The 107,340-nt window shown below is 40.1% G+C and overlaps 1 protein-coding gene across 1 annotated transcript; it reads right to left on the reverse strand.

Moving 5' to 3' along the window:
* Positions 1-947: 947 nt before the first annotated feature.
* On the reverse strand, positions 948-100,013 carry LOC121483935 (putative ankyrin repeat domain-containing protein 20A2). Its single transcript, XM_041742440.1, has 23 exons — positions 99,886-100,013; positions 86,426-86,540; positions 85,826-85,999; positions 82,228-82,334; positions 70,056-70,170; positions 69,725-69,898; positions 68,119-68,225; positions 64,244-64,314; positions 61,405-61,438; positions 54,400-54,469; positions 52,636-52,690; positions 52,339-52,520; positions 38,062-38,155; positions 34,723-34,754; positions 34,559-34,631; positions 29,645-29,733; positions 27,457-28,549; positions 16,332-16,502; positions 15,477-15,647; positions 13,521-13,719; positions 13,002-13,140; positions 2,941-3,154; positions 948-1,075 (listed from the first exon to the last, which is right to left on the reverse strand). The coding sequence occupies exons 1-17, from the start codon at positions 100,008-100,010 to the stop codon at positions 27,659-27,661; spliced, it is 2,508 nt and encodes an 835-aa protein (XP_041598374.1). The 5' UTR covers positions 100,011-100,013; the 3' UTR covers positions 948-1,075; positions 2,941-3,154; positions 13,002-13,140; positions 13,521-13,719; positions 15,477-15,647; positions 16,332-16,502; positions 27,457-27,658.
* Positions 100,014-107,340: the final 7,327 nt, after the last annotated feature.

Genomic DNA, 107,340 nt, shown 5'->3' on the forward strand with positions numbered 1-107,340 from the left:
AAATACAAATAGACATAGTATTGTGAAATAAGATTTCTGTATAAAACATTTAACTAGTTTTATCAGCATCTCAAGGAAATCTAGCTCATATTTCAACATTAAAAAATTCAAAACTGGGACAGCTGGGGGCTCAGTGGATTAAGTGTCCGACTCTTTTTATGGCTCAGGTCATGATCTCATGATCACGAGACTCAGAACCAGGTGAGGCTGGAGACTCAGATCATGAGACTCAAGAACCAGAGTCTGCTGGAGATTCATTTCCCTCCCTCTCCCTCTACTCCTTTCCCCCCAGCCCATGCTCTGTGTAAAAATAAACACAATTCCATATATCAATATAACATTTATCTCATTTTACCTTCCATCCCTTCATTCAAAATATATACATAGGGCATATGTGAGAGGCCAAGAATCCAATAAGGTTGTAATTGTAGCTACAAAGATCATGGTTGCTATTAGGTTAAAATGAAATGTTTAATCTATTTGAAGCCTAATAATATGTATTATATCAAAGGGATACTATAAATAATATTGATGGAAATATACAATTACTGCCAAAAATTTACCTGATTCAAATTATTTTTTACACCCTTCAATTCCAAGTTTCGTCTTCTAAGATTAAGTTGAAGTTGTTGTTTCGTTTCAACTTCTTTACTATATTGCTCTTCTTTACTTCTTGTTTTTTACAATAAATTTATTTTTTATTGGTGTTCAATTTACCAACATACAGAAGAACACCCAGTGCTCATCCCGTCAAGTGCCCCCGTCAGTGCCCGTCACCCATTCACCCCCACCCCCCGCCCTCCTCCCCTTCCACCACCCCTAGTTTTTTTCCCAGAGTTAGGAGTCTTTATGTTCTGTCTCCCTTTCTGATATTTCCCACACATTTCTTCTCCCTTCCCTTACATTCCCTTTTACTATTATTTATATTCCCCAAATGAATGAGAACATATAATGTTTGTCCTTCTCCGATTGACTTACTTCACTCAGCTCTTCTTTACTTCTTAATTGCTCTTTAATATTTATATATAACATTTCAGCACTTCTTCTTTTTTCTTTTTCTTGTTTTAAGGTCAATCTGCAAATGCATGTGTTCATTTTAAAATTTGTCTTGTTAGCAATAAAAATTTTATTTTATGATCTGGTTCCACATATGTTGGTTCATTATCCAAAGGAAATTTTTCTGTTCTCAATTTTTTTTCCCTTTCTAGGGCTCATGTTTTTTAATTTATCACTTCAATCTCTTCAAAAAGATATATAGTTTAAAAGAAGCAATGAGAAAGCATTTTGCAACTTAGTAAGTTTTAGTCAGTAATAACTCTGGGAGATGTTGTAAGCAAAGGAATTCTGAAATTATTCAATAAAGTTAGAGTTCAAAATTGCCATTTTTCCCCACAGAGTCATAATTACACTTCAATTAAGACAAATCATTTCATTACTAATTAAAAAGAGAAGTTGTTGTTTATCAACAACTTTATAAATTCACTAGAAATACATTTTTATTTCACAAAACATCACAGGTACCTCTAAAAATGATCTTCAGTGTAAGACAGCATCAGCAGATGTCGTTTACACAACACACACCTGCAGATGACTCTGATCCAGCACTAGACTAGGGAGTCTAATATCTATTGCCCATGTTTTTTATGTTTCTTATTCTGTAACATTGTCAACCTCGTTGATCATTATGTATTTTATAAATCATTTGAAAACTCCTTTGAAAACACCACAGGATCCATATTAATTAAGTAAGGAATAAAGAGTAAGATGTGCTTGCAGCATAGACTTTTGAATTAATTTTCTTTATATATGTGAGAAATGTTGGAAAAACTTAACTTAATCATTTTCCATTTTACTTTTTAACCCCTGCATATGTTAAGAATAAACCAATTTTTCTGTCTTGAGAAAAATTGGCCATTTCACACTCTGTTGGGGGGCATTTAATATAAAATTTCCTGAGAACAATTTAAAAATATGGATCAGAGACCTCTACTAAATATTTTTATACGTTAACACAATGCTACATTAGAGAATTTATTCCAATTAACCAAGAATGTAGAAACAGAATTAAATAAAAGACATTCCTTATAGCATTAATTAAAATATAGGAAAATGGAAAACAACCAAAATTCCATTTGTTAAATAATGAGGCTTACATATGATGGACTTCTACATGGTCATTAAAATTATGCTTTAGAATATACATTAAATTATTAGAAGTATTCACTGTTAAAACCTTGCTGTATTGTTTCAAAGAATCTCACACTTTACTTCTTTTTTTTTTAATTGGAGTTCAATTTGCCAACATACAGCATATCACCCAGTGCTCACCCCGTCAAGTGCCCCCACTCAGTGCCCATCAGCCAGTCACCCCAGCCTCCACTCACCTCCCTTTCCACTACACCTTGTTCGTTTCCCAGAGTTAGGTGTCTCTCATGTTCTGTCACCCTCACTGATATTTCCCTCTCATTTTCTCTCCTTTCCCCTTTATTCCCTTTCATTAAATTTTATATTCCCCAAATGAATGAGACCATATAATGTTTGTCCTTCTCTGATGGACTTATTTCACTCAGCATAATACCTTCCAGTTCCACCCACGTGGACGCAAATGGTGGGTATTTGTCGTTTCTAATGGCTGAGGAATATTCCATTGTATACATAGACCACTGTTTCTTTACCTATTCGCCTTTTGATACTTCACATTTCTAACGGCGTTTCCTTCCCTATAAAATCCCAGAAGGCAAATTAGCAATTATAAAACTTCTCCTACACATGTGCAGCATAAAAGTAAGTATTTCAAGGGGTTCCTGGCTGGCTCAGTTGACAGAGCATGTGACTCTTGATCTCATAGCTGTGAGTTCAAGCCCCACGCTGAGTGTGGATTCTATTAAAAAAAAAAAAAGTAAATAGTTGAAATATTTCCTTAAAACCAAGATGTCATACCTTAAACGGTAGAGTTCTCGTTCCCATTCCACTTTTTGATGCTCTAACTGAGATTTCATTTCTTTTGTTTCTGGTAGCAACTTTTCTAGTCCATTGACCTTACGTTCCACTTTTAAAATTTTTCTTTTAAGTCGTTCACACTCTTTTTTTTTTAATTCTATTGATCTTTCGTATTTAAGAATTGCATCCCGGAATGTCAATACGCTAACAGAATCTACACCAGAGGAAACACAAAGACAGAAATAAAATGCAGGAGGCATCAGACCGGGTCAGTTGGTAAAGCATCCAACTATTGGTTTTGGCTGAGGTCATGATCTCACAGTTGTGGGACTGAACCTGGCATTGGGTGCTGCATTCAGCACAGAGTCTGCTTAAGATTCTTTACCCCCTCGTTCCCTCCCTCTCTGTTCCTCTCCCCATCTCCTGCTCATGCTCTCTCAAAAATTTGTTCTTTAAAAAAGTAAAATAAAACAATATGAGTACTTTTTGCATATAAGGGACCGAGCATGCTCACATTAACTCATTCATACATGAAATAAATATTGAGTGACTTTAACGTAAAGATATTATACCAGGCGACTGGGTGGCTCAATCAGTGGGTGTCTGCCTTCGGCTCAGGTCATGATCTTGGTGTCCTGGGATCAAGCCACATGGTGGGCTCCCTGCTTAGTAGGGAGTCTGCTTCTCCCTCTCCCTCTGCCTCTCTCCCTGCTCATGCTCTCTCTCTCAAATAAATGAATAAAATCTTATTATCAATAGAACTTTAAAATCTTTTAAAAAGAAGAGAAAACATGACTGAAACCTTTCTAAACTGAATGAAAACTATAATCCCACAGACCCACAAAGGATCTGGCTAGGAGAGAAGAAATGGAAGTAAACTCTTGTAATTTGAAAAAAAAAAGATTTTATTTATTTATTCATGAGAGACATGGAGAGAGAGAGAGGCAGAGACACAGGCAGAGGGAGAAGCAGGTTCCCTGAGATAGCCTGATGCGGGACTTGATACAAGGACCCTGGGATCACACCCTGAGCCAAAGGTAGATGCTCAACCACTAAGCTACTCACGTGTTCCCTATTGTAATTTTCTTAAACTACATATGATGTGGTATATCACTACAAGAAGGTGGACTGTGATGCTTGAGTCATATGCTTTAAACGCTAAAGCAATCACTAAAATAGCAAATCTTAAGAGTTATAGTAATAAACAAAGCACATACATACACATATATGTGTATGTTTATATATATGTATAAATGGAACTTGTAAAAATTAGTTGATTAATCTAAAGGAAAGCAGAAAGCAAAGAAAATGGGAACAAAGCAGGTCAAATGGAAAGCAAACAGGATGAGAGATTTATATCAACTGTATCAATAATCAGAGTAAATGAAAATGGTCAAAAAATAAAAGAAAGAAAGAAAATGGTCTAAAAGCCTCAATTAAAAGGCAGACTGTCAGAATGGATAAAAATGTGAGTGACAACCATAGGCTGCCTATAAAAAATTCACTTTAAATGTAAAGACACACACACAAAAAATAAATAAAATAAAAAAATAAATGTAAAGACACACATTTGTGAAAAGGACAAAAATAAGGATATACCACACTCACACTTGACAAAAGAAGGCTGAGCTTGAGTAGCAATATTAATGCCAGGCAAAATAGATTTCAAAGCAATATATATTCTCGTGATGTATAAGGTCATTTGTTAATGATGAAAGGGTCGACAAATAAGCATAACAAACCTAAATGCTTATGAATCTATTAATAACATCAAAATACGTAAGGCAAAAATCAACAGAACTGCAAAGAGAAACAGGCAAATTTACAATTTTAGTCTGAGATTTTAATAGGCAGAAAATCATCAAGGATATCGAAGACTTGACCACCACCATCTTTCTCAAGTATCCATGGAGCATTTACCAAAAGAGATTATATTCTGGGTCATAAAATAAACCTTAATAAAGGGAGTTAAGTCAAAAGGATTGAAGTCATGAAAGTGTGTTCTGTGACCACAAAGTGATCAAATTAGAAATGAAGAACAAACCTACCTCTGGAAAATACTCAAATACTTGCAAACTGATTAATAATGCACATCTTAAATAACCCCTGGGTCGGGGTACCTAGGTGGCTCAATTGATTAAGTGTCTGCCTTTAGCCCAGGTCATGATCTCAGGGTCCTGGGACTGAGCCCCATGTTGGGCTTCCCACTCAGAGAGAAGGACGCTTACCCCTCTGGACCTCCCTTTGCCTATGCTCTCTCTCGCTCTCTCGCTCTCTCTCTCTCCTTCTCTCTCAAATACATAAAATCTTTAAAAAGCCCTTGGAATAAAGAAGTAATGAAAAAAGAAATTACAAAGTATCACATATTGAATGAAAATAAAAACATAATATGTTAAAAATTTCTGGAATCCTCCAAGAGTAGCACTCATCTCACCATGTATAGCACTGAGGTATATATTAAAAAGAGAAGGAGGCGGGGCAAGATGGCAGAAAAGTAGGGTCCCTAAGTCACCAGTCCCCACCAACTTACCTAGATAACTTACAAATCATCCTGAAAACCTATAGATTTGGCCTGAGATTTAAAAAGAGAAGAGCTGGAATGTTACAGTCAGAAGAGTTCACACTTCTATCAAGGTAGGAAGACGGAAAAACATAAAGAAATAAAAAAGCATCCAAGGGGGAGGAGCCCCCGCGAGGAGCCAGGCAAAGGCCATGCAGCTTCTGCCCCCAGGACAGGAAAGCCCAGTCCTGGAGAAGCAGAAACTTTACCAATCTTCCTGGGAGGAAAGGCGCTCGCAGGGAGCTCGGGCAGGATCCCAGAAGGGGTACGGATGCCCTCAGGCTCCCAGGGGCACGAAAAGAGCAACTGCACTCTGGGGGAGATCCCTCCACACACTACGGGCTGAGCTCCCTAAAGGGCTGGACGCCGCGCCCAGCAGGGCCCCGGGAGCAGCTCAGGTGGCAGCCACTGCGCGGCCCCGGGAATGTGATTCCAGCGGTACAGGCCCCAGAGCCCAGGGCACCGGGGACACAGCCCAGGATCCGGCACTCCCCCCGGGACAGGTAGAGGCCGGGAGGACACAGGGCAGCAAGGACGCTCCTGCTGCCAGGTGGCCCCGAGCTGTGCAGATCTACACCCCCTGCCCCCGGACCACCCAGGCCCCTGCGGACTGGGAGCTGCGGTAGTCACTGCGGGAGCTGATTCAAGAGATGGCAGAGCTGGCTGCAGCCACTGTTGTTGTTCCTCCTGCCTTCACCTTGTAGCTGGGACTGAACAGGAGCTTCACAGGATGAACAGCCTGCACTGAGCCTGCACCTGCCAAGGGGCTGGGCAGCTCTCCCAGGTGCACACACCTGAGAATCACCGCAGCGGGCCCCTCCCCCAGAAAACCAGCTGGAAGGACAGGGGAAAAAGCAAGTCATTGACCAAGAAGCGCTGGAAACTCCCGGGGAAGTCAAGGGATTTACAGTATATAGAATCAGAGGATACCTCCTCTTGCTTTTTGTTTTCTGTTTGTCCTCCCCCTTGCCCCCCTTTTCTCTTTTTCTCCTTTTTCCAGTACAACTTGTTTTTGGCCACTCTGCATTGAACAAAATGACTAGAAGGAAAAACTCACCTCAAAAGAAAGAATCAGAAACAGTCCTCTCTCCCACAGAGTTACAAAATCTGGATTACAATTCAATGTCAGAAAGCGAATTCAGAAACACAATTATAAAGCTACTGGTGGCTCTAGAAAAAAGCATAAAGGACTCAAGAAACTTTATGACTGCAGAATTTAGATCTCATCAGGCAGAAATTAAAAATCAATTAAATAAGATGCAATCCAAACTGGAGGTCCTAACAATGAGGGTTCAAGAGGTAGAAGAACCAGTGAGTGATATAGAAGACAAGTTGATGGCAAGGAAGGAAGCTGAGGAAAAATAGAGAAAAACAATTAAAAGGCCATGAGGAAAGGTTAAGGGAAACAAATGACAGCCTCAGAAGGAAAAATCTAATTTAATTTAGGGTTAATAGGGGTTCCAGAGGCCGCCGAAAGAGACAGAGGACCAGAAAGCGTATTTGAACAAATCAAAGCTGGGAACTTCTCTAACGTGGGAAGGGAAACAGGCAACCACATCCAGGAGATAGACAGATCGCCCCCTGAAATCAATAAAAACCACTCAACACCTCCACATTTAACAGTGAAACTTGCAAATTCCAAAGACAAAGAAAAGATCCTTAAAGCAGCAAGAGACAAGAGATTCCTAACCTTTATGGGGAGAAGTATTAGGATAACAGAAGACCTCTCCACAGAGACCTGGCAGGCCAGAAAGGGCTGGCAGGATATAGTCAGGGTCCTAAATGAGAAGAACCTGCAGCCAAGAATACTTTATCCAGCAAGGCTCTCATTCACGATAGAAGGAGAGAGAAAGAACTTCCAAGACAGGCAGGAACTGAAAGAATATGTGACCACTAAACCACTTCTGAAAGAAATATAAAGGGGACTCTGTAAAAGAAAGAGGAAGTCCAAGGAAACAATCCACAAAAACAGGGACTGAATAGGTATCATGATGGCACTAAATCCGTATCTTTCAAGAGTAACTCTCAACGTGAATGGGTTTAATGACCCCATCAAAAGGCGCAGGGTTTCAGACTGGATAAAAAGAGCAAGACCCATCTATTTGCTGTCTACAAGAGACTCATTTTAGACCTAAGAACACCTACAGCCTGAAAATAAAAGGTTGGAGAACCCTTTACCATTCAAATGGTCCTCAAAGAAACCAGGGATACCTATCCTTATATCATCTAAATTAAAGTTTATCCCAAAGACTGTAGTGAGAGATGAAGAGGGACACTATATCATACTTAAAGATTCTCTCCAACAAGAGGACCTAACAATCATGAATATTTATGACCCGAATGTGGGAGATGCCAAGTATAACAGTCAATTAATAACCAAAATTAAGACGTACTTACCTAATAGTACACTAAAAAGGGGAGATTTTAACACGTCGCTTTCTGTAAATAACACATCTTCTAAGCCCAATATCTCCAAAGAAACAAGAGATTTTTTTTTTATTTTTATTTATTTATGATAGTCACAGAGAGAGAGAGAGAGGCAGAGACACAGGCAGAGGGAGAAGCAGGCTCCATGCACCGGGAGCCCGACGTGGGACTCGATCCCCGGTCTCCAGGATCGCGCCCTGGGCCAAAGGCAGGCGCTAAACCGCTGAACCACCCAGGGATCCCGAAACAAGAGATTTAAATGATGCACTGCACCAGATGGATTTCACAGATATTTATAGAACTTTACAGACAAATGCAACTGAAAACACGTTCTTCTCAAGTGCACAAGGAACTTTCTCCAGAATAGACCACATACTGGGTCACAAATCAGGTCTCAACCGATAACAAAAATCTGAGCTTGTCCCCAGCATATTTTCAGACCATAATGCTTTGAAACAGGACTAAATCACAAGAAGAATATTGGAAGAAATGGAAACATGTGGAGGTTAACTACCATCATGGTAAAAGATGAAAGGGTCAACCAGGAAACTCAGGAAGAATTAAAAAGGATCATGGAAACTAATGAGAATGAAGATACGATGGGGATCCCTGGGTGGCGCAGCGGTTTAGGACCTGCCTTTGGCCCAGGGCGCGATCCTGGATACCCGGGATCGAATCCCACGTCGGGCGCCCGGTGCATGGAGCCTGCTTCTCCCTCTGCCTATGTCTCTGCCTCTCTCTCTCTCACTGTGTGCCTATCACAAATAAATAAAAATACAATTAAATTAAAATAAAAGAGAATGAAGATACGACTGTTCAAAATCTTGGGATACAGCAATAGCAGTCCTGAGGGGGAAATATATCGCAATATAAGCATCCCTCAAAAAACTGGAAAGAACTCATATGTAAAAGCTAATCTTGTATCTAAAGTTGCTTGAGAAAGAACAGCAAATAAAACCTACACCCGGCAGAAAAAGACAATTAATAAAGATTCGAGCAGAACTCAATGAAATAGAGAGTCGAAAAACTGTGAAACAGATCAACAAAACCAGGAGTTGGTTCTTTAAAAGAATAAGATACATGAACCATTAGCCAGCCTTATTAAAAACAAGAGAGAAAAGACTCAAATTAGTCACAAATGAAAATGGAGAGATCACCACCAATACCATGGAAATACAAACGATTTCAAACACTTAGTATGAGCAGCTATACGCCAATAAATTAGGCAATCTAGAAGAAATGGACTCATTTCTGGAAAACCACAAACTAGCAAAACTGGAACAAGAAGAAATAGAAAGTCCAAAAAGGCCAAACACCAGGGAGGAAATTGAAGATATCATCAAAAACCTCCCAAGACACAAAAGTCCAGGGCCAGAGGCTTCCCAGGGGAATTCTATCAAACATTTGTAGAAGAAACAATACCTAGTCTACTAAAGCTGCTTCAAAAGATAGAAAGAGATGGAGTATTTCCAAACTCATTCTATGAGGCCAGCATTCCCTTAATTTCAAAACCCAAGACCCCGCCAAAAAGGAGAGGTAGAGAGAATAACCCTGATGAACACAGATGCAAAAATGCTCAACAAGATAGTAGCCAATAGGATCCAACAATACGTTAGGAAGATTATTCACCATAACCCAGTAGGACTTATTCCCAGGATGCAAGGCTGGTTTAACACTCGTAAAGCAATCAATGTGACTGATTATATGAAGAAGAGAAAAAACAAGAACCATATGACCCTCTCAATAGAGGCAGAGAAAGCATTTGACAAACTACAGCATCCATTCCTGATCAAAACCCTTCAGGGTGTAGGGATAGAGGGAACATTCCTCAGCATTTTAAAAGCCATCTATGAAAATCCCACAGCAAATATTATTCTCAATGGGGAAGCACTGGGAGCCTTACCCCTAAGATCAGAAACAAGACACGGATGTCCACTCTCACCACTGCTATTCAACATAGTACTAGATGTCCTAGCCTCAGCAACCAGACAACAAAAAGAAATAAAATGCATTCACACTGGCAAAGAAGAAGTCAAACGCTCCCTCTTTGTGGATGACATGATACTGTACGTAGAAAACCCAAAAGACTCCACCCCAAGACTGCTAGAACTCATACAGCAATTCAGCAGTGTGGCAGGATACCAAATCAATGTCCAGAAATCAGGGGCATTTCTATACACTAACAATGAGACTGAAGAAAGAGAAATTAAGGGGTCAATCCAATTGACAATTGCACCCAAAACTATGAGATGCCTAGGAATAAACCTAACCAAAGAGGTAAAGGATCTATACCCTCAAAAGTACAGAACACTTCTGAAGGAAACTGAGGAAGACGCAAAGAGATGGAAAAATATGCCATGCTCATGGATTGGAAGAATGAATATTGGGAAAACGTCAAAGGTACCCAGGGAAATTTATACATTTAATGCAATCCCTATCAAAATACCATGGACTTTCTTCAGAGACTTGGAACAAATCATCGGAAGAGTTGTATGGAATCAGAAAAGATACCGAATAGCCAGGGGAATATTAAAAAAGAAAACCAGAGCTGGGGGCATCAAAGTGCCAGATTTCAGGGTGTACCACAAAGCTGTGATCATCAAGATAGTGTGGTACTGGCACAAAACCAGACACCTAGGTCAATGAAAAGGAATAGAGAATCCAGAAATGGGCCCTCGACTCCATGGTCAAGTTATATTCGACAAAGCAGGAAAGACTATCCACTGGAAAAAAGACATTCTCTTCAATAAATGATGCTGGGAAAACTGGACAGTCATGTGCATAACAATGAAACTAGACCATTCTCTTAAACTATACACAAAGTTAAACTCAAAATGGATGAAAGATCTAAATGTGAGACAGGAATCCATCAGATTCCTAGAGGAGAACACAGGCAACACCCTTTTTGAACTTGGCCACAGCAACTTCTTGCAAGATACATCCATGAAGGCAAGAGAAACCAAAGCAAAAATGAACTATTGGGACTTCAAGATAAAAATCTTCTGCACAGCAAAAGAAACAGTCAACAAAACTAAAAGACAGCCTGCAGAATGGAAAAGATATTTGCAAATGACGTATCAGATAAAGGGCTAGTATCCAAGATCTATAAAGAACTTAGTAAATTCAACAGAAAAGAAACAAACAATCCAATCATGAAATGGGCGAAAGACATGAACAGAATTTTCACAGAGGAAGACATAGACATGGCCAACAAGCACATGAGGAAATGCTCCGAATCACTGGCCATCAGGGAAAAAAAAAAAAACAACAACCACAATGAGATACCACCTCACACCAGTGGGAATGGGGAAAATTAACAAAACAGGAAACAACAAATGTTGGAGCGGATACGGAGAAAAGGGAAACCTTCTTGCACTGATGGTGGGAATGTGAACTGGCACAGCCACTCTGGAGAACTGTGTGAAGATTCCTCAAAGACTTAAAAATAGATCTACCCTACGACCCAGCAGTTGCACTGCTGGGGATTTACTGAAAGATACAGATGCAGTGAAACGCCAGGACACCTGCACCCCAATGTTTCTAGCAGCAATGTATAGTAGCCAAACTGTGGAAAGAGCCTCGGTGTCCTTCGAAAGATGAAAGGATAAAGAAGATGTGGCCTATGTATATGATGGAATATTACTCAGCCATTAGAAACAACAAATACCAACCATTTACTTCGACACGGATGGAACTGCAGGGTATTATGCTGCGTGAAGTAAGTCAGTCGGAGAAGGACAAACATTATATGGTCTTATTCATTTGGGGAATATAAAAAATAGTGAAAGGGAATAAAGTGGAAAGGAGAGAAAATGAGTGAAAATATCAGGGAGGGTGACAGAACATGAGAGACTCCTAACTCTTGGAAACAAACACGGCATGGTGGAAAGGGAGGTGGGCGAGGGGTTTGGGTGACTGGGTGATGGGCACTGAGGGGGGGGCACTTGATGGGATGAGCACTGGGTGTTATGCTATCTGCTGGCAAATTGAACTCCAATTTAAAAAATAATACGATATCAAAAACAAAAACAAAGATTTATCAACACTCAACAAATAAGAAATAAACCTAACTTTTTAAATGACAAAAATTTTGACAGCTCAATGAAGATACACAGATGTTAAATAAGCTCAACATTATCAGTCATTAGGGAAATGTATATTACAACCATAAATGTATATATTTATACACATATATAAGTATTTATGTGTGTGTGTGTGTGTGTGTGTGTGTGTGTATATACACCATACCCATCCACGGCTACGATTAAAAAACTGATAATACTAAGTACTCATAAATATATATGGAGGAGTTAGAAACCCTCACATACTGCTGGTGGGTTTAGAAAATAGTACAATTACTTTAGAAAACAATTTGGCAGTTTCATAATAAGGCAATATGAAGAGACAGGAGACTTAAGAGTGATGGATATGTTAACTGTCTAAATTACAGTTATGGTTTCATATGTGTATATATATGACAAAACTATCAAAATATATGCTTCATACACATGCAGTTTACCTAACTAAAGCTGTTGGAGAAAGAAAGCCTCTATTATATGAAAAACCATCTAAGACAGTGGCTGAGACACGGATGGAAAGATGGATATGAAACCATACAAGATGAAGCTAGTGGACGATGGTCTTTCACCTCATGGCATTAAGAAGTAACAGCTAAGCTTTAAGCAAGGGGGTAACGTGATGAAATGTAAACTTTCAGAAATGTATAGTAAGTATGGTTGCAGTGTAGACCAAGATCCCGAGAGGTGGAATGGCAGGGAAAACAGTCCTGAGGTTAGCTCAGTAATCTAGGAGAAAAATAATGGTAAGGCACAGAAGAGAAGCAGAGTTCACAAACACATCAAGTGTGCCATTCCCACGTGGACAACCACAATGGAAATTATAGTTCTTTGGATGAGAGTCTTCAATAGTTCTCTATTTTAATATAAAACATATTTCTGAGATGAGTAGCTCTATAACACCTCAGTGTTGTGTGGCGCAGCGCTAGACGAGATGTGCACATATTACTACAATCATATATACAGAAAAAGGCTTTAAATTTATACGACGGCCCTACCTTTACAATCCATGCCAAGTTCAATGAGCAACAGGGAACTCTTATAATCAGAGTATTGCAACTTGCAATCCTCTGAAGCTGCTTCAGATGACTGAGTTAAGTCATCAAGATGCTCCACAGACTTCACTTGCTTTTTGACCTACAAATAAATAATACTATTTCAAAATGTCATCCAAATATTTATAAAATATACTAAGTGTAGAAAGATGATAAATATCCATCTTTTTATAAAAGCAAAAACATAGGTACTTTTGAAAAGAACTGATTTTTATCAAAAAGACCTTTATCAATAATTGGTGTTTCTGAATAATTTTTTCACAGCAGATGTCTATACAACAAAGGAAAATTTTCATTTTTTCACTATGCGTTTCATAAAGTAATTTTTTTACCATGGAATATTTCTGATAAATATGAAATATCAAAATAATATAATAAAAATATACCATGAATGAAATAGAATAATATAATAAAAATGTATCATAAATGAAATAGAATTATATATTTTGTTTGTTTGTCTACCTTGTTCTTTTCCTTAGATGTTTTCTTTGCAGGTCTCAAAAGAGGGGATCCCTGGGTGGCGCAGCGGCTTGGCGCCTGCCTTTGGCCCAGGGCGCGATCCTGGAGACCCGGGATCGAATCCCACGTCAGGCTCCCGGTGCATGGAGCCTGCTTCTCCCTCTGCCTGTGTCTCTGCTTCTCTCTCTCTCTCTGTGTGAGACTATCATAAATAAATTTTAAAAAAATTTAAAAAGAGGAAGGATTCTTTTCAGGAAAATATTAAATACTTAAAATACAAAGAATATTTAAAGCATATCTATGCAATATTAATAGCAATATTAACAAAGTATTAAATTTAGATCAAAATTGCAAAAGTAAAGGAAAATCCTAATGTTACTTACATTATTTGATAGGGGTAAATATACCACATTTTTTGTTGTCACTTTCAATAAAAACAAGTTTTCACTAAATCAATTTGGAAAGTGCAAACTAAGTTTTTTTAATGACACAAGCCCTTTTGAAATAATCGTGATATTAGTGTTTTGAAGTTTTACTGTGCAACTACTATGCATTATTTGGGACAGTTTACATATCCTAAAGGGTTTTTAGGCCTTACACAAACCGTATGAAGTAGGCAATTATACTGGGTATCTTTTCACAGGAAGCAAATGAGGCACAGAAATTCTAAGGAACTTCCCCAAGCCCATACAGCTGGTAGGAGCAGACCACCCAGAACTCAAGTCCAGGAAATGTCCCGTCCAAACATGTGTTTTAAAATATGTGGTAAAAGTAAGTTAAGTATTTCTAAGTAATGTGATAGCAATTGAATCTATAGTATTATTCCATTTCTAGCTATAACTATTCTACAAATAATTTCTGAATGTTACATACATTTTTAATTTTTATTTTTTTAAAAGATTTTATTTATTTATCCATTCACTAGAGAGACACGCAGAGAGAGACAGGCAGAGACATAGGCAAAGACATAGGCAGAGGGAGAAACAGGCTCCCCCACAAGAAGCCTGGTGTGGGACCCCAGGATCATGCCCTGAGCCCAAGGCAAGACACTCAACTGCTGTGCGACCCCGGGATCCCACACACATTTTTTAATTAAAACACTTCAAACCTAAGCTGTATTGAAAATCTACTTTCAATAAACTAAATATTTAATTCTTCTAAAGAAGTTCATTAATGAGCATCCCTTTACTCATTCAAATGTTTATTCATGGATTCAACAATGACTCATGAAGCACACAATATGTGTCAATGACGCTGCTGGTACAGTAACCGTGGCTCTTGTAATTTAGAACTTTATAATCCAAAAGTAAAAATCTATGATAGATGAATAGTTTTTCGATTGTAAATAAACATATTGTAAATAAACAAAACCATTCCCCTTTCCCCCAGAACCTAAACAAATATTAACTTAATATAATCAGATACTCCAAAGCCCCTCACAAAATCATAGCTATTCATGATACTGTCAAAGGTACTGAATACCTTAAAACCTATCAAGAAATGATTAGTTCTATTCAGAATCGCCTATGTGTCTCTATATTTACTATTATATATATATATTTTTTTTCAATCGATGAAGGATAGTATCTGAATATTCAATTATATGAGAATACTGCACGGTGGAACCGATTCTAAATAAACAATCTCTTACCACAAAACTCATATCCTGATCTGGGGGTCCTGGGATCGAGTTCTGCTTTGGGCTCCCCAGAGGGAACCTGCTTCTCCCTCTGCCCATGTCTCTGCCTCTCTCTCTGTGTCTCTCACAAATAAATAAATGAAATCTTAAAAAAAAAAGTCACTCCTCCTCATCCTAACCTTTCAAGTGGTGTTTTTGATATACTTGAGTATTTCTTCCCTCAGCCTGTAATGACAGGCTGTATATTACAGTGTTTTACTTACATAATAATCATAGTTAACATTCCTTCAGAGGGAAATAAAGAATTTATGGGATTTTACCTTCTTTCATCCTGATCCATTTCACGTAGACTGTTGTCATTACTCACTCGTAGTAGACTACCAGTTAGGGAATCGGCCTCCTCAAAGCCTGGTGTAATCACAGATGCTTTTGATGCCCACTTTACATTTGTATCTTTCTTTATTTCCATGATAGACAAACCAGGATCATTACTTAAAACAAAAATCCAGTTAAAATATCCATTAGAAAGCCAATATTTTGTAATAATTTTACTGGTAAGGAATAAAAAAATTTTTTGGTAAACATCTGTTACCCATCTGAATTCATTTATTTTTATGTTTTTATTTATTTTTTAATTTTTATTTATTTATGATAGTCACACAGAGAGAAAGAGAGGCAGAGACACAGGCAGAGGGAGAAGCAGGCTCCATGCACCGGGAGCCCGACGTGGGATTCGATCCCGGGTCTCCAGGATCACACCCTGGGCCAAAGGCAGGCGCTAAACCGCTGCGCCACCCAGGGATCCCTGATATTCAATCACATGAGAATACTGCACGGTGGAACCGATTCTAAATAAACAATCTCTTACCACAAGACTCATATCCTGATCTGGGGGTCCTGGGATCGAGTTCTGCTTTGGGCTCCCCAGAGGGAACCTGCTTCTCCCTCTGCCCATGTCTCTGCCTCGCTCTCTGTGTCTCTCACAAATAAATAAATGAAATCTTAAAAAAAAAGTCGCTCCTCCTCATCCTAACCTTTCAAGTGGTGTTTTTGATATACTTGAGTATTTCTTCCCTCAGCCTGTAATGACAGGCTGTATATTACAGTGTTTTACTTACATAATAATCATAGTTAACATTCCTTCAGAGGGAAATAAAGAATTTATGGGATTTTACCTTCTTTCATCCTGATCCATTTCACGTAGACTGTTGTCATTACTCACTCGTAGTAGACTACCAGTTAGGGAATCGGCCTCCTCAAAGCCTGGTGTAATCACAGATGCTTTTGATGCCCACTTTACATTTGTATCTTTCTTTATTTCCATGATAGACAAACCAGGATCATTACTTAAAACAAAAATCCAGTTAAAATATCCATTAGAAAGCCAATATTTTCTAATAATTTTACTGGTAAGGAATAAAAAATTTTTTTGGTAAACATCTGTTACCCATCTGAATTCATTTATTAATTCATAGAACAGTTATGAAGTGCAACCATATGCAAGGAAATACACATATACAATTATGATACAATGTCATTTGTGGGGACAAAACTGCCTGTGTAGGACCTGTGGAATCAAGTGCCATTCACCAAGGCACGGCGGATAAGTCTCATCTGCCCATGCATCGGGTAACAGGCATACGCACTACACTCCCAGCTATGGATCCGGCAAAAGCCCATAAATTGGCACCACCCTCAACCTCACAGCCACCATCTGGGAGCCCCTGGAAAACACTTAGATAATCACCCATGGGGGTAGAGAGTCTTCGTGGAAAACCAGCTTTCCTGCAGAGAAGTTCTAGGACACCACCAGAGCAAAACAATCAGGTTTGGACACATGGGAGCGGTAGTCATTAAAGACTGGAGGAGGTGACTGCTACTTCAAAGGCAAAGACAGCAATGCAAAAGGATATGACAAAATCAAGGAAATATGACACCAACAAAGGATTACAATAATCTTCCTGTAATCAATCTCAGACATGTGAAGATCTGTAATTTATCCAAGAAAGATTTCAAAATCTCAGTCTTAAGGAAATTCAAGGAGCTACCAGAAAACACAAAAAGCCAATTCAGGAGTGCATGGGTGGGTCAGGCAATTAAATGTCTGACGCTTGATTTCATCTCAGGCTATGATCTCAGGGTCAGGAGATTGAGCCCTGCATCAGGCTTACACTCAGCACAGTGTCCCTCTCCCTCTGCTACTCCCCCCTAGCTCACATACTCTTTCTCTCGCTAAAATAAATGAATAAAATCTTTAAAAAACAGTTAATTCAATAAAATGAGGAATACACTACATAAACAAAAAAAGAAGTTTAATGAACAGCTGCAAGGGCTTAGTCAGTTTAAGTGTCTGACTTGGTTTTGGCTCAGGTCATGATCTGAAGGTCGTGGAATCACCCCCAGGTCTGCTTGAGATCCTCTCTCCATCTCTTTCTCTCTCTCCCCACTTGCTCTTCCTTCCTTCCTTCCTTCCTTCCTTCCTTCCTTCCTTCCTTCCTTCTTTCTTTCTTTCTTTCTTTCTTTCTTTCTTTCTTTCTTTCTTTCTTTCTTTCTTTCTTTCTTTCTTTCTTTCTCTCTCTCTCTCTCTCTCAAATGAATATATTTTTAAAAATAATTTTAAAGGGACAAAGAAAAAGAATTAGTTTCGGTAACTTGTGCATACTTTTAGCTTAGTATCTAATCCTAATACAAAAAGCTAGATTTACCAACAGAAAATTATATTTTTTTTTCATGGACTAAATGCATGCAAGAAAATATTATGAGCATATAGCTATGTAAATTTACAAAAAGACTGAATTTTCCCATAGGAGATTATCAATTGAGTAACTTTAGGGCACTGAAAACAAAAACAAAACCAGCAATTACTGTTTTAAAACTGCCATACACAGTTTTCCAGAGTGGCTGCACCAGTTCACATTCCCACCAACAGTGTAAGAGGGTTCCCTTTTCTCCGCATCCTCTCCAACATTTGTGGTTTCCTGCCTTGTTAATTTTCCCCATTCTCACTGGTGGGAGGTGGTATCTCATTGTGGTTTTGATTTGTATTTCCCTGATGGCAAGTGATGCAGAGCATTTTCTCATGTGCATGTTGGCCATGTCCATGTCTTCCTCTGTGAGATTTCTCTTCATGTCTTTTGCCCATTTCATGATTGGATTGTTTGTTTCTTCATTTGGGGAATATAAATAATAGTGAAAGGGAATATAAAGGAAGGGAAAAGAAATGTTGGGAAATATCAGGAAGGGAGACAGAACATAAAGACTCCTAACTCTGGGAAATGAACTAGGGGTGGTGGAAGGGGAGGAGGGCGGGTGTTGGAGGGGAATGGGTGACGGGCACTGAGGCGGACACTTGACGGGATGAGCAGTGGGTGTTTTTCTGTATGTTGGTAAATTGAACACCAATAAAAATTAATTAAAAAATAAAAAATAAATAAATAAATAAAACTGCCATACAGCTAACTCTTCTAGTTAAATTAAACATCCAAAAAAGATGGATCTTCCTGAAAGCAAGTATTAAACAATTCTTCTCGACCCAAATTTCAGAAGTAAATCTGTAATTATGGATATGAAATAGCTTTCATTTTGAAAACAGTTGATAGAAGCAACTTTTAAATAGAAAACAACTGGTTAAAGACACCTCAAAGTTATGTTGGTGGGGGAATGCTAACATGCAGCCATGGTAACGAGAACCCATCAGAACCAGTTTTAAATGTTTGTAATGATCAATGCCATCTGTCCTCACTCACCAGCCAACCAATGTCAGCTTCTCCCTCCTGAGGTATAGCCAATGTGGGACAAAATCAGTCCAATACGCATGCCTCGAGTGCCAACCAATCAACAACAGTCTTACCCAAATTACCATGGTGCTTCAGATGATGACAAACCACTTAATTCTCTGAAAGTCTCCCAAGTCTTAAACTCCACTTTTCCTGAAACTGTATATAGAAAGTGAAGACTACTCTGTCAGAAAAGACTGTAAGTGGCCAGCATAGCTCCCTCTTATTAGTCAGCAGTAAATTTCAACTTCACCTTTATATTTCAGATATTGAGGGCTCATATCCCCTGGCAAAAATGTTTAAAGTCCTATAATAATTTACCACCACATTTCATTTTCCTTAATGAAACATAAATGAAGTCTGCTCTTCCTTTGTTCCATTCTACTATAATTAAAACTAACATAAATACCAGTAAAAGAATAAGTAGCAAGTAACCACAATATTAGGCCCAAATAATCCACAAAATGCAGATAACGGACAGGTTAAATCGTCAGAATGGACCCATGCCAACCATTTTTTCTGTTTAAGTGAGAATTGGTATTATGTTAAAAACAATACACACGGTTTAGTTAAACTCCATTCACTCAACAAACATTTATTGCATAGCACTATATATGCTAGAATGTTCTCTAAGCACTGAGGACACGGCCATGAACAGAAAAAAACCCTACTCACGAGGAAAGTAAACATAGTAACAATAAACTACCTAGGCAAACTACACAGTATGAGAGGAGAAAAACTAAAGCAGAGAAATCAAATTTCGACATGTTGTAGCAAAAGGAGTGGTCGAAATACTAGTCAGGATAAACCAAGAAGGGCCTTGCTGAGAAAATGACCTTGAAGCAAAAACCAGGAAGAAAAAGAGGGAGCGAGGAGTAAGCCATGAGGATACCTGAGAGAAAAGCACTGCACAGAGAGTTTATAGCAAGTACAGAGGTATGCCTGAAGTGTTTATAATGAGGGTGGGGGGTAAGAATAGTGAGAAATTCAAGTGTGGCTGAACAGAAGGAAAGGGATAGAAAATAGTTCAAATCAGAGAGACAGAAGGAGGAAAGGATAGGGAGGGACCCGAGATGAACAAGTCACATAAGGCCTTGTAGGTATTAGAAAGAACTTGAGTGAATGGGAGGCCATTAGGTTTTGAGCAGAGGAGGACATAATCTGACTTATGTTTTAATAGATCCACTGTGTTTAGAATTAATGGAAAGTGAATTTTTGAAGATTATATAATATGAAGTCACTATTGAAAAATTTGATGTGGTGCATGTTGAAATATATGCTCTTTAAAAAGGAAGAATAAGGGGCACTTGGTTGGCTCAGTCGGTAAAGCGTCTGCTTTCGGCTCAGGTCATAACCCTGGAGTCCTGGGATCAGCCCCACTTCAGGCTCCCCGCTTCTCCCTCTGCCTCTGCCGCTCCCTGCATTCACACACACTCTCTCTCTCTCTCTCTCAAATAAATAATCTTAAAAACATTTTTGAAGGAAAAATATTAGCCTGTATGCAAAGTGCATGAAAAAGAAGATTCACTGCATTAACAACCTCTTGGTTTATAGCATAGGGATCAAATGTTTATACAGAATATGGGACAAGTTGCCATGTGAAATCTCTTCGTAATAATATTCAGATCAATTTGAGAGTCCAACATTTGAGCACTGTAAGGTAGAGTGCCAGTGTAGCAGGTAACTTCCTTTTGCAACTCAGCAGATATTAAAAGTATTCTAAAGTTTCTGTAAGACATCAAACCAAACACTTTAAATATACTTTGGGGGATCCCTGGGTGGCTCAGCGGTTTAGCACCTGCCTCCAGCCCAGGGTGTGATCCTGGAGTCCCGGGATCGAGTCCCACATCAGGCTCCCTGCATGGAGCCTGCTTCTCCCTCTCCCTCTGCCTGTGTCTCTGCCTCTCTCTCTCTCTATCTCTCTCTGTGTGTCTCTCATGAATAAATAAAAATAAAATTTAAATATATATATATATATATATATATATATATATATACTTTGTTAAACAATCAAAACCCTGCAGACCTAAATTCATTTTCTCAGATAGTTACACGCTGCATCATTTTATAGGTGTGAAAACTTACTTCCTTAGGGATGGAGAGTTAGACTCCCTCCAAGTTTTTGATAGATAATCTGAACATATATATGTAACATGTTTATGTAAGTATTCTTAATATATCTGTCATATTGTATATATATAATAATATATAATAAATGTTCTTATAATATGTGTGTCTAAGTGTTCACACAAGTCATGTTTTCCTATAGGATCTACTCCTGGCAATGAAGCCGTTGGAATATAGGGACAGCATATGTGAAATTTGAAATGCACTGCTACATCACTCTTCAGAAAGGATTTGTCAATTTTCTTTCTCTCTCTCTCTTTTAAAGATTTTTATTTATTCATTCAGGAGAGACACAGAGTGAGGCAGAGACATGGGCAGACGGAGAAGCAGGCTCCTCAGGGGAAGCCTGATGCAGGACTTGATCCCACGATCCTGAGATCACAACCTGAGCCAAAGGCAGACGTTCAACCACTGAGCCACTCAGGTGCAACGGATTTGACAATTTTCACCTAACAAGTGTATGAGAATGACTTTTGCCTCACATTTGCTAACCTAGGTTATTTTTTTTAATTAAATATTTATCACTATGCCTGCAAAAAAAAAATTGATACCTTACCAGTCTTTGCCTTTTTCTGTTTAGCACCCTGGGTGGAATATCTCTACTAAAAATATAAAATGTGTTAATCATGAACATTAGCTCCAAACAATTTGTTTTATAGAAAAATAATAATTATCTATTGTTTAAATATTGCTATAGGCTTACCTATCAGAATCTTCATTCTGCGTAGTAGGAAACAGGTGGTAATCAGTTTTTCCACTCTTTCTTTGTTGAATTAGTCCAGCAGCAGGAGCAGCAGCAGGAGGAGCAGGAGGAACAGCCGGAGGAGCAGCAGGAGCAGCAGGAGCAGCAAGAGCAGCAGGAGCAGCAGGAGGAGAAGCAGCAGCAGCAAGAGCAGCAGGAGCAGCAGGAGGAGAAGCAGGAGGAGAAGCAGCAGCAGCAGGAGCAATAGCAGCAGCAGCAGCAGCAGGAGCAGAAGCAGGAGCAGCAGGAGCAGGAGCACGAGGAGCAGCAGGAGCAGCATCAGCAGCAGGAGGAGCAGCAGGAGCAGCAGGAGGAGAAGCAGCAGCAGGAGCAGTAGCAGGAGCAGCAGCAGGAGGAGCAGGAGCAGTAGCAGGAGCAGCAGGAGCACGAGCAGCAGCAGGAGCAACAGCACGAGGAGCAGCAAGAGCAGCAGGAGGAGCAGGAGCACGAGCAGCAGCACGAGGAGCAGCAGCACGAGGAGCAGCAGCACGAGCAGCAGCAGCAGCAGCACGAGCAGCAGCAACAGCAGCAGCAGCACGAGAAACAGCAGGAGGAGCAGCAGGAGGAGCCGCAGGAGCAGCAGGAGCAGGAGCAGCAGCAGGAGGAGCAGCAGCACCAGCAGGAGGAGCACCAGGAGCAGCACGAGGAGCAGCACGAGGAGCAGGAGCAGGAGTAGCAGCAAGCGGAACAGCAGCAGCAGGAGGAGTAGCAGCAGGAGCAGCAGCAGGAGCAGCAGCAAGAGGAGCAGCAACAGCAGGAGGAGCAACAGGAGCAGCAGCAGGAGCAACAGCAGCAGGAGCAGCAGGAGCATGAGCAGCAGGAGCACGAGCAGCAGGAGCACGAGCAGCAGCACGAGGAGCAGCAGCAGCAGGAGAAGGAGCAGCAGCAGCACGAGGAACCGCAGGAGGAGCAGCAGGAGTAGGAGCAGCAGCAAGAGGAGCAGCAGCAACAGGAGGAGTAGCAGCAGGAGCAGCAGCAAGAGGAGCAGCAACAGCAGCAGGAACAGCAGGAGCAGGAGGAGCAGCAGCAGCAGCAATATCAGGAGGAGGAGCAGTAGGAGAAGCAGCAGCACGAGGAACAGCAGCAGGAGCAGCAGCAGCACGAGGAACAGCAGGAGGAGCAGCAGGAGCAGGAGCAGCAGCAAGAGGAACAGCAGCAGCAGCAGGAGGAGTAGCAGAAGCACGAGGAGAAGCACAAGGAGCAGCAGCAGCAGCAGGAGGAGTAGCAGAAGCACGAGGAGAAGCAAGAGGAGCAGCCCGAGGAGCAGCAGGAGCAGGAGCAGCAGCAGGAGAAGGAGCAGGAGCAGCAGGAGAAGGAGCAGGAGAAGCACGAGGAGAAGCACGAAGAGCAACATGAGGAGCAGCAGGAGCAGGAGCAGCAGCAGGAGAAGGAGCAGGAGCAGCAGGAGCAGGAGCAGCAGCAGAAGAAGGAGCAGGAGCAGCAGCAGGAGAAGGAGCAGGAGCAGCAGGAGCAGCAGGAGCAGCAGGAGCAGCAGGAGGAGCAGCAGGAGCAGCAGGAGGAGCAGCAGGAGCAGGAGCAGCAGCAGCAGGAGGAGCAGCAGCAGCAGCGTGAGCAGCAGCAGGAGCAGCAGGAGAAGCACGAGGAGCAACAGCAGCATGAGGAGCAGCAGGAGCAGCAGGAGCAGCAGCAGGAGCAGGAGCAGCAGGAGGAGCAACAGCAGCAGCACGAGAAGCAGTAGGAGCAGCAGCACGAGGAGCAGCAGGAGCAGCAGCAACAGGAGCAGCATGAGGAGCAGCGGCAGCACGAGGAGCATCACGAGGAGCAGCAGGAGCAGCACGAGGAGCAGCAGGAGCAGCACGAGGAGCAATAGCAGCAGGAGGAGCAGCAGCAGCACGAGGAGCAGCAGCAGCAGCAGCATGAGGAGCAGCAGGAGCAGCACCAGGAGCAGCAGCAGCACGAGGAGCAGCAGGAGGAGCAACAGCAGCAGCACGAGAAGCAGTAGGAGCAGCAGCACGAGGAGCAGCAGGAGCAGCAGGAGAAGCATGAGGAGCAGCAGCAGCATGAGGAGCAGCAGGAGCAGGAGCAGCAGGAGGAGCAACAGCAGCAGCACGAGAAGCAGTAGGAGCAGCAGCACGAGGAGCAGCAGGAGCAGCAGCAACAGGAGCAGCATGAGGAGCAGCAGCAGCACGAGGAGCATCACGAGGAGCAGCAGGAGCAGCACGAGGAGCAGCAGGAGCAGCAGCAACAGGAGCAGCAGGAGGAGAAGCGGCAGCACGAGGAGCATCACGAGGAACAGCAGGAGCAGCACGAGGAGCAGCAGGAGCAGCACGAGGAGCAGCAGGAGCAGCACGGGGAGCAATAGTAGCATGAGGAGCAGCAGCAGGAGGAGCAGCAGCAGCACGAGGAGCAGGAGCAGCAGCAGGAGGAGCAGCAGGAGCAGCAGGAGGAGCAGCAGGAGGAGCAGCAGGAGCAGGACGAGCAGCAGGAGCAGGAGCAGCAGCAGGAGGAGCAGTAGGAGCAGCAGCAGGAGCAGCAGCAGAGGAGCAGCAGCAGAAGGAGCAGCAGCTGGAGCAGCAGAGCAGCAGCAGCAGCTCGAGGAGCAGCAGGAGGAGCAACAGGAGCAGGAGCAGCAGCAGCAGGAGCCGCAGGAGCAGGAGCAGCACGACGAGCAGGAGCAGCACGAGGAGCAGAAGGAGGAGCAGCAGGAGCAGCAGGCGGAGCAGCAGCAGCACGAGGAGCAGCCGCAGGAGCAGCACGAGGAGCAGCAGCAGGAGCAGCACGAGGAGCAGCAGGAGCACGAGGAGCAGCAGCAGCAGGAGGAGCAGCAGCAGCAGGCATGAGGAGCAGGAGGAGGAGCAGCAGGAGCAGCAGCAGCAGGAGGAGCAGCAGGAGCAGCAGGAACAGCACGAGGAGCAGCAGCAGCACGAGGAGCAGCAGCAGCAGCAGGAGCAGCAGGAGCAGCAGCAGGACGAGCAGCAGGAGCAGCAGGAAGCAGCGAGCAGGAGAGCAGCAGGAGCAGCGCAGCAGCAGCAGCAGCAGCAGCAGCAGCATATATGTTTTCTGCTCCTTCCATTTTACTACTCTCGTGCTGCTTCCTTTCTTTTCCAGTCTTGAATGGAAATTTGATACTGTTACAACTTTATTCACTAAAAAGAACTTTTTTCATTAATTGTATCATTTGACTCTTAGTTTATAATTTTAATCAATAAAACTATCTTGCGCTTAACTTTATCATTACATGTAATTGCAATTTTTGGAAATTCTGCTTCATTTCTGTTGGAATAGAACAACATAATTTTCCAGAATTCCAAAAAGGACTTTCTTGATTTTGTGTTCATATCCACCTAACATTCCCAACTTCACCCCATCTGACCAGCAGATACAAAGGAATAAAAAGACACAAAAATCTGTCCTCTTCTGTCTTTACCATCTGGATTTTGCTTACACTGACAGATTTAAAGGATGTGACATTGTGATGCTCCAGGAACAAAGAGGAAGCTTTCCATTTCTGCACTGAGCTATTCTTTCCCCAACTGCCTTTTATAATTCTTTTTTCATTTGGATCCCAGGGCTATCAAAAAAGTCACAGTGTTCATTAAAATATGTGACCAAAGTTCACCACAAGCATAAAAGGAGCAGAGCAAAACTGAGATTAGTGTAGAATTTTGGGAAATGAGTAATGCTCCCCAAATTTCACATTCCATAACCACAAAATTTTATAGCTAGAGGGTATAAAAGTAATTATCAACTTTAATCCCATTTTCTATTGATAATGGGAATAAAACCAAAGAAGGTTACATGATTTGTCCAAAGTTCCTAAAGTGGCATTACCTAGCATCAAAGAGATGATACAATTCCTTAATGCTGAATCAAATAAATGACCCAACAAGTTTATTAATCAGCTATGCTAAAAGTGTGACTTTGGCACAGTAATTTAATACCTTAATTGGGGATGAGGCGCTTAGCTAATTTTTATTTTAAAGGAGGACATCTCTAGATTTTGTTTATTTTTCACCTCAAACATCAGTTTTCTCCCTTAGAGTCAAATACTGAAGGTTTGCTGAAAATCTATGCTACCTACATGATAAAAGTCGTATGTGCCAAAATATATCATACTTTATTAAACAAGATGTAAAGATTTGACTCAACAAAAACATCTGAGAATGGTGATTAAACAAACACATATATGTGTATACACACACACACACACACACACACACGCACACACACATGTGGGCACCTGGGTGGCTCGGTCAGTTAAACATCTGCCTTTGGCTCAGGTCATGATCCCCGGGATCTGGGATCAAGACCCGTGCATCAGGCTTCCTGCTCTGCCGGGAGCGTGCTTCTCCCTTTCCCTCCTACAGCTGCTCCCCTGTTTGTGTTCTCTCTCTCAGTGTGAAATAAAATCCAAAAAAAAAAAAAAATTTTTTTTTTTAACGTGGAGGAGATGCCTGAGTGGCACAGTTAGTTGGGCCTCCAGCTCTTGATTGAAGTTCAGGTCATGATCATGGGATTGAGCCCCGCTTCAGGCTCCACGCTCACTGGGGAGTTTGCTTCTCTCCCTTTCTCTCTCCCTCTACCCTTCACCCTGCTCACACACTCAAATAAATAAGTAAATAAGTAAGTAAGTAAGTAAGTAAATAAATAAATAAATAAATAATAAATAAATCCTAAAAGAAAAAAGGAGTCTGTTTTTAAAACATGGGAGAAAAAAACTGGTGATAAAGCAAATATTTGTTCTTAAAAATATCTCAAAAAGTGGTCGTGTTGGAATTTGAAGTTCCAAGAGTTTGAGGAAAGCAGAGAAGACTACACATACTGAAGCAATAAACAGAAGCAATAGATAGATTGGTTTAGATGAAATATTTGTTTATATCCCTTCCCTTAGTTATTGCTTCTTTTCCATTTTATGTATTCATTTATTTTAAAGACGTTATTTATTTATTCATCAGGGACACACACACAGAGAAGCAGAGACACAGGCAGAGGGGGAAGCAGGCTCCATGCAGGGAACCTGATGTGGGACTCAATCCCAGATCACGGGATCATACCCTGAGCCAAAGGCAGACACTCAACAGGTGAGCCACCCACCCAGGCATCCCAACTTCTTTTCCATTTTATTGTTTATGGAAGTGCAACTTATATTTAAGCCAATAGATAAAAATCTTAGATATTATGATACATTTTTTAAAGATCTATGTATTTTAGAGAACAAGACTGATAGCATGAGAGAGGCACAGCGAGAGAGAGAAACTCAAGCAGACTCCATGCTGAGCACAGAGCCTGACGTGGGGCTCCTCTTCACAACCCTGACATTACAAGCCAAGCCAAAAACAAGACTAGGACTCTCAACTGACCGTGCCCCCCCAGGCACCCCAAGATAATCGCATTTTAAAGCAGTTTTCTCTACGGTTATTCTGGTTCATGAGGTCACAGGGTGCATAGCGAAAAGAGCTTTCCAGTTCACACGCCACTTGCGAAACTGAAAGAAACTTAAGGAACACAAATCTTAGGTTTTCCTGCATTCCTATCATTTAGATAGCAGAAATAATCTATTTCCAAACACAATTGTATATTGAGATGACCCCATTTTATACATGAGCTTTTTTCTTAAGTGGAAAATCAAAATGGCTCAGATAATTGACAAAGACAAAAAAATCAAAAGAGCAGCAGCAAAGTGAATCTCCCTACCTCTTCTTGAAGTTCAACTTTCTCTTTTTCCAAAGCCAGTTTTTCTTGTAACATGCCTTTCTCATTCTTAAACCTTTGCAGATTTTGCATATCTTGCTGTAATTCTTCTTTTTGATATACTTTTGATGTTCTGAAAGGACGTGGTGAAGAACTCACATTTTCTAATGCAGGTTCCGTACTTTTATAGTTATCAGTACTGTCATTATCTGCATATAATGGCTTCTGGAAAGAGTCTCGGTATTGGTTTTGTTTTCTTGTAAGTGTTTGTAATAGCAGAAGTATCATGCCTTTTCTTCTGAATCATATGTTTCGCCACATTGGAGTGGGCAGGCCGCAAATCCAAAAGGCTTTCTGGGTCACTATACGGAGGGATATATCCAGTGTCTAATTTACTATTGGTGGTATTTTGGTTCAAACTTTTGGCCATCTGCATGTCAAACTCTTGGTCTTCTTTCACTTCAAATGTAACTAGTGGGTTCCTTACTTTATTTTCTGGATCGCTATCAAGACTCTCATTTTTGTTAAAAACATGCTCACCTGGTTTGTTATCATTTTCATGGGAAGAAAGCTTAGAAGATGACTGGCAAGCATAGTCCAGGGACCCAGAGTATGAATGAGAGAGAATAGCATTGTCGAGACTAGGCTCTTTTTGTTCAGGAAAGGCCTGAGGTACTACAGAGACAGACACTCCAAATTCATCTTTTTCCTCACCATCAAGTGTAACTTTTGTCACATTAGGAGGCACTTCCTTTAAGTCTGCTTCTTTAGAATTACCACGTAGTCGTTCTAACTTAGGATGAGTAATAATTCCGTACTTTTTACAAGTTTTACCAATCTTCTGCTTTAACTCTCTGCTCATGCGTTTCACATTTTTCCAATCTAATTTGCCTTGTTTCATCTGTATCTCCTCATACTCCTCGTGCACACGACGATGTTCTGAATGTACAGATCTATCACCCTGTCTACCACATTCCATATTCATTTCTGGTTCTCGAGCCACATTTTGCAGTTGCACAAGTGGAATGTTAACTTGCTTGGTTTGGCTTTCAGATGTCTTTTCAGCCAGGATACATGTTTGTAAAATAACTTTATCCTTAGGTAATCAAATACGGACAAAGAAAAATAGAAAATAATTAAAATTTAGTTATTAGCTGTTCCTAAGTCACTGGATTATTAACTAAGAAGTGAGGACAGAAGAAAAGCATAAATCCATTCACTTATATTTTGTCAGGTTTTTCTTAACTAAACAACTCAATACAGTTACATCTACCAAAAAATGAATCAGATGATTTTTAATGTTACAAACCTAAAAACACTTTATTCCCTTGTATCTTAAACAGTGAGCCCCAACAATGCATTTCATGAGTTTTTACAAGTTTGAAACCTAGATAATAGGCAAACTACACTTTTGGGAGGCAAATATCAATTAACATCAATCAAAGAAAAATAAATTCCTATATTTTAATTTAAATTATATACTATGATAGTGTTAGACATCGCTATAGATTATCTGCTTGTATCCAGCTCTAATATATTGTAATGTCCACTGAGAGTGCATAAGAAAAATATTAATAATATGGATTTCCTGTGCTGAAATAACTGAAAGAGTTATTGTTTATAATCCAACTACAAAGGTCCCATCCTGGAAGGTGTGATTCTACAATAGGCGATCGTGCTGATTTCATGACCCCATTCTCTCAAGTCAACTACACAGAGATCACAAAGCACAATAAATCTTTAATCTTGGCATTTGTAACTGGAAATAGAGAACTGGACACTTTGAACCACTGAGAATAATCCCTCCTTGTACATGAGTCTAAGTCAGTCGTCATCATTGTTATACTGCTCATAATTTCAACTGCTTAAACATGACTCAATATTTGATGCTACCTTCTTTATCATGTAAAGAAGTTACAAAAATGGAAGAAGCAAAGAATATTTAGAATTATTTTTGTCTCAAAAGAAATTTTTTTTTTTGCCTAAATTCCAAGGATGAAGTTTAGCTAAACTTAGTTACTAAAAATTACAACATTTTAAGTTTTGTAACTCGTAAAATTTTATAAAAACTAAATATTAAATTATACTCTATTGACTTCAATATATCCACTCAAAGAGTTTCACTTGAACCATGTAGTATTAGAAAAGCAGGGAAAACAATATGAAATCAGAAATTTAAAGTTTTACATACCTGGGGGTGGTTATTTTCACTTTTATCAGGCCTTTCTTGCTCTTGCTTTTGCTCTGATGCCACTTCTAAGTCTGGTTCTGACGAAAAATCTATATATTTAGTTAAAATGGACTACTTAGAGAGGTTAGATAAAAGCTATTACCTCTATAAAAATAGAAAATATCATTTATCACTGAAGAGTTTAAATTCATCTTTAGCTGAATATTTAAGAAATACTTCTAATTATCTAAAATTTCAACAAACCATTTGAGAAATACTAAACGTCACCAGGTTAAAGGCACACAAACATCTCCAAGATTCATTCACAAATTCATCCACTAACATCCATGAACAAAACAATCAGAAACAAAACAAAAGTTTAAAATTCAGTAGAAACATATAAAATCACAAGAGATTATTCTCTACTTTGTAACAGTACCTCTTAAACAACACCTTAAGCTTCAACACAACGTTATTCATCATTTCCAAAATTATTAGTACTTTTCATGTCTGGATCAGTGTATATCCTCTGGGATACACTGGACATACATCCTGTGGGTGTATGTCCCCGATGAGTAAACGTTTCTGAAAGTATTTTCCTCTACTACTTGACAAATTTCCTTGCATCCTTTAGGACTCAGACTGCTGTGTAAAGTCATCCTTGATTATAGCTATCCTTTCCCAGATAAAGATGTATCTCTTTCTTTGGGGTTACCTTAATACCTTACAGGTTTTCTAGTGTACCTTCACCACCTGAACTGTAAACTACTTCATTATGTATCTAGTTCTTTTGCTCCTACACTGTAGGGGACAATCTTGACAATGGGGGGAGGGAGGGGAGGAGGGAGGTACAGAGGGAGAGAGAAAATCTTGAGCGGGCTCCACCCCCAGTCCTGAGCCCGACCTGGGGCTCCATCTCACAAGTCTGAGATATGACCTGAACTGAAATCAAGAGCTGGGCACTCAAGCGAATGAACCTCCCAGGCATCCCTGTAGGGGACAATCTCTTACATTTTATGTTACTTAGTACTTATTGTACTAATAAGTACATATGTTTTTATGTCACTTAGTACTACTCACTGAGTTCCCACTAAGTGATAGATAGGGGACCGGGTTTAAAGAAGCATATAGATGTAAGGTGTCAGGAATAGCTTTCCTAGACATAATGCCTAAACTGAGCCTGCAACAGTGACGTCAGACAGATTCAAAGGGATTAAAGGGCAGAAAATGGGGAGAGCATGCAAGGCTGTAGTAAGACAAGGGAGAGAAGCACACAACAGGGTAAATATTTGTCTAAAATAGAGAGATCACAGAGGAAGACATCACTAGCAGTTCAGGATACCAGAGATAAGGGCGGACGGTATAAAGGGCTAAAGATGAAGACTTAGGCAGAAGTCAAGATTATGAAAGCTTTGTATGTAATTTTAAGATGCCTGGACATAAATATGTTTTCAACAGTGGTTCACGGTCGTATATGCATTTGAGACAGATCACTCTACATACTGTGGGGAGGGATGAGTGTGAGGGGCACTGTGATCAAAGACAGGAGATGAATTAGAAGGTAGTAATGCAAAACAAAGATGATACACACCTCAACTGACTGAATGGTTCCAGAAATATTCAGAATATAAAATCATCAGGGCTCAGTACAGAATAAATCTGTATTAAGTGAATCAACAACAATGCTGGCATCAAGGGAAAAGAGATATAATTTTACATGAACTGTTTTATGTTGCTTGCATGTACTTTGTAACTGGTTTTGTTTTACATTTTCCTGTGGTACAGGAGCCTACAGGTGTTTTCTTTTTAAAGTCCTGTTTCTTGGATCTACCAAGCTCACAAAGAAGTAACAGCAAACAAGTCACTTGTATAGATCAATAAATTTGGATTTACAGCCTATACTCACTACTCCTGGAGATAACTGAAAATCTTTAGAAAATGAGTTAATTCTAGAAGAAAGAAAATAACAAAACTACAGGAGTGAAAAAATATTATATGATATGTTAGTACAGACGTGATCATATGACTGATAAAGGACACTGGATTAACTGATACATTAAGTAGAACACATGTTAGATGTGGTTAATCAACTGAACATCTTAGTAGAATTAGAACTGACTTTCCATATATTCTTTTTAAATGATATTTGATACTTAAAACCAATATTCCTTAGGAACTCTTTACTCATTTAAAATAATGAAACAGCACCTGGGTTGTTCAGCCAGGTAAGTATCCAACTCTTGATTTCAGCTTGGGTCATGATCTCAGGGTTGTGAGAGACTGAGTCCTGCAGTGGGCTCCGTGCTGAGTGTGGATCCTGCTTGGGATTCTCTTTCTCCTTCTGCCCACCCCTCCCTCCTTACTTTCTGACACTCTCTAAAAAAGTAAAATAAAAATAATCAAACAAGGAGATGGACTATGCCTACATAGCTGAGAAGAGGACACTATGTAGTAAATTCTCAATGATTCCAATTACTGCTGGGAAAGTCAACTCCAAAATAAAGTCAAAGAGAATATAGGAAATATTTTAATATTCTGTTTGGGAAGGTGCTTTTGTTTGTTACAGTGAATATAGTGTGACCAATACTTATGAATTTAGAGCTATAAAAATAAAGCTAAGAAACTATGTTGTGAGTAAACAATCTTTACATCTCTACCTAGTTTTCCCAACTGGTCCCCAAATTCTAAATCTAATCCCGCTACCCACACTCAAGTGAAAGCTGAACACGAGCCTAAAAGAAATTATTTTCTCCTAATTCTCTTTCTTATTTATATGTGGCTTTGGTTAGAGGAAGAATGCAAAAATGTCTTGCTGAAAGATGCTCTGTTTGGTGGCAGGTTGCATGAAAGGAGTAAACACAAAGTAAATCTTACCACAAAATTATTTTTGAAAAATCAGAACTATGGTGAAATCATGAGGACGCTGAACTCTCTCTGATTCTTTACCTTTTTTGCTCTCTCTGTTTTCTAGTAGCAGTGATTCACACAGGCCATGGAGCACAGAATTCTCTAACTGAAACACAGCTCCAATATTAATATTTTATCTATTAAGGTCGTCTGTCCAAATTCTGTGGATGCTGACTCATTTTTGATCATTGGTTGTGATACAAATGGGCATTTATTATCAACTTTCAAATCCCCAGTTCTTTGACAAGTCTCATTACTGAGGGACAAACTAGAATCACAATCAGAAAAATCTGAAAACAAAGTTTCCTTTATTAGAATGTAAATAACAATACAAACTTAACAAAATTGTACAAATTCTTTTGTTAGAGAAACAGCCACAAGTCCTGCTCCTCTCCCAGACGCACTACTTACTACTCATTCGTAGCTAATTATATTTTACATGTCCTGTACTTGGCATTCACACAGATGAATTTAACTCTCTCATTTTCTCTTGTTGATTCTCTAGTATTACACAGTTTAATTCACTCACCAAGCTCTATTACATATTCTATATTCCATAAAAGCTCTGTCCATTAATAATAAAGAGTCTTCAAGGTCTGAATGTTTTTAGTAACAAAACTGATGTCTAATCATTTATTTTCTGTTTAAATATGCATTTTGTGTTCTAAAGACATGAGTTTTAAAAACTTGTGATGAATGGTACTACTTTAATAATAATGAGATGGTCTCTCCTCAATGCACCAACATCCTCAGAATTTAATTTTTGGACAAATATCATATTTATATGAGAAATCAAAGACTTGGGTAATATAATCCTTTCCATGTAAAAACAAAATAAGTCTCAGTCCACACTGAGATCCAAAAACTACAGCGCCATGAAACAGAAAATGAATATATAACAAAACTATTGTCCCTTTATAAACAAGATTGGTCTGATTTAAACCTCTTTAAGACAAGGGAAAGCAAAAAAGGAAGAAATGCAGAAATGAAACTTTAATGCCCATTTCATCACAAGGGCCCCTTTATCATTTTGCATCCATGAACCCTGTACATGGTTTAAATTAGTTCTCCCATGTCATCTGAGAATCCCCAGAGTCCAAAGATCCACCGATTCACAAAATCCAAGAGGTGAAAACTATCTTCACAATTGTACTAAATGCTAGTTGCCATTTTCACTCTCATTTTCTTATTAAGTGTACAATAAAGTTTTCTAAAGATAAAATGTGTGATAGCATCGCAACTCGCATGATCAGTGGATCACAGCTCTAATGGCTAACAACATGAGATTGTGTATCCTTGTGTTTTAAATGTTTTAATTTCTAAGATTGTAAATATCAACAGATATAACCCACTTAAGCAGACGTTCTTTGGAATTCTCAATAATTTTTGAACAGTAGAAAAGGACCCTAGGCTGAAAAGGTTCAGAATTACTTTTTTAAAAGATTGTGTCTACCAAATATTAAGATACAACTAATTCCGTCCCACATTTCTAATAATCAAAGTCACCATACACACACACAATAGGAACAAGTGTTTGGCTTAAAATGATCAATATAACAACACAAACATGAAATGAAGTTTTAACTTCATTTAACACAACTGACATGTTAGCAAGTGAAGCTTTACTCTGGGTAAAAGTCAGAATTCAAATAAGTATGGTGAACACCGGAAAAATCTTAGAGTCTAATAATTAACTTCTGGGAACCCCTTAGAAGTAAAGGAATTCCAAACCGGGGACATTAGGATTTCAAAACTTAAAAGTAGAAACTTGAACTAAAGCTTCCATTTTTAAAATCTCTTTTTCTTATGCTTGTAAATATCTTTTGTTCAAACGTGGATATCAGCAATGACATCTACCTTATTTATGTCACATCCTTCGATTAAATTTGTCTCACATACACACACACACACACACACAAAGAAGAATTTGGTATAAGACGATGGGCATTTCAATAGTTTAGTGCACATCTTTCCACTTTCCAAATTTTCCAATTTCCGAGCTTTCCAAATTTGAACTGTAAAATTTACCTGATCTGGGTGTTTGTTTATCACTCGTTGTGACTGCTTCAGTAGGAACAGAATCTTTCACTTTAGTGGGAGACTGGATGGGTATTGAAACAATATGATTAGAACAATGTACATTTCATACAGTCTGTAGTTAAAAATTCAAAATAAAAATACAAAAGCTTTACCTCCCAGTGACGAAGATCTTTTCTAGGAGAATCTAAAACACAAAAGGGACATGTAGTTAATTATACGTAAATATGAAAGCCAACTATACATTCGTGCAGTTAGGATTAAGCTGAATCCTCATGCTTGGCTTTCAAAGTGATTACATTAGGCTTTGGTCTTGATTCTAGAGACAGGAAGGTGGATTAAGACAGCAACAAGACAGAAATAGGAACCCGTTATAAATACTATAAAAAATAGAAATATATGTTCAACATAACATGCAGTTAGGATTCCAAAAGTAAGATGATGTTTCAAATGAAATGACTAAAACAGAAATCACTAAATGTTGCACATATACTAACGTGAACATGCTGATTGATGGGGGAGAAAAGCAATCTTTAATCAGAGGAACAAATGATGACTCTGAGAGGATAAACGTGAAAGCTGATGGCAGAATGCAACAGCACATCCTGACTGCAGTACAGCAGAATCATCGATACCATTCTACTACAAGTATTTGCCATGTTCTTCAATTTGTCCCGTAATTTAGGCAGTCCGCAGTTACGATGAATGCATAATTTATTGAATGCGTAATTTATTTGTCACCAAAAACAGTGTTATGAATTGATCAGCCTGGATATACTTGTAGGGTAATAGTCAATAAAAGTATTCATTTTTGTCTATACCCATGTGGGCAACTGGCATGCCTACATTTCTTGTATCCTCTAGTTTAGCCATGTTAAAGTTTCTTGACCCACGCACGCAAGAAGGTATATAAAACACGTCTAAGAAATAATGTATAATAAGCTTTCAATATGGAACCATGACTACTACCAAAATGAAAAAAATCAATTTAATTGCCACCGAATTTTTAGATACTAAAAATCTTTTGTATTTCAAAATCAGTGTCATATTTATTGATAGTAACAATTTTAGCATTTAAGGAATGGACCCTATGATTTCTTTATTTTCCAAAATTAGTTTGATTTGGTAGACTATGTCAGTCTTGAAAAGGTTTCTTTGAAACAGCTATCATCCCCCAAAATGAGCTATCTGAAAAAAAGAACACCCATGCTTCCATATTCAAATTAGTCTCATTTGAATAATGAATATCAAAGCAACATATATCTTTGAGGTCCAATAGATTTGAGGAAGATGAATGGTGGCTATGTTTTATCCCAAGTCTAGCACTCCATTTGCTCTCAGTATTCTTGGTGGAGCAGCTGTGATCTAATCTGTTTCAGTAGAAATAAACTCAAGGTTTCTATAAAGTGAGTTCTCGGGCAGCCCCGGTGGACCAAGGGTTGGTGCCACCATCGGCCCAGGGTGTGATGCTGGAGACCCAGGATCCGGTCCCACGTCGGGATCCCTGTATGGAGCCTGCTTCTGCCTCTGCCTGTGTCTCTGCCTCTCTCTCTCTATGTCTCTCATAAAAAAAAAAAAAAGTGAATTCTCTAGAGTTTCCTCACCAACTCCAAAATTTCCTAGCTAAGGCTTCTTTCATTTTTCCCTCTTTCCCTTCACTATCCCCTGTCTTCAAAAGTAATTTCTGGGGGCACCTGGGTGGCCCCAGTCAGTTGGGAGTCTAGCTCTTGATTTCAGCTCAGTTCATGATCTTGGGGTCCTGGGATTAAGTCCCATGGTGGGCTCCTCACTCAGCAGGGAGTCTGCTTAAGGACTCTCTCTCTCTCTCTCCCTTTGCCCCCTCCCTGCTCGCTCACTCTCTAACATAAATAAATCTTTTTAAAAAGTAATTTGTGATCTATGGTCTTGATTTCTTTTTTTTTTGCTTTTACAACCGTTTTTATGGATTTTCTCCACCACTTCTTTCCTCTTTGTTTAGCAATAGTATCTTACATCTATACCTTCTATTTCTGTATCTCCTTGCTCCCCTCTGGTTATAAACATGTTCAGAAATAAAAACAAAATAATTCTTTTTCTTGACCTTGTTATGTCTTGAACTATCCAACAGATATTCCAGATTTCTCTACAGGAAAGTCTATACCCATGCTACTGAGCACATGACCCAAGGACCACAGACACTGCCATGACCTGAGAGGTCAAAATGCAGATTCCAGACCTGATGTTCAGTGTGCATTTTTAACAAGGTCTCGGGCGATTCCCTACAATTTGAGAAATCCTGGGTCATACTGAACGCTGCCGCTGTATTCCTTTACCTTAACCTTCTAGGATCAAGCCTCAAGTTCATCACTATCAATTCTGAAAGTGAAGACGTATTAAAAGTCATAAATGTTCTAACGGACTTTTTACCAGGACTAAAGCTTCCCTGATCTCCACCTAATTGACCCTGCTCTCTTTTTCCTTTTTTCCTTCCAATTCTTTTTTTTTTTTTTGCACGAAATGATACTAACTTACGAAGTACCACCATTTCATATGACATAGAGGTACACATATCTATTTATTTAAAAGATGTTTTCATTTATTTGACACAGAGAGAGCGTGCACAAGCAGGCAGAGCAGCAGACAAAGGGAGAGGGAAAAGCAGGCTCCCAGCTCAGCACGGCTCCATCCCAGGTCCCGGGGATCATGGCCCAAGCCAAAAGCAGACCTTCAATTGACTGAGCCACCCAGGCACCCCTAACATACATACATTTATAGCTGACTAGGACATAGCTCTGCATAATCAGCTAGGTCAATCCATAATGTCTCCCCAACAGCGAGAAAAACTGGTAAGAGTGGGAAAATTTTGGTATACTACTCTGACAAGTTTGGGTACTGGAAGCTCACCTGATATCCCCACATTTCAAATAATTTGCTCCTCCTTTTATTTTTTTAAAGATTTTATTTATTTATTCATGAGAGACACAGAAAGACACACAGAGAGAGAGAGACAGAGAGAGGCAGAGACACAGGCGGAAGGAGAAGCAGGCTCCATGCAGGGAACCTGATGTGGGACTTGATCCCGGAACTCCAGGATCATGCCCTGGGCTGAAGGCAGGCACCAAAACTGAACTACCCAGGGATCCCCTGCTCTTCCTCCTAAAAAAATTCTTTCATTTGACCACCTTCCACTATAAAGCGTTGCTTATTTTCCTCCATTTACCCCCTGCACTCTCAGCCATTCTCATCATTCCCTCTTTGCTCTTTTCCAGCTATTTCCAGGCATTCCTTAGGTCTTGGAATACCTGGAAATGGAACCAGTAATTTAGCTCCTCTAGCCATACTCTCAATTTAATCTGCAGCTGACACCTGATAAAATATAGAACTCACCTCCTTTTCTCACCTTTCTCCTTTCTATGCATGTAATCGGTGATTTTCTTTGGAAATTAGGATACACGAGAATTTCTGTTTTAAATCAACATTCTGTCAAATGACTTTTTATAAAATACAATTCTTACCTTCTACTTGTTCATTGAATATACTTTTCCCTTGTTGATCTGCAGCTCCAGGTAAACAATCAACAGATTTCTTTGGAAGTCTTGCAGAAATACTCTGTTAAAATTAACATCAATAATGAGTTGCATAAAGATTTCCAAATCCTTTTCTAAGAAAATATTCAAATGTTCTACTTTAATCGCAATCAGACATACAAATAAGAAAAGCATGTATTGAAAATCAACACATTTAAAAACCTCATCTATGCTCTCTCAATTAAGTGCACCTTTTCATCTTCATTTGGCCATTAACTCTAACTGAACATGGAAGGCCAGAGTAAATATTTTCACAGACAAGAAGACTGACTTATACATACATTTCAACAAGGAAATAACAAAACACCTAACTCTACTTTGTATTCTCCACCAGGATACAAGGACAGTAAAACTATTGAAACAAATTCTTTAATAAGTACATTTGCTATAAATTTAAACTGTTCCTAATGGCAGAAAGATTTTTAGCCTTAAAATAAGATACTTGGCATGATAAGAAACCTCGGAGTACATCATGTTGACTATAAACAGAACACTGTGGTAGCTGCTGCTTCATTTAGATAAACAAAGGCTTGGAATTTTCATTGGTAGGAAAAAATGGTTGAATGAAATGGCAAAGTAGGAAGAAAAACTTTTCTTGAAATTATGTTTAAATAATAGCAAAAGATTTTAGATATAGGTATGAAATGCTTCAAAAAGTATAGTAAGCTTTCAGAAGGGAAGAATAAGAACATTCATTGAGGGCAACCCTGCTGGGACCCCTCTCACTCCTAAGAGCTTTCTCTGTATCTTTACTGAATAAACTTCTTTCATTTTACTCACACACACAAAAAGAACATTTACTGATTAATCACCTAAAAGGTACCAGGCATTTGTTTTAGTACACACAGTTTCTTTTCTACACACAAAAATAACAATGATTATAACAATGGAGTGGGTCTTCCTGCTTCCTGGTCATTTCTAAGATATTAGAGTAAAAGGAACAGATGTGCTCCATGGTCTCTCTGTCCAGAATGTCCTTCTCCATCCAAGACATTCTTGCGACTGGTCCTTCCCACCCTTCACTTGGCAGCTCTGGCCACACTCAGAGAGATCTTTTCTCACTACCAAAATTCCACTCCCATTCTCATCCCCATCCTAACTACAAACAGCCTCCAATATTCCCTAAACTAACATTTCCTTTTTTTTTTTTTTTACATGAAATGCTTACAGTGACTTATAATGGATCAGAGTTTCCTTATTTTTCTGCTCCTACCACTACAACCTGTACAGCCTGGTCATAGTTAGTATTCAGTAACATAAATGTATTTAAGGTCGAAACACTGAAAATCCTCTCACTGAGGGAGTGCCTGGGTGGCTCAGTCAGTTGAGCATCTAAATCTTGATTTCAACCTCAGGCCATGGGTCTCAGGGTCGTGAGATCGAACCCCACATTGGGCTCTGTGTTGAGCATGAAGCAAAGTTAGGATTCTCTCTCTCCCTCTCCCTCAGCCCCTGCTCCTCTCCACCCGCTCACATGTGTGTGCGCACTCTCTCTCTCTCTCTCTCTCTCTAAAACATAATCATCATCCTCATCTCACTGAGAAGGTCTAAGTACCAAATCACTATACTGTCAGCCCTTGAAGAATGCAAGGGCTGAGGGTGTTGATGGCTACACAGCCAAATATCTACAAATGACCTTTGATTCCCCCAAAACTTAGCTACTCATCTCTTATTTCCTACTTTAAGAGCAATTAGACTTAAAAATAGGAAACGTATATATGAAAAATCAAAACATTTCAATAAAAGACTCATATATATGCTCTCGAGATCTAAGCTACTTCTTAACCCTCATTTGGCCACTGACTGTAAACTGAGCATGGAAAGTCTAGTAAATTATCACCTGATGTTGACCTTACCAATAACGTAAAGGCAATGAACAAGCTTTGTATATTATATGTACTATACACTGTATCCTTAAAATATAAAGAAAAGGTTATTAAGAAAATTATAAGGAAGATAAAATATATTAAGAAAATACTTATCGAGAAGCATCTGTAAGTGGACACACAGTTCAAGCCCATCTTGCTCAAGGGCCAACTGTACACCTACACAATGTCTCTAATCACAGGCTACTGAAACTTAACATCCCCCAAATTAGAAATCCACCTGTCCACTCTAACTTTCCCATTCTTTTCTTAACACTTGCCATTTTACTGGCCTTCAGAAATCTTCACATTTAAAAACCATGCCCTCGGGATCCCTGGGTGGCGCAACGGTTTGGCGCCTGTCTTTGGCCCAGGGCGCCATCCCGGAGACCCGGGATCGAATCCCACATAGGGCTCCCGGTGCATGGAGCCTGCTTCTCCCTATGCCTGTGTCTCTGCCTCTCTCTCTCTCTCTCTCTCTCTCTCTCTCTGTGACTATCATAAATAAATAAAATAAATAAATAAATTTTAAAAAGAAAAAAAAATTTAAAAACCATGCCCTCTATATTTAGTAAGTCACTCAAATACTGCTGTGATCATTTTTTGTCTCAAGACAAAAATTTCTAGAGCATTCTTTACAGCTCGCAAAGTGGGTGATCACCTTTGTTACCACATTTGGTCATGACACACACCCTAGATGTAGGTATTAGTATCATTTTTATGAATAAGGTCACTGACATTCAAACAGGTTAACCAAGTTTTTCTGAGATCCCACAGCAAGTAAGTGACAGAACCAGGATGGTAGCACATCTTTTGACTTCAAATACAGTGCCCACACCATTGTAGAACAGCTGCCTCTACTAAGACATAGGACCTTTTTACCTTCTTCCATAGGTGTCACCGTAGAATAGGTCATCATTACTTTATACTATGTTACTATAAGTAGGGCAGCCACAAAGATACTCAATGCATGCTATTTTAACTATCCAAAATGTTTTTACCTTTTAAAGTACCACTAAATCATGGGGGCCTTGATGGCTGAGTCAGTTCTGGGATCAAGCCCCAAGTCATCAGCCTCCCTGCTCAGTGGGGAGCCTGCTTCTTCCTCTCCCTTTGCCCCTTCCCCCGCTCATGCACGTGCACTCTCTCTCAAATAAATAAATAAATGAATGAAAAAATAAATAAATAAATAATAAATAAATAAATAAATTCTTTACAATAATAAATGAACAACATACCACTAAACCACATTGTTATTATACTCCCACTGCTCCTTGTAGATCTACCTGACAATCCAAATATAATACTTCTAGGGTGCCTGGATGTCTCCGTTGGTTGAGCATCCAATACTTGGTATCACCTCATGTCATGATCTCATGGTCATGGAATCAAGCCCTGTGATGGGCTCTGCACTCAGACTGGAGTCTGCTTCAGATTCTGTCTCCGCTCCCTCCCACTTAACTCTCTCAATAAATAAATAAATACATAAAAACTTTAATAAATCTTTATATATAGTTAATATATAAATTATGATACTATACATTATGCATAATACACAAACTATATATGTTTTATATATAAAATAGAATATGGAAATTATAATCTATAAGATACACATGCTAATAAATTTAACATATAAACATAATGCATATGATTTATACTTCTAAAAAACTATAATCCAAACTCTGGATAGATCACATTAGAAGTTTTGCACATCCATACACACCACAGAATCATACATTTCACCATAGGTTGACCTAGAGTTTTTCTTTAGCTTTTTAGATAACTAACTTGGGATATCTGGGTGGCCCAGTGATTGAGCATCTGCCTTCAGCTCCAGGCGTGATCCCAGAGTCCTGGGATCGGGTTCTGTGTGGGGGTCCCTGTGGGGACCCTGCTTCTCCCTCTGCCTGTGTGTGTCTCTGCCTCTCTGTGTATATGTCTCTCATGAGTAAATGGATGAAATATAGGAAAAAAAAAAGATTCCTTAACACAAATTTTTAAAATATTTTATTTATTCATGAGAAACACACACACACAGAGAGAGAGAGAGAGAGAGAGGCAGAGACACAGGCAGAGGTAGAAGCAGGCTCCCCAGAGGAACCCCAATGTGGGACTCAATCCCTGGACCCCGGGACCGTGCCCGGAGCAGAAAGCAGATGCTCAACCACTGAGCCACCCAGGTGTCCTGATTCCTTAACACTTCTAAGCTCAGTTTTCTGCCACACTACCACACACCTTTCACTAAGTTAAGCTTGCAAATTAGCAGAACTCTATTAACATATTTAGTACATAATTATCAATTACAGGTAAAAAGTATAAGGAATTTGTTTTTATGGGCAAATACAGACATGAGAGCATAAAGTCTAAGCATCGCTTTTATGTTACAATATCACTCATTGCTTATATTTTAAAATAATAAGAAGACAGTACCTCAGAATCCCAAGGTGAACTATCTTCTTCTCCTAAAGCTGACATCCAATCTGTAAAATACAGTCACAAATACATTAATGAGAACATGTATTACTATGAATTCTAAACACATATACAAGCCTATCCACATTCACAAATATTTCAATAAAATAAAAGTAATAGGAGATAAGATTTTCAGAGGGATGAAGCATTTTCAGGAAGAAAAAGTTCACAGTAGTAGCGATACACAGAAAGAAAGCAAAAGAAAAATAACTTCGTGAAATGAAATGGATAACAAATTTGGATCTACATACTTTCATATTGTTTTATACTAGCCTGTAAGTATAGAAAAACAACTCACAGAGGTTCACTAACTTACCACTCGTATTATTTTTGTGTGCTCTATCAGCAGAAGTCAAATTGTCATTAACTGCTTGCTCTTGTGGAGCACTTTCAATAATATCATCAATACCATTGTCCTTTTGTCCAACTGCCGGCTTCATTGCTCCTTCCTATAAGAACACCACCACCAAAAAAAAAAAAAAAAAAAAAAAAGAGCTTCAGAAAACATCACATTAATTCACTTACTCTCTCACTCCTCAGAAAGACAAATACATACCATATCTGTCAAGTCATAGGCACTATCCTGGGAGAAGCTGGAAATATAAATAAAAGAGGGAGTCTGCCCTATATGCTACTAGGGGGACAGATGGACAAAAACAAATAAGAACAGAAGAGGATCATTCTCTAGTTCTACAAGTGAAGTGAATAAAGTTCAGTGAAGGCACAAGGAGAAAAAAGTTGTATATGGGAAGCTCAGGAAATGCTGCAACGGTAAGGCTGTATCTTGAAAGACAAAGTATACAAGGAGTGTGTGAAGGGCATTGTAGCAAAGGTAGAATGATCAAAAGGATGAAGTAGGAAATAGCATAGTACGTGACCATAGCTCAGAATGTGGCAAAACTAGGACACAATTATGGGGAATGGGAAAAAGAGATATAATTGGAAAATCAGGACTGAACTGAAAAAGACAGGGGTCATGCTAGGATATGAACTTCCCCCCTCACGTATTGGGGAATCCACTAAATAAGCGGAGGATTTACATCATCACAAATATATTTTAGAAACGTCACTCTAGTATCAATGTAAAGATGAACATGAAGGAACCAAAAGAGAAGAGTATTTCAAAATTATAGATGAGAAAGTGAATTACGGTAATAAGATGTGAAAAATTGTAAGCAGGTAAAGATACTGCATGTGGTGGAGTGACTGGATATGTTTTGTTTTTTTTTTAAGATTTATTTATTTACTTTTGGAGAGAATGAGAGAGTGTGTGTCCACGCAGAGGGAGGGACAGAGGAAGAGGAAGAGAATCCTCAAGCAGCCTCTCCACTCTGCACAGAGCCCAACACAGGGCTCAATACTGGGACCATGAGATCATGACCTGAGCCAACATTAAGAGTCAGATGCTTAACCAAGGGAGCCACCCCAGTCACCTGGATGTGATGGCACCTAATTTTAGGGAAGTTTAGAGTCCAGGATTGTTTTTCTGCTGCAGTGTTCCAATGGTGCTTTATATTAGGGTGGGGAAAACAAATGACAAAGCAGATTTAAAAGTCAGGAAGAGGAAAGAGTCAGAAATAATGTCTTCCGTCTGGGACTTCATCAAATCTGAAGCACCCAGGGGACTTATTAAGAAAGTTTTAGATAAATACATTTGGAGTAGGAAAAAAAATGACAATACTCAGGAAAACCACATGATGTTAAAAAGTCATCCATAAAACATACTAACCTGATATAATTAATGTCAGCCTGCACAAACCTCTGAAATTTTCAAAATAAAAATAAAAGAAGGGGGGGAAAACCATGGGATTCAGTACTTCACTTATATACTTCAACATTACTTTCTAGAACAGAAAATATACTTTTATTAATATAGGCAAGTAATGACCACCTGGATGGCTCAGTTGGCTAAGCATCCAACTCTTGATTTTGGCTCAGGTCATGATGTCAGGATTGTGACATTGAGCTTTACAACAGACTTCATGCTCAGCAGGGACTCTGCTTCTCTCCTTCTCTCTGCCCCTCTCTCCCCCCACTTCTGAAATAAATAAATCCTTAGAAAAATGCATATATATATGTGGGCATGTATTCATTTCTGTAGCGAATAGCATTTTTTAGATAAATAGAAAGATTTAATTGCAAAACAGCAATTGAAGATTTTGTGAGAATATTCCTTTTTATTTTATCATTTTTAAAGATTCTGTTTACTTATTCATGAGAGACACAGAGTGAGAGAGAGAGGCAGAGACACAGGCAGAGGGAGAAGCAAGCTCCATGCATGGAGCCTGACATGGGAGACTCCGTCCCAGGTCTCCAGGATCAGGTCCTGGGCTGAAGGCGGCACTAAACAACTGAGCCACCCAGGCTGCCACAATATTCCTTTTTAAAAATGAATCTTAAAAGCTAAGATTTAAGTTGTAGAAGAGAAATATTTTAGGGATTACAGAATTTTAAGGCACTTTATGAGAAAAATTTAAAACCCCATTTTAAAATTCGCATGGTTTTTTATTCCACTGTGAATAGCATACTAATAGCTTTAATTTCCTATCTACACATATAGGATGGTACTTAAAGGCTGGAGAAAGAATCTAGTATTAAAATATTAATAATCATGATCCTCCAAATTAAAGGTTTAGAGTCTCCAAAGTCATGTACGATTATCAAGCAGGACGCAATATTCCATATTCACAAGAGAGAAGAAAAGGCCTAAAACAATCACATCACCTGTATTTCTGAGATTCAGATATGAAAGAATTCACAGGCTAAATTTCACAACTTTCGGCGGCACCTGGCTGGCTCATTCACAAGAGTGTGTGACTCGAAATCTCAGCATCTGACTTTAAGCCCAGCATTGGGTATAGAGATTACTTTAAAAAGTTTTTTTTTTTATGATAGTCACAGAGAGAGAGAGAGAGAGAGAGAGAGAGAGAGAGAGAGAGGCAGAGACACAGGCAGAGGGAGAAGCAGGCTCCATGCACCGGGAGCCTGATGCGGGACTCGATCCCGGGTCTCCAGGATCGCGCCCTGGGCCAAAGGCAGGCGCCAAACCGCTGCGCCACCCAGGGATCCCTTAGAAAAGTTTTAAATCAAAAAACGCAAAACAGCGAGTGAAGCCGAGGGGAGCCGACAGCTCCCGAGAAGGCGAGGGGTGTGCGTGCGCCCGCCTCTCCCGCCGCCCTCCCTCGCGGCCCGCGACACCTGGGCCCCGTCCGCCGCGCCTGCCTGGGGGGCCTGGCGGGAGCGCGCCCCCTGCCCTCGCGGTCGGCGCGGCCGCCCCTCCCCCTCGTCCCGGCCGGGCCGCCGTGGCCAGTCCCGCCCCTCGGGCGCCGACGGCCGGGCCCACGGGCGGCGGAGGTGGCGGCGCGGCAGGGATCTCTTGACTCCCCTTCCCCGGGTGCCCCTCCCGCCCTGTCTGCGGTCGGCCGCCACCACGGCCCCAGGAAGCAGAATGTGATGAACACGGTGAAGGGAAAGGCAGTGGAAGTGGTTGAGTACCTGACCCAGGTCCTCAAGGAATGAGATTGAAGGAGACCCGTGTTATCACCCCAGAGGAGATAACTTTCAAACCATCCTGAAAACCTACCAAAATTCGGTCTCAGATGTAAAGAGAGAACTGCTGAAGTGGCACAGTGAGAAAACTCTACGCTCCTATCAAGTACAACTTGTTTTTGGCCACTGTGCACTGAACAGAAGGACTAGAAGGAAAAACGCACCACAAAAGAAAGAATCAGAGACAGTCCTCTCTCCCACAGAGTTACAAAATTTGGATTACAATTCAATGTCAGAAAGCCAATAAAGAAGCACAATTATACAGCTACTGGTGGCTCTAGAAGAAAAGCATAAAGGATTCAAGAGACTTCATCACTGCAGAATTTCCATCTCATCAGGCCAAAATTAAAAATCATTAAATGAGATGCAATCCAAACTGGAGGTCCTAATGACGGTTAACGAGGTAGAAGAATGAGTGAGTGACATAGAAGACAAGTTGATGCCAAGGAAGGAAACTAAGGAAAAAAGAGAAAAACAATTAAAAGATCATGAGGATAGGTTAAGGAAAATAAATGACAGCCTCAGAAGGAAAAATCTACGTTTAGTTGGGGTTCCAGAGGGTGCCGAAAGGGACAGAGGTCCAGAAACTGTATTTGAACAAAACACAGCTGACAAGTTTCCTAACTTGGGGAGGGAAACAGGCATCCAGATCCAGGAGATAGAGAGATCCCCACGTAAAATCAATAAAAACCGCTCAAGACCTCGACATCTAATAGTGAAACTTGCAAATTCCAAAGATAAATAGAAGATCCTTAAAAGCAGCAAGAGACAAGAGATCCCTAACCTTTATGGGGAGAAGTATTAGGATAACAGAGACCTCTCCACAGAGACCTAGCAGGCCAGAAAGGGCTGGCAGGATACAGTCATGTTCCTAAATGAGAAGAACATGCAGCCAAGAATACTCTATCCCTCAAGACTCCCATTCACAATAGAAGGAGAGATAAAGAGCTTCCAAGATAGGCAGAAACCGAAAGAATATGTGACCACGAAAGCAGCTCTGCAAGAAATATGAAGGGGGACTCTGTAAAAGAAAGAGAAGTCTAAGGAAACAATCCACAAAAGCAGAGACTGAACCGGTGTCATGATGACACTAAACTCCTATCTTTCAATAGTAACTCTGAACGTGAATGGGCTTAATGACCCCATCAAAAGGCACAGGGTTTCAGACTGGATAAAAGAGCAAGACCCATCTATTTGCTGTCTACAAGAGACTCATTTTAGACCTAAAGACACCTACAGACTGAGAATAAAAGGTTGAAGAACCATTTACCATTCAAATGGTCCTCAAAAGAAAGCAGGGGTAGCCATCCTTGTATCAGCTAAATTAAAGTTTATCCCAAAGACTGTAGTAAGAGATGAAGAGGGACACTATATCATACTAAAAGGATCTCTCCAACAAGAGGACCTAACAATCATGATATTTATGCCCCGAATGCGGGAGCTGCCAAGTATATCACTCAATTAATAACCAAAGTTCAGACATACTTAGATAATAATACACTTATATGTGGAGACTTGACTATAGCGCTTTCTGCAATCGACAGATCTTCTAAGCACAGCATCTCCAAAGAAACAAGCGCTTTAAATGATACACTGGACCAAATGGATTTCACAGATATTTACAGAACTTTACATCCAGACGCAACTGAATACACGTTCTTCTCAAGTGCACATGGAACTTTCTCCAGAACAGGCCACATACTGGGTCACAAAACAGGTCTTAATCGACAACAAAAGATTGGGATCGTCCCCTGCATATTCTCAGATCATAATGCCTTGAAATTAGAGCTAAATCACAAGAAGAAGTTTGGAAGGATTTCAAACACGTGGAGGTTAACGACCATCCTGCTAAACGATGAAAGGGTCAACCAGGAAATTAGAGAAGAATTAAAAAGATTCCTGGACACTAATGAGAATGAAGATACAACCGTTCAAAATCTTTGGGATACAGCAAAAGCAGTCCTGAGGGGGAAATACATCGCAAGACCAGCAGCATCCGCACCAAAACCGGAAAGAACTCAAATACAAAAGCTAACCTTGCACCTAAAGGAGCTGGAGCAGGAACAGCAACTGAAACCTTCACCCAGCAGAAGAAGACAATAAAGATTCGAGCAGAACTCAATGAGGCAGAGACCAGAAGAACTGTGGAACAGATCAACAAAACCAGGAGTTGGTTCTCTGAAAGAATTAATAAGACAGAGAAACCATTAGCCAAACTTATTAAAAAGAAGAGAGAGAAGACTCAAATTAATAAAATCATGAACGAGAGAGGAGGGATCACCACCAACACCAAGGAAATACAAACGATTTTGAAAACTTAGTATGAGCAGCTTTACGCCAATAAATTAGGCAATCGAGAAGAAATGGGTGCATTTCTGGAAAACCACAAACTACCAAAACTGCAACAGGAAGACATAGAAAACATGAACAGGCCAATAACCAGGGAGGAAACTGAAGGAGTCATCAAAAACCTCCCAAAACACAAAAGTCCGGGGCCAGACAGCTTCCCAGGGGAATTCTATCAAACGTTTAAAGAAATCATACCTATTCTACTAAAGCTGTTCTGAAGGAGAGAAAGGGATGGAGTACTTCCAAACTTGTTCTATGGGGCCAGCATCACCTTAATTGCAAAACCAGACAAAGACCCCATCAAAAAGGAGAATTATAGACCAATATCCCCGATGAACACGGACGCAAAAATTCTCAACAGACACTAGCCAATAGGATCCAACAATACATTAAGAAGATGATTCACCATGACCCAGTGGGATTTATCCCCGGGATGCAAGGCTGGTTCAACACTCTGTAAAGCAATCAATGTGATTGATCATATCAGCAAGAGAAAAAAACAAGAGTCACATGATCCTGTCAATAGATGCAGAGAAAGCATTTGACAAACTACAGCATCCATTCCTGATCAAAACTCTTCAGAGTGTAGGGATAGAGGGAACATGCCTCAGCATATTAAAAGCCACCTACAAAAAGCCCACAGCAAATATGACTCTCCATGGGGAAACACTGGGAGCCTGTCCCCGAAGATCAGGAACAAGACAGGGATGTCCACTCTCACCATTGCTATTCAACATGGTACCAGAAGTCCTAGCCTCGGCAATCAGGCAACAAAAAGAAATAAAAGACTGACTGAGAGTTGGAAGTCCAACTCTCCCTCTTTGCAGATGACATGATAATGTAGCTAGAAAACCCAAGAGACTCCACCCCAAGATTGCTAGAACTCACAGCCATTTGGCAGTGTGGCAGGATACAATATCAATGCCCAGAAAAACAGTGGCATTTCTATACACTAACAATGAGACTGAAGAAAGAGAAATGGAGGAGTCAATCCCAATTACAATTGCACCCAAAAGCATAAGATAACAAGGAATATACATAACCAAAGAGGTAAAGGGTTTCTACCCTCAAAACTACAGAACACTTCTGAAGGAAACTGAAGAAGACACAAAGAGATGGAAAAATATACCATGCTCATGGATTGGCAGAATGAATATTTGGAAAATGTCAATGTTACCCAGGGCAATTTACACACTTAATGCAATCCCTATCAACATACTATGGACTTTCTCCACAAAGTTGGAACAAATCATCTTAAGATTTCTGTGGAATCAGAAAAGACCCCTAATAGCTAGGGGAATATTAAAAAAGAAAACCAGGGCTGGGGGCATCACAATGTCAGATTTCATGTTGTACTACAAAGCTGTAGTCATCAAGACAGTGTGGTACTGGCACAAATACAGACACACAGATCAATGGAAACAGAATGGAGAATCCAGAAGCGGGCCCTCAACTCTATGCTCATATAATAGTCGACAAAGCAGGAAAGACTATCCACTGGAAGAAAGACAGTCTCTTCAAGAAATGGTGCTGGGAAAATTGGACAGCCACATGCAGAAGAATGAAACTGGACCACTTTTTAACACCATACGCAAAGAAAAACTCAAAATGGATGAAAGATCTAAATGTGAGACAAGAATCCATGAGCATCCTAGCGGAGAACACAGGCAATACCCTTTTTGAACTTGGCCACAGCAACTTCTTGCAAGATACATCCATAAGGCAAGAGAAACCAAAGCAAAAATGAATTATTGGGACTTCATCAAGATAAGAAGCTTCTGCACAGCAAAAGAAACAGTCAACAAAACTAAAAGGCAACCTACACAATGGGAGAAGATATTTGCAAAAGACCTATCAGATTAAGGGCTAGTATCCAAGATCTATAAAGAACTTAGTAAACTCAACAGCAAAGAAACAAACAATCCAATCATGAATTGGGCAAAAGAGAGGAACAGAAATTTCACAGAGGAAGACACAGACATGGCCAACAAGCACATGAGAAAATGCTCTGCTTCACTGGCCATCAGGGAAATACAGATCAAAACCACAATGAGATACCACCTCCCACCAGTGAGAATGGGGAAAATTAACAAGACAGGAAACAACAAATGTTGGAGAGGATGTGGAGAAAGGGGAACCCTCTTGCCCTGTTGGTGGGAATGTGAACTGGTGCAGCCACTCTGGAGAACTGTGTGGAAGTTCCTCAAAGAGTTAAAAATAGACCTGCCCTACCACCCAGCATTTGCACTGCTGGGGATTTACCCCAAAGATACAGATGCAGCGAAACGCCGGGACACCTGCCCCCCAATGTTTATTGCAGCAATGTCCACAATAGCCAAACTGGAAGGAGTCTTGGTGTCCATCGATAGATGAATGGATAAAGAAGACATGGTCCCTGTTTACAATGGAATATTACTCAGCCATTAGAAACGACAAATACCCACCATTTGCTTCGACATGGAGGGACCTAGAGGGTATTATGCTGAGTGAAACGTGTCAATCGGAGAAGGACAAACATTATATGGTCTCATTCATTTGGGGAATATAAAAATTAGTGAAAGGGAATAAAGGGAAGGAGAGAAAATGAGTGAAAATATCAGTGAGGGTGACAAAACATGACAGACACCTAACCCTGAGAAATGACCAAGGGGTAGTGGAAGGGGAAGTGGGCAGGGGGTTGGGGTGACTGGATGATGGGCACTGAGGGGGGCACTTGGCGGGATGAGCACTGGGTGTTATGCTAAATGTTGGCAAATTGAACTCCAATAAAAAAATTACAAATAATAAAATTAAATTAAATTAAATTAAAATAAATAAAATAAAATAAAATAAATAAAATAAAATAAAAATGAAATAAAAAAATACAAAATAGAAAATATAACAACTATGAACACTAAAGTTTCCTGAGATAACATAAAATGTATCCACTGTTGGAGGTATTTGAAAACGTAAAGATCATCCTTCTGGAAATAACTTTGTATACTCTACGGGCAACTTTTCCTTCCTTATGATTCTCTAATGACAAATCATCTTACAAAAAGAATGATAAATTATGAGTTTATTCATTTGGCATGTGTCTCTATTCTATGCTTACACTTTTTTAAAAAGATGCATCAGAATCCAGAAAAAAGTTTTTATATTTTTTAAGAGTCCTGTAGCTTAAAATTTTTTTTTTCATTTAATGGATAGAGATTAAGAACCTCACTTACCTAAGAAAAAATATCAGGTTTAATTAATGAAAAAACTAAAATGTTTATTTATGTCCTCTCTTTATCCTCAAAAGATCGAAAATCAACCAAGATTATACCACACAGTAAGTTTAATTAGAAACCACAAGAAAGACAACGGCCAAAATTCAAAATTCATAATAAATCTGATTATGGCTTAAAACAGACTTTACTTTGTACCATGTATAAACACAATTTTTGCTAAATTAAATATAGGCTATCATACTTTATTAAACTTAAAAGGATAAAATTTCCTTCCAGTTCTTCATAAAAACGAGCTGTCATTCTGAAGAATCTGAGCATTTTTTGTATTGCCTTTTATTAACTTGCATTTAAAATAATTTCTACCGTATTTTATAATATACAGCATCTGTTCTACCTTAGCCTCACTATTGCTGTGTTTTTAATAATAATCTCTCTAAACTCTCCTATCTTTACATTCATCTCATCCTTATTAAATGAATTCTTACCCCACAACCCCTCCCTCATCTTCACATCCATCGAGCTATTCTTTCCAGTTGCTTTCTAATTCTTTCCTTCCATAATGACATACCTAAGATTTGTTTATTCCCACCAACCATAATAAATCTCAACCCAGTACTTACTTCTCTGTTGTTATTCCACTGTTTTCTCTTATATTCTTGAGGGCTTCCATTTCTCCCTTAGATTCTTTTCATTATAAGGATATCAAGAGGATGGTATGTGAAAAAACATGGGGGACAAAGTTCAAAACAACTTACCTTTGTAACACCAAGCATTGCTAAAGACTTTTGAGGAGTTTCAGGTGATACAAAAGCAAGAGGAGAATAGTCAGAGACACTGACTGATGGTTTACAAAGAGTTTCAGTCTTATCTTCCCTTGCAAAATTGTTGTCAGCAAATAAAGGTCTATCTTCTTGGCTCACAAGACCACATTTTGCTCCTATTTAGTGAAAAACAAAGTAAAGAGTACATGAAGATATCTGTAACTATGAATTACTAAATAACACAAAAATGGACAAAACTCAGTGAATAACACAAATCTTCAAATAGCTTACTCTTGGGTCGCCGAAAAGCAGCCATTAGCTTTCTTAAGTTTAGTTTCGGGACAGTCTAGAAAAAAATTGATAGTTTTCAGAATTACAAGTATCACATTTCGTAAAAATAATTGTAATATTCAGCATTACCAAAAGAACACCATTACAAAAAGAACACAGGTTTTGGAGATCATTGAAATATAGATTCAAATCTCAGTTCTGCCATTTACTAACCTACATTTTCTCATGGAGTGAAGATTATAAGAGATTTAATAGTCCCAAAATGTTACTTTTCCCACCCCTAACTGATTATTATACAAAGTCTTCCTCAAAAAGTTAAAAATAGAGCTATCCTATCACCCAGCAATTGCAGAACTCAGTATTTATCCAAAGGATACAAACATAGTGATCTGAAAGCCCACCAGCACCCCAACGTTTAAAGCAGCAATGACCACAATAGCCAAACTACGGAAAAAGCCCAGATGCCCATTGACAGATGAATGGATAAAGAAGATACGGTGTGCATAAATACAATGGTATCAAAAAGAATGAAATCTTGCCATTTGCAACAACATGGATGGGACTAAAAAGTATTATACTAAGTGAAATAAGTAAGTTAGAGAAAGACAAATACCATATGATTTCAATCCTATGTGGAATTTAAGAAACAAAACAGAGGTGCATAGGGGAAGGAAGGGAAAAATAAGATAAAAATCAGAGAGAGAGAGACAAACCATACGCGATTCTTAATCATAGGAAATAAACTGAGGGTTCGTGGAGGGGAGAGGGTTGGGGCAATGGGGTAATTGGGTGATTGGCATTAAGGACGGCCCTTGAAGTAATAAGCACTCGGTATTGTATGCAACTGATGGATCATTAAATTCGACCTCTGAAACTAATAATACACTATATGTTAATTAATTTGAATTAAAAAAAATTTTAAATACTTTATTTACCAAAATAACTTAAAATAAAAATTTATGCCTAAGTAATTTAAATTCAAAAAACTAACAATAAGAAATATCATTATTGGGATGCCTGTGTGGCTCAGTGGTCGAGCATCTGCCTTCGGCTCAGGGTGTGATCCCGGAGTCCCACATCAGGCTCCCTGCACGGAGCCTGCTTCTCCTCCCTCTGCCTCTGTCTCTGCCTCTCTCATGAATAAATGAATACAATATTTTAAAAAATTAATTATTTTATTAGCTTTAAAAATTTTTTAATGTGTTTGCATGATTTATAATTGCATGACTATCTCTTATAAGAGAAAATATTAAAATTAGTTTTTAGTAGTATTTATTTAGGCAAGTGGGCATTACAAACAGTTTAAGTTGCTTTTGTTTGTCAAAATGCTAAGGACAAATGATTGTTTAACATCAGCTCCTTCCAGGAAAGTGAGAGAAATAATAAGCCTTGTGGGGTAATGATTCAGGAATGAAAACCACAGACACACAGACAACAAAAAGCCATAACCAAAAATATTGACAATGAACATAGAAAGAGATGGACTGAAAGAACAGACACTAACACAGAAGCATGAGAGACATCTAACTCTGGGAAACGAACAAGGGGTAGTGGAAAGGGAGGTGGGCGGGGGGTTGAGGTGACTGGGTGATGGGCACTGAGGGGGGCATTTGGGGGAGTGACCACTGGGTGTTATGCTGAATGTTGGCAAACTGAACTCCAATAAAGAAAATTTAAAAAAAACATAAAATGACAAGAGGCAAGCCATAATACATAACACTAAATTCAGAGCAGAAAAATTAATTTTACAAGAGAGTACTTTACCTTGGTACGAGGACCTAAGTCTTCAATTGAAGAAGGCCACGAATGATCAATATCAGCTTCATCGGAAAGACTTTAGAGCAAAAACATAAAACAAAGACAAGTTCATTTCTTTTAAAAGAAAAACCGAGTGAAAGGTCAGCTGTTTATTAAATGAAGTTTCTTGAAATACGAAAATTTAGCCTCGTTTTTGTTAAGCTTTTTTTTTTTAAAAATTCCAGTACCCTTAACATACAGTGTTACATTAGTTGCATACATACAATATAATGATTTGGTAATTCCATACATCACCCAGTGCTCATGGTGACAAGTGCATTCCTTAATTCCCACCTCCTATTTACCCACTCCCCTACCAACCTCCCCCCTGGTAACCATCTGTTACCTATAGTAGTCTTCTCCATAGTAGTCTTCTTCTTGGTTAATCTCTTTTCTGTCTCCTTTGCTCATATTTGTTTCTTACATTTTACTTAGGCGTGAAATCATATAATATTTGTCTTTCTCTGACTTACATTGCTTAGCATAAAATGCTCTAACTTCACCATGTCATTGCAAATGACAAGATGTCATTCCTTTCGATGGCTGAACAATATTCCATAGTGTGTGTGTGTATATATATATACACATATATACACACACACACACACACACACACACACACACACTTCTTCTTTATTCACTAATCTATCAGCATGCACACTTAGGCTGATGATTGCAAATAATGCTGTAGTAAAAACATGAGGTGCATGTATCCCTTTGAATTGGTGTGTTTGTCGTTTCTGGGTAAATACACAGGAGTGCAATTACTGGATTGTCAGTAGTTCGGGTTTTTAACTTTTTGAGGAACCTCCATACGGTTTCCCACAGTGGCTGTCCCAGTTTGCACTTCCACCAAAAGTGCAACAGGGTTCCTTTTTCTCCACATCCTCACCTACACTTGTTTCTTGTGGTTTTGAAGTTAGCCATTCTGACAGGTGTGCAGTGCTATCTCATTGTAGCTTTGATTCGCATTTCCCTGATGACGTGTGATGCTGATCATCTTTTTATATGTCTGTTGGCCAACTGGACATCTTCTTTGGGAAAATGTCTGATGTCTTCTGTTCATTCTTGACCTGGGTTGTGTTTCGGGTGTTGAGATGTACCAGTTCTTTATATTCTTATACTAACCCTTTATCAGATATGTCATATGCAAATGTCTTCTCCCATTCTGTAGGTTGCCTTTTAGTTTTGTGGATTGATTCCTTCACTGCAAAAGCTTTTGATTTTGATGTAGCCCCAACAGTTTATTTTGCTTTTATTGCTCTTGCCTCAGGAGACATAACCAAAAAAATGTGGCTACAGCTAATACCAGAGAGATCATTGTCTGTGCTCTCTTCAAGGATAAAATGGTTTCATGTGATATATTTGTATCTTTAAACCATTTTGAATTTATTTTTGTAAATGGTGAAAGAAAGTGGTCCTGTTTCAATCTTTTATATACCCATTCAATTTTCCCAGCATCATTTATTGAAGAGACAGGCTGCCTTTTCAAACCACTGGATATTCTTTCTTGCTTTGTCAAAGATTAACCATATCGCTATAGGTTTATTTCTGGATTTTCTATACTATTCTACTGATTTTTGTATCTATTTAATGCCAATACTATGCCGTTTTGACTACTACAGCTTTGTAATATAACTTGAAATCTAGCATAGAGATATCTCCAGTTACGTTTTTCTTTTTCCAATATTGCTTTGGCTATTTGAGGTCTTCAGTGGTTCCATATAAATTTAGGGTTGTTTGCTCTAGTTCTGTGAAACATGTCGATGGATTTTAATAGGCTTTGCACTAAATTTGTAGATTGCTTTGGGTCCTATACACATTTTAACAATAGGTGTTCTTCCGATCTATGAGATGGAATTCTTTCCATCTTTGTGCCATCCTCAATTGCTTTCACCAATGTTTTTCAGAGTACAGTCTTTCAAAATTTGGCCTCTGTGTTATTTTTTTAAGATGTTGTTTATTTATTTATTTGAGAGAGAGAGAAAGAGAAAGAGTGCACAAGTAGACAGAGAGGCAGGCAGAGGGAGGGAAAGAAGCAGGCCCCCGGCTGAGCAGAGAGCCCCATACTTGCCTCTATCCCAGGACCCTGAGATCATGACCCAAGCCAAAGGCAGACGCTTAACCGACTGAGCCAGCCAGGCATCTCTTGACCTCTGTTTTTAAAAAGGGTTTAGTTATCTATTTTGCTTTCACCTCTCCTAACCTGTGAAATACCCAATAAAGGCCCAGTTTTAGTTCCTATAACTAGTGTGACAGGTAAGGAATTCTCTGAAATGTTTGACAGCTAACTAGACAAAAGCTAACCACCATTAATTATCACCTGCCACCTGTCAGAATGACTAGAATCAAAACCACACACACACACACACACACACACAAAAATATTGGTGAGGATGCAGAGAAAAAGGAACACTCGTGCGCTGGTGATGGGGATAGAAATTGGTGCAGCCACTGTAAAAAAACAAAATGGAGTTTCCTTGAAGAAGTACAAATAGAAATACCACATGATCCAGTAATCCACTACTGGGTACTTACTTACCCAAGGAAAAAGAAAACACTAATTTGAAAAGACATATGTACCCCAATGTTTATTGCAGCATTATTTACAACAGCCAAGATACGAAAGCAACCCGTGTCCATCAACAGATGCATAACACACACATGCACACAGAGCAATATTACTCAGCCATAAAAAAGAATGAAACCTTACCATTTGCAACAATGTGGATTACCTGGAGGGTATTAAGCTAAGTGAAATAAGTCAGAGCTAAATAGACAAATACTGTATGATTTCAATTATATGTAGAATCGAAAAAGCAGAACAAATGAACAAACCAGCAAAAAGCAGAACCAGACCCATAAGTACAGAGAATTCTGTACTGCCAGAAGGGAAGTGGGTGGGGGGCAGGCAAAATGGGTGAAGGGAAGTGGGAGGTTCAGCATCCCAGTTATATTAAGTCACAGGGATAAAAGTACAGCATAGGGAATATAGTCAATAGTACTGTAATAGCATTATGCAGTAACACATGGTAGTTACACTTGTGGTAAGCATGGGGTAACAATATAGACCTGCTGAATCACTATGTTGTACACATGAAACCAACATAACATTGTGTCAACTACACTTAAATTTTTAAAACGATCTACAAATGTTAAAGAACAAATTTAGATGTTATTAGTGGGAATACTATTCCCAAAGAGATTAAAAGATTAAAAATTATAAAATCCAAGTTTCACAAGTCCTGCCTTATTTATGTCCACATAAACTAGCAAGACCTTAAAAAATCATCAAGGGCACTCAGATACCCAAGAAGAGGGACTGCTATAAAAACAGTCCCGATATCTGTACCTCTATTTCCCCACACACTGCCTGATATTTTCTTTTTGTGAGCTCCCACTCCTGGATCACTCCTCTGCAGGGCTCAGTGGCACTCTCCAACGTTTAAGTCTTTAGCCTGCCAAGGCACAGATTCCCAAAACAAGGAAAGGCTCAAATGACCAAGAATAGAGCCATTTCCTGCTCCTGGAGAACCAGCTAAATGGAGTCTGAGTCATCCATGCAGTCATCTCAATGTAGGCATGTTACCAACTACCCAGAGGAAGCTTCGTTATTGATCTGACAGCTAGTCCTACCCCACCAAACCCTACACATACACGGGAAGGGCATCAGAGAATTACAAAAAAGAGGTGGAGAGATCACAAGACCACTACCTTGGGCCATACATCTATATAGTTCAGAATCTCCATTCCCCCCATTATTTGAGAGGATCAAAGCCGCCTTCTGTAAGGTGGGGTAGAAGTCGATGATATCCTCATTCCTAATTTGCTGTAAACAATCTTGCCAGTGGCTCAACTGATTTTAGTGTTTCTCAACAGAGACCCTCAAGTAGGGCAGCCGGGTAGCCCGGCGGTTTAGTGCCACCTTCAGCCCAGGACATGATCCTGGAGACCCAGGTTCGAGTCCCAAGTCAGGCTCCCTGCATGGAGCCTGCTTCTCCCTCTGCCTGTATCTCTGCCTCCCTCCCTCCTCTCTCTCTCTCTCTCTCTCTCTCTCTGTCTCTCATGAATAAATAAAATCTTAAAAAAGGAAAGAAACCCTGAAGTATGCTAGTTCCTTCAATTAAACCAACAAAAAGAAATGCTGCTCCAGACTCTCTTGAACGCTCTATTTTATTATTTTTAAATAAATTTATTTTTTATTGGTGTTCAATTTACCAACATACAGAATAACACCCAGTGCTCATCCCGTCAAGTGCCCCCCCCAGTGCCCATCACCCACTCCCCCCCACCCCCCGCCCTCCTCCCCTTCCACCACCCCTAGTTCGTTTCCCCGAGTTAGGAGTCTTTATGTTCTGTCTCCCTTTCTGATATTTCCCACACATTTCTTCTCCCTTCCCTTATATTCCCTTTCACTATTATTTATATTCCCCAAATGAATGAGACCATATAATGTTTGTCCTTCTCCGATTGACTTACTTCACTCAGCATAATACCCTCCAGTTCCATCCACGTTGAAGCAAATGGTGGGTATTTGTCGTTTCCAATGCCTGAGTAATCCATTGCATACATAAACCACATCTTCTTTATCCATTCATCTTTTGATGGACACCGAGGCTCCTTCCAGTTTGGCTATTGTGGACATTGCTGCTATAAACATCGGGGTGCAGGTGTCCCGGCGTTTCATTGCATCTGTATCTTTGGGGTAAATGCCCAACAGTGCAATTGCTGGGTCGTAGGGCAGGTCTATTTTTAACTCTTTGAGAAACCTCCACACAGTTCTCCAGGTGGCTGCACCAGTTCACATTCCCACCAACAGGGCAAGAGGGTTCCCCTTTCTCCACATCCTCTCCAACATTTGTGGTTTCCTGCCTTCTTAATTTTCCCCATTCTCACTGGTGGGAGGTGGTATCTCATTGTGGTTTTGATCTGCATTTCCCTGATGGCAAGTAATGCAGAGCATTTTCTCATGTGCATGTTGGCCATGTCCATGTCTTCCTCTGTGAGATTTCTCTTCCTGTCTTTTGCCCATTTCATGATTGGATTGTTTGTTTCTTTGCTGTGGAGTTTAATAAGTTCTTTATAGATCTTGGAAACTAGCCCTTTATCTGATAAGTCATTTGCAAATATCTTCTCCCATTCTCTAGGTTGTCTTTTATTTTGTTGACTGTATCCTTTGCTGTGCAAAAGCTTCTTATCTTGATGAAGTCTCAATAGTTCATTTTTGCTTTTGTTTCCTTTGCCTTCGTGGATGTATCTTGCAAGAAGTTACTGTGGCCGAGTTCAGAAAGGGTGTTGCCTGTGTTCTCCTCTAGGATTTTGATGGAATCTTGTCTCACATTTAGATCTTTCATCCATTTTGAGTTTATCTTTGTGTATGGTGAAAGAGAGTGGTCTAGTTTCATTCTTCTGCATGTGGATGTCCAATTTTTCCAGCACCATTTATTGAAGAGACTGTCTTTCTTCCAATGGATAGTCTTTCCTCCTTTATCGAATATTAGTTGACCGTAAAGTTGAGGGTCCACTTCTGGGTTCTCTATTCTGTTCCATTGATCTATGTGTCTGTTTTTGTGCCAGTACCACACTGTCTTGATGACCACAGAACGCTCTATTTTAATATGCTTTTCTAAACAACACCCAATACCTTGTGTTCTTTCTTTTTGTAGTTGATCTTTGTCTATCTTGTCATAAACCCCAATATTCTGACATCATTTCAAAAACTCTTTTTCCTATTCAACCCAGTGTGGTTCTTCTTGAAACATGCCCTCTCCTAATTCCCTTCTCGTGTACACTAGACCCACTCCCTATCTTTATATTATTAAAACATTCACCTACAAGATGAGAGAAAAAGGAAAAAAAATCTAAATTTAAATCTCATTTCTGTCACTTATCAAATTCAAGAAAGTAACTTTAATCCCTTTTGAGTTTCAAATTCTCCACTTCAACCACCACTTGGTAAGGATGTTAAACATGGGTTACAGCATCAGAGAGTATTTTGATTAACACCTCTCTAAGATTCTTTAAAACCCTGAAATTCTATCTGCTTTTCATTTTGTCTGTAGAAAAATGGAGAATCCTTAGCTGGCAGAAATGATAAAAAAGTAATGGAATAAAAGAAACAGCAAGAAAAATTGGAGAAGTTAAAAAAAATCAAGAAAAGAGTATAGAAAGGACATGGAGAAAAGCAAAAAAGTCTACAAAAATAGATAAAGCTTCACAGAACATATCAAGGGTGCCAGCCTAAAGGGAAAATTAGACTGAGAAGTCAGTAAATAGACAATGGTTAGAAATGTCCTCTAAATAGATGATAAATTTAATTAACGTAACATGGTCTATACCTAGATTACATATCCTTCACTTTCAGAAAAATCATTCATCTCAAGGAGAGCAGATGTCACTATATGTAGGAGCTTGCCAGATTAGGGCTTGCTTATGTAAAAGCTATGGTACTGTGGCCATAGGTAACTGAGATCCACTCCAAAATCTTTGACAGTAAAAACAAGAAACTAGTTACCACCGCAATAATTACCTCTTGCTATCACTGTTGTGTCAAATATATTAGGAGAATGCTTGGACTTGCCTGGTTCTTAAGAAAACTCTATTTCAGAGTTAACATGTAATGAAATTTGACATTCTGGGATGATCTAAGATCTGTATCTTAATTCCAGTGCTGCTGAGGGGCAAAAAATGTACGTGGGAGCCACACAGAGCTACCATTCAAATCATGGGTCTGCGACTCATTAACTATGGAATCCTGGGTCAATTAATCCACCTCCCTGAACTACAGCTGACTAGTTAATAAAAAGTAGGCTATAACAGCACAGCTCCTTAGTGAAACTATTGCAATGACTATTAAGTAATACGTATTAAGCACATAATATAGTGTCTAGCCCAGAAGACAACACTCAACAAATCCTTTCCTCTCACTCCCTTAGTTAACACATCATTTTTAAAAATCCATAAAAGTCCTACCTGCTTATGGAGTCTTCTTCAGACTTCTTAGCCACTAGTAAAGAAAGCAGCAAAATACATTTTAAGTCAACAATAGAAAAATACAGAATATTAAAAGTGTAAGACCGACGATGATTGGTTAAAAAGTATTCCTTTGGGACCACACCTAAAAACCACACTACAGTGGATATTAACTGTACTATTGGTAGGCAGTTAATGCATTAAGAAATCTCATTTTCTCCTCCTTATTTACGAAATGCAAGAAAATAATTCTAGTTATCAGAATGTGGTACATACAAGTGGATGTTTCTAATGACCATTATTGTAACCAAACCCTATGAGACTGACAGGAAATGGTATCATTAGCAGAATCATTATCATAAAGTGACAATGGCAAACTTAAATAGCATGATTTTCCTGGACTTCCACTAGTAGGAGCAGTTAAAACAGACTATACATATTTGGCTGTAGCACAACGAACTTCTTCAGCTCCTCAGTAGAGACTGCTAAGTTCAGGATGAAACATCTCATCACAAAGTTTGGCTCGGCTCCGGTCACAATCTCGGGGTCCTGGGTGGAGACCCTCGGGGAGTCTGCTTTTCTCTCTCCCTCTGCCCTTCCACCTCGCTTGTGCTGTCTGTCTCTCAAATAAATAAACTCTTCTTAAAATCTTTTCTAGAGAAAGACATAAGGCCTAGAAAAAAAGAGCATTTTAAATGGAATGAATTGAGCCTCCTGACTTGTTCAGTAGAGAGGGCCGAAAATTTCAAAATGGACTGATACTTGGCTAAGGAAATAAAAGCTTTCTTTGTCTTCCAGTATCTTTAACTTGGTATTCTTCAATCTATCCTCCACACGAGACGCCTGCAAACTATGGCCACAGGCCAAATCCAACCTGCCCTCTGTTTCTGTAAATAAAGTTTTAATGGAGCACAGTCACATCTATTTCAATACATATTGCTATGGCTACTTTCACACTACAATGGTAGAGTGTGAGACCCCAGGGCCTAAAATATTCACTATCTGGCCCTTTTAAGAAAAGCTTGGTGATCCCCATTTTATGCCATAACCAAAGGGCCCTAATTCAAATCTAATCTGATTACTCTTCTGTTTCAAATTCTCCAATCAATCCCTGCTGGCTCCCTCCCCAACAGCCATTCCATATTCTTTATTCTTGCTGGAGAACCACAGCTTTATTTGGATATTTATTGTCCCAATACACAAAGAATGTGGTCTCACCCCAGCTGCAAAAAGGAGAAATGATTATTCTAAGCTAATCACACTACATGATTTACCAGTGACTGCTTTAGGAACAAGCAAGTCATGTTACCTAGCCTATAAAATGTGAGGGGAAGTTTACTGCAAGCCACTGAGTTTTCTTCCTACATAAAAGAAACATAGAGACAAACACAGTTCTTCTGGTCAGTGGATATTGTCATGTGAAAATATGCCTGATGCTGTTGCTAATTAGCCAAGCAGGAAAGGAGACAGGGACCCCTTGGTGACTCAGTGGTTGAGTGTATCTGCCTTTGGCTGAGGCCCTCATCCCCGACTTCCCGGATCGAGTCCCATGTCGGGCTCCCTGCATGGAGACTGCTTTTCCCTCTGCCTGTATCTCTGCCTCTCTCTGTCTCTCATGAATAAATAAATTAAAATCTTAAAAAAAAAAACACACAACACAAAGACAGCTCTATTCTATTATGAGCACCTTGAAAGACCAAAACTCTATTTCATCTTTGCTTCCTATAACTTGCAAAACCAAAGCCAACCTAAAGATTTCTGTGATAGAGATCCACACTAAGTTAAAGGTTTCTTCCTACATTTCAGACCATGCAACGCACTAGGTGCCACCTCTGGGGAGCGACGGTAACATCGTTGCTACTGCGAATATTTTTGTGCTTTTATTATAACCTGTTGAGCCCAAGTTGCCCTTTTCGAATATTTATTATGATCATCTTTTGACTAATGGTAACAGAGTATCTTATTCCCAAAAAACTACAGTATTATGCAACGAACAGGAGAGAACATTGTCCTAATGAAGTCAACATATCACATTCTGACTTAAGAGAAGTGAAGTCACGAATAGTGAGATTGCGTTGATGCAACAGCATCTAAAATAACCTGTGCTCCTCAACAGGCTTCTGTAGGATAGGTAATCACCTTAAAAATCAAGCAATCTCATTGGTACTGCTGCACACTAGCTAAGTTTTTGCAGTTCTTATTGTTTGCCGTTTGTGTAAAGTACCAGCAAGGTATTGCAGAGTTCCAGTTTTAAGGATAATGAGACAAATCATGCTATAATAAGATTTACTAAATGAAATCCACTTGTAAAAATTAAAATATCCATTTGTATAACCAGTATAACTTTTATAACATGTTTATAGAGGAAACATAAAACATACCACCTTAAATATCTTTTTTTCTTATTTACACAAAAATATCACCTGATATTTTAAGTATCATAACGAATAATGAGGGCACCTGGATGGCTCACTGGTTGAGGTTGTGATCCCAGGGTTCTGGGATTGAGTCCCACATCAGGCTTCCTCATGGAGCCTGCTTCTCCCTCTGCCTCTCTCTCTGTCTCTCTTAGGAATAAAGAAATAAAATCTAAAAAATACTAAGATAACAAATTTCTTTTCAGACAATACTGCCTCACATTTTAAATTACCAAAAATAACTTCTCAAATTCTGAATCCTAGACTATTAAGAAAGAAATTAAGAAACAAATACCCATGCAATTTACACATTGGATTTGTTTTGTTTTGTTTTTTCATTGCTCTTTCATTATCAAAACTGCCTTACTCTGACTTCATCTATGTTAGGACCACCGTAAGTAATTCACTCTAAAAAATCGTACCTAGATCATGATTCTCTGAAGAATTTTCAGGTTTCATTTCTTCTTCATGTTCAGAAATTAGCTGGTCATTGCTACGTATAAGAAAGAGTGACAAACAATGTGACTTTTTTAATACTGATATGAAAAACATTTACCAGATATATCAAATTCTTAAGATTTTTCAAACAATATCAGGGTTAACATCAAAACTTAAATTACCCCATAGGTACTTCAGATTTGTTAGTTCTAAAAACTTTTTTTTATTAAGTATGTAATTATAATTAAAGGAGAAACAAAAGTAAGGTGAACCAGTCATGAGTTGAAGGCATTTTGCTCAGTAAACTAAGAGTTAGAATGCCATAATGGAAAGTGTCTCAAATCCCAAAGTCCCAGCTCGAAAACCAGCAGTTTTTTTGTTCTTAGACCCGCCACTTCTCTTCCACTCAAAGTCTTCCTCTATAAAACAGGAATCTTACCATCTTCTATTACAAGGCCGTTAGGAGGATTTAATGAGGTATTATACCCAAAACGTGGCCTCTCAGGCAAGGTGATGCCCACAACTCTGGGAAGGGCAATATGAGACCTTCCACGACCTAATAAGAAAAGGTCTTCCACAGGATTTAAAGCAGGCTTGGGGGGCAGCCCGGGTTGCTCAGTGGTTTAGCGCTGCCTTCAGCCCAGGACATGATCCTGGAGACCCAGGATCGAGTCCCACGTCGGGCTCCCTGCATGGAGCCTGCTTCTCTGCCTTTCTCTCTCCCCCTCCTCTCTGTGTATTCTCATGAATAAATAAAAATAAAATCTTTTTAAAAAATAAAAAAAAAAATAAAGCAGGCTTCGAGTACAGATTTAGGAACAAAAGGGAAAGTCCAGTCTCTTCCTGTAGCATTATTTGAACTTCTTTAATAGTTTAGAATGGTCCCAACTAAAATCTGCTAGCAGAAAAGACAGACAAAATCCTTGAAGGTTAATTCATCATGAAGGTCTGGGCTAATACATGGTTTCCAAGTAAAGTTTTTGAATGTGAAGGGTAGGGTGTATGGGGCTAAAGCCAGGAGGTCCAGCTGTCGGAACAGCACGCCAGTGGCTTTAGAAGAGCAGCTGAGCATATAAGCATATGTAATAAACAAAAAACGGTTTAAGTTTGAATTCTAAGTGTGGATCACCATGAGGACTGAGGAATGCGGATCAGCAAGGGCATCCTATTAGCAAAAGTCAATCATGACTGGACTGCAGAACCAGTTTCAATAGCAATGCTACAGGAACAGAATCAAAGGAAACCACAGAATGATGAGCATGTCCCTTTTTCCATCCAAATGGCTTATAAAAGAGGACTGCCTCTCTGGTCTTAGGGAAATCCTTAGGTTCTTGGAAAATTCAAGGGGGAAAGTATAGGTGATAACCCACAAGGAAGAGTATAGAGTTTTCTGTGAAACTGAACATCTTAGGACACAAGTAACTAGTTAGTAAAAACAGACGTTGAGGTGCCTGGGTAGTTCAGTCAGTTAAGCATCTGCCTTTGGCTCAGGTCATGGTCTCAGGATCCAGCCCTGTGTTGCGCTCCCAGCTCAGCAGAGTGTCAGATTCTCCTTCTCCCTTCACCCCTCCTCCTCACTTGTGCTCACTCTCTCTCAAATAATAAATAAATAAATAAATAAATAAATAAATAAATAAATAAATAAATAAACAAATAATAAAATCTTTAAAGAAGCACCCAGATATAACATTATGTGAACCCCATGCAGAAGGGTTATAGTTGGAATGAAACAGATACAGTTAGGATCCCTAAGGATAAAGGTCTCAAGAGAACTGACATAAAGAATCGTGCACCCATTGCTACTTCTAACTAGTCTAGCCTTTTGCTTGGTTTCTGGGTGATGATAGGCTCTAACTCACTGCCATCCCAAAGTGCCTGAATCAAATTATACCTTCTCAGCTGTTACATAGGAAGTAACACTATTTTACTGCATTTTAAACCTCAGTTGAGAAATAACTAGCATGTTTTATTTTCACGTTTTAAAAAAGATTTTATTTATATATTCATGAGAGACACACACACACACACAGAGGAGGCAAAGACAACAGCAGAGGGAGAACCAGACTCCTCACAGGGAGCCAGATGTGGGACTCGATCCCCAGACCCTGGGATCATGCCCTGTGCCCAAGGCAGACGCTCAACCGCTGAGCCACCCAGGTATCCCAGTAATAACTAGCATTTTAATGTAAACACTTACATATTAATACTATTAATAATAGCATATTCTTCTGCAGTCCATCCATATACATCTTAGGAAAACCTTCCTAAAGAGAAGGCTGACTATATTTCATGGTTCATCTTTTACAGCATATTTTACAGCAAGCATAAGGGCTATTCTAAAATAACAGAGAGATAACTTCATCCTTAAGAAATCAAGAGTATTTACCCACCTAATCTGATATACTTCATCAAGGTAATATCTCACATGTTGCTACAGAATTGACCACTAACATGTCCAAGTGTTCTTCTTTGTAAATTTACCCTATGGCTAAAATGAAGGGACTAAAAAGAAGCCACGGTTCCACTTGGGTATTATACTAGAAGTTGCTAATGTAAAACCCTCTGATGAGCAAGAAACTATGCTGAGGTCACTGATCTGAATAGGTGAAGGGGTTTTTTAAAAAAAAATTCCCCATCCTGCGACGTCTGGGTGGCAGAGTGATTGAGCGTCTGCCTTTGGCTCAGGGCGTGATCCTGGAGCTCCAGATCCTGCTTCTCCCTCTGCCTGTGTGTCTGCCTCTCTCTGTGTGTCTCTCATGAATAAATAAATAAAATCATTTTAAAAATTCCCCATTTTTTCCTTAAACTGGTACAGTGTACCTCCAAGCCACCTGGAAGCCAGGTCGGAATAAAAGCTATCTATAGGCTTAAAACAGTAATATTCACACTAATGAAAAGAAAACAGTCATAGTTGCAATTAAGGATGCTAAGTTAAGCATGTGGTAGGCACTAAATTACATTATATATACACACACACATTTTATATATATATATATATGTATGTATATACACACATATTTATTTACACACAACCACCCTTGAAGGATATATTATTATCCTCCTTTTCATATCAGGAAAGGTATCTGGTGATGCTAAGTAACGTTTCCAAGGTCACATACCCTGCAAGGAGGCAGGCTAAGAATTAAACCTAGACTTCTGTGAAGCTAAAGTCCGTATCTTTTCTCTTTATCACTCACCTATGATTTCTCCTCATTAAAGGAAGAGTCTATTTACCTAAGTTTCTCTTTCATCCCTCAATCCATTCCAATTAAAAATGAAAATGATAAAACATACTGGACATGAAAAAGAATAAAAACTGATGAACCCAGAGTATCTGGTAATGGTAATTAACCACTTTGGGATCATCTAACAACATCAGTATTCTTCAACAAAAAGTAATAAAGCAAAGAGTCATCCAAAAAAACAAAACAATTCCTACTTATGCTTATTATGCATCTTTTAAAGAAAAGTATGAAATAGAATCTTAAAAAATATTAATAAAAGAGTTCAGATATCCAGAATTGTGTCTTAAAGTAAACTACAAGTTAGGAGTCCCCATTATAAAACTAATAATATTAATATGAAACCCTTTTGGCTAATATAAAATCCTATGGCAAAAAAACTATTGCAAATGACATCAATCAATATTACAAAGAAATATGAATACTGCTATACACTGTTCATGTTGGCCTGTCAGAATAATTGCTTTCTACCTAAGAGATGACATCCTGACATTTTTCACTATATGACTATAACTTAATCCTCATAATAAGATAAAGTTTATGACACGAGAAATTGTAACCACTCGAGACAAAATACTAAGGTTTAAAAAATAAAACAAAACAAAAAAATACTGTACCTTTTAACCTCGTACCCTTCAGGTAGACTTGCTCCTTTTCCTACTAAAAAGTTCACCATTTGCTCTTTGTTTTCATTTAGAGCAACTAAAACTGGTGTGAGGTCATCCTGTAAAGGTGCAAAAAAAAACCTTATAATTTATAAAATTACATATTTGCATGCTAAATTTTAAAATTACTATACATTCCTCTAAATTTAAAACATATACTGTAGAAAGTAAATAAAATTAGCCCCTTCCTTCTCACGCCTCTGTGTTTTTACCACCTGCTCCTTCTTTTTAAAAGACTGCTTTCTCAGGGAGCCTGGGTGGCTCAGTTGGTCAAGCATCTGCCTTCAGCTCATGAGCTCAGGTCATGATCCCAGGGTCTCAGGATGGAGCCCTACCTTGAACTCCCACTGCAGCAAGGAGTCAGCTTCTCCCTCTCCCTCTGCCCCTCCCCTCCACTCGTGCTCTCTCTCCTGCTTGCTCGCTGCCTCTCTCAAAAACATAAAATCTTTTTAAAAAGTAAAAAAAAAAAAAAAAAATAGACCTCCGCTACCTCTTCAACAGATTACCTGCAGTCATTCTACAAACTTGCTTCAAACATTGTCTGGCTCCAAGAATCTGCTTCTCTCACAATATATACCATGGTATACACTATTCCACACCATCTAAGACCCATGCATCAGGCTACCTGGCTCAGTGGGAAGGCCTGTTCTTCCCATCCCTCTGCCTTTAAGCCCAAATTGCATTTGCTCTCTCTCATACTCCTTTTTCTCAAATAAATGAAATACTCAAAAATACAAAGTATCATTATTTAAAGTGAAAACTTAGACAATTATTTCAAAATATTTTCATTCAGGAAATGCTTGAGCTTCCAAATATGAAAAATCAACCCTAACTTTGGCACACAACAGCGTTTCTGCAAGGGCAGCCACAGAAGGTAATGCACGTCAAAGAAAGAGCAGGGAGACTGGCGAGTGTGGTCATAACCAGCTCCCCATGGACACCCACCACCCCACTGAGGAACTACATAGGCTGAGCAGGAGCTACTCTCCGGAATGGGGGACCTCACCATGGTACATGGCTGGCAGAGTGGCTACCAGCACAAGTAGATGCCCCTGTAAGATGTAATGACCTGATCCCCCCTTGCTTCTGAACCTTAGGGCCTAAAACGCCCATGGCCTATTATAACCTGCTGCTTTATCCTCCCATTTACACTCACCCAAGCTACTCCTCTGGGTCATGATCTCCTATTCATTCCCAGAAGCATCCATTTCCTAAGACCCTGCACAGCACTCACCCTCCATCATCACCACACTCCCCTTTAGGCCTTCAATCCTTTGTGGGCTCTGAGCGCACCATCTACTTCCAGGCACTAATACAACAATATTATTACTGGGGAGGAAGGGGGCCTGGGAGATGGATCTTAGATTTTACATACTCATTACTTTTCTCTAGCCCTCCCCCTGCCTTGGTTTTGGAGTTATTTCCATGATGACAGGACCTGATGTATAAAATTCAGGGTCTCTGTGTGTGTATGTATGAATGACAATACATAATAAAATCTTTTGCAGATAGATACATATCTAATGTCAAACACATTGCAAAAAAAGTTGATCTGTACCTTGTTTTTGGCCTCTATATCTGCTTTGTGTAAAAGCAGCTCCGCTGCTATTGAGATATTCTCCTCGAACACCGCATAATGAAGAGCAGTGTTGCCCTTGTCGTCCGTAATATTTGGATCAGCACCCTGTCCCAGCAAAATAGTTGCACATTCCTCTTGTTGGGATTCTATAGCCTGTAAGCATTACACCAAGAAACAGAATGTAAATACTGGGAATTTGAAGGAAACATGCCAGAGGCTTCACCAAAGAGTTATGTTTAAATGCAACAAATGTTCATTCCAAGTACTTCAATCCAATCGATCTAAGGCAGACATAGCTATGACCACACACCTTCATTAGAGCTGTCCTGTTTTCTCCATCACGGAGGTCGAGCTCGCATTTCAAATACATGAGGAGACGCACAATATATACATGGCCATTGGCACAGGCCAAGTGGAGAGCAGACCTATGAAAGTGAAAGGAATTGTCAGGAAATTACACTGTACTATTTCCAAACACGAAATTAATTCATATAATTGTAAATTTTAAGGAGCCATGTTTTTCTCATGACTCCAAAACATAGAATTATTATTCGTTTAAAGAAAGTACAATATTTTTTAGTGATTATTCACCACTCTATTAAAAGAGCAGCCTATCTGTTTAGGAAGAGCATGACCTCAGGAGGCAGCTCAAGCGGAGTATGATTCCTATTTGCACTCTGTCACATAATTGCTACCTCTTATAATTATCGCAATTTCCTCATCCACAAAATGAGCATAAAAATAGTCATCTCGGGTCACCTGTCTGGCTCACTCTGAAGAGCATGGGACTCAATCTCGGGAGCCAGGGGTTCGAGCCCCCCTGTTGGTTATAGAGGTTACCAAACAATAGTAATAATAAATAAAATAAAAGGTAGTTATCTCACAAGACCTCTTGTCGTGATCCGTAAATGAGGATCCATGCAAAGTGTTTAGAATACTAGTTCCTAGCACAAGTATTATTATAACTATTACTACAACTTACAAAGACCCACTACAATTAGGCAAAATGATCCAATTATGCCTACTTTGCAGCCACGTTTAAGGATGAGCAAGAATACTCTATTTCGATGATTCTAAGATGCTTATTTTTGTCACCTTTTAATATGCCTGACATTGGAATCCAATTTCTAATTCAACGTGTCTTAAAACTATAGCTGGCATGATTTTTAAAAATTTCTTCTTGGTACATAAATAGTGGGGCATCATACAATCTACGGTGCCTTAAATGAAATAATGACATATACAACAGGTCTGTTGCACTTCTAGTCATACGCTTGGAATTACACTTCAAGAACTACAGTAATTTTCTGTAGTTGAAAGCATTACGGGTAAAAGAGACTAAAATAACAAAAGAATATTTTTAAGTAATTCTTACTTCGGTTTTCAAGGAAGTTTAAGCCAAAAGAAACTCAGGATTCAAATAAACGGGGACAGCTCATTTTATTTTTCGGGGGGGGGGGGTGGCGGTGGGGAAGCTCATTTTATTAAGCATTTTAATTAATAGAAAATGTTTAGATTCATAGAAATCAAGTATTTCCAATTACCAATATTAGTATTTAATATTATTGAAACGTCAAAAGGGCAGGTAAAGGTAATCTTTCACAATTTCCGATCTTCAGAAATGTTCTCCTTTGACAGGAAGTTCCAAGGAAAAGCTTCACGTGAGATTAAGTCCTAATACTTCCATTTAAAATTTCTCACCTTAGGGGCACCCGGATGGCTCAGTTGATTGAGTGTCCAACTTTTGGTTTTGGCTCAGGATGATCTCAAGGTCGTAAGATGAAGCCCCACATTAGGCTCCATGCTCAGGGTGGAGTTTGCTTGGGTTCCTCTCTCTCCCTCTGTCCCTCCCCTCTCCCATGACCCTCTCTCTCCTTTTAAAATAAATACATCTTTTAACATTTACAAAATAAAATAAAATTTCTCATCTTAGGATTGCCTGGCTGGCTCAGTCAGTAGAGCATGTGTCCTTAAACGTCGAGCCCCACGTTGGGTAGAGAGATTACTTAAAAATGAAAGCATTAAAAACTAAATGCATAAGATTTCTCATCTTGCTCATACAGGACAACATGAAGTCTTTTTAAGATTGAAAAGATCCTGAGTAGACTATGTCTGCTACATATCCTGTGTTCAGGTTCTGTTTGGGAAATAAATGGACTAAAGAATAAATACATTTGGAGAGTTCAATAGTATTTTTTTATCTATTAATATATATACTATATTTAATATATCTACTTAAAGATATGTTAGATTTTTTATCTATTAATATATATACTATATTTAATATATCTATTTAAAGAGATATTAGATTTATCTATTTCTTTGAGAAAGAGAGAATGCATTAGTGTGGTGAAGGGCAGACAGAGAGGGAGACAATCTCAAGCAGCCTCCCCATTGAACATGGAGCCCGACAGGGGGCTCAGCCCCACAATCCTAAGATCATGACCAGAGCCAAAATCAAGAGTCTGATGCTCAACAAACAGCCACCAAGACACCAGGAAAGTTCAGTACTTTTAAAGAAAACTTTTGTAAAGTAAACTAATACTTTTGAAATAGCAATAAAAATTTATATTTGCTACTTTTTTTTCAGAAGAGGGAAACAAAAATTCTATAAGCTATCGCAGTATCATTTGTATTTTTTATTTTCATAAGGATTTAACTAAAACAAAATTATTGTTAATCATTTACTTATTACACGTTATAAAGCCACACATAACAAAATCATACGTATATATTTAATGTATGCATAATAAAATCTACAATACAGATAAAAATATTCTCCTTACTTCTGAAGAGGCTAAATAAAGGTTGTCAGAAAATACCAATCCTCGCCCATCAAATTTTTTTAAATAGAAAGAGGGGCACCTGGGTGACTCAGTCAGTTAGGCATCTGCCTTTGGCTCAAGTCATGAACCTCAGGGGTCCTGGGATCGAGTCCTACGTCATCAGGCTCCCTGCTCCACGGGGTTTCTGCTTGTCCCCCTGCCCCTCCCTGCTGCTTGTGTGCCTGATTTCTCCCTCTCAAATAAATCAGTGAATCCTCTTAAAAGTAAGTAAATAGAAATTCTTTTTGTCTCTACAACAAGATTCATATTCTTGCTGTTCTCCTGGATTACTTCATTGATAATAAACCTTTGTTGGAATTTTTATATACCTTTTCCTGTAGAAATCAGAGACTTCTTTTTTAAGAAACAAGAAAACTAGTTTTATATTTTGCACATCTTTTTGGCTAACACAAAACCATTGTCTGTCTGCTTATGTGTTTGTATCATCAAACCAATTGTTTCCCCTCGTTTAATGATCCACTAAAGTACAGCTTTGCATGTTAATGTGTATCAATTATCTTTGCCACATTCAGTGGTCACACAGTAGTCCAGCCTATGGATACACTGCTTATAATTTATACAGGCCATTAGATGAGTTCTTAATACATTGCTATTGTAAATAGTGCTGAGAAAAGCATATTGTATATTGTTTATCTTTAATTATTTACTAAAGATATTTTACATCAATAAAATTCATGGGTAAAAGGAATACATATTTTTCAATTGGGACTTAACCACCGAACTATCCGAAAAGTCAAAAACAACTTTAACCAGGAGTATAAGTACCATCATTCTTTATCTTCACAAAGCTTGCAGATGGAAAATGGGATTTTATTCCTTTTTTATTTTAGATTTTTTTTAAATTTATTTGACAGAGAGAGAGAGCACCAGCAGAGGGGAGGGGCCGAGGGAAAAGCAGACTCCCCACTGACTAGGGAGCCTCACCAGGGGCTGAATCCCAGGACCCAGAGATCATAACCCTGAGAGGAAGTTGGAAGCAGCCAACTGACTGAGCCACCCAGAGGCCCCCCTATTTCATTCCTTTAATACCTTCCCTGTAAAACAAAGACATTTTTTTTATCTGATACACATATGTGGTAAATATTTTGCAAGGAAATTCTTTTATTATATTAATATTATTTTCTTTTTTTTTTTTTTTTTTTTTTTTTTTTTGTTATTTAATAAAGTTTTTATTTTTTTATTTTTTTTTTTTATTTTTATTTTTTTTTTTAGCTTTATTTATTTTTTTTTAACTTTTATTGGTGTTTAATTTACCAACATACAGAAAAACACCCAGTGCTCATCCCGTCAAGTGTCCACCTCAGTGCCCGTCACCCATTCCCCTCCAACACCCGCCCTCCTCCCCTTCCACCACCCCTAGTTCGTTTCCCCGAGTTAGGAGTCTTTATGTTCTGTCTCCCTTCCTGATATTTCCCAACATTTCTTTTCCCTTCCTTTATATTCCCTTTCACTATTATTCATATTCCCCAAATGAATGAGAACATACACTGTTTGTCCTTCTCCGATTGACTTATTTCACTCAGCATAATACCCTCCAGTTCCATCCACGTTGAAGCAAATGGTGGGTATTTGTCGTTTCTAATTGCTGAGTAATATTCCATTGTATACATAAACCACATCTTCTTTATCCATTCATCTTTCGATGGACACCGAGGCTCCTTCCACAGTTTGGCTATTGTGGCCATTGCTGATAGAAACATCGGGGTGCAGGTGTCCCGACGTTTCATTGCATCTGAATCTTTGGGGTAAATCCCCAACAGTGCAATTGCTGGGTCGTAGGGCAGGTCTATTTTTAACTCTTTGAGGAACCTCCACACAGTTTTCCAGAGTGGCTGCACCAGTTCACATTCCCACCAACAGTGTAAGAGGGTTCCCTTTTCTCCGCATCCTCTCCAACATTTGTTGTTTCCTGCCTTGTTAATTTTCCCCATTCTCACTGGTGTGAGGTGGTATCTCATTGTGGTTTTGATTTGTATTTCCCTGATGGCAAGTGATGCAGAGCATTTTCTCATGTGCATGTTGGCCATGTCCATGTCTTCCTCTGTGAGATTTCTCTTCATGTCTTTTGCCCATTTCATGATTGGATTGTTTGTTTCTTTGGTGTTGAGTTTAATAAGTTCTTTATAGATTTTGGAAACTAGCCCTTTATCTGATATGTCATTTGCAAATATCTTCTCCCATTCTGTAGGTTGTCTTTTAGTTTTGTTGACTGTATCCTTTGCTGTGCAAAAGCTTCTTATCTTGATGAAGTCCCAATAGTTCATTTTTGCTTTTGTTTCTTTTGCCTTCGTGGATGTATCTTGCAAGAAGTTACTGTGGCCAAGTTCAAAAAGGGTGTTGCCTGTGTTCTCCTCTAGGATTTTGATGGAATCTTGTCTCACATTTAGATCTCTCATCCATTTTGAGTTTATCTTTGTGTATGGTGAAAGAGAGTGGTCCAGTTTCATTCTTCTGCATGTGGATGTCCAATTTTCCCAGCACCATTTATTGAAGAGACTGTCTTTCTTCCAATGGATAGTCTTTCCTCCTTTATCGAATATTAGATGGCCGTACATTTCAGGGTCCACTTCTGGGTTCTCTATTCTGTTCCATTGATCTATGTGTCTGTTTTTGTGCCAGTACCACACTGTCTTGATGACCACAGCTTTGTAATACAACCTGAAATCTGGCATTGTGATGCCCCCAGCTAAGGTTTTCTTTTTTAAAATTCCCCTGGCTATTCGGGGTCTTTTCTGATTCCACACAAATCTTAAAATAATTTGTTCTAACTCTCTGAAGAAAGTCCATGGTATTTTGATAGGGATTGCATTAAACGTATAAATTGCCCTGGGTAACATTGACATTTTTACAATATTAATTCTGCCAATCCATGAGCATGGAATATTTTTCCATCTCTTTGTGTCTTCCTCAATTTCTTTCAGAAGTGTTCTATAGTTTTTAGGGTATAGATCTTTTACCTCTTTGGTTAGGTTTATTCCTAGGTATCTTATGCTTTTGGGTGCAATTGTAAATGGGATTGACTCCTTAATTTCTCTTTCTTCAGTCTCATTGTTAGTGTATAGAAATGCCATTGATTTCTGGGCATTGATTTTGTATCCTGCCACGCTACCAAATTGCTGTATGAGTTCTAGCAATCTGGGGGTGGAGGCTTTTGGGTTTTCTATGTAGAGTATCATGTCATCGGCGAAGAGGGAGAGTTTGACTTCTTCTTTGCCAATTTGAATGCCTTTAATGTCTTTTTGTTGTCTGATTGCTGAGGCGAGGACTTCCAGAACTATGTTGAACAGCAGTGGTGAGAGTGGACATCCCTGTCTTGTTCCTGATCTTAGGGGAAAGGCTCCCAGTGCTTCCCCATTGAGAATGATATTTGCTGTGGGCTTTTCGTAGATGGCTTTTAAGATGTCGAGGAAAGTTCCCTCTATCCCAACACTCTGAAGGGTTTTGATCAGGAATGGATGCTGTATTTTGTCAAATGCTTTCTCTGCATCTAATGAGAGTATCATATGGTTCTTGGTTTTTCTCTTGCTGATATGATGAATCACATTGATGGTTTTACGAGTGTTGAACCAGCCTTGTGTCCCAGGGATAAATCCTACTTGGTCATGGTGAATAATTTTCTTAATGTGTTGTTGGATCCTATTGGCTAGTATCTTGTTGAGAATTTTTGCATCCATGTTCATCAGGGATATTGGTCTGTAATTCTCCTTTTTGGTGGGGTCTTTGTCTGGTTTCGGAATTAAGGTGATGCTGGCCTCATAGAACGAATTTGGAAGTACTCCATCTCTTTCTATCTTTCCAAACAGCTTTAGTAGAATAGGTATGATTTCTTCTTTAAACGTTTGATAGAATTCCCCTGGGAAGCCATCTGGCCCTGGACTCTTGTGTCTTGGGAGGTTTTTGATGACTGCTTCAATTTCCTCCCTGGTTATTGGCCTGTTCAGGTTTTCTATTTCTTCCTGCTCCAGTTTTGGTAGTTTGTGGCTTTCCAGGAATGCGTCCATTTCTTCTAGATTTCCTAATTTATTGGCATACAGCTGTTCATAATATGTTTTTAAAATCGTTTGTATTTCCTTGGTGTTGGTAGTGATGTCCCCTTTCTCATTCATGATTTTATTAATTTGAGTCTTCTCTCTCTTCTTTTTAATAAGGTTGGCTAATGGTTTATCTATCTTATTAATTCTTTCAAAGAACCAACTCCTGGTTCTGTTGATCTGTTCCACAGTTCTTTTGGTCTCGATATCATTGAGTTCTGCTCGAATTTTAATTAACTCTCTTCTTCTGCTGGGGGTGGGGTCTATTTGTTGCTTTTTCTCTAGTTCCTTTATGTGTAAGGTGAGCTTTTGAATTTGAGATCTTTCCAGTTTTTGAATGTATGCTTGTATTGCGATGTATTTCCCCCTCAGGACTGCTTTTGCTGCATCCCAAAGATTTTGAACGGTTGTATCTTCATTTTCATTAGTTTCCATGAATCTTTTTAATTCTTCCTTAATTTCCTGGTTGACCTTTTCATCTTTTAGCAGGATGGTCCTTAACCTCCACGTGTTTGTGGTCCTTCCATATTTCTTGTTGTGATTAAGTTCTAATTTCAAGGCATTATGGTCTGAGAATATACAGGGGACTATCCCGATCTTTTGGTATCGGTTCAGACCCGATTTGTGACCCAGTATGTGGTCTATTCTGGAGAAAGTTCCATGTGCACTTGAGAAGAATGTGTATTCAGTTGAGTTTGGATGTAAAGTTCTGTAGATATCTGTGAAATCCATCTGGTCCAGTGTATCATTTAAAGCTCTCGTTTCTTTGGAGATATTGTGCTTAGAAGACCTATCCAGGGTAGAAAGAGCTAGATTGAAGTCACCAAGTATAAGTGTATTATTATCAAGGTATTTCTTGAGTTTGGTTATTAATTGGTTTAAATATTTGGCAGCTGCCACATTCGGGGCATATATATTGAGGATTGTTAAGTCCTCTTGTTGGATAGATCCTTTGAGTATGAGATAGTGTCCCTCTTCATCTCTCACTATAGTCTTCGGGGTAAATTTTAATTTATCTGATATAAGGATGGCAACCCCTGCTTTCTTTTGAGGACCATTTGAATGGTAAATGGTTCTCCAACCTTTTATTTTCAGGTTGTAGGTGTCCTTCTGTCTAAAATGAGTCTCTTGTAGACAGCAAATAGATGGGTCCTGCTTTTTTATCCAGTCTGAAACCCTGCGCCTTTTGATGGGGTCATTAAGCCCGTTCACATTCAGAGTTACTATTGATAGATATGAGTTTAGTGTCATCATATCTATTCAGTCCTTGTTTTTGTGGATTGTTCCACTGAACTTCTTCTTAAAGGGGAATTTTAAGAGTCCCCCTTAAAATTTCTTGCAGAGCTGGTTTGGAGGTTACATATTCTTTCAGTTCCTGCCTGTCTTGGAAGCTCTTTATCTCTCCTTCCATTTTGAATGAAAGCCTTGCGGGGTAAAGTATTCTTGGTTGCATGTTCTTTTCATTTAGGACCCTGAATATATCCTGCCAGCCCTTTCTGGCCTGCCAGGTCTCTGTGGAGAGGTCTGCTGTTACCCTAATATTCCTCCCCATAAAAGTCAGGGACTTTTTTTCTCTTGCTGCTTTAAGGATCTTCTCCTTATCTTTGGAATTTGCAAGCTTCACTATTAAATGTCGAGGTGTTGAACGGTTTTTGTTGATTTTAGGGGGGGATCTCTCTATTTCCTGGATCTGAATGCCTGTTTCCCTTCCCAGATTCGGAAAGTTTTCAGCTAGGATTTGTTCAAATACATATTCTGGCCCTCTGTCCCTTTCCGCGCCCTCGGGAACCCCAATTAAACGTAGGTTTTTCTTCCTCAGGCTATCATTTATTTCCCTTAATCTATCCTCATGGTCTTTTAATTGCCTGTCTCTTTTTTCCTCAGTTTCCCTCTTTGCCATCAACTTGTCTTCTATGTCACTCACTCGTTCTTCCACCTCGTCAAGCCTCGTCGTTAGGACTTCTAGCTTAGATTGCATCTCATTTAATTGATTTTTAATTTCTGCCTGATTAGATCTAAATTCTGCAGTCATGAAGTCTCTTGAGTCCTTTATGGTTTTTTCTAGAGCCACCAGTAGCTGTAAAATAGTGCTTCTGAATTGGCTTTCTGACATTGAATTGTAATCCATATTTTGTAACTCTGTGGGAGAGTGGGCTGTTTCTGATTCTTTTTTTTGAGGGGTTTTCCTTCTAGTCATTTTGCTCAGTGCAGAGTGGCCAAAAACAAGTTGTATTGGGAAAAGGAGAAAAAGAGAGAGAAGGAACGAAAAGAGAAAAAGAAAAAAGAGAAAGAAGAAAAAAATAGGGGAAAAAGAGAAGAAAAAGAAAGAAAAAGAAAGAAAGGAGAAAAAAGAAAAAAGGGGGGGGTGGGGGAAGCAATCAGAAATCAAGAAGAAAGAGAGAAAAAAAAGCACAAAACAAAACAAAAAAAAAAACAAAAAACAAAAACAAAAACAAAAAAACAAAAAACAAAAAAAACCACGGGGGAGTATCTTCCGATTCTGTGTAGTTTAAGTCCCTTGACTTCCCTTGGAACTGGTCCGTCTCGCTGGTCTTCTGGGGGAGGGGCCTGCTGTGCTGATTCTCAGGTGTTGGCACTTGGGGGAGCTGCTCTGCCCCTGCCTGGTGCAGGGCTCGGTGGGGGTTGTTGACCCCGTGAGGCCCCGGGAGGAAGCCACAGTGGCGGGGGCAGCTCTGGGACCCTGGATCCAGCCCCCGCAGTAGCTCCGGGGCTCTCCTTCTGCAGGGCCTGGGGGCTCCGGGGCGGGGCCGCTGATCTGCTCAGTTCCAGGCAGGAGCGTCCTTGCTGTCCTGGGCCCTCCCGGCCTCTGCCTGTCCCGGGGGAGGCCGGATCCTGGGCTGTGTCCCGGCGCCCTGTGCTCCGGGGCCTGCGCTGTTGGATTCGCGCTCCCGGCGGTGCAGCCCCCTCCGCGGAGCCGCCGCCCGAGCCTCTCCGAGCTGTTCCCGGAGCCGCGCAGCCCCCTCCGCGCGGAGCTTCTTCCTCTGCGCGAGCCGCCGCCGCTGAGCTGTTCCCGGAGCCGCGCAGCCCCCTCCGCGGAGCCGCCGCCCGAGCCCCTCCGAGCTGTTCCCGGAGCCGCGCAGCCCCCTCCGCGCGGAGCTTCTTCCTCCGCCCGAGCCGCCGCCGCTGAGCTGTTCCCGGAGCCCCGCAGCCCCGCAGCACCGCAGCCCCCTCCGCGGAGCCGCCGCCCGAGCCCCTCCGAGCTGCTCCGGGCCCCGCCGAGCGCTGCAGCCCTTAGGGAGCTCGGCGCATCTCCCGGGGCGCAGTTCCTCTGTTACTGTCCCAGAGAGCCCGAGGGCGTCCCCGCCTTTCTGGGGATCCTGCTCCAATTCCCGGGGAGCCCCTTTCCGCGGGGAAGGTTGGTGCAGCTCCTGCTCCTCCGGGACGGGGCTCTCCTGTCCTGGGGACACTCGCCCCGGCCTCAGCCCGGCTCCTCGCGGGGCCCCTCCCCCTTGGAGGCCTTTTGTTTCTTTATTTCTTTTTCCCCGTCTTCCTACCTTGATAGAAGCGCGAACTCTTCTCACTGTAGCGTTCCAGCTGGTCTCTCTTTAAATCTCAGGCCGAATTCGTAGGTTTTCAGGATGATTGGATGGTTTTCTAGGTAATTTGATGAGGACCGGTGACCTGGAGACCCTACTCCTCCGCCATCTTGCCCCTCCCCTAATATTATTTTCTGATATACAGAGAGTTTTAATTTTTTATGTGGCTGAATCAACCTCCAGAACTCTTGCATTTATTTATTTATTTATTTATTTATTTATTTATTTATTTATTTATTTATTAGATTTTCTTTATTTGTGAGAGACACAGGGGGAGAGAGGGAGGCAGAGACACAGGCAGAGGGAGAAGCAGGTTCCATGTAGGGAGCCCAATGTGGGGACTCGATCCTGGGTTCTCCAGGATCAGGCCCTGGGCTGAAGGCGGCGCTATACCCCTGAGCCACCTGGGCTGCCCAAACTCTTGCTTTTAAAGTCATTCTTAGAATGGTCTTTGTCAACATAAAAAAATGGGCACAGAAGCATTCGTGTTTTCTTCTTTTGTACTGTATTTTGCAGATTTAACATTTTTAATCTGTATTCCATCTGGAACTTATTTTTATGAGATGAAATTCTAGCTAGTTTTCTCCAAATAGCAGATATGTCATCAACATTATGAATGATTCACCTTTTCCTTCTAATATGAAACGTCACCAGCATCAAGTTATAAAGTCTTAACATACACTTAGGTGTTTGGCATTTTCTTACGTGTTCCATTCATTTATCCGTCTTTCAGCTGTTAGTCAACGAATAATTTGCGGAAATTTAAGGTACATTTCAATAACTAGAAGGAATTGTATAAAAAAATTTTTTTTAAGTTTTTATTCTAGTTCCAGTTTGTTAACATACAGCGTTGTATTAGGTGCAGGTGTACAATATAGTGAGTGATTGCAAAATTTTTCTTAATTTTATCACAATGAAAAGCACAGAGACCGCACACATAAGCTCAAAATTTCTAAAACCGCAACGTTTCTATTGCGTTGTGGAATACTGATAGACACGGGAAGAGTACACATTTTCAGAAAAATGAGGCTTCCTATTCACAGACAGAACCATCTTCCCAATTCCAAATCTCCTTCCAAGGTCCCTCAGTAAATGACATAGGTACAAACTCTACACAGAAGTCAGATACTGCCCTGTATCCAAAGTAATTCTGGGATTTCCTTCTCTCAGCATGCACTCTTTAATAACACTGGCACAAGATGTCCATTAAAAATAAAATACCATATATACTTAATTTCATTTCTGTTTTTCTTTTAAGATTTTATTTATTCATGAGAGACAGACAGAGAGGCAGAGACATCGGCAGAGGGACATACAGGCTCCCTGCTAGGAACCCGACTGGGGCTCCCAGGACCCAGGATCACGACCTGAACCAAAGGCACATGCTCACCCACTCAGCCACCCAGGCGTCCCCTTAATTTCGTTTCTACTACTATTGAAAGTCCATTAAATCACGTCAAAACTGTCTGTAAAGTGCTCCCTACGGAGAATTATGAACGGGTCCAAAGGCAGCTGAAGACATTTTGTTGCTCAGTGGGCCGGAGTAGACCCCAGGTAAGGTTCCACCACCTAGTGCTGCGGGGCCACCAGAAGATGGCCAAGCGCCCTGGTGGTCGCCCAGGCTCAGCTCTCCAGACTCAGGCCAGCAAGGTGAGCGCCTCTCCCCGTCGCCCTGGGTGTCCAAGTTTCTCAATGATTGAACCTATTCATCTGCTTGCTTAATATGCTAATAAATACTTCTGAAGACCAGAAGGGCACTTAGGGGGGGGCAATTGCTGAGAATGTCCAAAATCGGAATCAATTAAAAAAAACTTTTGCATGGAGAACTGATGCAATCTATATTACAAGGGTCCTGAATTATACTATACAAATGTTCTTCACATTGTCCTGTCAGAATAATTGTTTTCTACCGAACCGATCGCAAGCTGACATTTTTCACTATACCTGTAAGTTAATACTCTTCTTATTAAGTTAAACTTTTGCCTTCAGAAATTGTTACCACTCTTGACCAAATACTAAGATTCACACACACAGAAAAAAAACTTTACCTTTTAGCGTTGTCAACTGCATTTACATTTACTTCTTCTTCTACTAAAATTGATGCCATGTCCTCTTTGTTCTCTTTTGCAGCAAGTAAAAGTGGTGTGAAGCCATCCTGTGAAAGTGCAAATTTATAATTTACAAAATTACATATTTGGATAATGAATCATAAAAATTCTAAACCATCCTGTAACTTAAACATGTAACATAGAAAGCAAATAAAATTAGCCCCATCGTTCTCAACCCTCCATGGTTTCACCAGCTTCTCCTTCTTTTTAAAATACTGCTTTCTCAGGGAGTGTGGGTGGCTCACTTGGTCAAGCAGCTGCCTTCAGTTCATGAGTTCAGGTCATGATCCCAGGGTCTCAGGATGGAAGGAAGTAGCCAGGATCAAACGTCAGCGCTTGCAGAGATTTAATATTTTTACATCTCTAAATTTGTATATGTACACTTACCCATTCAGTAGTTCTTAGCCAAGAATTGTATCAGAATCTCAAAAAACTATTTCCAAATCTCTATGTACACGTTATTGGACTTACTCCGTTGAAAGCTTCACGGGACAGTTTTGGCTTGTAGATTCTTTTAAAGTTCCCTAGTGGACTGTGATTCACCAGCACAATTCTAGCTGAGAACTAGTGCAGTACACAACCATGTCAGTCTCCTCTTTCACCTATGTGGCCAATTCTCCCTATCGCTTGAGGATTCCGCCAAAAACAGAAATGAGTCATTTATCAAACCTGCATCAATTTCCATGGCTAGAGGTTATAACAAGGACCAGTAAACTCAAAAATGTAACTTGATTCCATTATTTACACACTCCTTACTTCCCATCAAGACATTCTAGATTTGCAAGCAGAGTTTAGAGTTTTGTCTAAGTGGCAATTGCTGCCAAATACCATACTATGTCATTTGATTATTTGTTCTTTCCTCTTCTAGGCCACTTTTTTAATAAATAGTTTTATTTACTCATTCATGAGAGACCGAGAGAGAGGGGGGGGGGGGGCAGAGACACAGGCAGAGGGAAAAGCAGGCTCCACTCGAGTAGCCTGATGTGGGACTCGATCCTGGGACCACGGGATCATGCCCTGAGCTCAAGGCATATGCTCAAAGGCTGAGCCGCCCAGGTGACCCTCTTCTTGCCCACATAATCAACCATCTGTTCACTGCCAATCTGATTTCCTCAGAGTCCTCCTAGAATTCATCTCTAGACAAGTATAGGGAACCAGTGAGTGTGTTGTAAAGTAAGAATTATTATCCCTGCAAATTGAAGACACCTTGCCTAAACATAAAACCGAAGAAAGACCAACACAATAAAAAGAAGAAAAAAAAACTCTTCTAGTTATTTCCCCTCATTTGACGATTTTCCAAATTGCTCGGCATATTTCTGACTTCTTTCTCCTTTTCCCCTCTTTTGTCCCTCTTAAGTCAAGGCTGATAAAAGTTAAACTCCGACCCTGTTAATAAATCGCTTTTTGATCAAATAGGAACTTCTCAACAGCAGCAAGATTTGATACTGTAAAACACATTTGTTTTGTGTTTTAAGACAAAGCGTGTTTCCAACGCAGATTTTGCTTTCCTTTGTTTGACACTAAATAATAAAACAAACTGGGTCAGAAAAAATTTCTGAAAATAAAGTTTCAGAACACATTCTGTGTTCTCATAAATATTTGCCATAAATACATAAAAGAAAGCTGCATTCTCTAATGCTTCTTCAGAGGTATCATTCTTTAGGGGCAACTGAGTGGCTCAGTCCATTGAGCATCTGACTCTTGGTCTAAACTCACGTGATGATCAGAGTCATAAGATCCAGCCCTGAGCCAGGCTCAGCACAAAGTCTACTTCAGATTCTCACCCTCTTTCTTTCCCTCTGCCCCCACACCACCCCCTGCTTGCACATGCTCACTCACTTCCTCTAAAATAAATAAAATCTCACGGCTGAGTAATATTCCATTGCGTACATATACCACGGATTACTCAGCAATTAGAAAAAAAAATACCCACCATCTGCTTCAACATGGATGGAACTGGAGGGTATTATGCTGAGTGAAGTAAGTCAATCAGAGAAGGACAAACATTATATGGTCTCATTCATTTGGGGAATATAACAAAGTGAAAGGGAATAAAGGGGAAAGGACAGAAACGAGTGGAAATATCAGTGAGGGCGACAGAACTTCAGAGACTCCTAACTCTGGGAACCAAACAAGGGGTGGTGGAAAGGGAGGTGGGTGGGGGGTTGGGGTGACTGGGTGACGGGCACCAAGGGGGGGGGCACTTGACGGGACAAGCACTGACTGCTGTGCTATACGTTGGCAAACTGAACTCCAACTAAAAAAAATTAAAAAAAAAAAAAAGATAAAATAAATAAACAAACCCCGGAATGTGAGCTGAAAAGAAAGAAAGAAAGAAAGAAAGAAAGAAAGAAAGAAAGAAAGAAAGAAAGATTAAAAAAAAAGGAAGGAAGGAGGGAGGGAGGGAGGGAGGGAGGGAGGAAGGAAGGAAGGAGGAGGAAGGAAGGAAGGAAGGAAGGAAGGAAGGAAGGAAGGAAGGGAGTATTATGGTGAGCCTGGGTGGCTCAGTGTGTCAAGCATCTCCCTCTGGTTATGGTCATGATCCCACTCCTGACATCAAGCCCTGTGCATCAGGCTACCTGGCTCAGTGGGAAGGCCTCTTCTTCCCCCACCTCTGCCTTTCCTCCCTACTCATGTTTGCTCTCTCTCATGCTCTCTTTCTCTCAAATAAATAAAATCTTCAAAAATAAAAAGTATTGTTATTTAAAGCAAAAGCTTAGACAATTATTTCAAAATATTTTCATTCAGGAAATGCTTGAGCTTCCAAATATGAAAAATCGACCCTATCTATGGCACGCAACAGTGTTTCTGCAAGGGCAGCCACTGAAGATAATGCACGTCAAAGAAAGCACAGGGAGACTGGCGAGTGTGGTCATCGTCAGCTCCCCATAGACACCTACCACCCCACTGAGGAACTACACAGGCTGAGCAGGAGCTACTCTCCGGAATGGGAGACCTCACTGTGGCACATGGCTGGCAGAGTGGCTACCAGCACAAGTAGATGCCCCCTGTAGGATGTCATGACCTGATCCCCTTGCTCTCATCTTCTGAACCTTAGGGCCTAAAGCGCCCATGGCCTATTACAACTTGCAGCTTTCTCCTCCCATTTACACTCACCCAAGCTACTCCTCTGGGTCACGGTCTCCTACTTATCCCCAAAAGCATTCATCTCCTAAGCCCCCGCACAGTATTCAGCCTCCATCATCACCACTCTCCCCTCTAGGCCTTCAATCCTTTCTGGGCTCTGAGAGCACCATCTACTCCCAGGCACTAATGCGATGATTTTCTTTCTGGGGTGGAAGGGTGGCTAGCAGACAGAAAGTTGCCTTTCTATATGCATTACTTTTCTCTTTCCCTCCCCCTGCCTTGGTTTTGGAGTTGTTTCCATGATGACAGGACCTGATGTACAAAATTCCGTGTCCATGTGTTCATATATATGTACATATACATATATATAAAAAAACCTTTTGAAGCTATAAATATATATTTATATATTTAGAACGTCAAATACTTTGTCAAAAAAAAAGTTGATCTGTACCTTGTTTTTGGCCTCTTTATCTGCTTTGTGTAAAAACAGCTTCTCTGCCATTGTGAGGTTTTCCACTAAGGTCGCATAATGGAGAGCGGTGTTGCCCTCGTTGTCCATAATATTTGGATCAGCACCATGTTCCAGCATAAGAGTTCCACATTCCTCTTCTTGGCACTCTATAGCCTGTAAGCATTACACCAAGAAACAGAATGTAAATTCCGGGAATTTGAAGGAAACATGCCACAATTTTCACCAATGAGTTATGTTTAAAGGCAAAAGTCTTGTCCAAAAGTCAATTTTTAAGATGAATGTTAAGTATTAACATAGCATTGGAAACATTTGATTGATTTTTAATATGTAGTTACAGCACATTTCTCCTTCTCTTATAAATGTTCAGGGTTAATACCTAAAATGGAACATTAGGATATCTATTGGTTTTTTTCCTAGGTAGAAAAACCTCATAGAATGAGCCTGTGTTACACATTTCAGTGATCCGAGTTTCTGAAAAGTACTGGTTAATCTCGAAACCCTAGGTAAAAGAAAAAAAAACGTTCATTCCAAGTACTTCAATCCAATCCTATTCAGGCATACATAGCTGTGACCACGCACCTGCATTAGAGCTGTCCTGTTTTCTTCATCACAGAGGTTGACCTCGCATTTCCGGTCTACCAGGAGTTTCACCATATCTGCATGGCCATTGGCACAGGCCAAGTGGAGAGCAGACCTATGAGAGTGAAAGGAATTGTCAGGAAATTACACTGTACTATTTCCAAACACGAAATTAATTCATATAATTGTAAATTATAAGGAGCCATGTTTTTCTCATGACTCCAAAACAAAGAATTATTATTCGTTTAAAGAAAGTACAATATTTATTAGTGATTATTCACCACTCTATTAAAAGAGCAGCCTATCTGTTTAGGAAGAGCATGACCTCAGGAGGCAGCTCAAGCGGAGTATGATTCCTATTTGCACTCTGTCACATAATTGCTACCTCTTATAATTATCGCAATTTCCTCATCCACAAAATGAGCATAAAAATAGTCATCTCGGGTCACCTGTCTGGCTCACTCTGAAGAGCATAGGACTCGATCTCGGGAGCCAGGGGTTCGAGCCCCCCTGTTGGTTATAGAGGTTACCAAACAATAGTAATAATAAATAAAATAAAAGGTAGTTATCTCACAAGACCTCTTGTCGTGATCCGTAAATGAGGATCCATGCAAAGTGTTTAGAATACTAGTTCCTAGCACAAGTATTATTATAACTATTACTACAACTTACAAAGACCCACTACAATTAGGTAAAATGATCCAATTATGCCTACTTTGCAGCCACGTTTAAGGATGAGCAAGAACACTCTATTTCAATGATTCTAAGATGCTCATTTTTGTCACCTTTTAATATGCCTGACATTGGAATCCAATTTCTAATTCAACGTGTCTTAAAACTATAGCTGGCATGATTTTTAAAAATTTCTTCCTGGTACATAAATAGTGGGGCATCATACAATCTACGGTGCCTTAAATGAAATAATGACATATACAACAGGTCTGTTGCACTTCTAGTCATACGCCTGGAATTACACTTCAAGAACTACAGTAATTTTCAGTAGTTGAAAGCATTACGGGTAAAAGAGACTAAAATAACAAAAGAATATTTTTAAGTAATTCTTACTTCGGTTTTCAAGGAAGTTTAAGCCAAAAGAAACTCAGGATTCAAATAAACGGGGACAGCTCATTTTATTTTTCGGGGGGGGGGTGGTGGCGGTGGGGAAGCTCATTTTATTAAGCATTTTAATTAATAGAAAATGTTTAGATTCATAGAAATCAAGTATTTCCAATTACCAATATTAGTATTTAATATTATTGAAACATCAAAAGGGCAGGTAAAGGTAATCTTTCACAATTTCCGATCTTCAGAAATGTTCTCCTTTGACAGGAAGTTCCAAGGAAAAGCTTCACGTGAGATTAAGTCCTAATACTTCCATTTAAAATTTCTCACCTTAGGGGCACCCGGATGGCTCAGTTGATTGAGTGTCCAACTTTTGGTTTTGGCTCAGGATGATCTCAAGGTCGTAAGATGAAGCCCCACATTAGGCTCCATGCTCAGGGTGGAGTTTGCTTGGGTTCCTCTCTCTCCCTCTGTCCCTCCCCTCTCCCATGACCCTCTCTCTCCTTTTAAAATAAATACATCTTTTAACATTTACAAAATAAAATAAAATTTCTCATCTTAGGATTGCCTGGCTGGCTCAGTCAGTAGAGCATGTGTCCTTAAACGTCGAGCCCCACGTTGGGTAGAGAGATTACTTAAAAATGAAAGCATTAAAAACTAAATGCATAAGATTTCTCATCTTGCTCATACAGGACAACATGAAGTCTTTTTAAGATTGAAAAGATCCTGAGTAGACTATGTCTGCTACATATCCTGTGTTCAGGTTCTGTTTGGGAAATAAATGGACTAAAGAATAAATACATTTGGAGAGTTCAATAGTATTTTTTTATCTATTAATATATATACTATATTTAATATATCTACTTAAAGATATGTTAGATTTTTTATCTATTAATATATATACTATATTTAATATATCTATTTAAAGAGATATTAGATTTATCTATTTCTTTGAGAAAGAGAGAATGCATTAGTGTGGTGAAGGGCAGACAGAGAGGGAGACAATCTCAAGCAGCCTCCCCATTGAACATGGAGCCCGACAGGGGGCTCAGCCCCACAATCCTAAGATCATGACCAGAGCCAAAATCAAGAGTCTGATGCTCAACAAACAGCCACCAAGACACCAGGAAAGTTCAGTACTTTTAAAGAAAACTTTTGTAAAGTAAACTAATACTTTTGAAATAGCAATAAAAATTTATATTTGCTACTTTTTTTTCAGAAGAGGGAAACAAAAATTCTATAAGCTATCGCAGTATCATTTGTATTTTTTATTTTCATAAGGATTTAACTAAAACAAAATTATTGTTAATCATTTACTTATTACACGTTATAAAGCCACACATAACAAAATCATACGTATATATTTAATGTATGCATAATAAAATCTACAATACAGATAAAAATATTCTCCTTACTTCTGAAGAGGCTAAATAAAGGTTGTCAGAAAATACCAATCCTCGCCCATCAAATTTTTTTAAATAGAAAGAGGGGCACCTGGGTGACTCAGTCAGTTAGGCATCTGCCTTTGGCTCAAGTCATGAACCTCAGGGGTCCTGGGATCGAGTCCTACGTCATCAGGCTCCCTGCTCCACGGGGTTTCTGCTTGTCCCCCTGCCCCTCCCTGCTGCTTGTGTGCCTGATTTCTCCCTCTCAAATAAATCAGTGAATCCTCTTAAAAGTAAGTAAATAGAAATTCTTTTTGTCTCTATAACAAGATTCATATTCTTGCTGTTCTCCTGGATTACTTCATTGATAATAAACCTTTGTTGGAATTTTTATATACCTTTTCCTGTAGAAATCAGAGACTTCTTTTTTAAGAAACAAGAAAACTAGTTTTATATTTTGCACATCTTTTTGGCTAACACAAAACCATTGTCTGTCTGCTTATGTGTTTGTATCATCAAACCAATTGTTTCCCCTCGTTTAATGATCCACTAAAGTACAGCTTTGCATGTTAATGTGTATCAATTATCTTTGCCACATTCAGGGGTCACACAGTAGTCCAGCCTATGGATACACTGCTTATAATTTATACAGGCCATTAGATGAGTTCTTAATACATTGCTATTGTAAATAGTGCTGAGAAAAGCATATTGTATATTGTTTATCTTTAATTATTTACTAAAGATATTTTACATCAATAAAATTCATGGGTAAAAGGAATACATATTTTTCAATTGGGACTTAACCACCGAACTATCCGAAAAGTCAAAAACAACTTTAACCAGGAGTATAAGTACCATCATTCTTTATCTTCACAAAGCTTGCAGATGGAAAATGGGATTTTATTCCTTTTTTATTTTAGATTTTTTTTTAAATTTATTTGACAGAGAGAGAGAGCACCAGCAGAGGGGAGGGGCCGAGGGAAAAGCAGACTCCCCACTGACTAGGGAGCCTCACCAGGGGCTGAATCCCAGGACCCAGAGATCATAACCCTGAGAGGAAGTCGGAAGCAGCCAACTGACTGAGCCACCCAGAGGCCCCCCTATTTCATTCCTTTAATACCTTCCCTGTAAAACAAAGACATTTTTTTTATCTGATACACATATGTGGTAAATATTTTGCAAGGAAATTCTTTTATTATATTAATATTATTTTCTGATATACAGAGAGTTTTAATTTTTTATGTGGCTGAATCAACCTCCAGAACTCTTGCATTTATTTATTTATTTATTTATTTATTTATTTATTTATTTATAAGATTTTCTTTATTTGTGAGAGACACAGGGGGAGAGAGGGAGGCAGAGACACAGGCAGAGGGAGAAGCAGGTTCCATCTAGGGAGCCCAATGTGGGACTCGATCCTGGGTTCTCCAGGATCAGGCCCTGGGCTGAAGGCGGCGCTATACCCCTGAGCCACCTGGGCTGCCCAAACTCTTGCTTTTAAAGTCATTCTTAGAATGGTCTTTGTCAACATAAAAAAATGGGCACAGAAGCATTCGTGTTTTCTTCTTTTGTACTGTATTTTGCAGATTTAACATTTTTAATCTGTATTCCATCTGGAACTTATTTTTATGAGATAAAATTCTAGCTAGTTTTCTCCAAATAGCAGATATGTCATCAACATTATGAATGATTCACCTTTTCCTTCTAATATGAAACGTCACCAGCATCAAGTTATAAAGTCTTAACATACACTTAGGTGTTTGGCATTTTCTTACGTGTTCCATTCATTTATCCGTCTTTCAGCTGTTAGTCAACGAATAATTTGCGGAAATTTAAGGTACATTTCAATTACTAGAAGGAATTGTATAAAAAAAATTTTTTTAAAGTTTTTATTCTAGTTCCAGTTTGTTAACATACAGCGTTGTATTAGGTGCAGGTGTACAATATAGTGAGTGATTGCAAAATTTTTCTTAATTTTATCACAATGAAAAGCACAGAGACCGCACACATAAGCTCAAAATTTCTAAAACCGCAACGTTTCTATTGCGTTGTGGAATACTGATAAACACAGGAAGAGTACACATTTTCAGAAAAATGAGGCTTCCTATTCACAGACAGACAGAACCATCTTCCCAATTCCAAATCTCCTTCCAAGGTCCCTCAGTAAATGACATAGGTACAAACTCTACACAGAAGTCAGATACTGCCCTGTATCCAAAGTAATTCTGGGATTTCCTTCTCTCAGCATGCACTCTTTAATAACACTGGCACAAGATGTCCATTAAAAATAAAATACCATATATACTTAATTTCATTTCTGTTTTTCTTTTAAGATTTTATTTATTCATGAGAGACAGACAGAGAGAGAGGCAGAGACATAGGCAGAGGGACATACAGGCTCCCTGCTAGGAACCCGACTGGGGCTCCCAGGACCCAGGATCAACCTGAACCAAAGGCACATGCTCACCCACTCCGCCACCCAGGCATCCCCTTAATTTCGTTTCTACTACTATTGAAAGTCCATTAAATCACATCAAAACTGTCTGTAAAGTGCTCCCTACGGAGAATTATGAACGGGTCCAAAGGCAGCTGAAGACATTTTGTTGCTCAGTGGGCCGGAGTAGACCCCAGGTAAGGTTCCACCACCTAGTGCTGCGGGGCCACCAGAAGATGGCCAAGCGCCCTGGTGGTCGCCCAGGCTCAGCTCTCCAGACTCAGGCCAGCAAGGTGAGCGCCTCTCCCCGTCCGCCCTGCCTCCTCCCCGCCTCTGCAAACTCCCTATCACCTGTTCATCTGGTCTCTATCATTCAAGTCATTTATCCCCAGCAACAGAATCTGCTGCACTTTCGCTGCGTTGCCCCCGCTGGCAGCTTTGTGGATCTTTCTGAGACCTCTGTCTGGGATGTGGTACCCAGGGCCCGGCGGGCGAGTTTGGTACCATTCAGACGCCGGAGCCGGCCCTCCTCGGGCTGATCTTGAAGCCCAAGGGCAGCTCGCCCCTCTTACCCCCGAAGCTAAACATTGTCTTCATAGCAAAGCTTTCCGGCTTCACAGACACAGGTTTTCGCCGCCTCTAGGGCTCAACACTTAGTGCTGGAGATAAGCCAAGCCGGCCTCGCGGCAACCTCCCAGCGACCAAGCGCCTGGGTTCAAAATCTCTCTCTGCAGAACAAATGTAACCCAGCAATGCACCTAAACACAAATGCGCCTGTGCACCTCAGAAACTGGCGTCACTCTCCTGCTCACAAGGAGCCCATGGCCAAGAGTGCCCAAAGCGCATGTCCCAGGAGGCCCAAGCCTCTCAAATCTCCGCGATCCCCTTGACCTGGGCTGGCTTCCCCTCAAACGTTGCCGGGACGGCTGAGCATTACGGGACATTTGCAAAAGACTCTGGGGTGTGGAAAAGTAGTCTTCAGGGCCCCTGAGTGACTCAGTGGTTGAGCATCTGCTTTCCATCAAGTCCTGATCCTGGATTTTGGATCGAGTCCCACACGAGACTCCCCGCAGGGAGCCTGCTTCTCCCTCTTCCTGAGTTTCTCATGAATAAATAAATGAAATCTTAAGAAAAAAATAAAAGTAGTATTTATATACGACTAGGGCTAGAGTACATGAAAGCATGTTCCCCCAGAATACTTCCCTAACGAATGCTCTCCCTCAGTTTATTCCTCTTCCACATCCCTTGGGACCCCTGTCAGTCTCCATGGAATGGAGCAGATGCAGCCAACAGAAAACTGTTCTCATGGGCAGACTTGGCAATGGGTATCATCAAGTGCAAGCTCACAAGGGGAGAACAATTCATATTCCCTAGATGGAATGAAAACGCATTTCTGCATGCCTCATAATCCTCCGATTTGGCCCAGCCTTACGTTTATATTTTCTTTGTTTTTATTTTTTGCTGTTATTCCCCAATTTAATCTTTAATCAATCCAAGATTTAGTTTGCAGTGTGGTACAACATTTAAGATTTTTTTTTTTTTCTGAGAGAGAGAGAGGGAGAGAGACGGAGGAATATGAGCTGAAATCAACAAACACAAAAAATAAAAATAAACAGAGGCTTAACCAACCGAGCCACACACAGGCGCCCCAACACTTAAGAACTGTTTAAAAAAATAGTTATTTGCTTCTGCTAAACAATCCATCTTTTCTCAGCTAGCTTAAAATGCCACTTTATCATACATTCTGTTATGTTTTTCTGTTTCTGGGTTTTACACTGGATTCAACAGACCTTGTATCAGTACTCTAGCATTTTAACTTCTTTATACATATGTTTTAGTATCCAATACAGGTCCATAGTTCCCCTTCTTAATCTTCTCTTTCAATATTCTCTTGGCAATATTTACCTCTACGTTACTTGAGATGAATTTTTAATCACTATGCTAAATTTAAAGACTTCATGGAGAGAATTTCTAATTAGGTTAAGAGAATTAATGTTAACAGAATCAATCTCCTTGAATCAGTGTATTTAGATGCACATTATGCCTTTGCGCTTCAGTCTTATTTGACATCCCTCCTTAGCTTCCAGGAGGTTTTTTCCCCTTATGTAAATCCTGCATACACCTCGTGATGGGTTTATATCCTGGCTTTTTCTTTTTTCTAATGAAATATTTTCCCACTATAACTTGTAAGTGGTCACTCTTTTGATCTTTGTGTATTTATTTGGTAAAGAGAGTAAAACACTTTTTAAACTGCATGTTTGTTAACAAAAGTTGGCAGTTTCTCGGAGGTACTCAGGGAAGGCTCGAATTGGATGGGAAAGTTTTCACCAGAAAGATCTAAATCAAAGAATGGTATGATGCGGTTGAAAAAAAAAATCAAGTAAAATACAAACAGGACAGTCTGTTCATATTTATGTGTATGTGACACACACACACACACACACAGACCCCGAGGCTGTATACGAATGTCTACAGAAACTTCTTTTAATGTGGTGGTAATTGATCCATTAATTAATTACAACTGGACTACACGAGATATTGTGGGTGAGGCAGATAGAAAAAAGCAGGAGCAAACCCATGACAACAGCTAATACAAAACTAGCTACCCCCAAACTCACTGACCAGATTCCTATTACATTTGTTAATGATTTTAAGGATTAACCAAAGTAGGAGCCCCTGACTGGCTCAGTTGATAGAATATGCAACTCTTGGTCTTGGGGTTGTGAGTTTAAGCCTCATGTTGGGACTATAGCCTGCTTAGAAAAGGGAAGGAGTGGGGGCTTAGTCAGGCATCTGCCTTCAGCTCAGATCTCGATCTGAGGGTCCTGGCATCAAGCCCCATATCAGGCTACCTGGTCAGTGGGGAACCTGCCTCTCCCTCTACCTTTGTTGCTCCTTATCCTAGGTTTTTTCTCTGTCAAATAGATCAACAAAATCTGAAAAAGAAAAGAAAAAAGAAGAGAAGAGAAGAGAAGAGAAAGAAGAAAGAAAAGAAAAGAATAAAGAAAAGAGAAGAAAAAAGAAAAGTTGACCAATAAAACCTAACAGAAACCACCGTTGCACAAGATGCACCAGCAAAATTGGGAAGTTTGGTGTCTATTTTTACAGCAAGACAAATGCATAGATAGAAGTGTAGGCACTTATTTCAGAGGCCATTTAATGCCATTTTGTGTGTGTAGGTTGCATGATTTGACAAGAAGTTGTTTGGAATGAGCAACCTAGAAACTAAGGGAGTCTACATCTTCAGAAATTGCTGCTGGAATGACCTACAGAACTCTGGAGACCACTAGGGTCCCTTCTGAGAGAGTGGCTAGTTCCAGGGCAGATCTGTTCATTGGTGGAAGAGCAATGAACAAAAACAAAGGGCCAACAACAACAAGAAACCATTTCTTGGCCCTATTCAGCTTAGCTAGACCAAATGGTTTTGGTGCATGTGAATGACTGCAACTATGAGCATCAAGCATTTGTCTCTTACAGGTGCCAGCTAGAAAATTATCTTTTGTCCCCTTAGAATTCCCCAGGGTGACTTATGAGACCAGTAGAGGCTCTCTGTAGTGACAACTGAAGAGAAGACTGACATTTCCTAACGCAACCTGCGATGAGAGGCAACGGCATTACCAGGCTATAAGGAGATAGGAACTCCACACCAGGACTCCAGGTAAGTTAAAGAATTTGGCTGACTGTAGTGTTTTTCTACAGATCAGAGATACTCAAAGAGTATATGGTGGTCCAACTCTGAGCTTCTTTGTTCCTTGGTCAAATGCTATGTGGATCCCCCAAAGACTTTCTCACAATCATCTGAATCCTGGATTTCCAATTCCCAGGCCTCTGTGGAAAACAATTTTGGATCTAGAACAGACACCCTCTAGAAAGTTCCTGATTAGAACTCCCATCCCCATCTGAGTCTCATATATGTCCTGGTTCAACTTTGCTGCATACTCATTTGGCAGTTATACTAATGAAAATAACAAAGTGTTGGGGTAATATGTGTTTTATGATGAAAAACAACTGAGATATGATGCTTTACCAAATCCCTTAGCTCAGGTTTTCCAATTCTACTTCAGGGTTGTCATGAATGTCTTCTCCTTTTAAGAGTTGCCAAGAAATTCACCACACACTTTCCATAGGGGCACCTGGGTGGCTCAGTCCATTAAAAGGCTTCGTTAAGGGAATACCTCGGTGGCTCAGTGGTTTAGTGCCTGCCTTTGGCACAGGGCGAGATCCTGGAGTCCTGGGATCGAGTCCCACATTAGGCTCCCTGCATGGAGCCTGCTTCTCTCTCTGCCTGTGTCTCTGCTCTCTCTCTCCTCTGTGTCTTTCATGAATGAATAAATCAAATCTTAAAAAAATAAGGCTTCGTTAGCTCAGGTCAGGACTCAGGGGCCTTGGGGTTGCCCTGCCTCGAGCCCTCTGCTCAGCAGGGAGTCTACTTCTCCCCCTTCCTCTGTCTCCACCCCCAGTTGTGTTCTCTCACACTCAAATATATAAAAATCTTTAAAAAACAACCAACAGGGATCCCTGGGTGGCGCAGCGGTTTAGCGCCTGCCTTTGGCACAGGGCGCGATCCTGGACACCCAGGATCGAATCCCACATCGGGCTCCTGGTGCATGGAGCCTGCTTCTCCCTCTGCCTGTGTGTCTGCCCCTCTCTCTCTCTCTCTGTGTCTCTCTCTCTCTCTCTCTCTCTGTGTGTGACTATCATAAATAAGTAAAAAATAAAAAAACAACAACAACAGTTTTTCATAACTGGTTATTTATTCTTTTGGACACCTCTCCCTTGCAGTCCACTCTATCTACTGAGGAAAACTGAAACTATGTCGTAATTAAACCATGATGAGAATTTGAGGGCTCCAGTGTGTTGAGGATGACCTGGGCCATAGTCTACTGGAGATCCCTGACCTGGGAGAATCACCTCAAAGGGACCCAAAGTTAAATCAGAAACGTGTACTGAAAAACCTATATTCTGGCATTGTGGGAATCAGTGAGGGAACAACAAAGATGACACTGCGGTGTTCACAGAGTCGAGGCGAGTTTAATGCCACATTTAAGGTGAGCACAAAGGGCCTATGGAGTCATGTAAAAATAAGGGTAGTGAGTCAGGGATGGATGCACAGGAAGAAGCAATATCAAAGCTAAAACTTAAAGAATGAAAAGGGGTTAGCCAGTGAGAGGGAGAGAAGCACATTCCAAAAACAAGGGATAGTGTATCAGTGAGGGTCCAAACAGGAGACAAACCACTTAGTAATTTGAACAGGGAACGTTTAATATAAAAAATGATGAACTGTAACTGTAGACCAACTATAAAGATGAGAAAAGAAACCCAATACTAAGGTGCAAGATTACCCAAGAAAGATTACCCGAATGGGTAAATCCCAAGGCTGGGATTCAGATCTCATTGAAGGAGATGTCTGAACTACAGTCAGAGTTGCCCGGCCAAAGCTAGTCCATGCTACTCATCATGCAAACAGGAACTATCCTTCAGGAGGGCAGGGAGTCCTATCTGATAAACGGATGTATAGAGAGTGTCAGGGCACAATGAGCCCACGGACCAGCAGAGCAGTGCAAGGCCTCCAGTGTATCATATGCACATGCAGAAGGATGGAACAAACCCCTTAGGGATACAGCAGAGTTAAGACTAAGGACTGGATGCACAGAGCCAGTAGGGTGTCAAGAGCATTTGCTGGGGGCACGGTATCCATTATAGGAAGTTCACTGTCTGGGGCCGGGACTGCATGCTCTGGGAAGAGTACTTCTGATGCTGGTGAAGGGGGGTTGGGGGGGGGCAAGGGAGAATAAAGTAGGGGATAGGAAGAAGAGAAGAAGGAGGAAAGGAGGAGGAGAAGGAGAACACAAAGAAGACGAAGATGAAGATGAAAGAAGATGAAGAAGAAGAAGGGAAGCAAACCAGAACATGGGCCAGGGCCAGTTGCTCAATCTCCAGGCAAACAGGAACAACCCTCTGGGACACAAATGAGTTGAGGCTGGTAATTGGATGCACAGAGGAAGTCAGACATACAGGACTCAAACTTCTCTGCCATCCATCGTGCTGCAATCACACCTTCTTTAGCAACTTTGGACCCCCCTCCCCTCCCAAGTTAGCTCTTCTGTGGTACTGTCTTCAGACTTCTCTGTCCCATCTTTTCATTACTATCTCATCATCATTTAGTAATTCTTTATATTTACTTCCACGGTTTAAAATACTATGTCATATCCGTCTTCTGATTGGACCCAGACTAATATAGAGGTCAGGGAGTTGCACTCTTCGGATTTGTCTTCTAGAGGATCTACCATAGAGAGCACAGTTGAACTGTAGCTCAAAATGTAGGCACAGCTGCTACATTTTCATATCCACCGTAGCACTCACACCAGGGCCTTGTGTCTCTGCTAGGCTGTGTCCAGCCAATGACTTAGCACAGAAGGAATACTAAAACCAAGTCATTTCTGTCTCCCATAGGACCCCTCTACAGGCAAGCTTCTGATGGGGACTCAAGATCAGAAAACCCCAAGGGCCTGCACTCTGATTCTCCAACAGGGGTTTGCCCTAAGATCCACGGTACAACTTTTCCCCACCACTGACACCACGAATAGCATAGGGTCTACTGGATCCTGTGACCAAAGCAATGGGGACTCCTAAGCACAGCCTGCACCTGCTGCACAATTCATCTGCTCTGAGACCACTGAAGTCTTGCATTCTTCACTTTCACCAAGGTGTATGGATGAAAGGAATACTCAATGTAGGACAAGGTTTCCCAACCTTGTACCATGGACATGGTGGGTTGTTGTGGAGGCCTCCCTTGGGTATGTTTACCAGCACTCCTGACATCGACCCACTAGATGCCAGCAACGTCCTCAGTTGTGAGGATTGAAAAGGTCTCCGGACAAATCTATTGTTAGCCATTCTATAGCTAATAATACTGCATTGCATACTTAAAATTTGCTAAGAGGGTAGATCTTATGTTAAGTGTTCTTAGCAATTAATTAATTAATTAATAAGAGCAGGAAGAAACTTTCAGAGGTGATGGGTAGGACTATGGCTTTAAGGCAGTGATGATTTCACAGAGGTCCACACTTATCCACAAACTCACTGAATTCGATACATTAAGTATGTACAGCTTTTGACATGTCAAAAAACAGGTCTCCAGACACTGCCAAATGCTCCCCGAGGAGCAGAATTATTCTCCCACCACCCCACCCCCAACACATTGAGAATTAGTGGTGTAAAATATGCTACCTCCAGAACCCAAAGAGGTCTCCCGGTTTCTGTCTTTGTGAAAAAGTATTCAAAATGTGGCAATTTTTCTTTCACTCCTAAGAGAAGACCCTGGCATGCCCACTAGATGCCTCAAAACTTCACAGATATGTCAATTCATGTGGTCTGACCAAGGGCCCAAAGCGTTATAGCCTCTTACTGCTCCTCATGTCAAATTAGCATGGTGTCAGTATGATAGGCCCAATGAGATATTCTGGGGATGTTCAAATGGTCTAGCTTCATGAGTCAATAAAACACCGAGGCAAATGAAATGAATGGACACTTTGTCTATACTCTATGAATATGAACTATTTCTGATTCACTAGCGGAATAGAAAAGAACGCATTTGCCGTATCAGTGGTGACACACCATGTACCCGATGTCTTATTAATCTGTTCTGGAAGCGGGGATCCCTGGGTGGCGCAGCGGTTTGGCGCCTGCCTTTGGCCCAGGGCGCGATCCTGGAGACCCGGGATCGAATCCCACATCAGGCTCCCGGTGCATGGAGCCTGCTTCTCCCTCTGCCTGTGTCTCTGCCTCTCTCTCTCTCTCTCTCTGTGACTATAATACATAAATAATAAATAAAAATTAAAAAAAAATCTGTTCTGGAAGCAATAAGAGGCGCACAATAACTATGGAACGACTCTTTGTTTAAGTTGACAGTAACTACAGATGTTTGCCACAATCTATCCAGTCTCTGAATGGGCCAGACTAGTGAATCAAGCAGAAATGTGATAGAGCTCACCAGCCTTTCATCCTTTAGCACTATCCCACTGCATAGCTCTCCTAGCACTATCCCTCTGCATCTCTCCTAGGATGCAGGGTTGTTTTTGGTTTACCCTACCAAATGAAGGCTTGGAGACCATTTCAGAGGTTTCTGCTTGGACTCTTTAAATTTTTTTTTTTATCAATTATATTTCCTTATTCGGGAGAGACACAGAAAGAAAGGCAGAGACATAGGCAGAGGGAGAAGCAGGCTCCCTGCTGGGAGCCCGATGTGGGGCTCAATTCCCAGACTCTGGCATCATGCTCTGAGCTAAAAAACTAACAATTTTGACAAGAAACACTTTTAGCTACAGTAAAATCATACAGCAAAAAAACTATTGCAAATGAGATCAATCTATATTACAAGGGATCCTGAATTATACTATACAATGTTCTTCACGTTGTCCTGTCAGAATAATTGTTTTCTACCGAACCGATCGCAAGCTGACATTTTTCACTATACCTGTAAGTTAATACTCTTCTTATTAAGTTAAACTTTTGCCTTCAGAAATTGTTACCACTCTTGACCAAATACTAAGATTCACACACACAAAAAAAAACTTTACCTTTTAGCGTTGTCAACTGCATTTACATTTGCTCCTTCTTTCACTAAAAATGCCACCATGTCCTCTTTGTCGTTATTTACAGCAACTAAAAGCGGTGTGAGGCCATCCTGTAAAAGTGCAAACATAATTTGTAATTTACAAAATTACATATTTGGATATGAATCGTAAAAATTCTAAACCATCCTGTAACTTAAACATGTAACATAGAAAGTAAATAAAATTAGCCCCATCGTTCTCAACCCTCCATGGTTTCACCAGCTGCTCCTTCTTTTTAAAATACTGCTTTCTCAGGGAGTGTGGGTGCCTCAGTTGGTCAAGCATCTGCCTTCAGCTCATGAGCTCAGGTCATGATCCCAGGGTCTTAGGATGGAGTCCCACTTTGGGTTCCCTCTGCAGCAAGGAGTCAGCTTCTCCCTCTCCCTCTACCCCTCCTCTCCACTCGTGCTCGCTCTCCTGCTCGCTCGCTCACTGTCTCTCTCAAAAACATAAAATCTTTTTAAAACGTAAAATAAAAATTATAAAATAGACCTCCTCTTCCTCTTCAAGAGATTACCTGCGGTCATTCCACAAACTCGGTTTAAACATTGCCTGGCTCAAAGGATCTTTGCTTCTCTCACAATATATATCACGGTATACTCTAGTTATTTTATTGCACACCATCTAAACCAAAAGCTTCTAGAGGGGAGGATTATTTTTTATCTCTGTATCTCAACTCTCTAAAACATAGTAGTAAATATTTAAAGTATTGTTATTGATTTTATTTTTTTTTAATTTTTATTTATTTATGATAGTCACAGAGAGACAGAGAGAGAGAGAGAGAGAGGCAGACATAGGCAGAGGGAGAAGCAGGCTCCATGCACTGGGAGCCCGACGTGGGATTCGATCCCGGGTCTCCAGGATCGCGCCCTGGGCCAAAGGCAGGCGCCAAACCGCTGCGCCACCCAGGGATCCCTGTTATTGATTTTAATGGATATCTCTGGAGCAGTGTTTCTTCAATTTTAGTCCAAAGAACACATAATTTGCAAGAGATACTGTGCCCAAAAGAAAGATTCAATGATCATCTATGTTTGTGAAATATTACAAAACTGCACTATATATCTTGCACAAATGAACTCCATTTACATTTGCTTATCCCCATTTGACAATTCCTTTTTTTGTAGCAAACATTAATACTTGAGAAATAAGAGTTCCCAGGGAGAAGAAATGTGTGGGAAATATCAGAAAGGGAGACAGAACATAAAGACTCCTAACTCTGGGAAACGAACTAGGGGTGATGGAAGGGGAGGAGGGCGGGGAGTGGGGGTGAATGGGTGACGGGCACTGAGGGGGGCACTTGACGGGATGAGCACTGGGTGTTATTCTGTATGTTGGTAAACTGAACACCAATAAAAAATAAATTTATTATTTAAAAAAAAAAGAGTTCCCAGGGATATAGTTTGAAGAACTTTCCAATAAAAAGTTAAGGGTTTTCTCCAGGTTGTACAAACTTGCTTGATTCTCTTCTATCAACGGTATGGGGATCCCAGATGTCAACATAAAACACTCCTGCTCCAAATGAGTCACTGAGGAGATGGACTCTGAATGAAAAGAGCTAGGTTTCAGGGTAGCTGGTTGCGTAGCCAGTGAGTGACTCTTGGTTTTGTCTCAGGTGTGATCTCAGGGTCGTGGGATCCAGCCCCACATTGGATTCTGGGCTCCCCTGGCACTCAGCACCAAGTCTGTTTAAGACACTCTCTCTCTCCCTCTCCCTCTCCACCTCCCCCTCCCCTACAAACCTGTGCATATGTGTGTGCTGTCTCTCTAAAACACATAAATAACTCTTTTAAAAACTAAAAAGAAGGGGATCCCTGGGTGGCGCAGCGGTTTGGCGCCTGCCTTTGGCCCAGGGCGCGATCCTGGAGACCGGGGATCGAATCCCGCATCAGGCTCCCGGTGCATGGAGCCTGCTTCTCCCTCCACCTGTGTCTCTGCCTCTCTCTCTCTCTCTGTGACTATCATAAAAAAAAAAAAGAAAAAGAAAAAGAAAAATAAATAAAAATAAAAGAAACAAGCTTCAAATGAACTTTGAAATAGTTAATAATCTTTGGTTAATACTAAATAATCTTTGGTTAAGGAGGACACACAATGAGATGAGCACTCGGTGTTATCCTTTATGTGGGCCAATTGAACTCCAATAAAAAAAAAATTTTTTTTAATTAAAAAAATAAAAACAATAAAATATTAAAAATAAGTAACTACATAAATAGTACTTGGACTTTCCCCTATTATAGCATGATAAAGTTTTATCTTAACAGTTAGAAAGCTCAGTATGAGATTTTTTTTTCATTTTTACCCGTTTATTTAAATTCAATTCATTACCATATAGTGTATTATTAGTTTCAGAGGTAGTAGTCAGTGATTCCTCAGTCTTATGTAACACCCAGGACTCATTCCATCATGTGCCCTCCTTAATGTCCATCACCCAGTTATCCCATCCTCCCACTCCACCCCTCCAGTGACCTTCAGTTTGGCTCCTATGATTAAGAGTCTCTTATGCTTTGTCTCCCTCAGTCTCTCCGGTTTAAGTTTTCCTCTTCTTCCCCTATGATCCTCTGTCTTCTTTCTTACATTCCACATATGAATGAGATCATATGAGAATTGTCTTTCTCTGACTTAGGGTATTACGCTAAGTGAATTAAGTCAATATGAGATTTTATTCTCAATTATACTGATTCTGGGAACCTGACGCACATCTACTTCTAAAAAAAAACCTGTTTGTATTCTAGTTTCTACTATCATTGCTATTTATGATTACTTTATAATTTAGACAAAGTGTAAATCAGAAATAAAAATGTCATCACTGGGATCCCTGGGTGGCGCAGCGGTTTGGCGCCTGCCTTTGGCCCAGGGCGCAATCCTGGAGACCCGGGATCGAATCCCACATCGGGCTCCCGGTGCATGGAGCCTGCTTCTCCCTCCACCTGTGTCTCTGCCTCTCTCTCTCTCTCTGTGACTATCATAAATAAATAAAAAATTAAAAAAGAATTTAAAAAAAAAGTGTCATCACTTATCAATAAAAATTCTAATACTAGATGAGCACTGGGTGTTTACATGTTGGGAAACTGAGTTTAAGTAAAAAATATTATTCAAAAATTCTAATACAGCTTTATACGGATTATTTTTAGTATAATATAAGCTACTAAATTAACTGCATATTTAGGGAATAATACCAAGGAGAAAGATAATATTGTCTGAAATATGCATAATCTATCCAAGTAGAACCAGGATTAACCTCATATGGCTTGCAGATATTCCAAAAGGAACATGATTACTGTACATATAAAGAAAAAATGTTTGTGAAAAAACCGACTTTCAATTCCTAACTTAGAAAATTCATCCCGAGGCACTTGGGTGACTCAGAGGTTGAACATCATTATCCCAGGGTCCTGGGATCAAGCCCACATCAGGATCCCCATAAGAGTCTGCTTCCCCCTGTGCCTAGCTCTCGGGGACACAAGCAAACTGGAGACACATGCCTCATATAAAGGGACAGCCTCTGCACAGCATACCAAACAGCAACATGGGCTCAAGGTACCAGAAGTCATCTATAAGAAAAGCTCAAAATCCAGAATTCTACATGCGTGTCATAATTTTAAATCTTAGCTCAACTGACAGTGGAAACTAAATATATCCGGGGGCTACGTTTACTCTATAGCCTACTTGTGTTTTTCTATTTGCTGTGACTGTTTCTAATGGCTGTGCATAAAACAAATACTTGAACATCAAACCTTTCCTAAAGCATCGGGATCATGTTTTACCAACAAATTAGGCCCCACCTTCTAATGAAAATTGCTGTGAAGACTCATTAACACCTACTGTCAGAATTTTCCAATGCTTGTTTCAACTACAATCTATTTGTATTTACTTCCCTCAGATTGCTAACCGAACAGGCATGAGTTCAGAGGAATGCTGAAGCAAAGTTATTAAAACAATTACCATCTGTATTGTCACTAACTACATGCTGAATGTTTAACACTACTGCCCTGATTATGCCAGGGCCCTATGAATTTGAAAGACATCCTAAGAGAGTCTATCACACAGCTTCAACTAAAAAGGAAGGTTCATGGATTTCTACTGCTACTATTGGGAAAACCCTGCTTGTAATAATCAGAATGGTAGCAAAACACATAAAATCTTTAAAGGGTCAGACTCTACTTATTAAAAGACTAATCATAAAGACTTCCCATCTGGGTGCCAGGGAATGACTGATAGTTGGAAGAAAAGGTAACTATTTTTCAGGCCAACAAAGATGCCCAATAATTTTCATCTGTAATTCTCATAGACATACAGACAGATGAAAGAGTGGAAGCAAGTAGCCAGTATCAAACGTCAGCTCTTGCAGAGATTTAATATTTTTACATCTCTAAATTTGTATACGTACACTTACCCATTCAGTAGTTCTTAGCCAAGAATTGTATCAGAATCTCAAAAAACTATTTCCAAATCTCTATGTACACGTTATTGGACTTATTCCATTGAAAGCTTCACGGGACAGTTTTGGCTTGTAGATTCTTTTAAAGTTCCCTAAGTGGACTGTGATTCACCAGCACAATTCTAGCTGAGAACTAGTGCAGTACACAACCATGTCAGTCTCCTCTTTCACCTATTTGGCCAATTCTCCCTATCGCTTGAGGATTCCGCCAAAAACAGAAATGAGTCATTTATCAAACCTGCATTCAATTTCCATGGCTAGAGGTTATAACAAGGACCAGTAAACTCAAAAATGTAACTTGATTCCATTATTTACACACTCCTTACTTCCCATCAAGACATTCTAGATTTGCAAGCAGAGTTTAGAGTTCTGCCTAAGTGGCTATTGCTGCCAAATACGATACTGTATCAGTTGATTATTTCTTCTTTCCTCTTCTAGGCCACTTTTTTAATAAATAGTTTTATTTACTCATTCATGAGAGACCGAGAGAGAGAGAGAGAGAGAGAGAGAGACAGAGGCAGAGACACAGGCAGAGGGAAAAGCAGGCTCCACTCGAGTAGCCTGATGTGGGACTCGATCCTGGGACCACGGGATCATGCCCTGAGCTCAAGGCATATGCTCAAAGGCTGAGCCGCCCAGGTGACCCTCTTCTTGCCCACATAATCAACCATTTGTTCACTGCCAATCTGATTTCCTCAGAGTCCTCCTAGAATTCATCTCTAGACAAGTATAGGGAACCAGTGAGTGTGTTGTAAAGTAAGAATCATTATCCCTGCAAATTGAAGACACCTTGCCTAAACATAAAACCGAAGAAAGACCAACACAATAAAAAAAAAAAAAAAAAAAAAAAAACCTCTTCTAGTTATTTCCCCTCATTTGACGATTTTCCAAATTGCTCGGCATATTTCTGACTTCTTTCTCCTTTTCCCCTCTTTTGTCCCTCTTAAGTCAAGGCTGATAAAAGATAAACTCCGACCCTGTTAATAAATCGCTTTTTGATCAAATAGGAACTTCTCAACGGCAGCAAGATTTGATACTGTAAAACACATTTGTTTTGTGTTTTAAGACAAAGCGTGTTTCCAACGCAGATTTTGCTTTCCTCTGTTGTTTGACACTAAATAATAAAACAAACTGGGTCAGAAAAAATTTTTGAAAATAAAGTTTCAGAACACATTCTGTGTTCTCATAAATATTTGCCATAAATACATAAAAGAAAGCTGCATTCTCTAATGCTTCTTCAGAGGTATCATTCTTTAGGGGCAACTGAGTGGCTCAGTCCATTGAGCATCTGACTCTTGGTCTAAACTCACGTGATGATCAGAGTCATAAGATCCAGCCCTGAGCCAGACTCAGCACAAAGTCTACTTCAGATTCTCACCCTCTTTCTTTCCCTCTGCCCCCACACCACCCCCTGCTTGCACATGCTCGCTCACTTCCTCTAAAATAAATAAAATCTCACGGCTGTGTAATATTCCATTGCGTACATATACCACGGATTACTCAGCAATTAGAAACAAAAAATACCCACCATCTGCTTCAACATGGATGGAACTGGAGGGTATTATGCTGAGTGAAGTAAGTCAATCAGAGAAGGACAAACATTATATGGTCTCATTCATTTGGGGAATATAAGAAAGTGAAAGGGAATAAAGGGGAAAGGACAGAAAACGAGTGGAAATATCAGTGAGGGCGACAGAACATGAGAGACTCCTAACTCTGGGAACCAAACAAGGGGTGGTGGAAAGGGAGGTGGGTGGGGGGTTGGGGTGACTGGGTGACGGGCACCAAGGGGGGGGCACTTGACGGGACAAGCACAGAGTGCTGTGCTATACCTTGGCAAACTGAACTCCAACTAAAAAAAATTAAAAAAAAAAAAAGATAAAATAAATAAACAAACCCCGGAATGTGAGCTGAAAAGAAAAAAGAAAGAAAGAAAGAAAGAAAGAAGAAAGAAAGAAAGAAAGAAAGAAAGAAAGAAAGAAAGATTAAAAAAAAGGAAGGAAGGAGGGAGGGAGGGAGGGAGGGAGGGAGGGAGGAGGAGGAGGAAGGAAGGAAGGAAGGAAGGAAGGAGTATTATGGTGAGCCTGGGTGGCTCAGTGGGTCAAGCATCTCCCTCTGGTTATGTTCATGATCCCACTCCTGACATCAAGCCCTGTGCATCAGGCTACCTGGCTCAGTGGGAAGGCCTCTTCTTCCCCTACCTCTGCCTTTCCTCCCTACTCATGTTTCCTCTCTCTCATGCTCTCTTTCTCTCAAATAAATAAAATCTTCAAAAATAAAAAGTATTGTTATTTAAAGCAAAAGCTTAGACAATTATTTCAAAATATTTTCATTCAGGAAATGCTTGAGCTTCCAAATATGAAAAATCGACCCTATCTATGGCACGCAACAGTGTTTCTGCAAGGGCAGCCACTGAAGGTAATGCACGTCAAAGAAAGCACAGGGAGACTGGCGAGTGTGGTCATCGCCAGCTCCCCATAGACACCTACCACCCCACTGAGGAACTACACAGGCTGAGCAGGAGCTACTCTCTGGAATGGGAGACCTCACTGTGGCACATGGCTGGCAGAGTGGCTACCAGCACAAGTAGATGCCCCCTGTAGGATGTCATGACCTGATCCCCTTGCTCTCATCTTCTGAACCTTAGGGCCTAGAGTGCCCACGGCCTATTACAACTTGCAGCTTTCTCCTCCCATTTACACTCACCCAAGCTACTCCTCTGGGTCACGGTCTCCTACTTATCCCCAGAAGCATTCATCTCCTAAGCCCCCACACAAGCATTCGGCCTCCATCATCACCACTCTCCCCTCTAGGCCTTCAATCCTTTCTGGGCTCTGAGAGCACCATCTACTCCCAGGCACTAATGGGAAGATTTTCTTTCTGGGGTGGAAGGGTCGCTAGCAGACAGAAAGTTGCCTTTCTATATGCATTACTTTTCTCTTTCCCTCCCCCTGCCTTGCTTTTGGAGTTGTTTCCATGATGAC

The sequence above is a fragment of the Vulpes lagopus genome, unplaced genomic scaffold, assembly GCF_018345385.1.
Source record: "Vulpes lagopus strain Blue_001 unplaced genomic scaffold, ASM1834538v1 ctg601, whole genome shotgun sequence".
Lineage (NCBI taxonomy): Eukaryota > Metazoa > Chordata > Mammalia > Carnivora > Canidae > Vulpes > Vulpes lagopus.

Excerpts from the sequence above, each read along its gene's own strand:
- LOC121483935 (XM_041742440.1), bottom strand. The coding sequence starts at position 100,010 with ATGTTTGCACTTTTACAGGATGGCCTCACACCGCTTTTAGTTGCTGTA. Across the intron at positions 86,541-99,885 it reads GCAGTTGACAACGCTAAAAG|GTCTGCTCTCCACTTGGCCT; the intron begins GTAAAGTTTTTT and ends TCACTCTCATAG. Across the intron at positions 64,315-68,118 it reads GAAGGGTACGAGGTTAAAAG|CAATGACCAGCTAATTTCTG; the intron begins GTACAGTATTTT and ends TCTTATACGTAG.